The 112,500-nt window shown below is 47.0% G+C and overlaps 4 protein-coding genes and 1 long non-coding RNA gene across 7 annotated transcripts in view; 1 reads left to right on the top strand and 4 right to left on the bottom strand.

Annotated features, from left to right (window-relative positions):
• Positions 1–10,330, bottom strand: part of LOC135828377 (tubby protein homolog) — a 33,562-nt gene extending 23,232 nt beyond the window's left edge. Inside the window, exons 1-3 of the mRNA XM_065340829.1 lie at positions 10,298–10,330; positions 8,019–8,270; positions 4,452–4,832 (exon numbers count right to left, since the gene is read on the bottom strand). Of these exons, the coding sequence (XP_065196901.1) occupies positions 4,452–4,832; positions 8,019–8,255 (618 nt within the window). The 5' untranslated portion in view covers positions 8,256–8,270; positions 10,298–10,330. The remainder of the gene's footprint in view (positions 1–4,451; positions 4,833–8,018; positions 8,271–10,297) is intronic.
• A 3,398-nt stretch (positions 10,331–13,728) lies between these two features.
• On the bottom strand, positions 13,729–35,765 carry LOC135828127 (uncharacterized). The gene is made up of 5 exons (XM_065340560.1): positions 35,436–35,765; positions 24,965–25,028; positions 18,071–18,116; positions 14,619–14,747; positions 13,729–13,736 (listed from the first exon to the last, which is right to left on the bottom strand). Exons 1-5 carry the CDS (start codon positions 35,552–35,554, stop codon positions 13,729–13,731), a joined length of 366 nt encoding a protein of 121 aa, XP_065196632.1. The 5' UTR covers positions 35,555–35,765.
• A 1,628-nt stretch (positions 35,766–37,393) lies between these two features.
• Positions 37,394–61,408, bottom strand: LOC135828865 (tubby-related protein 3-like). 2 transcript variants are annotated; one of them, XM_065341295.1, is made up of 15 exons: positions 60,795–61,408; positions 58,559–58,622; positions 57,920–57,965; positions 56,925–57,056; positions 53,848–53,936; positions 51,177–51,404; positions 50,405–50,632; positions 49,994–50,040; positions 48,325–48,415; positions 44,545–44,639; positions 43,530–43,644; positions 42,839–42,937; positions 42,410–42,500; positions 41,410–41,493; positions 37,394–38,463 (listed from the first exon to the last, which is right to left on the bottom strand). In XM_065341295.1, exons 1-15 carry the CDS (start codon positions 60,842–60,844, stop codon positions 38,333–38,335), a joined length of 1,590 nt encoding a protein of 529 aa, XP_065197367.1. In that variant the 5' UTR covers positions 60,845–61,408; the 3' UTR covers positions 37,394–38,332. The 2 variants fall into 2 exon arrangements, with proteins under 2 accessions (XP_065197367.1, XP_065197366.1); XM_065341294.1 differs by having other exon boundaries at positions 44,527–44,639; positions 60,795–61,407.
• Positions 61,409–70,364: 8,956 nt separating this feature from the next.
• On the top strand, positions 70,365–78,973 carry LOC135828414 (uncharacterized). 2 transcript variants are annotated; one of them, XM_065340864.1, is made up of 2 exons: positions 70,365–70,857; positions 77,142–78,973. In XM_065340864.1, exon 2 carries the CDS (start codon positions 77,147–77,149, stop codon positions 78,224–78,226), a length of 1,080 nt encoding a protein of 359 aa, XP_065196936.1. In that variant the 5' UTR covers positions 70,365–70,857; positions 77,142–77,146; the 3' UTR covers positions 78,227–78,973. The 2 variants fall into 2 exon arrangements, with proteins under 2 accessions (XP_065196936.1, XP_065196937.1); XM_065340865.1 differs by lacking the exon at positions 70,365–70,857 and adding an exon at positions 76,318–76,805.
• Positions 78,974–103,081: 24,108 nt separating this feature from the next.
• On the bottom strand, positions 103,082–112,299 carry LOC135828446 (uncharacterized). The gene is made up of 4 exons (XR_010555668.1): positions 111,778–112,299; positions 109,991–110,089; positions 109,035–109,122; positions 103,082–103,655 (listed from the first exon to the last, which is right to left on the bottom strand). It is a non-coding gene; the product is annotated as an uncharacterized LOC135828446 (long non-coding RNA).
• Positions 112,300–112,500: the final 201 nt, after the last annotated feature.

Raw genomic sequence — 112,500 nt, 5'->3', positions numbered from 1 at the left:
AGCGCAAAGTGCATTGTACATGAGCGTCACGGGTCATGTTGGACACGTAAGATTACTAAGAACGCGAAATAAGAACGTAGCCTGGGGCGCTGAAAAATAAGAACTTTGCTAGGCTGGCCCTCTGAAACCGTGTTCTTGGGCGTACGAGTCTACTGTACATAATAGTAATATGCAGACATGGCTACAGTGTAGGCTTCCAAGGTTGTTATTACTGTTAGGCGAAAAGCACGTCATAGTACATTTGAGACCAGCGGGAAGAAGATGACGACGTCCTCTGCGCACATCAATGTGCTATGTGTGTGTAACTCTGTGTGTCAGCTATGACATCAAACCTGGTGGTCCCATGCCTAGCATGTAGGTCAGAACCATCCTGCAAAGTTTGAATGATGTAGGTTGAACGATCGCACCGCGAATCATACTTTTAGAAATTCTCTTCAGAGCATATCTTCCACCATTGAAATTTCGAATTTCTTGCTGAAAGGGGTGGCTTGCAAACCTAGATATGACTTGTTCCAGGCATGCTTTGGAGCCAAACCCTGTTGAAGGAGTGGCAGGATCTGCCCTGCAATAGCTACAACAAATTGATTCGATATGAGGAAGCGTGAGACCGCGAATCTCGGTTGAATATTGGGTATTTCAAGCATTTTTAGACGAAGATGGAGTTCTTTTTGGAGATGGACGTCGCGGCAAAGGACATGGTTTCCGACTTCTGGCGTCTGGTGAAGCAAGGGATCATTTGTCCAGTCAGGTCGGCAGCCCAACCGTCGGTAAGCTTGTGTTTGGATCCCGTTCTGTTCGATGTCGTACTGTATAAGTAGAAATTTTCGTTTGGAATTGACTTTCGCTATATTCGTTAGGGGCACGAAATTACTGAAGTTTGTACCAAACTAAAAAAATTCTGAACGTTCGGGGTGACAGACCTCGACCAAAACAAAATTTAGTACGTAACAAGGCTGCTGGTGGAGTGATCTAACGAAAGTTTTCGTGAACAAAAATTTGTACTTATACAGTAGATGACGAACAATTTAGAAATGGCACAAATAGAAGTCTGCATCGTGCGTACGGAATATTGTATTCAGAAAATCGCAAAATGTCTCTGTGTGGCCGTCCTATGCCACGAGAAACTCCAATCAGGCTCTTATGTCCTCTGCATTCTTGATTGAATGTCCACTTCGTTTGAACAACGAACACAACAATCGAGGACGGCTTTGCAATGAAAAATACAGCTATACTGGAGCTGGAAAAAAAGAAGAAAAAAAGTGCTCAGGATGAGACTCGAGTACACGTGTACTTTCCCAGCAGGTTCTGTGGATGTCGCTCATAGGTGCGTAATTTCGCGTGACGACTACAGCACGCGGCTGGCGTTTCGCATACCGTACTCTTATACCGAGGGCTGAGTACTCCAGGGACATGTACTAAAGAATAATGTTGCAGCCAGACTGGTAAACAGTTGCAAAGACCGCGTTTTGCCAGGGGATATCAGATTTCACTGATATCAAGCTTCTCTAGCACCATTGATTAAACAAGAGTTGTTAATCTAGCCAGAAGTAGTCTATGGTTAAGAGGTATGTATACTTCAAATAGAAACTACAGGTAGACTCCCTCTACTTCAAATAGAAAGTACAGGTAGACTCCCTCTACTTCAAATAGAAAGTACAGGTAGACTCCCTCTACTTCAAATAGAAACTACAGGTAGACTCCCTCTACTTCAAATAGAAACTACAGGTAGACTCCCTCTACTTCAAATAGAAAGTACAGGTAGACTCCCTCTACTTCAAATAGAAACTACAGGTAGACTCCCTCTACTTCAAATAGAAAGTACAGGTGGACTCCCTCTACTTCAAATAGAAAGTACAGGTAGACTACCTCTACTTCAAATAGAAAGTACAGGTAGACTCCCTCTACTTCAAATAGAAAGTACAGGTAGACTCCCTCTACTTCAAATAGAAACTACAGGTAGACTCCCTCTACTTCAAATAGAAAGTACAGGTAGACTCCCTCTACTTCAAATAGAAAGTACAGGTAGACTCCCTCTACTTCAAATAGAAAGTACAGGTAGACTCCCTCTACTTCAAATAGAAACTACAGGTAGACTCCCTCTACTTCAAATAGAAAGTACAGGTAGACTCCCTCTACTTCGAACCTCAAATTGCCAGGCCCTAAATTCAAATTATCCAGAACTTCATATTATCCAAATGCAGTCCCATTATACTGATATGTATGATTATTTTTGCACATTTTATTTGCATCAACGAAACATAGGTGGTCATGAACAACGAAATCAGTTCATTTCACCAAAACACTGGATCGACATGAAGTCATTGGACATTATTTTCATCTTCTCATCAGGCGAAATAGCACGTCATCGTACATTTGAGACCAGCGGGAAGAAGATGACGACGTCCACTAATTTAGTATCTGTGCACACGAATGTGCTGTGTGTGTGTGACTTTTTGTGTCAGCTATGACATCAAACCCTGTGGTTCCAAGCCTACCGTTTAGGTTAGAACCATCCTGCAAAGTTTGAATGACGTAGGTAGAACGATCGCGCCGCGAACCATACCTTTTGAAATTCTGTTCGTAGCATACTTTCCACCATTGAAATTTCGAATTTCTTGCCGAGAGGGGTAGCTTGCAACTTTGATTTGGCTTGTTCCAGGCATGCTGTGAAGCGAAACCCTGTTGAAGTAGTGGCGGGATCTGCCCTGCAATTGCTACAACAAAAAATGATTCGATCTGAGAAAGCGTGAGACCGCGAATCTCGGTTGAATATTGAGTATTTCAAGCCTTTTCACGACGAAGATGGAGTTCTTTTTGGAGATGGACGTCGCGGCAAAGGACATGGTTTCCGACTTCTGGCGTCTGGTAAAGCCAGGGATCATTTTGTCCAGTCAGGTCGGCAGCCTAACCGTCGGTAAGCTTGTGTTTGGATCGCGTTCTGCTCAATGTGGTGGATCACAAACAATTTTGATATCGCACAAATTGAACTCTGAATCGTGCGTACAGTATTTTATATTCAGGAAATCACAAAGTGTCTCTGTCTCTCTGTGTGGCCGTCCTATGCCACGAGAAACTCCAATCAGGCTCCTATGTCCTCTGCATTCTTGATTGAATGTCCACTTCGTTTGAACAACGAACACAACAATCGAGGACGGCTTTGCAATGAAAAATACAGCTATACTGGAGCTGAAAAAGAATAGAAAAAACGTGCTCAGGATGAGACTCGAGTACACGCGTACTCTCCCAGCAGGTTTTGTGGATGTCGCTCATAGATGCGTAATTTCGCATGACGAAGAAGTTCTAGTGAAGCAGTTTTCAATCGCTGCAGTTGTCCTGAAACGATTTCAACGCAAAAGAACAGCGCTGCCTTCTCTGCGTCATGAAAGCCCGTCGGGGAGCGGCATGTCATTCTGAAGAACGGAAGTGGAGCATAGGCAAAGACAATTTTTACGACTTCCAGTTGTTGTTCAGTCCCAAACTTCTTTGCGCATGAGCTGGCGCGGCATGACAAGCCATTGAGATCCGCGAAGGGAGCCAACCCACTGGAAGAAGTCGTCTTCAATCAAATGTTTGCACTTTGCCTTGCAGAGGTTTGGATCAAATTTCGAGAGAAGGTGGGTTTCTTCAACGGTATTGTCGATCCTGGAGGGGAGCAGGGATCAATTTTTGAGTTACTCTTGGCTAGAGAAGGAGAACAAATGAACTTCGAATTACGAGTAGAGCAACTCCATCTCACTTCGAAATAAGCGTTCAAAGGACATAGTCACTGTACTGTAAACTGCTCTTCTGTACGAAGGCAGAGTTCGAATTATCCAACGGGCGCACTTTTCGTACTTCGAATTATGCATTCGAATTTGACTTGAAGTGACTTGCAGAAGATCGGTACGACGAAAAAGTTCGAATTACACGGAATGTTCGAATTATACCGTATTCGAATTAGAGGGAGTCTACCTGTATATGAACCCTGAAACCGACAAAAGGTGGCAGGTACAAAAATACACCTTTATGCAGCCGAGCCAGTTGACAACCGACTCAACAATATCTTAAGTGTACCCACCAACCGAACTAGCTGGCACGCACGCACACACACACACACACACACACACACACACACACACACACACACACACACACTCCTTCCCGTTACTGAAGCGATGATTGCGAACAAGCTATGTTAGATATAGCAATTTGTGCTGGGATTGCACCATTCAACAGCTTGCAAGGCTGATGAATTGACCGCCAAATTTTAGCCTGGTCTACACCACACGATTGATTGAAGTACGTAGCTTTTTCTGGCCAGTGAATCCCCATTTTCCTTTTTCCTTTTCTATTTCATTCCTTCTAACACACACACACACACACACACACACCTCAGACCTCAGACCTCAGACCTGCCCATTGCAGACACGATGGTAGCGAACGGATATGTTAAACATAAAAAATAGACTTACGTGTACTAGATTCCTTGCTAGCATATTTGGTCCGTTGTCAACGACTTGAACCAATGGTTCACCGTCATCGTCTTTCTCTTCGTCAAAGTCATAATCTCCAACAGCAACAGCACCAGCAATAGCGCGAGCAATAGCACCACCATCAAGATATTGGGAACATCCTCTTCCTCCAGACACAACTGCGCTAGTCAAAGCACCACGATGAAGATATTGGGAAATTCCTCTTCTTCCAGCCACAAATGAACTACCAAAAGCTCCATGACTTGCTGCAGATGATGCTTCTGCTGCTGATCCAGTTGCGCCATCACCAGCACCTGTGCCTTTCGTAATGGAAGCAGCCAGACGCTCTGTCGCATCAGCAACCACTCCCGATCTTGCAACCTGCAAGAGATTCACAAAAGAAAACCATCGATGGACAGAGTTAGCACCAGTAGACCTCCCTCCCTCTCTCCTTCTCTCTCTCTCTTTCTCCCTTCTCTCCCTCTCTCCCCCCCCCCCTCTCTCTCTCTCTCTTTCCCCCCTCTCTCTCTCTCTCTCTCTCTCTCTCTCTCTCTCCTCTCTCTCTCTCTCTCTCTTCTCTCTCTCTCTCTCCTCTCTCTCCTCTCTCTCTCTCTCTCTCTCTCTCTCTCTCTCTCTCTCTCTCTCTCTCTCTCTCTCTCTCTCTCTCTCTCTCTCTCTCTCTCTCTCTCTCTCTCTCTCTCTCTCTCTCTCTCTCTCTCTCTCTCTCTCTCTCTCTCTCTCTCTCTCTCTCTCTCTCTCTCTCTCTCTCTCTCTCTCTCTCTCTCTCTCTCTCTCTCTCTCTCTCTCTCTCTCTCTCTCTCTCTCTCTCTCTCTCTCTCTCTCTCTCTCTCTCTCTCTCTCTCTCTCTCTCTCTCTCTCTCTCTCTCTCTCTCTCTCGTGTCCATATGTCCTTTTCCTTTCTAGAGTTACCGTAATCTCGCGCATTTAGGGACATGTTCTTATTTTCGAATATAAGAGCACTCTCGCTTATAAGAGCATGCACTAACAAGTGAATGAAATCACAAAACCACACGAGGTTCATCATGTTTGCATTGTTCTGGCATTAACCAATAATATGCGTACTTGCACCTGTACATGTCGATGCGATGTTTGTCTCTCGCATATACGACCATGGTCCTATAATCGAACGAAAATGCACTTGTGAAAGAACTGAAAACAGCGACTTTTCGATTATAAGACCATGGTCTTATATGCATGAGATTGCGGTTTACACCACTACCCAAAAACGGTCTCTCGGAAACAAACTATTCCAAAAATAAAATTCAAATTTCCGGGCCAGGCCTATCTTCAGGAATAAAAGTCCAGAACACGGAGTCGGCACAGCCTTAGGAAGGTGTACACAGCCTTAGGAAGGTGTACACAAAGGGGTGTACACAAAGAGGTGTACACAGCGGTCACGAATTAAATTGTAATTCAGATGAGTCCATTTGTAGCACTGCTTCCAAAATCCGTACAGCTTGGTAACGTGATTAAGCACACTGGTTACACACGTGTGTGTTAGCAGTGAAGTGATGATCAAACATGCTATGGTAAAGAACTTTGGCCTGGTTTCTCATATTGATACTATGTACTGGCTGGAGGAGCAGTGGCACAAAACCTACAATCACAACATGGAGACCCAGATGAACCTATTTGGGAACCCCCTTATTATCAAATGCCTCGGTTATGGAGCCTGGAATGGGGCCAATGAAATGGTAGTAGAGAAGCGCCATTTGCACTATCAACTGCCCCCAAACAATGAATGATTTTCACAGCACACATGCAGAGCACCTCCTCCAGACACTTGAGCGTAGATAGAGAGGGGATTGCTTCCACTCAAATGATCATGACAAGAAATTTCCCGCATTTCGAGTACACATCGTTTGACTATCATAATTATACCAATTTACCTGTTGCTTGAATCATGGAATCATGGAATCATTGAATCATGGAATCATGGAATCATGGAATCATGGAATCATGGAATCATGGAATCATGGAATCATGGAATCATGGGCAAGCGCTCGGGAGAGGACTACTGTGAGCCCAAAGTTTATTTTAAAAGTTTGACATCGCTCACTTCATTCAGGACACACTTGGAGCACTTCTGCCCCTATGCAACAAAAGGCTGAGAGATAAGCCATGGATTACTCCGCCATTAGCGGTTATAATGTTCTTCTCTCAAACTTCCTCAAAGGTTTTGAGAAGAAGCAGAAATCCCCGGCACATAGCATGATGTCATACTATCGTGGGTTTGACACAGGGGAAACACCTACTACCCTGTGTTTGACACAGGGGAAACCCCTACTATCGTGGGTTTGACACAGGGAAACCCCTACTATCGTGGGTTTGACACAGGCGAAACCCCTACTATCGTGGGTTTGACACAGGGGAAACCCCTACTATCGTACGTTTGAAACAGGAAAAACCCCTGTTTTCCGGCAAAAGAGAAATGGTAATCACTAATTAATACCTGCCAAGTATGCCGGCTTTACGGGAGTGATTGTCCCGCATATTTTCCCATTTTAGATGAACTCCCAAGATCCCTGAATTCTTGTCAATAATAATAGTCAGTCCCACACATTGTTACATCCACATGCACACGCAAACACATACATGCACATACACAAATGCACACACACAAATGCACACACACATTCACACATTCACACACATGCACACACACAAATGCACATACACACACACACACAAATGCACATACACACACACACACACACACACATGCTCACACACACACACACACTCACACACATGAACACACACATACACACGCACACACGCACACACGCACACTTGCACACACACACACACACACACACACACACACACACACGCACATGCACACATTACGCGTGCCCAAGTAGACTAACTCTCTTCATTGGGATGATCACCCATGTGTCTATTATCACCCATGTGCCTACTGATCACCCATGTGCCTACTGATCACCCATGTGTCTACTGATCACCCATATGTCTACTATCTCACATGCAAACTAACAAAATAAGACGTACAGTCAAACCTCGTTAGGGGGAAGAACTTCAAGGGACCGATCAATTTTTTTTGTCTTATTCGGAGTTCTTCTTATCCAGATATGACAAAAAATTGATATGCATATCATATGGATTGTATTTATGTGAGGGTGAATGCTGTGGCAAATGTAAAACATTTTTTTCATAACATAACAGGTAAGTACAATGTGCAATGAATTCCTGCCAGCACGTCCTCCGCCTTGTAACATGTTTTGCCAGTACAAGAGGCCTAGACTATCGGGAAAACTACAGCCAGCGTACCCACCGGGACCGAAAGTTCGTACTACACGATGATTTTGTTCAAATTACGCTTGAAATTAGTCCGTCTTCACGAAAGTTCGCCGTACAGCAGTTCGTCGTAAAGCAATAATTTTGACTTGATATGATGCCTGGTCAACCATAGGATTGGCCCTAGTTCGTGCTAAAGGAAAGTTCGCCTTATCAGTGTTCGTCCTAACGAGATTTGACTGTGCATGTAAATCGGTATAATTGCAAACAAACAAGCGCTTCACGCACCGTATCAGGGTGTTGAGCAGAAGCCACCAGGTCATCCAGACCAAGATCAGCCCGGTGAATATGCGTCGTTTCACACTCCAACACCTCCAATTCCTCGCAAGAGTATTCTTGTGGCATACCAATTTTGCGGGGATGCTTGACTCTGGAACTAGGACCACCACTCTGTCTAGACCTGTGGCTGGTGGCTGCAGTGGCTGTGGTGGCCGAAGTGGCTGTGGAGGATGCTGAAGCCATCATGCCTTCAGCTAATGTCTATGGATAGAAGTAACAACAATGCATTGGGAAACATGTTAATTTTGAGAATGTCCGATCCATCATTGCCACTCGTGGCATGCCATGTGGGAACAAGGCGCCCCTCAATACCTCGTTTGTGTGTATTTGTGGGTGTGTTTCTGTGTGTGTTTCTGTGTGCCTGTGAGTGTGTGTTGATCCGTGTCATCATCTGCTGCTTTTTGTTTGGTGTATAGATCTCCTCTGTAACGGATCGGAAAACCCAGCTTGCTGACCGTAATCTGGTAATGCATTCCAATCACCAACCGGACCATTACAATGATAAAGCAACAGTGGACGCTAATGATCGGGAGGAAGTGCCGCTAGAGGAAGCTGTCAATGCTGCACCTCAACATGAGCCTGAGGATCATTCAATGTGGACGGGTCCTACATCCGTACTGTAAAATATCTCTACATTTCCCACAGCATAGCTGGACTGAATCAAATGTTTTGGGAGAACATCAATTGGTGCGTGTATGGCAATTGCAACGCATTCCAATGGATTTTACAGACCATATTTGGTAACCACAGAAAGCGATTGATTGCTCAACTGTCAAGCTTGGCCATGATGCCACCTAAAACGAGCGTAAACCACCAAATTTCGATGTGAGATGCAGGTCACTTGCGTTTTTTCCAAAGCGCGCGAGCCAAATAACGCGAGCTCAACTTTCGTGTCACGTCAAAATAACATACAGCTTAACCTCTTTACTGTCATATTAGCAAGTCACCATTAGTTACAGTACTATCGAACGCCCAAGAACGGACCGCCGAAGAACGGCCAGGCTAGAATTTCACCAATCTTTAAAGGGGAAGTTAAGGCAAAAATTAAAATTTCACCAGTTGTAGTCTTCGGGGTGCTGAGTCGAATGGTCTTGGTCCGAGGAAGCTGAGACGCTCCCTTCCTACTTGAATCCCAATCGAACTCGCGCACTTCCACCAAAACTGGGTGACTGCGCCCTACGAGATGGGGATTTGTATGCAAAATGTCACTAAAAGCGCCATTTCGTTCTTATAAAAGCACGGATGACCGCGATTGGCCCATATGTTGTAGTCTTTTGGACGCTGAGTCGACTGGTTTTGGTCCGAAAAGGCTGCGATGTAGCGTTCCTCCTTTATTCCCAATCGAACATGGTTGAACAAGCGGTCACGTGCCCCTGCGTACACCAGTCACCTGGTCACCGTGCCTGCAGGGTACAACTTACTAGCCTGTTTGACCTTTTTTGGGTGCACTCCTGTCACTCGAGTTGAACTTGAGTTGAACCTTGGTGTGAAATTTGTCGCCTGCCGGCGCGGTGGCCAGGTGATTTGGGCACCCAGGAGCACGTGACCGCTTGTTCAACCATGTTCGATTGGGAATAAAGGAGGAACGCTACATCGCAGCCTTTTCGGAACAAAACCAGTCGACTCAGCGTCCAAAAGACTACAACATATGGGCCAATCGCGGTCATCCGTGCTTTTATAAGAACGAAATGGCGCTTTTAGTGACATTTTGCATACAAATTCCCATCTAGTAGGGCGCAGTCACCCAGTTTCGGTGGAAGTGCGCGAGTTCGATTGGGATTCAAGTAGGAAGGGAGCGTCTCAGCTTCCTCGGACCAAGACCATTCGACTCAGCACCCCGAAGACTACAACTGGTGAAATTTTAATTTTTGCCTTAACTTCCCCTTTAAGAACGGTCTAGGCTGGACCTTTTGCAGATAAGAACGGAAACCATAATGTACACTATAATGTACACTCAGACGTATAACTCTGCATAAATGTACATGTAAGACTGTATCATCGAATAAGAACGAAACTGCTGTGTTCGCTAAAAATAAGAACGGGCTAGGCTAGAACCCTGAGTCTTGTCTGTGGAAGACGCGCGCGCACCTGTGTCTTTGTGTGTCTTTGTGTGCGTGTGTGTGTGTGTGTGTGTGTGTGTATGTGTGTGTGTATGTGTGTGTGTGCGTGTGTGTGTTTGTGTGTGCGTGTGTTCTTGCCAAAAAGAGTGGATAATGTTCATTACGCACCGTTCTGACCCCAGGATCTCGTCCTTCTTCAACTGCCAAAGAAATGCCATGTATAGAAACATGTACATGCATGCACATACACACACACACACATGTACACATGTACAAACACACACACACACGCACACACACACACGCACACACACACACACACACACACACACACACACACACACACACACACACACACACACACATACACACACACACACATGCCCACACACATGAATGCATATACATGCACACCCACGCATGCATACACACATAAACACACACAAGTCATATGTACAAACACACACACCTCAGACCTCAGACCTCAGACATGCCCATCGCGGAAGCGATGATAGCGAACAGCTATGTTAGACATGGCACACACACACACACACACACACACACACACACACACACACACACATACATGTACACCCACGCATGCATGCAAGTACGCATGTACGCATGCACACAAAAACACACACATACACACACACACACACACACACACTTGTACTTGTACTTGTTGCACACTGCCAAAACTGGTCACGTGGGTCTCCCTGGGAGAGGGGAGAGAGACTCAAAAGGAATATTGGAAAGATGACTCAATTGGCTATTGAACCGCCCAACGGCCGACACCCCCTGAAATCCCCAAAACTCTGGGTGGACTTGAAAATGATCCCACTTATGGGCTCACCACACCTCAGTAAGTGGGTGAGGACAAGGTGCAGAAAAAGGATTGACGGCATCAGGGTATCCGTCCTGGGATCCAACTGGAGTTACCCCTGCCCCCAGTGAAGGTAATACGTGCTACTAGTGTGAGTGGCTAACTCAGAGAGAGAGAGACACACACACATACACACACAAACTCACACACACAAACACACAAACACACAAACGTACACACACACACATACACACACACACAAACACACACACATACAAACACACAAAAACATGATTCCAACTAGACTACATACAATAGGAAAGAAGGAAGCTCCCGCACTCGCGCTGCTGGATGCGCCTGAGGATCGAGACATCGATCTCCACCATTTTTCAACCGATTTTGATACACTAAAGGCCCCCTTGAAGCTGAGAGAGGTAGCTTTCCTGCGGTGTGGTACCTGTGTACGTGGCTATGGTGACTACGCTGATACGGTACGGTTTATTTTGCGAATATAGTTTGACTGAGCAAAACCACCACATGATATTCAAACGCAGTTTTTCTGAATTGCAGAGCTGACTACGATAAGCCCCTTTTCGCACCTGACAGCTCGAAAGAGTCGTCGTAAAGTTGCTATGGGATACATAAAGACTCCAGAAGGATCAGTCTTGCACAACCTGTACCCATCTCAAGCAATAGGTATAAATTGCTATGAATGAAACAAATACGCTTGCCATGCTATTTTGAATCCCTTCAAATTTATAGAAAGGAAAATGAACCAAGGAACTACAAGTTACGCTATAATGTCCACTAACACCACCAGTTACGGAACAATCAGCTCATGCGATAACATTGCACGACACTGACCGACGGTACTGATTTCCTACATATGTACAACTAACTGGCTAACAGCTCTAGCACATCTTGGATACGCACTCCAACAGCCTTCCAACTTGGAAGGTTCTACTACCTCCGACAAGCGAAACTTGGCGCGTTTTTTTGATTTTTTTGTGTTGGCAACAAAACTACTTCACAAGGCTGTGAGGTACGACCTACTTCTAGCTCCATGCAACCGGGTGCAGGAAGCCAAGCGACGAGCTGGTGAGTGGCACATGGCTCAGACTCAGTCAGAGGCAAGCGTGTCTCTCATGTACCAACAAAACTGTGCGCGCGTCCATTCTGCGAAGGAGAATTGTCGTGCTTTCGCGTTGCAATGCAAAACCAAGGAGTTCTCTCTCTCTCTCTCAACTCTTGGTCACTCCGCCAGCACAGAGTCTATGCGTCAATGCCAAACAATACTAGCGTCTTTCAACAGCCACCAGAGCGATGCGTCTCTGGTGGCTAAGGAAAATCGCCAGGAATTGCTGCAGGCAATTTTTGGACAGTTGGCGAGAATACCCTGCAAAACAGTTGGAGTCCAGGCGCTTGTGGAGGTGTTGCACAGTTCTTACCACGTCAATCTGGATAGTGGCGGCGGAAACGACTACCCTCGACACCGTGGCTCGAGCACAGCACACAGGAGCGACATCGAGATTTTCAGAGCGATTACAACAGAGGTACTTGCTGCGACTGAATCCGCTCTAGTCGCACCTTCGTCTCAAAACAGGGACAATTCCTCGCCAGAAGAAACTGCGATCTCTGAATCAGAGGAGAGTTGTTCAGCCTAACAGATGCCGCTAATGTCCTTGTTGAGCAATACAAAGTTGAATTTTGGTGAGTCAATCATTAGTTTTGATTGTAAAGTGTGAGTTATTTCGAGTAATTTGAAGTTAAAAAAACGCGCCAAGTTCCGCATGTCGGAGGTAGTAAGTTATAGAAATAATACAAGGAGGGGAAGGTGAGTGCACCCAAGACAAACACGAGCTGAAAGCCTTCTTCTTTTCTCCAATTTTTTTTAAAAGGGACTCAAAATAGCATGGAAAAGGTCCTGTTGTTGCCATCAAGTCTCTCAGAAGAACGTTGAAAATTCACTTTTCATGGAATATAAATTACAGCATTGGAAATATACACACATAACCACATGTCACAGTTATACACACAGTTATACACACATGTCACAGTTATACACACATAACCACATGTCACAGTTATACACACATGTCACAGTTATACACACAGCTATACACACATGTCACAGTTATACACACATAACCACATGTCACAGTTATACACACATAACCACATGTCACGGTTATACACACATAACCACATGTCACGGTTATACACACAGCAAAAGGAGGAGGGTGCTTTGCATCTCAGTGTTAACCGTGCCTCTTTTGGGGCGCGTTCGAATTGTCACTCTTTGACTTTTCGAGGAGCTTCGTTTTTCTGAAGAGGTGGCCTTATTGGCGACTTCAGAAAAACGAAGCTCCTCGAAACCCCTCGAAACTCCACAACCTCATCCGATGGGAGAGGTGGATTAGTTTCGAAAGAGTTTGGAATAGCTACGTCATGTTGTACGTGGAGATGGTCGATCTGATCGGACGTCATTATTGCCATGACCATTCCACTGAAAAACTCTACAATGATAGAAACCGTTCTAATGGGACACTTCGACTAATCTCTTTATACAATTTGTATGAACAGTTGATGAAGACAATTCAAACGCGCCTTTGGAGTGTGTGCTCTGTGTGCGCTGGGCCCGAGCGGGCGGTGTGCGTACCGCGCGCGGACTGAGCAGGTTGCGACCCAGCCCTCATGTGTGCATTGTATGGATTCTTGTTGTTCTGTTCCTTGCCTTCTTCTTGAGACTCTCGTTGGAGTAAGACTAAAGTAATCAGTCCTCTGAGTGTGGTGTACATGGGATGTACATGTGATTGTGATAGTAATCGGAAGGGCCTACCATCCGGGGACTACAAGTAAGATAGTAAGAACCCCCGACGAATCAGTGTTTCAGGTTTCTCACAATGATCAGGCAATGGTGATGGTCACGACATGTATGGACCTCACTGTCACAATATGTGTATACGTGTGTGTGCGTACATGCGTGCATACGTGTGTGCGTGGGTGCGTGCATACATGAACGCACCCACGCACACGCGTGCATGTGTGTGTGCATGTATGGTGAATGAATGAATGAAAAAAATGTTCTCGTTTGTGTCTTTCCCTCAAACCAGTGAATATTTTATAATTTGGGGCTCCGCGCGGGCTAGTGTGTACGTTAAGTGTGTGATTTACTGTGAGGGCTGCGTCCCACCCGCCTGTGTGGATTCACAGGACGTGTGAGTTACGAAGTCTGAAGTAAATGTTGAACGGTCTCTGCTGGGATGACAACTACACCATAGCTCAGTGGTCAGAGCATCGCTGGCAACAAGCGAGGGTCCCCGGTCAATTTTTTTCTTCAGACTTTTCCCGTTTGCGTCTTTTCCTCCAACCAGTGAAAATGAAAAATTGGGATTCATTGGCCAGAAAAGCCACTTCAACCAGCTGTGTGGTGTAGACCAGGTGAACATTATTGGCGATCAATTCATCAGCCTTGCAAGCTGTTGAATGGCGTAATCCCAGCACCAATTGCCATGTCTTACATAGCTTGTTCGCTATCATCGATTCAGCGATGGGCAGGAGTATGAGTATGATTGTGCGTGCGTGCGTGCGTATGTGTGTGGATGTGTGGATATGTGTGTGTGTGTATGTGTGTTTCTGTGTGATGATGCGGCAAACACTCACCGTTCAACTTTAGTCGGGGTCCTACCCGGATTTTTTCTCTGCCACCTGTATCAATGTTGTCGTTAGGGGGAAGAAGAGTAAAGTTTGGGATGCCGAATGTTTCTGGATACAGACCCAGCCGCGGTTTCCCTGCAACAGCAATCAGCAATCAGTATACATATACTGATTCAATGTGTTGTTCTTTTAACCCTTTCAAGACTTTGAAGAAACCAACATACTGATACAATTAGAAACGAATTGTACACAAAAATTTGAAGAAGGAGTAATGCGGATCAATCGCATGCCAAAATCACAGAGCTTTTTGCCTGTCTTCCAATGCATCTCTATTTCCTCACCCTGAATTTAGCTACATGTGCCCTCACCACAGATCTAACCTAACTGTAATGCTACATCAGGACCCACATTGTTTAAGAATGAAAAGAGTTCAGCAGCGAAACAGTTGTTTTGTTTGTGTATAGAGATCTGGCTATACTCTTGTCCTGTGGAACATCTGCCAAACGTTTCCATCACAACATCTTTCTATGGAGGAATAAATACTGTAATTTCACAAATTTTCCGTGTACTTGTATTTTCGGTACTTTCGGTGCGTCTGTTTCATACCTAAAATTTCAATACACCGAACAAACACTAAGACACATACTGTAAAGTCGCGGATAAAAGCCAGGCTTATAAGCATATAAGCCGCTTTCTGCATCAGGCTTTAATGCAAACCAGGCTTGTATGCAAACCATGCTTATATGCACCACTGATATTTTTGCCAGGCTTGTATGCACGTAGAAGCCAGGCTTCTGCGCGCGACACGCGTAGATCTACCACTGACTACCGGTACGGCGGCAGTTTTACCATGCACCGTACATAGCGCATGCACTCTTGATCTACCCGATCCGCGCTAGCATAGAAGCCAGGCTTCTACGCGCGACATGCTTATATGCATTTGACCCGTTTGATTTTCAGGCTTCTATCCGCGATGTGCTTGTATTCAAACCCGGCTTTTATCCGCGACTTTACGGTAATCCAATAGGGAACTGCTTCTCTGTACATAAAATTTCTGTTCACCTAACCTGGCTTTTGCCCTCATACCGAAAATATTTAGCACCTAAAATTTCTGAAATCAGAAAAGGCTCCAAACTCGCCACTATGTTGTTGTCAGGGAAAGAGCAGAATGTGTAGTTGTATCCCGAGCTTGACGGCAAAACGGAGTTTCAAAGCTGGCAGCGTTCTGTTGCGGTTGGACTAATCAAGCATAATTATAGTACAGCAACCCAACCTCTATGCTCCACATTTTCGGAACGAAAGAAAAGTCTCAGCCACAGCTGCTGACCTAGCATGCTTATTAGGAATCTTGTTACTTCCTGGATATCATCCTCTGCCGCAAGATATCGCTTATTGGTCAACTAGGCAGATCTTGGTGTGCCTATTGTTGCAGAGGCTACAAGTAGGAATTCATTCCAGAGCATCTAGTCTGAGATCCACTTTGCTGACAACCAGGCATTGGCAGCGGGAGACAACATGGCCAGGGTTCAGCCACTGTATGCATCATTGGGTAAGTGCCTTGGCCGATATGGCTTGTCCATTCACTGCTATCCTTATTATAGAATCAATCGTTCCTTACTATGTCCGCCATTCTGCTCTGATGTACATCCGTGGCAAGCCTATTAGGTTTGGATATAAGCTGGGGTGGCTCTGTGGGTTTGGTGGCTACCCCTGGCACTTGAAAATCTACCAAGGAAAGGAAGCCAACCAGCCTGTCTCTCCATTTGGTGCAATATATTCTTGTTAATTCTATGGTCGATGTTGTGGAACACCATTCTGAAACTGAGAGGCATGAGTTGCCAGACCGTGCAACAGGCACAATACGTGAAAACCTGGCAGGGGGTGCAGGGAAACTGATCACCACCACCACCACCACCACAGCAATGAAAAAGACTACGTGTCATAGCTTTAACTACGGGTGTAAAGGTGATGTATATGTGTACAAGTGGCAAACAATCCAATTGCTCACTTTGCAAGTACATGACTTGTAAGTACCAAATGCACATGCCATTGCAATATGCTAACCGTCGCATCAAGGATGCCCAGACAGCAAGCGTTTAGCCGCCCACCTTATACACGAGTAGAATGCCGGCATGTGTGGGGTGGATCTGATGGATTGCTCGCTTGTGTCATATCGTCCAGGTATCAGGGGCAAGAATTTTTACTGCACACTTTCCGCCCATTATGTCGACCTGTCCATAGTGGGTCATGGTGGGTGCATGGCGGCAAGCATAGTGCAGAGTCAGTGAGGAGGAAACGTGGCAAGGAGTAAGTGAGAGGAGATTTTGAACATCAACATTTGGCGACAGGCAGTACTGTGTGTGCTAAAGCAGACGACCAAGGTACCAAGGTACCAAGGTACCAAGGTACCAAGGTACGTGCCTGAACCGCTTCAGCAAATCTGCCCTTGCGTCCTGCTGATGTCTTTTTGATGTAGTAGACCATGAGAAGGAATACGTAAAGCAAGGCAGGTGTGCAGTGCGCAAGAAGAATGCTCGCTACTGTTATCTCAAGTACAAAGTAACCGACTTAGCGGTATCCAGGCGGATGCCCGACCCGCACAGTAGCAGCACGTACCACCTACTACAAGTCCAGCCATTATAGTTTCCTGTGGTACAAATGTCAAAGCACTTGCTCAAACAGAACTATGAAGGGAGGACCTGACAATCTTGCTCGAAAGTGAATACAATTGACCAGTAACAACCACACACTTAGGCTGTGTTTACATGAAGCGTTTCAACCCGGGTTGAGTTCGACCCGCGTCAGATTTCAACCCGCCATGTACACAAAATGAATGACGCGTTTTCATGACGCATTGCGCTTGACCCGGGTTGAAATTTTGCCCCGGGTTGATTTCAACCCTCCCCCCAAGGGGAAGGTTGAAATCAACCCGGGTCAAGAAAATCGTACAAACGTACTTCTGTGCGTATCTCGCGCCAGGTTTGAACAGCACTGCAGATGCAAATTTCGCGCAAACGGATTCACGTGACCTTACAGGACTGTAGAAGTGGACTTTTGGCGGCATATCAGTATTTGACCCGGGTCAACTGTCTTCATGTAAACGCTCACCTCTTTTGTCTATCGTACAGACTTTCAACCCGGGCTGAACTCGACCCGGGTTGAAATTTCTCATGTAAACACAGCCTTAGCTGATGATCTCCGAAGTAGCTTGAAGGAATGGAATGCTGGCAGCAGTGTCCGAGAGTACACATGTTTTGACAAGGCACGCTGTGCAATTGTGTACCATATAGCTCCACTCACACAGGGATCAGTTTGATCAACTCCAACATCCAGTCTCTAGTTCGCAGTTGCCTATTGCTAGTGAATATGTAGATAACTTCCAGCCTGGGACTCGGCGACTTGCGGCAACTCAGCTTGTTGGACTCTCATCTTTTGATTAATCATTCGTATTGTCTTACCTCCAACTGGTGGATTCTTTCTCTTCTGCTTCTTCTTGAACGCAACCTGAAGCCAAACGGTTGATGCATAAAAACAACACAATGCACACATACACACACACACAACACACATACACACACACACACACACACACATATACACAGTGATACACACATATACACAGTGATACACACATACACACATACAGTCAACTTCGCAAATAACGACTGCGGATATAACGACAATTCGCGAATAACGACAGACTTTTCATGCCCAGAGCAAAGTCCATTCTACCTGTATACATATAATGAGACTTCGGATATAACGACAATTCGCGAATAAGGACACTTTTCTGATGCCCGGCCGAGTGTCGTTATACGCAAAGTTGACTGTACACACATACACACATATACACACACCATGTACCATGTATACGCCCGTCACAAGAGAAGCACGCAAATCTGCAAATGCACTGGATGTGCACCCACAGATTTTCTCTTTATAGCAACGATAGCGGATCTGATTCTGATTGAAACAGATCAAGACAACACACACACACACACACACACACACACACACACACACACATACACACACACACATACACACATACACACATGCACACATACACACATACACACATACACACATACACACACATACACACACACACACACACACACACACACACACACACACACACACACACACACACACACACACACACACACATACACAGTCATACACACACACACACATACACACACACACATACACACATACACACATACACACATACACACATACACACATACACACATACATACATACACATATACACACACCACGTGCACGCATGCACGTACACACATGCGAGAGGGGTTTTGATAAGCAAAATGTTGCAAAACTCCTTCTTTTTAAATGCTTCCCGAGGTATTTGAGAGGGAAGACCATTTCTCAATACTTTAAACTTACATAATGCATGATGAGAAACGCCTCAACTTCAAAACCTATGTATTTGTTTACCGCTGCCTGAATGGACTTGCTAGTCCTCTTCTGCGAGACCGCTTTACCTTGCGCGCCCATGGTGCTCGCACTGCAGCCACCACCCGTGGCCAAGTCTCTGCTGCTCTTGTTCTGCCCCCCGCTAACACCCGATATGGCTTTAGTGCAATTTCTTATTTGGGCGCTGCCAGGTGGAATACACTTCCACCGGCTTGCCGCGTGTCTAGTTCACCAGCTGAATTTCGCTCATCCATCAAATTATACCTAGGGTTCCCTGTAAAAAGGCGCTGACGCCTGTTGGGAATTCCCTAGTAAAAGAAGAATAAATATTTATAATAAAAATAATAATCTTTCCCTTTCTCTCTCCCTCTCTCTCCCCCTCTCTCTCCCTCTCCCTCTCCCTCTCTCTCTCCCTCTCCCTCTCCCTCTCCCTCTCCCTCCCTCTCTTTCCCCCCTCTCTCCCTCCCTCTCCCTCTCTCTCCTTCCCTCTCTATCCCCCATCTCACCCTGTCTTCCTCTCTCTTCCTCTCTCTTCCTCCCTCCCCCCCGTCCCTCCCCCTCTCTCTCTCTCTCTCTCTCTCTCTCTCTCTCTCTCTCTCTCTCTCTCTCTCTCTCTCTCTCTCTCTCTCTCTCTCTCTCTCTCTCTCTCTCTCTCTCTCTCTCTCTCTCTCTCTCTCTCTCTCTCTCTCTCCCTCTCTCTCTCCCCCTTTTTGGAATCGGGACTCATTTCCAGTAGCAGTGAAAGTATAATCTTGGGCTTGCAATGATCTACCTATACCTGTACCTGTATGGTAAAGTTGAACCTATTCAACCTACAGAACCTATTCAACCTGCATAACCAGTACAACCTGCATAACCAGTACAACCTGCATAACCAGTACAACCTGCATAACCTATTCAACCTACATAACCAGTACAACCTACATAATCAGTACAACCTACAGAACCAGTCGACGAGGAGACAATAGTCGTAAAATGGCAATAAATAAGATAAATTGTGCACTCATAACAACAGCAAAAATGAAGAAAGTCAAGTTCCATAACGTTTTCTTGTGACTGTCATCAGTGGAACGCCGTCACATAAAAATGTAATAACTAAAACACACACTTATATACATGTAGCTAATATGGTTTCAGGTAGAAATACAGCAGCTAACAGGTACAAAAAGCGAAGTTTGCACCTTTGCAATGTGTGAATATAGTGTATGTGAGAAAGGCAGTGGCAGATGAATGTGATACTGTGTGAATGAATGTAATGGTGCGTGTGTATTACTTGAAGAGTGTGAGTGATACAACGTTTTCTTTCTGTTTACATAGCACAGGGTCACGAGTACGAATATACACAGCTTCCAACACCTGCAATTGCTTGAAGAAACGTGCGCAACGAATAACACTAAACCAGGAATCGTCAAACACCTTACGACATTCTGGACTGGACACCAAATGCTTGTACACTGCAGACTTCCTCTTGTCAACATCAAACTCCTCCTCATCACTACTCTCATCCTCCACCTCCATTCCAATGCCGCCGTCCATCCCATCGCACTCGTATTCGTCGTCATCAGTCTCCATCTCCTCTCCTCTTCATCTCCTCTTCGTTGGATATTGCGAGTCGAGAATGGATAAAGTAAAGTGGCCTCAGCTGTACGTTCGATTTGTGGACGACTCATTTACCTATTTCGAATCAAGACGTGACAGTGAAGCCTTTCTAACTGAATTGAATGATGTCCATCCTGCGCTGCGCTTCACATGTGAACACGAAGAATCCAGAAAATTGTCGTTTTTGGATGTCTTAGTTGAAAGGACGTGTGATGGTGTTGTCACATCGGTTTATCGTAAGCCTACGTTTACAGGACAATATATAATGCATGACTCATATTGCTCGGCCCAGTACAAGATCAATTTAGTCCGGAACTTGGTGGATAGGGCAAGATACATTTGCTCTGACAGTAAATTACAACCTGAACTCGATTTCCTGCGCTCAGTTTTCCTGAAAAATGGATATCCATCATCACTCTTAGCAAAACTGCTCACGAGCAAAGAGCCGCGGAAGGAACACAAAATCGGGCCAACACCGTGTCGGGTGTTCTTATGCCTGCCTTGGAAAGGCTCTGAATCAACAAAAGTCAGTCGTGCAGTGAAATCGATCGTGCAAAAGACATACTATGCAGTGAATGTAGTTACTGTCTTTACAACGGTGCGTTCGTTCACAGTGTTGAAGGACGTCCTGCCAACCCACCATTTGGGCCATCTCATTTATCAATTTGAATGCCGACAATGTGGTAGTCGGTATGTTGGCAGGACGCTTCAACACTCGTCCGAACGCATCAAGCAGCACGTCCCATTATCATTGTTGTCCCAGGCTGCCAGGTTAAGCAGGCCGAAGCGTGGGAGACCACGAAAACATCCGCTGCCTATTTCTACACCTAGCACGGCTCACAATTCGGAAACAGAAACACCGACTACTTCCATTGAGAACGAGCAGACTAATCTGGTTCCCCCCTCGGAAACCGGACCACGGCAAGGGAGGCCGCCGGACGGTCGCTCCTCGACAAACAATGTTGCTACAACGGTAAGAGCGGAAGGGGAACAACTTGAAAACAGAGCAGAACCGAGGAGAAGCAAGAGACTAGCAGAGGCACGACTGAGACAAGTGGAGAACACAAGGCAAGGAGACGCAGGAGGAAGCACAGGCACGGCACAGAACGAATCAAGGAGAGGGAAGCGGTGTCGCGAGGAGATGGAGACTGATGACGACGAATACGAGTGCGATGGGATGGACGGCGGCATTGGAATGGAGGTGGAGGATGAGAGTAGTGATGAGCAGGAGTTTGATGTTGACAAGAGGAAGTCTGCAGTGTACAAGCATTTGGTGTCCAGTCCAGAATGTCGTAAGGTGTTTGACAATTCCTGGTTTAGTGTTATTTGTTGCGCACGTTTCTTCAAGCAATTACAGGTGTTGGAAGCTGTGTATATTCGTACTCGTGACCCTGTGCTATGTAAACAGAAAGAAAATGTATCACTCACACTCTTCAAGTAATACACACGCACCATTACATTCATTCACACAGTATCACATTCATCTGCCACTACCTTTCTCACATACACTATATTCACACATTGCAAAGGTGCAAACTTCGCTTTTTGTACCTGTTAGCTGCTGTATTTCTACCTGAAACCATATTAGCTACATGTATATAAGTGTGTGTTTTAGTTATTACATTTTTATGTGACGGCGTTCCACTGATGACAGTCACAAGAAAACGTTATGGAACTTGACTTTCTTCATTTTTGCTGTTGTTATGAGTGCACAATTTATCTTATTTATTGCCATATATATTTGAGGATTTCCCAAAGACGTAGTCTAAATTGAAGGGAGTTCCATTATAATGGGAGGCTGTAGGGCTGAGATAGCAGACAGTGGAGGGCTAATAATTCGTAATGAACAGCCTAGCAAGAGAAATACAATTATGCTGAATGTTCCAGAATGGTCCTTTAATCAATGATACCTTACTGCCCTGCAGGACACATTTGCCTGGGCCGACCGAGTAGGCGGAACCTTCAACCCATCGAAAACCGTTGTTATCTCATTCGCTGAGGAAGGAGCTGCAGAGACCATCCGCGGTATCCAGCCGTCAACCAGTCACCGTCACCTGGGAGTGTTGTTGAGTGAAACACTTAGCTTCCAGGAGCATATTGAACAGACAATAAGCAAGTTTAGACAGCGCTGCGTTCTTCTGTGCCATATGGCTGACCGTTTAACAGGAGACATCGTCAGGAAGCTGTACCTTACGTATGTCCGCCCCACAGCAGAATACGCCGCCCCAGTATGGGAGTCCTCCCTCTCTGCTGCACAGCGGCTCACCCTTGAACGGCTGCAAGCCAGAGTAGCTCGCACAGTCATGCGGCTTGAGAGATGCCCTTGCCCATCAGACGAGCCCAAGTCATCATTGTTTAAACAGCTGGGGTGGCCAAGTCTATCCTGGCGCAGGAAGATCGCCTGCCTTATGGAATTCTTCCATTTGGTCACCACCCAACCAGAACTTTTTGAAGCAGCGGGATACTGCCCCACGCGTAGTCGCCGCCGCCAACTCGCATTCACTCTGCCACGGGTTGGGAAACACGCTGGGAGGTCATTTCTCTTCCGCACCGCTACTGTCTGGAATGCCTTGCAGACCTGAGAGCCACAGCCTCGCAGTCCCTGTTTCACAGTCACATTTGCACGCACTTCTCTGACACCAAACACAATGCCACTCCGCACTGACATGCCTCTGTCCTCCTTCTTTGTGCGTTGCGCTTATTCTTATTAATTTTTGTGTTTCTGTTTCAGTACATTTCGTATTTCAAGGCATACCCCGAGGCAGTACAACCTACAGAACCTATTCAACCTGCATAACCAGTACAACCTGCATAACCAGTACAACCTGCATAACCAGTACAACCTGCATAACCAGTACAACCTGCATAACCAGTACAACCTGCATAACCAGTACAACCTGCATAACCAGTACAACCTGCATAACCAGTACAACCTGCATAACCAGTGCAACCTGCATAACCAGTACAACCTGCATAACCAGTACAACCTGCATAACCAGTACAACCTGCATAACCAGTACAACCTGCATAACCAGTACAACCTGCATATCCAGTACAACCTGCATAACCAGTACAACCTGCATAACCAGTACAACCTGCATAACCAGTACAACCTGCATAACCAGTACAACCTGCATAACCAGTACAACCTGCATAACCAGTACAACCTGCATAACCAGTACAACCTGCATAACCAGTACAACCTGCATAACCAGTACAACCTGCATAACCAGTACAACCTGCATAACCAGTACAACCTGCATAACCAGTACAACCTGCATAACCAGTACAACCTGCATAACCAGTACAACCTGCATAACCAGTACAACCTGCATAACCAGTACAACCTGCATAACCAGTACAACCTGCATAACCAGTACAACCTGCATAACCAGTACAACCTGCTTACAGTCCATTCAGAAAAAAGATGATATCCTAGCTTCTGGCCATAAACGGGTCAAAGTTTGAGTTTTCGTCACAATATTTTTGGCAATCCCGCATGGAATGCTTTTCCAATTGTGTTTTTGAAGTCTATTTCTCCAAAAAGCAAGCCATAACAAGAATAGGATTTTGGCCAGGTTTTGCCCCCAAAGCACTGGACTGGGTAAAAACCATGAAAATCCAGGCCGTTCACTCCACTTGCTTAATTAACAGTACATTTGTGGTTCGAACCCCAGTTGAGGTGCCTTTTTTGGACCCTTTTTCAAGTTTCGAATCGCGCGGCACTGCACAGTGTGCCACAAAATCGCCAAACACCGGGAGCTCTCCAGAGCCAGCGCTCATCTTTTTTCTGAATGGACTGTAATCTGTTTTTTCCACTACAACTTGCACAAGTAAGTTCTACACTACAACTTGCACAAGTAAGTTCTACACTACAACTTGCACAAGTAAGTTCAACACTACAACTTGCACAAGTAAGTTCTACACTACAACTTGCACAAGTAAGTTCTACACTACAACTTGCACAAGTAAGTTCTACACTACAACTTGCACAAGTAAGTTCTACACTGCAACTTGCACAAGTAAGTTCTACACTACAACTTGCACAAGTAAGTTCTACACTACAACTTGCACAAGTAAGTTCTACACTACATGCACACGTACTTAATCTGCCGACAGGTGTGTTTCATCCCTTCCGGACTTTTTCAGTATATCAAGGAGAAAATGAAGCCGGACCCGATAGCTCAGGCAGCTCAAACTGACAAGTCAGTGAGCTCTGTATAACGCAATTAGCAAAGGTACTACCCCACATGAAAGAACGCAACAACTGCAAGAGCAAGGACAAGTACATTTAACCACTTATGTCTTACATATTGCTGTATGCGTATGTCCCTAGTCTTCATACGTTCCTCCAGTGACATATCATCCAGTAGCCTGCAACAGTATGCAGTACAAACAGAAACTGATCATAGAGGGTCAGAACTGCAGCGTAAAACTTTCTCATGGTATGGCAAAACATGCCAAGTGAAGTAGTCAAAAACAACTTTCTATCGATATGAAATCCATGTCAAATCCATGTCAAATCCATGTCAAATCCATGTCAAGTGCATGTCAAATGCTTGTAAAATCCATGTCAAATGTTCAACGCAACACTTCCACTGCTGATCCGTGTGCAACGTCATTTCAATTGGCACGTGTTCACCCCCCCCCCCCCCCGACCGTCCGGGTTCGAATAACGAAAGTTCAGGGCTCACAGTAGGCATGCAGGATCGACAAAAGCGTCGTGCGAGGGCGGGTTTGGCGCACGTGAGTCGCGTGACCCCGGGAGAGTACCGATCGTGTACACCCCACGCATCCAAACAGAACAGAACAGAACAGACCAGAACAGAACAGAGAAAGAACCTGAGTTGTACTTGTAGCCTTTTGTAGTAGGTTTAGAGCCGATGTTTGGTAGGACCTGTCCTTTCCTCGCTTCTCTCCGCATGCAGTGTCAAACCATTCTCGGTTCCGTTCGTGTCGACCTTGTGTTTTTACGATCGTGCATTCTCCAGTGGAAATAGTTTGCTTTATTCCCGTAGCTATGCAGAAGACGTTACTTCAGTAACGTCTGGCGCTAGCCAGGGTCCACACAGCTTTAATTTGGTGTTTGTTTGTGTGTTTGTTTGTGTCACGCCTGGCGCTATCTGTATCTGACGGCAAAAAAGCATAGGATGTTATAAATTTTTCAATTCTCCTTTTGAGTAGACGGTGAACCTCTTTCAGTAGTCTAAGTATGGTGTTATGGCAAATCACTGCCGCTAGCCTTTGGGTGTCATTACGTTCATGGTAATTCCAATGCATGCCCGCATCAACGTGCCCTTCTTTGGTGTCAGTTATGCTGTGTGCACGCGTAGAGGTGATACATTTATTGTTCCTGTGTGGACCAGTCTAATCATAATTATTCCTGGCTGTTCTTTTGTGCTATTCATGCTATTCATGATGCATGTAGTAGTAGTAGTGCATCGTGTTGTGTTATGCATGTCTCATGTGCCGTTTCCCGCGCGCGCGTGAAACCGACTTCGCGGCTTGTAGTTTCTGTGCATAATTAGTTGAGTCGGCGTCTTGTTGTTTGGACTGGAGACTACACCGAGTTGTGTTCTTTTCGTTGTTTCAGTCAGTTACAGCTTGCAGTTATTCCTCTCGTGTAGTTCAGTTGCTTTACTAGTGTCTCATCCTGAAGTAAAGATTATTCGTTATTATCTCTGTGAGTCAGATCCCTCTTTCGTCTAATGGTAGCAGAGGATGGTTATCTTCACCTAGTCGGAAGTCCATCGGAGCGAGATGTCTGAACACAGCGACGATATCAGTCACGAGCGGAACAGGGTCACGGTAGGCGATGATGTTGGGCCTGGCCATGATGTTGAGCCTGGCGATTATGTTGAGCCTAGCGATTATGTTGAGCCTGGTAATACGGATGGCCAGGAAGAGCAAGTCAACGATGCTGTGACCTCGGCATCTGCAGACATGAGAGTGGCAAAAATTCAAATGAAACGGCGCTTGACGTCGCGGCGACGAGGCTTGATTTTGCAGATCCGTGACGAGAAGTTGAGTTTGGATGCCGTGAGAGACGAATTCGAGGCAGTGCAATGGTTCGCCAACGAGGTGAATCAGGTGTTGGAGTCACTGGTGACGTGTTTTCAAGCCGAGAAAAAAGGCAAAGCAGTCGACGCAGCAATAACGGAGCTGGAGGAAGTGGCAGAAGCAATGGCGCACCTGGAGCAGCAGGTGGAGATGTACGAGGAGCAACAACATATTCGTGCGCGTCATTCCGCAGGGTTCAGTCAGTACCACCCTGTTATGCCATCAAGCTTCAACGCTGCTCACGACCCATTAGGTGGGGTGTCAGGAACTGCTCAGTCTGCGAGTTCTGCACAGTCCGCTAGACCGTCTTCCGCGCCTGGTGGCGTCAGTGCGGACTTCACTCCTGTCACAAGCAACACGGACACATCTGCAGCAAGCAACATATTCAGCACCAACAGGCCTGTCAGTGCCAGTGTCTCAAGTAAAAGCGCAATCACCTCACTTTCTTCGTCTGTAGGTGCACCCACAAGCTCCAGCTCTACTCCACCAGTCAGTGTGAGTGCAGGGAGCAGTCACCACTCCAGTTCTAGTACCAGTAGTAGCCATAGCATCAGTTCCCGCACAAGTAGCAGTGCGCCAGCAGCAGCAGCAGCAGCAGGTCCCACAGTGCCACTGAGTCAGGCCAGCAACACCAGCGCACCTGTAGCTGTACAAGCAACCAATAGCAATGTACTGCCCAGGCAATCAGCCCCTGTTCACTCCAGCAGGGTACACACAGCAGTCATGAGTGGAAGTAGCCAGAGACCAGCCCATACATTACACCAGTCTGTGGCCGCCGTCCCATTTGTACCTAGAGCCAGTTTCAGGCCTACACAGAGTGTGGCACATGGCCATGGCGGCAGCTACAATGGTCTACCAGTACCAACTCCATCGAGACCATCTAGTTTTGCTGCACCACCAGCTGGAGCCGCAGACGTCTTCAGCAAAATGAGAAGCATTTCAATACCCGTGTTTGATGGTGATAAGCGTGCCTATGAGTTATGGAAGGCCACGTTCCTGGCGTGCGTGGACAGTGCGCCAATCAGCCCAACCCTGAAGCTGTTGCAGCTACGACAGTATGTAGCGGGAGAAGCGCTAAGATGCATCGAGCGGCTAGGGTACGCCCCGGACTCATACCACAAGGCAATGGAACGCCTGGAACGGAAATTCGGAGGTACGCGGCGCCAAGTGATGGTGTACTTAGATGAACTGGAACGGTTCAAGCCATTGCACGGAGATCGAGTCAACGCACAAGATCTGGAACAGTTCTCAGATTTGTTGGAAGTAGCCGTGACCAACTTGAAAGCAGCGGGTCGCCAATCGGAGCTAGAGGTGGGCACTCTGTACGCGCGAATCCAGCAGAAGCTGCCAGAAGACCTGCTGACAAGATACCATAGGTGGCTCTATGAGCATCAGCGCCCAGAAGGGGTGGAGGCGTTGCTCGAGTGGGTCAATCTCGAGGCCGACTTTCACATTACCGCCAATGAAGCCATCGCAGGCCTAGCACCTGGTCGCCATAGACATGGCCGAGAGCGCCCAGCAGCCCGAGGCCACTCATTCCATGCAGCAGAGTCACCCAATCCGACACCGGCAGCGTGTCCAGTATGCTCCCAGGACCATCAAGTGTGGACATGCAAAGAGTTCAAGGAAATGGATGTGGACAAGCGTTGGAAAGTGGCGAAAACACATCGGCTCTGCTATCGCTGTCTGGGCAAGGGCCACCGAGGTGCTAACTGCCAGCGGAAGAGAAAGTGTGGCGTAGACAAGTGCAGCGATACCCACAACTATCTGCTTCACAGGGCAGTAGCCATTGACACGTCTAAAGCCAGAAATGGCACGGAAAGGGGTCGTACCAGTGAGACAGCCAGAACCACAACCACTGCTAACATCGGAGCAGGCGCCAGACCGTTGTCACTGAGAACCTTGCCGGTCGTTTTACGAAACGGTGACCGCAACCTCAGGGTGAATGCGCTGTTGGATGATGGGAGCACCCAAAGTTATGTGAACACAGAGGTAGCGGACCAGCTCAACTTGCAGGGACCCATGAAACAGGTTTCGATCAGCACCCTCAACGGAGCGGTGGAGTCTTTCGAGTCAATGCCAGTGGATCTGCTGGTAGAGAGTGTAGATGGCAAGTACATCAGTCCGTTCTCAGCCATCACAACTAGTCACGTCACAGGCACACTGAAACCGTACGATTGGACCGTCGAGTCAAGTCAGTACCATCATCTGCTGGACATACCCTTCGAACAGCCAGCAACTCGCCAGATTGATATGCTGATTGGCCTGGATCATGCCGAGCTTCACTACTCTCTGGAGGAGGTGAGGGGTGATCAGGGAGAACCGGTGGCGAGGAGAACCGCGCTAGGTTGGACCTGTGTTGGACCTGTGAGTGGAAGCTCAGATCATCACCGCACTCACTTCAGCAGAGTCGATGACGGTAATCTGGAGATGCTGGTCCGGCGTATGTGGGAGGTGGAAGAGCCTCGCCGACAGAGCCCGCTTGCAGCAAATGACCGACAAACTCTTGCAGATGCAGAGGCAGCAACAAAGTACTGCAACGGCAGGTACACCGTCAAGCTGCCTTGGAAGAGAAGCCCGCCAGAGGAGAACGGTAGCTACGAGATGGCACTGAAGAGACTGCGCTCGACAGAGAAACGCCTCCACAAGGAACCAGAAGTAGCAAAGGAGTACTGCCGTGTACTGCAGCATCATGTGAACGCTGGATACGTGACTGCAGTAAAGCTCGAGTCAACAGGTGGTTGGTACCTCCCGCACTTTCCAGTCACCAGACCAGATGCAACAACAACTAAAGTGAGGGTGGTCTTTGACGCATCAGCCAAATGCAAAGGAGCAAGCCTGAACGACTACCTCCACCCAGGACCGAAGCTGCAGAGAGAGCTACCGCACATATTGCTGCGATTCAGGGCAAAGCCAGTTGCTATCGTGGCCGATGTAGCAGAGATGTACCTCCAGATCGAGCTGTCTGAAGATGATCAGAAATTTCATCGTTTTCTGTGGCGGGACTTGGATGCGTCAAAGGAGCCAGTCGCCTACCAGTACCAACGGGTGGTGTTTGGCGTGAATTCGTCCCCATTCCTAGCACAAATGGTGTCTCAGAAACATGCTGAGCAGCTAAAAGAAGAATTCCCACGTGCTGCAGAAGCGGTGTTGAAGTCGACTTATATGGACGACACTATGGATTCCACCGACGATGACAAGGATGCCATCAAACTGTACCAGGACCTGAGTGAGCTGTGGCACCGTGCCGGAATGCATCCTCGCAAGTGGATTTCGAACAGCACCGAGCTACTCCAACTGATCCCACCGGAAGATCGTGCCAAGCAGGTGAATCTTCAGGATAGTATTCTGCCGTCAACCAAAGCGCTTGGTGTGCAGTGGGATGCAGAGACGGATGTCTTTACGTTCAGGTGTCGAGCACCAAGTTACTCAGTCCTGAGCAAGCGGACCTTTCTGAAGATTCTGGCGACTCTGTTCGACCCGCTGGGGTTCGTCTTGCCCTTCGTGATGAGCGGCCGCATCCTGTTCCAGGAAATGTGGGTCGATGGTATTCAGTGGGATGAGCCACTGCAAGATGATCTACTTGCCCGAGCAGTGCAATGGTGTGATGAATTCGAGAAGCTAGAAGCCGTGGCTGTGCCCCGTTGTCTGAGACTGTCAAACACAGAAGTGATCACTGCCACGGAACTGCACATCTTCAGCGACGCATCGCAAGACGCATATGGAGCAGTCGCCTACCTCCGTCACAGCTACGAATCCGGGGCTGTGACCTGTCGCCCGGTGGCAAGTAAAGGCAAGGTAGCTCCGATAAAAAGCACCAGCATCCCGCGTTTGGAGCTGACTGCGGCGGTAGTTGCAGTAGATTTGGCTGTGTCAGTGGGTGAAGTGCTGGCTATACCCGAGAGCAGTTGGCATTGGTGGACGGATAGCATGAACGTCTTGTGGTGGGTGCGCAATCGAAGTCGCCAGTTCAAGCCATTCATTGCCAACAGAGTGGCAGAGATTCAAGCCTCAAGTCAGCCAGGTCAGTGGCACTACGTCCCGACAGAGTGCAATCCTGCAGATGTGGTTTCCCGTGGGTCCAGTGCCGCCAAGCTTGTACAGGAGGCCCAATGGTGGAATGGACCGCAGTATCTTCTCCTTGACAAGTCCCAGTGGCCGCCACCACCCAGCAAACTCACTTGTCCTGTCGTGCCCGAGGTGAGGTCCGCATGCAAGGAAGCCACAATGAGCACAGTTGAAGGAGTGTCACTCTTCACGTTTGTGAGCAAAGATTGGAAGCTGGAACCCAGGAACTTCTCATCGTGGAGAGTCGCCGTACGTCGTCTAGCCTTGGTGCTTCGCTTTGTCAGCAACTGCCGCACCCCGGTTGATGAGAGGCAAGTCGGCAGCTTGAGCCCTGAGGAAGTGACAGACGCGGAGCTTTCCTTCATCAGAACAGCTCAACAAGAGAGCTTCCCAGAGTATGCTCTCCTGAGAAAGGGGAAGGCAATCCCAACGACCAGCAAACTGGCTAGTCTTTGTCCTCGGCTAGATGAAGATGGAGTCATGCGAGTGGAAGGACGGACCCAGAATGCAGAATTCCTACCCGAAGCAACTAAGCATCCAATCGTTCTACCACGTCACAACTGGGTTACATACCTGATTGTCAAGGACCAACATGAGGCTGCGAACCATGCTGCTGGAGTCAACCACACGTGGTCCCTGCTGATGCAACGCTTCTGGATCATTGCGGGACGAGAAGCAGTTCGTGAGTGCGAGCAGAGGTGTACTGAATGCAGAAAGAGGAAAGCCAAACCTGTCACTCCAATCATGGCCCCTCTGCCGAAGATACGGTTAGAGTCACCGCGTCGTGCCTTCGGCCGGGTTGCTGTGGACTACGCCGGGCCATTTACGACAGTTCAGGGTCGAGGACAGAGGCGGGCAAAGAGATACCTCTGCCTCTTCACTTGTCTCACGTGCCGTGCTGTGCATTTGGAGTTGTCCTATTCCCTGGACACCAGTAGTTTCTTGAATGCCTTCGAGAGAATGAGCAACCGCCGAGGCGTGCCAGAAGAGGTCCTGTCGGACAATGGGACGAACTTTGTAGGAGGACAACGCGAGCTGAAAGAGCTAGAACAAGAACAGGCGGCGCTCCAGTTGAAGTTCCCACGTGTACGGTGGCACTTCATTCCTCCAGGTGCCCCGCATTTCGGCGGCGTTCACGAGACCATGGTCAAAGCCGCCAAGAAGGCCATTCATGCAGTTCTGAGTGATGCCAGCATCACCGATGAGGAGCTTCAGACCGCTTTCTGTAGTACCGAGTCTCTCCTCAACTCAAGACCGCTAACAATCCCTTCTGTGGATGCCAGAGACGACTTGCCCTTGACTCCGAACCACTTCTTGGTTGGACGTGTGGAGCAGTTCTCCATCGGCACAAGCAGTGACGATTACCGCCTACAACAAAGATGGAGGAGAGTGCAAGAACTTGTCACACACTTCTGGCACCGTTGGATGAAAGAGTGGGTCCCCGGACTGAATCGCCGTGCTAAGTGGTCCGCCGAGGAAAGGAACATAGCAGTTGGAGATATCGTCCTGGTGATCACGGCAGATACGCCACGGGGTAAATGGCCCCTTGGAAGAGTGACGGAAGTGATGCCAGGTCAAGACGGCACCGTGCGTGTGGCAAGAGTGCTAGTTGGCGGGAAGACAGTGACCAGGCCTGTGGTGCGACTGTGCCCAGTTGTCACGGTGGGCGTCGCTGGACCTGATGATAGTGAGGACTGATTCTGAATCGCCCTAGCATGCTTACCGGCTGGATGTGTCTCTCTTGTGCATCAGTCGTCCGTTTTTGCAGCCATTTATGTTTCTGTACAGCTAGCTCATAGCTCGTTACGTTTCGTTTTCTTTTCTGATAGTTCATTTTAGTTGTATCAACGTTGATACTTACCGGTAGTTGTATCAAGGAGGGTGGAATGAGTAGACGGTGAACCTCTTTCAGTAGTCTAAGTATGGTGTTATGGCAAATCACTGCCGCTAGCCTTTGGGTGTCATTACGTTCATGGTAATTCCAATGCATGCCCGCATCAACGTGCCCTTCTTTGGTGTCAGTTATGCTGTGTGCACGCGTAGAGGTGATACATTTATTGTTCCTGTGTGGACCAGTCTAATCATAATTATTCCTGGCTGTTCTTTTGTGCTATTCATGCTATTCATGATGCATGTAGTAGTAGTAGTGCATCGTGTTGTGTTATGCATGTCTCATGTGCCGTTTCCCGCGCGCGCGTGAAACCGACTTCGCGGCTTGTAGTTTCTGTGCATAATTAGTTGAGTCGGCGTCTTGTTGTTTGGACTGGAGACTACACCGAGTTGTGTTCTTTTCGTTGTTTCAGTCAGTTACAGCTTGCAGTTATTCCTCTCGTGTAGTTCAGTTGCTTTACTAGTGTCTCATCCTGAAGTAAAGATTATTCGTTATTATCTCTGTGAGTCAGATCCCTCTTTCGTCTACCTTTTTTTCAGGCATATCCTGGGATTCGAACCCGCACTATCGCCCTACATGCATTCCCCCATACACTTCGCATTCATACCCATTCTTCCAAGTTGCTTTACGTTATTATCTTGCGTTTGAAAGCCCTATTTGAATATTGCGTGCAGCTGTATGTGGCCAGCTGTGTTTGATGGTATGGTATGGTACGGGAGACGGTGTCGTATTACCCTCGATCGTACCTGTCTCGTACCTATCCCCTACCGTACCGTGCCATCAAAGACGGCTGGCCACAATGCATATTCAAATAGGGCTTTCAAATGCAAGATCACAATGTGAAACAACTTGGAAGAATAAGTATGTATGCGAAGTGTATCGGGGGATGCATGCAGGGCGCGATAGTGCGGGTTCGAATCCCAGGTTATGTCTTTTAAAAAAAGGAATTTTTTAAAGAATTTATAACATCCCTATGCTTTTTTTGTCTAGGTCATCAAGGCAAAAAAGCATAGCGTAGGGCCCTGAGCTTCCAAGCTCTCTCGTTATTTGCACTGGGAATTGCACCGCAACATTGAACAGTTACAGTAGTTGTGCTTGTCCTCGGGAAAGAATTACCTTTCACTGTGCCTTGAAGGAGAAGGCGAAACGCAACCTGTGCTAGTCTCAGTAAATGCAACATGCCATGTCCGACCAAAAGCTGATTCTACAATGAGCGATCGCGATGTTCCACAGGTAAGAAGACAAACAAACGAGTCAGAGCTTGCCAGGCAAGTAGCGCCGAGAACATGATGATACCACACGGAGCTGCTGATGGAGGTGAACGGGACCAGCAAATCCACCGTGCGTTAGTCGAGGGCCACTGAAGACCAGGTTTCCCAGGGTACCAGTTCCTCCATGTTGGCGAAATCCGCTGCCACAAGAACTCCAGCGAGAATGAAAGCACAGCAACCAACGTCGCGGGCGAACTGAGGAGAGAACACTGAACAGTCTGTGCACAATGATTTTCTCTTCGACGGCACGCGTTGCTGTTCTGCTGCATGCATGCGTTTTTCTTGTTGTTTGATCTTCGCACATTTTCGCGCAAGCGGTTGCGCGCCGCTGGGACTCGGGGTTACTAAAATCAGTACAGAGCATCTTCCCCTTGGCCGATTTGGACAATCTATGGCTTAAATTTTGCAGGAGACCCTGGCAAAGAAATTTACTGAGACATTTTTGGATACTCCTTTCCAATACTGTACTATATCTCACGAAGTTTACGCATATGCTCTGGCATACCCGTGTGAGTAATGAAAATTTGTTTCGGTAAATCTTTTGGAACACCTGTCTTCTGTGCCTGGGCCACGTCCCAGACTCGTAGAACCTAGCTGAAGTGCTGCTAACTCCTTCAAACACCCCCTACTTCGAGCAAAAATGCGACGAAATGCTGACTGCTGATTGGTCAAGCTGGCATTTTGGAGCACGTGCGCCGCCCCCATCTAATCGACGTTTTTCTACGCAACTGTGAACCCTGAAGTTGCTACGAAGATCCGTCCAAACGCGATCGAAACAGAGCAGATCTACGGAAATATTGTCGTAACGTACGTGGAGTACTAAAATACTGATATTTTACAACTCCTTGACTTGACTCTTCGTACCCGCGCGCGCGCCGCGTCGACGTACAGTTGAACATCGATTATCCGCACATCGACTATCCGACCATTCGATTATCCGTAACAGTTTTTTTGGGCGCACGTGCCGTAGAGTACGCACTGTGCATGTAGTGAGCCATTCAAAAAATACGAAAATTTTGAAAAGTAAAAAGTAAAAAGCTCGTGCGGCTAGTAATAACCACTGAAAGTGTGTGAGTGACAGTTTTTTTCTTATCCGGAACATTTGCCTTATCTGAACACCGCCTGACAGTTGTCTGCCCAGAGGTGGTCGGATAATCGATGTTCAACTGTACTACGAAAGCGTTCACGCGTTGTGCGCAACCTCCCGGTTGATGAATATTGGTTAGCTTTTTCCGCTAAAAGGTTTCGTTACAGTGCTACGAATTTTCGTTGTGCGCAACCTCTCCATTGAGCGGAAATATACAATGTCAAAATACTATGACATTGAGGATACTCAATCTGCGGACAGAACTGTTTGACATTGAGGATATAATCATGCATTCTGACAGTTGCGAACCATTGACAACCATTGACAACCATTGACAGCCATTGATTGTTCTACTACACTACTACAGTACTGGAGTCCTAGAGAAGTCCCTGACATGTACTTACGGTGCCAGGTTCAATTCGTCCGTCTCATCCGCTTTCGGCTTTTCTGCAACCTTTTTCGGCCGCTCGCCAAGTTTTCTGGGCTTTTGAAGAGGTAGTGGAGGCCATTTTCCTTCGGCCATATCGTGTGCGAGCGAGTGACGAGGAAAGCACAAACGTCTTCTCGCACTAGCCTGTGCTAGGCTCGGTAGCGACTCTACTCTTCCCCACCCGTGGTCCTTGAACAAACACTAGGAACTAATGATAACGGTGTTATGAAAGTCACCCTATGGCCGTAGCCAAATCACAAAACAAGAGCGCATTTTTTCAGACTATTCCTCAAACACGTACTGGTGCACCACTCCACCAGTGGTTTCTACACAGCTACGTAGTCCCTGCAAACACACTGCGGTTCAGCGCCGCACACAGCACAGAAACACTTTTAGCGGTATCGGTGCTCGCCTCGAGCGGAAAAATACTGACAGTTTTAGGTCTAGTAGTACTGTCTCAGTGCCTGGCTGTAGTCCTACAACTATTACTTACAAGGCTACATTGTACTTTGTAGTCTGCACTGTACAGATGTGACATGTGCAGGTTGATGATCGTAAACTGACTGTGCGTGTGGACGACGTAACGGTGCCGTATCGCTGTTCATGTAACTAGCACAGTGTCGACTGCACCCTCACCTAATAATGTGAACCTGCAACACAGGAATACGGGTGATATTTCGACAGTCATGACTAGAGCCTAGGCTACCATAGAATCGTGAAACAGTTCACGGTTTTAGTCGACTCCCTAGTAGATCTGCCTCGGAGCGACTAGCGACGATCATTATTGCACTGTTTTCTTTGTTTGTGGTTTGCTTCGAGTAGTATGGCTACTACTAGTGTATTACTGACTGCATCCACTGAGTGGCGAGGACCACACCTATGTCCTTGATCGAATACCTTCCTTTCGTAATCACCGGCGACGAACGTGACAGTGTCAGAGTGTGAACGTGGTGAACGTAACCAAAAAAGTCGTTGGGTTATTTTCACATCCTCAGCCTTCACACTCCCACGTCCAGTGTTCCACGTCAGATCTACCAGTGCAGTAGACATTTCACCCTTGCGGAAATCCGTGCATTTGCTCATTTCACTCTTTCTCTGTCTACATCGCTACAGGTTGTGCTCGTAGATCTACACTGCACAACATACACCGGCAATCACCATCGCCCTGTTCACGATCAACTCCGGCCATATCGCTGCACTGCACTGTGCAATCTAAACGACATACAAAACTCGGAAAATCGCTTCTCCCGAAACGTCCAAAGGGACAATCGAATCGATTTGGAGTACTCAAAGACGAACTACTCGCTCTCTCTCTCTCCATTTACGAAATACATGACATTGCAATACTGATGCATATACGGATCCAAGAGGTTTTCGCGGAGTACTCTACTAGTACAAAAATCAACCTGCTATGAGTCGACCGGTCCGTCCTGCAGGCCTGTTGGCCGTTGCTCAGAAAGGCCTAGCCTAGCTGCTAGTAGAGCACACGATTTCATGTTGGGAAAAGAAAGGGAAATTCCCCTTTGAAATGATGATATCACTCTCCTGCTCCAAGCCAAGGTTATGTGAGTACAATCAGTCATGTACATCATCCGCTGACATGCTATATACACAGTGGCAAAGATGCAGCAAATCTATGTGATTGTGCTCTTTTGTCACTTCTTTCCTGTTTCTGCAACGATGTATTCAATACTTCACGCCAATGAGAAAATTCGTCTATACAGCGCTCAATGCCCATACGAGAATATGCCGATTCGCACGATAAAGTCGTTCACATAACCTCTCCCTGGCGTGGCGACTGTGCACAACCCATACATGCATGGAAAACAATGAGATTATTCATTTCCAGACTAACTGAACACCATCAGCTCATTAAACACACACACGAACACACACACACACACGCACACATCACATCACATCTCAATGAAGTCGAGGAGAAAGCACGCAAGCTTTTAGAATTAAAAGAAAGATCATTATAAATCAATAAGAAAACATTCACACACACACAGAACCTAAAGACTTTCCAGCAGCCACTCTGGTGGTATTCATGATAGAATATACAATGTAGCACCTAAACTCAAGAACAAGAAAAGATAATAATGTAGAAAAGCGGATTATTCGGTGAGTCAATGGAATAGGAGAGAAATAGAGAGTCCGGGGGGGGGGGAAGAAAGAGTCCGGGGGGGGGGGAGAAAGAGTGAGTCCAGGGGTGGGGGGAGAAAGAGTGAGTCCTGGGGGGGGGGGGGGGGGGGAGAAAGAGTGAAGAGAGAGAGAGAGACAGAGAGAGAGGGGGGGGGGGCACCAGATATAGTGCATAATATCGAACCATCTGCACATTTCTAAGGCAGAATTACAGTCATCTCTGCAGCTAGCTTCTACCAATAATGATATGAACCCCAAATCTGCGGCACAAGCAACAGCTGTGCTATCCGAAGAAGTGCTGTACGTTATGATTCAACACCCTCAGAATTAAAACAGTAGCTGATCTCGTGCTAGAAAAGGAAATCCAACTTTGTTCAAAAACCAGAAGAGGAGTGTATGCCTTTCCAACAGGCTGTTACTAATGTTAGCAAGTGGTGGGTCATAGCATCACTCATCAATGCCATACTCTGCACTGCATTCTGTTCATCCAAACGTATTGAACAGAGCACTACAAGTGCAAGCATACACACACACACACACACACACACACACACACACACACACACACACACACACACACACACACACACACACATAGATGCACGCATGCACGCACACATGCGCACACACACACGCACACACACACACGCATTCCCACACCAAGAAAGGCATACATGCAACATACGACGCAGACCAGTACGCCGGCCTTCCTTCCTCCCTGCCCCCTCACTGTGAGAAGTTTTTGAAACTTCCACTGAGAGCAATGGCAAAGGCTTGCAATGGACATAGTGGATAGGAGAAATCCAACGTAAACTGGTGCTCAGCAATACGGCCAAACTGCAACACGATGTAATCAGCTGCAGACACATACACATTCATACACACAAACACACACACACACACACACACACACACACACACACACACACACACACACAGAAACAAACAATGACATTGTCATAAAGACGCACACACAAACACATGCATGCATGCACGAAAAACACGAACGTTCACACGCACGCTCTCCCCCACCCCCCCCCCCCTCACACATACAATTACAGGACTTTCCAGGGTATAAGCCGCACTTTGAAATGCCTAAAAAAACTCAAAATCACCCCTGCACCTTGGACTCCGAATGCTGGCTATGAATCAGCCAGCGATACGGTGTGCTAAGTGTTGAGTTCGAAACAGGACGACTGACAACGGGAACAAGTTAGTGGGAACGACATTTATTATAGACGACGAGACAAGAGACCAAGACGAACGAAACGACTACATGGTGATTATTGACGAGTGAGAAAAGAGAGAGGGAGAGATCAAGTCTGAACGGCAAGATAAAGGGCCTGGGTAGCTATGGCAAATATGGGCGCGCAAGTAGCTACCCAGGCCAACGGAACAAAAGGAGACAAAAGGTGAGTACGTAAGTGCATGCAGGCCAGCTAGAAAAGGTACGGGAGGCGGTACCTAACATACAACCCCTCCATGAAAAAAAATCCCGCGTCCTCGCGGAGAGAAAAAAAAGAGAGAAAAAGATTAAAAAATGAACTGGAGGAGAAAACACACACACACATACTGCACGCGCGCATGGATCTCACGAAAGTGTGTACTAAAAATGCACTCGTACACATCATTCCTGTACTACTTATTGTGTGTAATAACTATTGGAGTTTGACGAGGAACGTGAATTACTAGTATTTTGCACGGCTAATACAGCCTAGTTACACTTTTGCTAAACATCCAAAAATTAGAGCGTGGCTCACCATGATCGGACCCCTAACTTGGTTATGTTTTACGAACACACGCGCGCGCGCGCACACACTACAAAAAAATTCACGAAAATAAATTTGACGAAGAAGCATACAAAAAAAAGAAAGAGAGAAAGGTAGCTGACCTGCATGGCTTGAACGAGAATAGACGAGGTAAGGTTGGCGTAGGAGAGACGAGGTTGATAGAGACGAGACGAGGTTGGCGTAGGAGAGACGGGACTGACATGGACGAGACGAGGTTGACATAGACGAGACGAATGGTGGTTGAGGACGGCTGGGCATGGGATGATCTCAGGGTCGTGGGTCGATCAATAATCGGGCGCCAATGTTGAGTTCGAAACAGGACGACTGACAACGGGAACAAGTTAGTGGGAACGACATTTATTATAGACGACGAGACAAGAGACCAAGACGAACGAAACGACTACATGGTGATTATTGACGAGTGAGAAAAGAGTGAGGGAGAGATCAAGTCTGAACGGCAAGATAAAGGGCCTGGGTAGCTATGGCAAATATGGGCGCGCAAGTAGCTACCCAGGCCAACGGAACAAAAGGAGACAAAAGGTGAGTACGTAAGTGCATGCAGGCCAGCTAGAAAAGGTACGGGAGGCGGTACCTAACATAAGCATAACAAGCATTAGTGTAATTCGACTACTTTTGTGTACTTTTCATGCACAGAAATCCATCATCGCAGTTGTACGGTGCTTCTGTGTTGTCAGCTCACAGTGAGGAACAAACCAAGAACGTTTTGGTGGAACTTCAGTCGTGCTTCTCAACCTTTTTCACCATTTGCATACGTCTTGTATGTACTTCTTACTAGTAGCCATCCAGTTTGGATGGCCAACAATTCAAATACGGATGTGTGGCGTATACTCCGAATGTCCAAAAGAATACGAATGTCAAGCCCGAAACGGTGAGGGGTGCGGCTTAGGCTGTGTTTACATGAGGCGTTTCAACCCGGGTCAGATTTCAACCCGCCATGTACACAAAATGAATGGCGCGTTTACATGACACATTGCGCTTGACCCGGGTTGATTTCAACCCTCCCTGGGGGGGGGGGGTTGAAATCAACCCGGGGTGAGAAAATCTTACAAACGTACTTCTGTGCGTATCTCGCGCCTGGCTTGAATAGCACCGCACATGCAAATTTCGCTCGAAAGTATTCACGTGACCAAACAGGACTCTAGAAGTGGACTTTTGGCGGCATATCAGTATTTAACCCGGGCCAACTGTCTTCATGTAAACGCTCACCTATTTTGTCTATCGTACAGACTTTCAACCCGGGATGAACTCGACCCGGGCTGAACTCGACCCGGGCTGAACTCGACCCGGGTTGAACTCGACTCGGGCTGAAGTCGACCCGGGTTGAAAATTCTCATGCCTTAGACCATTGTGCGGTGAACACATCGGAAAATACGGTACTACCCGCAGCATGAACAGACCGAGTCTATTTCATCCAAGGGGTTTTCGGACTTGATACACTGCTGGACTAACTCCGATTTATCGTGCTTTTTTTTAATATTAGAAATTTGGTCCATAGACTGAATTGTCAAACGGACAAATTCACTTTATTTTGATTTGGACAACATTTTTAAGACACTAATTTGTTTAGTTGTTGTGGCAGTGAGAGCAGGAGAATGTTATCATCACGTATTGTACTCAAGGGGTAAGCAGCATCTTTGGGCCTGTTCACCAATTAAGCAAGTCCACCTCCAGCACATTCACTACCTGACAGAGAGTGCATGTGTTGGAGGTGGAATTCCTTCATTTATCATCAAATGCACGAAAGAAAAGAAAAGTCACGGTTCTCGGGAGACTCGGCTGAAGGCCGGCTGAAGGCCGAGTCTGAAGGCCGAGTCTCACGCATCCATCGGAATGCCAACACCCTGTACGGAGCAAGGTGCAGATGTAGCTCAAGCACACAAATACACTAACCCCAGAACACCAGAACAAAATGTTAATGGTGTTATCCCCAAGGCATTGCACATTCCGTGTTCACATAACATTATGACATCGTGAATGGACACACACACTTACTGTCCTCCGGGTGCACTATTTGAAAGTTCTTCACCGAAGCTTTGGTTACCCGACCATTGAAGTTGAGAACAAAAGATTCACTCTCTGCATAGCATACAACAATACACATGGACCATTGAAGTTGAGAACAATACACATGGAGCATTGAAGTTGAGAACAATACACATGGAGCATTGAAGTTGAGAACAATACACATGGAGCATTGAAGTTGAGACCAATACACATGGAGCATTGAAGTTGAGAACAATACACATGGACCATTGAAGTTGAGACCAATACACATGGACCATTGAAGTTGAGAACAATACACATGGAGCATTGAAGTTGAGACCAATACACATGGAGCATTGAAGTTGAGAACAATACACATGGACCATTGAAGTTGAGACCAATACACATGGAGTATTGAAGTTGAGACCAAACGGTTCACTCTCTGCATACTGTAGTACACAACGCAACAAAATAGTGTGGGCGGGGCGGGGCGGGGGGGCGGGGGGGGGGGGGATGGGAAACAGTTACCCCGTATCCCATTTTCCACTTTCCATTATTGTCTTGACACGCTAAATGCAGCGTATGCGGCGAATCCCCGACTTCCCCCAGACAAAGATGCCTTCATGAACCATCTAATAGTGACTTTCGACTGCATTTTCGGTGAATTGCATGAAAAACACGAAAATCGGAAAATGAGTAGGGGTCGGCACTTTTTCACAGGGGGATTGGGGGCGGCACTTTTCCACAGGGGGTAGGGGGTGGCACTTTCTCACAGAGGTTCAGGGGCTGCACCCCCCCCCCCCCCCCTCTCTCCTACGCCCTTTGGCTAGAACCCTGGACAGCATTCATCAAGGAATTGATCACTCATTCAAAATATGAAGCGGGGCACAGCCCCACCACCGCACTTCCCAGACACATACACATACCTGCACATACGCACATGCACATCCACACAAATACCTGCACATCCACACACACCCATGCATAACACAACCACAGCTTCACTCACCGCTGCTCCAGGTAGGTAACTTATTCTGCAGGATAACGGTAGACTCAGGTAGAGTTTTAGCCTTGAATGCTTCCAATAGCGACTCACTCTCCTGACATCATCATCATCATTCCACGGTGGTAGAATGAGCCAGGAATAACAAAGACAAGCACATGTACACACACACACACGCACGCACGCACGCACGCGCGCACACACACACACACTCCATTTGGTAGGGTAACCGGTATTCACAGCTGAGCATGCTGCTTTGATAGCAGCAGACACTAGATACACTGGTCTCTTGAAGTGAAACTACTGGAGTTACTTTTCCAATCAGCCTTGGCAACTGAGTCAGCCATGAAAGCTATAAACTGGACTGTGGAGCTGAAACTAGTCCAACTTCCAAAAATACTTTGACAAGAAGGTATACAAGCGCAGTTCACTTACGGATTTTGGAAAGATTTTGATGCGCTCATGTGCCTGGTTAAGGTGCGGTAGTATGATAGAGAGACGACGTGGACCTGACAATCCCAACACAGATTTACCCTGAGCAGAAGAACAGGAAATGAATCACAAAGCTAACTTGTTACAATGAATCACACAGCTAACTTGTTACGGGTGTTGTAGACTAGAAAGCAATCATGATGATTGTCATGCATAAAATTTCTACGCAACAGAGGCAATTACAGAAGGAACAGAAGCCGTTGCCGTTGCATGAACAGGGGAAGTAACAGGTGATGCAAACGCAAACGTAGAGTCAGTGTCGGAGATATCCTGAGCAATTACTTGGGGTTGGCGCAGAGCTCAATCCAGAATGTCCGTCAAACGAACACCTGACCGTGTGGCTTGGGCAGCCAACTTGAGGAATTGGGTCAGGCTATCTTGACAGTGACTGTATGTACAGCAATATTGACGGTATGTGTGTGCGGGGTGGGGGGTTAAGGGGGGGGGGGGTGAAGGGCTGTGGTACTGGCAGTAGATTTTTTTGGGGGGTGGGGGAGTGCTACTAACAGGGGTGTGGTTGGGAGGACGGTGTGTGTGTGAGGGGGGGGGGGGTGGGGGAGTGCTACTAACAGGGGTGTGGTTGGGAGCACGGTGTGTGTGTGAGGGGGGGGGGGGGGGGAGGGAGTACACTTACCGCATGTACAGCAACCAACTCTTCTCGGACATTGGAATGATCAGGTAGCGCACGACTCTTGTTGGGGTTCACACCTGTGTCATACAGAGTGAACTCTGTTCCAGTCATGTTACACCTGCATGATCGCCATAGTGATACACGCACATACACATACACATATGTAAGCACACACACACACACACACACACACACACACACACACACACACACACAGGCACACGTAACCATACATACATACACATACACACACATGCACATACGCACACATACACACAAGCGCACACGCACACACACACACACACGTACAAACACACGTTCACATGTACACACATGCATATGCAAAAACACACACACACACACACATTATTACTTTATTAGTCCGCCCAAGGCGAATTTTTTATAGTATGCACGGAGGCTGCACGGAAACCGGAACGAGGAAACAATATGGGTGATTCGCTCCCGGACTATCGGTTTTAGTCAGCTTTGGGGCAAGGCACACTCACAGTGCAAACTCACTTATGGCTGAACTGGCCTGGAACGTGTTTGGCAGCAACAGCAGGTCACAGTCGCTATGGCAACTTACAAAGACCACGGATCACATAGAACTTGAAAATCCGGGGTCGAAACAAATATCGCTTCAGGTTACTATGATCTTGTGTTGTCTTCTTGTATGCTACAACTGCTTGATAGACACCGCCCAGTGTTACTGAATCAGACACATCAGGTCAGGGCACGGGGGGGGGGGGGGGTATGTGCACTCCCCCCCCCCCCCTCCCCCCTAAAAATATCGACCAAGGTTCAGCATGCACATAATTGCCATGAATGACATGCACCTGTCATCCTACACATATGCGACCGTGCACCTCCGTAAAAGAGGGACCAGCTACACCCCTGTCCGTCCATACACGAAGTCTTGGTCTCAATGGTTACTAATGCTAAGTCTTGGTGTCAATGATTACACACACCACTTAGATGTGTTGACTGTGAGTGAACTTACTTCAACTTGCCCACGTACGACGGTGAATCTTTGGAGATGTTTGTCGCGTCCAGAGTTATGACGAATTCCTTGGACGCTGCGTTAGATCTTTTCTTGGCAGCCATGACGAACTTCTGTGCAACAATAACACAAACCGAAACACCGCGACAACAAACACAGGGCATGTATACTCGGCATTACTAGCAGAATGCAACCGATTCCAATGCAGGATGCCAATCCAACTCCCCAATATCAATCCAAAATCAGAATATCAATCCATATTCAGGATGCCAACTTTAGAATATCAAACCGGGTTTAACCAAGATATATCCCACAGCCTTTATTATACTAATCCGTCTCAATAAGTGCCAGTGTCTTTACGAATCCGTCTCAGTGATGCGAATTCTTCGAAGTGATTACCATGGTCTTCTTGCGCCATGTCAGATGTGCTTGGGAACTCAGAAAAGCAGACTCTGTGTTTTCGAAGAAGTTGCCCTGAGATTGTTCACGGCATCCTAATACTGAGGCTAGAAATTAAAAAAATGTTTTCCTGGTAAGAGTGCACTCACTTTACTTTCATCCATATTAGGTTTCATGTCTCCACGCCGACTTTAAAAAATAGCTGTTGACTACTAGTATTTTCTTGAAATCGCATCCAACATGGAAACATCAATCCATTCTATCTCGACAGCTATCTACAAAGTGGTAGTAACAGCGAAAAGTCTGGCTTGCGGAGCATGCATGTATGTGGATATACGGGTGGGTGTTTGGCGGAATCTCGGGATAAATCCAGTTGAGCATAATGAAACCAGCACAATTGTACCGAGTTTGAAGAGCAATGGTATGAACGGTACGAAAGTTTTCTTCAAAACTTCCGGTGGCTCCTGTGATGTGCTGCATTAGCTACCGTGGTAATAAAAGTGTTAGATACGAACCCAACTCTGCTACATAACTCGCCTGCTTGAGTTATTGGACTGAGTCGATGCGCACGAAGATTTGGCCGTCGCATCCGTGGTCCAGACTTTAGCCGAGTCGACCTCTGCACTTTCCCTATGGCACACTATCTGGGAGGAAGTTTTCGCTGTCCTGGGACCTCAGACAATAGCTTGAGGCATGCTGCCAATCCCAAAGGCGGCATCAGGCTCAGCCCCAAGCACTGGTAACCTCCCCACGCACAGCATGGAACTCAGCATTCACCACATTTGGAAAACTGTTGAATTTGGTTCAATGTTGCCAAGCCAGCCCCAAGCAGATACCGGTCGCAGCATAATCACCACAGCAGTTCCAAAGGCGCAGTGGTTCTGGTGCCAGCAAGCAGGCCATCCAGGAACGTGGATGACATTGAGACCTGGCTGTCAACGCCTGGACGAAGTACTGCAAGATCAATCAACTGCACCCCCCCCCCCCCCAGGACCCCAGAGATATTTTCGTACCAGCACATTATCTTGAAGGTTGTTTGGAAATTTAGGTTTTAGGCTGTGTACGAGTACAACTGGTCGCTTTGCTTACTGCTGGTGGTGGACCGAACCACGAGGAGGGACGCTATTCTCCAGGACATTTACACAACAATCTTTGATGCACGGGTATTTCGTTCCTTCCGTTCCGGCCCACCAGCGACAACCACTCGGTCGACAAAGAAATATGCCACTTCTTCAATCGAGGGAAATGCTCCTGCTCCAACTGCCACTTCGCCCACAGATGCCTCTCTTGCAGCCGCTCTGGCCATGGCCAGGATACATGCTCTGCTGGCTAACCCTGCAGTTCCACTTAGCTCACACAGGCATTGGACCCCGACAGAATTTCCCTCCTGGTGTGTAGAACCAGTACCAGCAACCCAATAAGGATTTCCTCCAGAGTTTTCTTTGCCTTGACATGCGCCTTTGTGCTCGTATCCACGATAATAAACCAGCCTTATCACCCCATATATCCCTACTACATAGCACAACCTTTGGGTTTCTGCTGTCTCTTCTCACCTTCACTATGAATGTTCACGAGGCCACCTTATTCCCATCACCTTGCACCCCCCCCCCCCCCCCCCCCGCGTTTAATATTATCCAAAAATCTGGTGACGAGCGCCTAGTCATGCATTAATCTGGCCCTAGCGGCTTTAGCACTAATGATTATTTTAACTTTGTGGAGTTCTCTATGCATTATGTCACCATCATTTATGCACTAAACTCTGCAGTTTTTCATCACGGCCATGGTGCTCTCCAGTCTAAAGTACACATGAATCATGTCCGGCTTTTCTCCTAGCTATGCCCTGCTCCATAGCTATGCCCTGTTCTATAGCTATGCCCTGTTCCATAGCTATGCCCTGTTCCATAGCTATGCCCTGCTCCATAGTTATGCCCTGTTCCATAGCCATGCCCTGTTCCATAGCTATGCCCTGTTCCATAGCTATGCCCTGCTCCATAGTTATGCCCTGTTCCATAGCCATGCCCTGTTCCATAGCTATGCCCTGTTCCATAGCTATACCCTGTTCTATACCTATGCCCTGTTCCACAGCTATGCCCTGTTCCATAGCTATGCCCTGTTCCATAGCTATGCCCTGTTCTATACCTATGCCCTGTTCCACAGCTATGCCCTGTTCCACAGCTATGCCCTGTTCCACAGCTATGCCCTGTTCCATAGCTATGCCCTGTTCCATAGCTATTCCCTGTTCCATAGCTATGCCCTGTTCTATACCTATGCCCTGTTCCACAGCTATGCCCTGTTCCATAGCTATGCCCTGTTCCATAGCTATGCCCTGTTCCATAGCTATGCCCTGTTCCATAGCTATGCCCTGTTCTATACCTATGCCCTGTTCCACAGCTATGCTCTGTTCCATAGCTATGCCCTGTTCCACAGTTATTCCCTGTTCCATAGCTATGCCCTGTTCCACAGCTATGCCCTGTTCCACAGCTATGCCCTGTTCTATACCTATGCCCTGTTCCATAGCTATGCCCTGTTCCATAGCTATGCCCTGTTCCACAGCTATGCCCTGTTCCACAGCTATGCCCTGTTCCACAGCTATGCCTGGCTCCATAGCTATGCCCTGTTCCATAGCTTTGCTTTGTTCTATACCTATGCCCTGTTCCATAGCTAAGCTGAATGTTGCATTGGCAACACTACGGCACATTGGATATTACAATACTAGCTTTGGCATTAGCCACAATGGTACCTATTGTATACACTAGTTGCTACCTATGCCTTGATAATACAATGTGCCATAGTTCCCAATCAGGTCAGCTTGTTGGCAGTACCCTACCCATGTTTAGACATGGATTGTTACGTTAGGTCCCTGTCTCCCATACTGATCTTATCACTGTAAATCCGTTCCTCTGTACCCTGTATACACAGCTTCCTGCGTTACCGTGTGGCACCTTAGGTTCCATTGGCCTGAGTAGCTACAAATATTATGTATGATAAGCGCATAAGGAGCTACCAGGGATAACGTAACATAAGGTGCTATACGGGATTGCGGAAAAGATGTGTGGGAATACAATGTACGGGAGATGGGAACCTGACAGTTATCAATGTTTGACCATCTAGTATACTGGATAAGCCAGTTCAATAGGGCTTGGTATATGTCTGATTGTCGTCTTTGTTGTCGTCGCGCTCATTGCTATTATCTTCGTTGCAATATCCCTATTTTACAATTCAGCACACAAACATTAGAAACTGGTTTCCCTGCTGGGGCCTATGCTCGACATCTTTGATGATCAGAGTCACGAGGAAACCATGGTTACCATAGCTCTGATGAACAAAGCCATGGAGACACCATTGATAGCAGTTACACAGCAATGGGTAATGGATAATGGGTACTATCGGTAATCATACCTTGACATTATTGGGCATCTCCAAGTGCATGAAATACGTTCCGTCTTTGCGAGTTAATCGACAACGTGCGGTTATGTCCGATGCCATAGACCTAACAGTGATGTTAAACACAGAGGAAAAGGAAAACATCATACAAACTATGATGATCACTACAAATTGCTTATTTAAACTCGGATGGTCAGCCAATATTATATGTAAAGAGAAAAGGACCGACAAGTTACTAGTTATGATTAACAGTCCACCACTGTAACAAGATGTCATACAGTCAGATAGTGTGACAACAAGGCACTACTTGACTGTATGACATCCAGTCAGATAGTGCGACAACAAGGCACTACCTGACTGTATGACATCTTGTTACAGGGGTGAACTGTTAGTCATAACTAGTAACTTATTGGTCCTTTTCTCTTTTCACTACAAATTCCTGTAACGTATACCCAGGCAACAAGCAGTGTCAATCATCGTGTTTGCTTTGCTATAGATAGTGTGCCATTGCAATGTGTGGTGAACAAAGAACAAAACCTAAATAGAACCAATGTGTGTTTCGGATGCCCGTGTGACACATGGAGTAAGTACAACATTTGTACCTGCTGTGCGATAATTCCCTTGCCCTAACTGCCCTCACTTAAAACATACAGAGTGGCAAGAAGGTCTATTATGAGAAGTAAATAAGGCAGACGCGCAGCCCATATGGGGCATGGGGATATTTGTACCTTCAAAATGTCGACCCAGGTTCAGCATGCACATAATGACCATGATGACATGCACCAACCATCATACACGTATGCGGCAGTGCCCCCCCCCCCCCCGTTAGAAGGGGGACCAGCTATGCCCCTCTGAGGGACAATCCATAATTTTTTAAGATCGGATTCCTTTGTTTGTTTCTTATGTAAATCGAAACAAGTTGCCACTTAAAACAACCACTGATGAAGAGTTCTGATATCGAAATCTTTTGAGCAGTCCCCTGAAGTGAAACAGGAAAAAAGGTTTTTCTGCGGGTGAGTATGCAATCGCGTACAGTGCAAATGCAGAGTTTACGCACTTCTTGCTTCTGATCTATATGCTGGTGCAAAGATCTGCTTTTTTGGTGCCTGGCGTGTGCTGTGCTATGCTGTGCATGTGTGTGTGTGTGCGTGTGCTGTGCTATGCAGTGCTTTGTTGCAGAGCCTCCACACTAAAGAGAACGTTTAGTGCAGGCTCGGATAGAATGTAAACCTGGCGACTACATAGTCCAGATTTCCTGGCACTCTTGCCTGACCCACTACCATCACACGATGGAGTGATGGAGTGGTGAAGTTGATGTACGGGATGAGGTTGTATGGCACCTAGCATGCATGTACCTTGACTGGCACACACCTTGGTCCAGCATGGGATGATACGGACGACATCAAACCAACAGTGCTGCGCAATGATATCCGTATACTTATACGTGAGTCACTTAGCACACCACACCATTTCACAGCCCACTGTTCATCTGTCTAGCCTCTAGGGCGGTAAAGCACCCACCGCATACTTGACTCACATTATCCAATGTCATAGAGCAGCAGTGTACTTTCGTGGGTGTAAACTTGGGTCAGATACAGCAACTACTATGTAGCACTGCAGTGCTCTAATATCATTCATTGAACACTGTACAATTGGCGGTATCCAGAGTCACAATGAAACTCACCGTTGCACAAAGTCCTCCAAACGACCAATCTCTATGGGAGGCAGGTACTGCAGGGGAAACAAGACGAGCAAAGACAGACAGATGATAATGAGGAATGACAGTACATTACTGAAATTGATACCTGACCTCTAGTTGCTACTGATTTATGGGATGATTTCAGTCAAAGGAACACTTGCAGTGGAACAGAACTGCAATGGAACAGAACCAGCAGCAATAGAAGTGGGAGCAGCTCTAGCTGATGTACAAATTCATGCAACAATTTTGTTTCATAGAACGCATACGTACATCCCCCCCCCCCCCCCCCCCGGCCCTTGCCAAAACGTGCACACACGTGCACACACACATACATGTACACACACACACACACACACACATACACAAACCCACATGGTTATTGGTGTATTTCCTTACCGACGGTGCATTGGGTGAGAGGTTCCCATTGCTGCCACTGCCAGTAGAAGCAGCAGCGGCAGCAGCGGCAGCATCAGCAGTGGAATCAGAATCACTGACAAGATGCTGTGCACTGGACATAGAGTCTACGCCTGCTGATTGCGGAGAGCCAAGGTCACCCACCCCGACAACAGCAGCTCTGCCAGCACCGCCAGTAGCATGTCCACCACGGTATGCAGCATCATCATCCTACAGCACCAACACCACAAACAACAACAACAACAACAACAACAACAACAACAACAACAACAACAACAACAACAACAACAACAACAACAAGAGTATTTTTTACATACAGAGAGTCAACAAACAATATCCGTCCAACCTTTCCCCAATTCTGCATATCGAGTACACAAGTATTTGTTTCAGGAATCCGGCCACAGCGCCTGCACTAATACAGTACACAAGTACACAAGTAATACTTTCAAACTGTGGTTACAGGAGGTGTTGGAAATTTCCTGTACCGATGAGGTGGGCACAGTGAAGGCTATGCTCACTTCTTCCACGTCATTGCATTGGTCTCTACAACCAAGCTCAAGGGTCTTCTGTGGCAAGAGACTTTCTGAGCGGAAACTTTCAATAGAACACTCAATGCCTGCGCCTGGGGGCAAGCGCTGATGCTTGTCTACAGTAGCAAATCCTGACGACTAGCAGAATATGTTTACACCAGCACCACCATAATAAACATCCTCCTTGATTTCTCACCATCTCCTGTGTCTACATTATCACATACCTCTTCATCACCGCTATCGTCAGCTGGACTTCTGTGTCTGCCGGAGTACATGTGACGCTGATTACCTGCCCCATACTCATCAGTAGCCATAGCAACACTTTGGCCAGTGACTTGTAGATCCAGACCAGATCTGTCAAGTCTCGGTGCGTCAGTTGATACTGAGAAATCAACATCACCTCGAACTGAACCTGCCTCCATTTTCTTCTGGAACGATGATGCTGAAGAGACCTGTATGGCACAGAAGTGCATACACACACATGCGCAAACGCACACGCACATGCATGCATACACACACGCACGCACACACACACACGCACGCACACACACACACAGGTGGAGGACATAGGATTCTAGATCTACAAGATACGCAATCTAAAATGGAAACTTTTCCGCCAGTATGGGCCCACTCCATTCAATCCCTCAGTTTATTGCAACTCTTGTTTTCATATAAATGTAGTTCTACAGACAGCGTTCAGGACAATTTTGTTATTGATTGTGCTGCGGATGATCTACAAGCACAAAAACAACTTTGTTGCGAACATGCAAAGTGGTTTCCTCATCAGAAGAAGTACCACAGACGTCATCTGATCTTATGGCTGGCAGCTCGACGTCAGCACGTTTACTGTTTGCTGGATATTCTTCGTCGTGACATATCAAAAGCTATCAACTCTATCAGCAGGCCATGGCTCATCTCAGTATTGAAAACGTTCTTGTAACCAGATGAGATTCAGATGATCAGCTACCCCTTCCACCACACTGTGCTGCGGGCTGTGCTCCCACTGAACTGCTTAGGGTGTGTCCACACTCACAGGAAGGGATGGCGGAATGGGATGGTTGTCACAGGAAGGGCTGGCGGAACGGGATGGGCTGGCGGAATGGGATGGTTGCCACGATAGCACCGTCACGTGAACCCCGAAACTAGGTCATGTGATCCACTCACCAGCTTCCCACGTGCGCAATGGCGTGATAATCTTCCCAGCTCAAATTTCTGGCAGGGAATCGTCACGTCAAGAGTAGGACTGCGGAACTGGAACTGACTGAAGGCGCAGGCAACATCAGTGTACGTGTTCAACGGGTATGGCAGCGTAGTGGGGCTGTGTGCGACAGGCTGGCAGGACAGTGATTGCCTCAGGGGCCTCTGGGTCTGCCACGTGGCCAGTTCACTTCATCGTTCGTTCCCCGTCACGTCACTATGGGACAAGTACAGTCAGCCGCAGTATCTTTGTTTTTGTGGCACATGCAATAACTAACTTTTCTGGTGTTAGACTGACTGCTGTTTTTTGCACCCCCCTTTTCACACGTGCTACATATTCCTGTCCCAGCCATGAGCGTGTGTCGTTATCACCTGACCTTGTTATCACTTTTTTCACTTTTTTCACTTAGGGCATGCCACTTTTCTATGCAGAATGAGCGCAATTGCGCCAATTTAGCCCTATAAAGATCAGTCTATTCTTATTCTTCTTTCAATCAACATCATTATGCCTCCACTGATGAGCTCAGGAGGAGCAAAACAGCTGTCTGGAGGGTCATTGTCAATATCAATCTATATACCGGAATTGTCCTCGCTGTGGTGATGGTGATGGGAGTGCAGAGTTTGGATTGGCCAAGAGCGCAATGTGGTGGTTTGGTGTATTGGATGCCAAATATTTCAACGCCGAATACTTGAGCGCCAGTAGATAAGCGCCGAATATCTTAGCGCTTCATATGTCAGCGCCAAATATCTCAGCGCTAAATACGTCAGCGCGACCTTTCTCAGCGCCACAGATCTCTGCACCCCATATCTCAGCACATGTATCATAGCGCTATTTTATCGATAATACAAACTAGTGTTATACATGTCATGTACATCACCTAGCGCCTAGCGCCTTACTTCGCGCTGTACTTTTTCGCACTGTGCATGTCCGCGCTGCACTTGATCGTACTGTACTATATCACGCTGTGCTTCTCCGCGCTGTAAAATACCTCGCCTTGCTTTTTCGAGCTGAGTTGCTGGCGTTGTACTTTACCGCGCTGATAATCATGGCGCTGAAGATGGCGCTGTGAAATCATGCGCTGAAGTGCTGGCGCTGAAATGAAACGTATCGCGCTGAAACAGTGGTGCTGAAGTGGCAAGTCACCCTGAAAAGCCGGACACATCTCCAGTAGATAAAGTACACTCATACCTCGTTTATCCGGGCGGTCCGGAACCGGGCACTGGCCGTAACTTCTAAATGTCCGTAACTCCGAATCACATACATGTTCATTGGGAAAGGTCATACATATGGCATATGACATCACTATTTCCATGAAAAGTGACCAAAGAGTAGTAATATTTCCCCTTAAACTCGCCCAAAGGGTGCCCGGAAGACCGAAGTGCCCGTAAATTTGGGGTCCAGATAACCGAGATAGGAGTGTGCTTAGCTGCATGGTCCTACAGTGCAGCAGTCACATCAAATCATCCCCAGTAGGGATATGTACGCCAACAAGCGTACATGTACATCGACCACTCAACACCGATGTTCTAACACATTATAGGATCACCCGAGTCCGAATGTAAGTCGGTTAGTTACGACTTGTTGAATGCCACAGACAGGCATCCACACCCCAACCCACACCTCGCACACACATACAGTCAACTTTGCTATCTTGCCGAAAAAGATGCACAGGGTATGTAGAAGAGAACTTAGCTCACCGATTCAGAGGTGGGCATTGCTCCGTAGCTGCCCTGATTCACATCAGCTGGCCATGACGATGTGCTGGAAACATCTCGAGACCCTCTTCCTGAATTAGTATAACATGGCATGATGAAACACACACAGACACACACACCATGTACCATACACACACACACACACATACACACACATACCCGTACACACATGTACTTCAGTACACACACATACACGAGTAGACACAAATTCGAATTTCATTCGAATAATACTGCATCTCCTGCGTGCTTGGGCTATCGTATGTCAAAATCTCAGAGTGAACCACAAATTCACGGAGGCAGGCTGCCACAGGCAAGGCCTGGTCTAGACCACATTGCCGGTAGACAGACAGAAACCAGCAGCTAATGGTCAGCTGACCTGCCAACATACAGGTACTAGCAGCTAATGATCAGCTGACCTGTTGTCAGACAGGCACCAGCAACCCATGATCAGCTGACCTGTTGTCAGACAGGCACCAGCAACCCATGATCAGCTGACCTGTTGGCAGACAGGCACCAGCAACCCATGGTCAGCTGACCTGTTGGCAGACAGGCACCAGCAACCCATGATCAGCTGACCTGTTGGCAGACAGGCACCAGCAACCCATGATCAGCTGACCTGTTGGCAGACAGGCACCAGCAACCCATGATCAGCTGACCTGTTGGCAGACAGGCACCAGCAACCCATGATCAGCTGACCTGTTGTCAGACAGGCACCAGCAACCCATGATCAGCTGACCTGTTGTCAGACAGGCACCAGCAACCCATGGTCAGCTGACCTATTGGCAGACAGGCACCAGCAACCCATGGTCAGCTGACCTGTTGGCAGACAGGCACCAGCAACCCATGATCAGCTGACCTGTTGGCAGACAGGCACCAGCAACCCATGATCAGCTGACCTGTTGGCAGACAGGCACCAGCAACCCATGATCAGCTGACCTGTTGGCAGACAGGCACCAGCAACCCATGATCAGCTGACCTGTTGGCAGACAGGCACCAGCAACCCATGGTCAGCTGACCTGTTGGCAGACAGGCACCAGCAACCCATGGTCAGCTGACCTGTTGACAGACAGGCACCAGCAACCCATGGTCAGAGCTGACCTGCTGAAAGACAGGGGTACCAGCAGCTAGTGGCCACCTAACATCGTAGATTAGCCTTTAGAACGGCTATTGCAGGTGATCGTGCCCAGAATGCTACTAAAGAATTAAATATTGGTCAAGATGACGCATGAAGAGTTGCTTCATGACGTGATGAAGACATGAGTAAATGCAACACACAATAGAAATAAGACAACGTAGGACTACCAAGTACAAACCATAATGAAAGTACTGAAAGTGATGACAACCATTATACATTGCATGCTCTGGCAGAGCAGTCCCCTCGACATACCGGGAAGCAAATCCCGGCAGTCTCAAGCGGATCAAGAGCTATTCACAATTCGAGTTCCAGAATGAGCTTGTGCAACAGCAGACTGGAATTGCACCCGATGAAAGCCCGCCATTGTACTAACGAGTGTCGTCAGCTCCAACAGCAGCTGCCAGCAAGACACTGTACAACCCACATGCATTGTCGTGGACATGGATATCCCGTCAATTGACGTGGGGCCGGCACCCTCAGTGCCTACAGAACGTAACCATTCGTTGCATGCAGTGCACATGTTGATTGTATGCGTGCTCACGACTGCATGGCCAGCGCCCTGGGCCGCTTGACCTCAGCTCACGACTGCATGGCCAGCGCCCTGGGCCGCTTGACCTCAGCTCACGACTGCATGGCCAGCGCCCTGGGCCGCTTGACCTCAGACGGGATTTTCATGTCCACGACAGTAGCAGTTTATGCAGGACAGCGACAGAATGGTGTGGTGTGCCAGAGCCGCAAAGGGAAGAACAACAAGTCGGTATACAAAACGTTGTTTGCTAGAATTGCCAAGGCAATCCAGTTACATTCTTGCATCTTGCCACATCGACAGTGCTTCAGGATCTACCACTCCCATGCCTTTGACCAATTCCACTAAATGCAGGAGCAGGAGCAGCAGCAGCAGACATGGTATGAGTGTACATTCGGTAGAGTCATGACTTTTGCACTATTTTCGCATATTTTGGACTTCAGCTGAGCGTATATTATCCTTAGGCCTTGGGGACATACCAAATGTTGGTATGTTCGCATCGCATTTGCCAATATCTATCAGAAAATGTTTACTTGTACATACACCGGAGGATTTACCCAGTGTGCTGACAGTGCTCAACACCGCCGCGGAGGCAGAGCATAATACACAGAACAACGAGGACAATCAAGGCTTGTTTGTCGCTACATTAAAAAGTAGCATGCTCACTCAATCATCAGGCAACTGTTGCCTGATGATTGCGAGAGCATGCAACTTGAAGTAGCAGCAACCAAGCCTTGATTGTCCTTGTTGTTCTGTACTTGTACATACGAAATATTCATGACTTGTGCATAGCCATCCAACGTTCACAGTGCTATTGCTTTACATAAAAATACCGCCGGCAACAAAGGGCTTAAATCAAAGTGACACAGTACAACGCATGGTTGACTTACCAACGCCCTTGTATTCCCTATCCAGTTTTCACTGCATGCATGTACGCACTGGATAGTACAGAGCTGCTCAATGAAATCCAATCGAGTACGTGTTGGACACTGTGCAATCAAGTACGTGTTGGACACTGTGCACCCTGCACCTACTCACACATACCAGTGTTCGCAGGTCTAGGTCTGCACAGCGTCCAACACGTACTTGACTCATGCATTCGTACATCATTGAGCACCACTGTACTACTATGTGTGAAAACATGCCATGTCCATCAACAGTATAATTACTGTACAGTACTAGTAGTATCTGGTGCCTAAGAACTGATTGGGGGGGGGGGGGGGGGCAGCCTCCTAGCCTAGGCCGTTCTTATTTCATACACTACAGTTGATGCACAGTTGAGTCACCATGCATACATTGGTATGCTGTGCTTGGTGAAATCCTAGCCTGGTCGTTCTTCTGCACTACCCGACAGTACTAAACCACGAATACTGTGTTGTGCAGTGTACATGTACATACCTCCTCCACTTGCGGATGCTGTTGACTTTGGCGCCTCTGTGTTGGCTCTAGGCGGGGGAAGAAGCACAAACTGCTGTTGCTGCTGCTGTGATCTTGAACCGTGCGCTACCAGACCTCCTGGCATTGCCCGGCCTGTGGACAATACACACAATGATCAGGAATCATAGAACTTGAGGTGAGGGTATACATAACTACAACAAAACCAAATTAACAACACCATGCATGCATTGGTTGAAGCACAATAGAGAAAATTGTATGCATATTTTTAAAAAAATTGGATGTAGAGTAAAAGCTGTCAAGGTGACCACTCGGATAAGGTGACCACTCGGATAAGGCGACCACTCGGATAAGGCGACCACCTGTCACAAAAGACCACTGCCACCGAGATCAAGCAATGTCATTTCCAGTTAAAAGACCCTGTCATTTGGAGACCACCCGTGAAAGAGACCACGATTTGAAGGTCTCTTGAGCGGTCGTCTTAAACAGGTTACGGTGTATTGCCTCAGACACAAAATTCTGTCAACAATGGAATCCTTTCCTGGTTCGCAAACATTGGCGTTAGGTGAGTTCTGCTGTATACCAATGAACAAGATGATATGTTGCTGATAGAATGCTTTGATGGCATCAGCCACACTAACAGAACGTTAGGCACAACTGTCTCATCTCAGCATAGATAGCTATTTCCACCTTGTCAGGTTTCAACAGCATAGCTGCCCAGGGAAACAATCTAGAAATAGACACCCTTCGGCCATGGCCCCAGCTGTACGAGGCCAAATTCCGGTGTGTACTGCAAAAAGCAATCCAGCTGAGGGGATTTCACAGATTTGCTTCTTGGCTCCTACCGCCTAATTCACCTCCAAAATGTGTCACCTGATCTAAATGATGCAAGGCCGGGTCATGACTGCTTTGCATAGACTAAGAGTGCAGCTGAAACCCAGTTTTGTCTTCTTCAAGGAACCATTCCTTTATCACTATAAGTATACCCATAGACATACCTGCATGACGTGAAGTCTGCTTCTTCTTCTCCTTCATATGCGCATGCTGCACAGTAGAGGGGGGGGGGGGCAGAATAGTCCAGGGAGCAGAGAAACACACATCACACACACACACACACACACACACACGCACACACACAGAGTAACTCGGGTAGTGACGAAAAAGAAAACGTCACAGCTATCTATATATATATACATAATCCAGGTCAACTATCGTTACTTTTGATTTCGTTCATAGTCAATAGAACAGTAGTACAGTAAAACCTGTTAAGGCAACCACTCGGATACGGCAACCACCTGTCCCACAAGACCACTGGAACAAGGACAAAGGGATGCTATTTCCGGTCAAATGGCCCTGGATAAGGAGACCACCTGGTAACAGAGACCACGTTTTGAAGGTCTACTTAAGCGGTCGTCTTAGACAGGTTTCATTGTACATGTCGAATGTGTACATACTGGCATGCTATGTGAAAACTCTACTGATCAAATTTAGTAGACTGGTGATAAACTGGTAGTGACCAAAGGAAGCACACAGCTGTGCACAGGATTCTCATTTTCACAGCTGAATACTCTCTTAATTAATTAAGAGTATTCAGTTAAAACTGATGCATTCTCACGTTGGACATAATGACATCTTACGTATTGGTGAATCCGCCGTTCTGTCACTGCTGCTCTTTCACTAGCACTCATGTTGGCTGGTAATCTAGTAATACACCATGTATCATAAGCATGCATCGGGAGCAGACATACGCATACACACACACACACGCACACATACGCACACATACACACGTGTAAGCGTAACACACATGCGCGCACACTCACAAATCTCGGTACAATAGTAGCACTCCACTGTTCCCCAAGGTTTCACCCTTGCCTCACCCTTGCCTCACCCGTGCCTCACCGCTGGCTGAGGAACAGACTACAAATTATACTGCATCATCATCAGTAGCCTGCGCCGCCTAACCCCTGCAATACACAGCACTATTCGGGAGAATTAGGTTGAAAGTGACTTAAATTGCACAATTTGCGAGGGTCCATCTTAAAAGTATGATCACAGCGTTCGGACAACATGAGCAAGAAAGACTTTCCCTAGACGCATGGCGCACACAGCACCCCCTATCTCGTACCTGCCCTGCCCTACGGTCACGCGTGACGGAGCGCTTAGGTAGTAGTTTACAACGTTACATTCATCATGTCATGATCTACATCTGGTGTAAGGCAGGGCTCTAGCCTATCAGCAGTAAGTCTGCAGGTCTTGACATGGTCTTGTTTTTGAAAATCCCATCTGCCACTATGCATAACACCAAGAGTAAATATGCTCCCAAGAGTTGGAAACTTTGGATATGGTTTATCTGACGCGGCCTAATACCGTACTGGCAATATATTATGTTGCCGCAGTGAGGCCATGAAGCGTTACATTGGCACATGTTTGCCGCACGCAGGGCGTTACATGCAAAGTCGCACAGGAGCCGTTACACAGGTTTCTATATTGCCGCAGTCCTTTTTTTGCTATTGCCGCATCACTTTTTTGCTATTGCCGCATCATTTTTTTGCTTTTGCCGCATCATTTTTTCTTTTCATCCACATGATGCTTGGGCGTGATTTTCTTCACGCCGAAGGCGAATAGAGACTTCTGCATTGTCACAAGGAAACTGGTAAACACATCGCTCTTCTTCGCAAAACGACCTCAGGAAAGAAGAAACCATTGAGATCGCCAACCACTGAATGATGCGCCTTCGAGTGTCAGGACTTCCTGCTGCGTCCAGTTTTGAACTTTTCACCACGCGGTACACGTGCTTTCACAGTTTTCAGCCTTTTTTTTGCAGTGCAAACTGCAATGAAAAGATCGCCGCACCCCACCGGACGCGCGTTACGAACTCAACGAAAATTTGTCGCACTAGCCTGGTCGCGCGTTACGCCGCACCCCCCTGCGTTACGCGTTACGCGGCAACATATATTGCCAGTACGGTAGTCACATCACATTTTCCAAGTACCTTACGTCCTACAGTAGAACTTCGATTATCCGAACATTCGATTATTCAACCATTCGATTATCCATATTGGGTTTTCTAACCGTGCATGGCTACGCATTTTCGTACACGAGCTTGGACGAAACGTTAGTTGCTGCAGCGCGCACTCCCTACCTGTACCACTGTGTACAGGCTGTACAGTCAAAAACTTACACAACTTACAAAAAATAACATGAAAACGACTGTTGTTGCGGGTACTGTGATATACCAAACACAGGTAACGGCCTGTGGTGAGATTTTCCTTATCCGGAATATTTCATTATCCGAACACCTTCCCAGGACCCGCTGCCCAGAGGTGGTCGGATAATAGATGTTCTACTGTACGTACAATACGGGGTACCTTCAAATCCATCCAGATATCTTCCATGATCATGCTGACTGGGACAAGCTGGGTTTATGCCAGGGAGTGTTATCTTTTTACTATTCCACAGCTCACTAAGCCATACTTGCTTGCTCAGTCGCTAAGCCATACTTGCTTGCTCAGTTGTGAGCTTGTGTCTGTTGCGAGTTTTCGCCGTGGGCGGACGCGATACAGTACAAGAATATTCAGAGTTGCACGCGTGTTGGAGCTATAATCCTTGGTAATGCTCTGCCGTTACGAAGGGTAAGCAGTGATTTGAGACTGAATACGTAAATGCTTTCTACTGCCTTGGACAAAAATGCATTGCCGCTTCAATGAGTGATGATTATTGTTGCTATTGTTTTTGTTTTTTTTCCTGGGGGAAATGGTACATGTACAAATCAAGCCAGAAAATGCTATGTCATCTGCGTACGCTTCTAAACAATGCACTCAATTACATATGCTCAATTCTCTGTGCTCAGTTATAAAATAATTTCCTTACGGCTCCAGTTCCAGTGGACTGTTGAACTGATCATAACCATTGTGATCCATTGTGCAGACAAACAGCAAATACTGTTACTGCAGATGCTGTAGCTGCTATTGCTGTTGCTGGTGCTGATGCTCGCTATCAGTACTATCTGAACTTGAAGAGCGTTTCAATGACTACAACTATATCGCTAAATTTCCTCGCTAGGTTGCCTCTCTGCAGCAGAACTGATCAGGCAGCGCTCGCTGACTTGTGCCTGCCTGACCCAACTACATGTACGTTACTAGCGTTGTAGAATTCCAGTTGTTCTCTCGATAGCAACTATACGTACAAACTACACTTCACCTACCAAACTGGCAATAATTCAAAAACCTCCCGTTGTGTATCTGTAGTACAACTGGAGTCACTCAGCTCTCCTAACTTCGGATTTTCTGTTCAATAATCAGTCGGCGCACGCTACAAATGTAACGCTCTAATTTGTAGTACTGGTCGTCACTCAAAGCTGCATACCACTTGGACCGACCACGGATAGGGTGATAATAGCAGTGCAAACCCTGTCCCATACATCCGCAAGCGAAACTAGGAATAACAACAAAATACAAACTGACAAGTCCATTTCGGCCATACCACCATTCTACTGAACTGCAAGATTTTCATCGCAAATTTTGCGCGCTGTCAACACGCGCGCTGTCACCAAGCGCTCGCGCGCTAGAGCTAGCGCGCTAGCTAGCGATTACGACTGTAAAATTAATACTTTAAAAAATTTAATGATGATTGATGATGTACATGTACATGTAGCTCGAAGTCCGAGGCTAGGCTTCATCTGTCGTGGACATGGAAATCCGGTCGCGGCCTGCAGGGCGCATGCAGCGCGCTGGTCGCATCGGATCAACATGACTTTGTGCACTGCACGCAGCGTTCCAGTGAGGGCGCCGGCCCGGTCAATCGACTGGATTTCCATGTCCGCTACAGAAGTTCATGCATAGACTAATCACGTGTAGAGTCTGTGGACCGCGTGTACGTGTATATGTGTACGCATAGCCTACACTACAGCATCCCTGTCCGAAAAATGTTCTGAATGTTTTTTTGCATTTTTCTGAATTTTGCCCATTTTCGGTCGAGTTCCAAGGTTTCAGCCAAGGTTTCAGCCAAGGTTTCAGCCAAGGTTTCAGCTCGGCGAAGTCAAGTCAAGTAATAATAATTATTTAATTAGTTACACTAAGACTAACAGTTCGACTTGCAAAAACAGTTCGACTTCCTATTTCAGTATTTGAAGTATTTCACTTTTCAGTGTCCGCGACTCCGCGAGTCCGCGCGTGGTAGAGTACAATACAAAGACATGATGTCATCGGATTGTTTTTCTTTCTTCACTCATGTGATCACATGATCACAGTCTAGTCTAGTCATGACCAGATGACTAGTCTGTCATGTTCAAGTTAGTTACCATGGTCACTCTACGTTTCGTTCCGATCATCGGCGCGGCCGCACTGGCACCAACTCCAGCGATCTGTATAGTGTCGTAGTGAGTCGACAACATTACGATAACAATAATGTTACTGCCCAATACTGCGCAATAGTAATACTGGAAGATCAACTAACAGCGGCGCCGGGCCAGTCAGCTTGCGCTTGCACATTATGCGGGGGAAGTCGTACGCGTCTGTGATGGCATGGGTTCGTATCTGCACCCCGGCAAATCGCAATCTTTCCTGCTGTCGACCTTCGGCTGCGTGGATCTCGCCGACGACTCATTGGTTGCCCCACAATGGGGCGGGCATCGGCGTCGTGCACTGACCGTAAATATTTTAGTTTTGACATTGTTCATGTGCACACTGTGTGAAACATTGTTTGCCAGTACAAGATCAAGAGCCTTGAAGAGGCAACTGCACACCGCGAAAAACCAACTAAATGACGACTGCATGTGATGCGAAGGCCCAAGGGTCATCCGTCAATAATTATTATTTTGACGTGGTCTTCTGGGTTAGAGGAAATATCCTACACTCTGCGGCTTGGTTGACAGCGGTCAAATGGCACCAGTCCACGACGGACTAGTCCTTTCATTGTTGACAATTTTGAATGTTGATACAACACTCTAACCTGGAGGGTACTCGCACAGCAAGTACATGTAACGGCTACAAAAACTGCTTTACTCAGTTCAAACCGTGCCCCCCCCCCCCCCCCCCCCACTCAGTCATGGTCTCTTCCATGCAAACTACAAGTACATGTAGATTGTAGATTCACCGGGCATGTTCGGGCATGGCCTCTATCCTCGGCCCGGTGAAATAGTAAACCTAAAGACAAACTGGGTGCTAGCAGGCAAGACGAGCAAGATACTGTACATTGTGGATATGCGGTGAGGTGAGGTATAAACGTGACGAGAAGAAGTGTGAGAATTGAGAGACAAGCTGGATACAATGTGCATTCTGTAGTGGTGCGAATGTGTGGAGAGTCACTACAATGACATTGTGTGGTAGTGAGGGGTTCTCATCATCGTAGCATCAGGTCTAAGCATTGACGGGTAATGCTGTAGTACTAACACTTTTAAAAAAACATTGACAGATTCTGCACGAAAAAGCTTTGAAATTTGCAGCACCAAACAAAGTTTATTGGGGGGAGTTCCGGTACTCTTTTTTCCTGTACATTCACCACACATACAGCTCTACACCACTATTCACCACGCATGCATCGGTATCACCATACTTCATCTTTCTTGATTCAGTTCAGCTGTACTGGAACATGATGCATTAGTACTCTCATAACTAATACTAAAAGGTGTTTTATTGAACGCACAAAGCGCTGATGATCTCAATGCAAGGAAAGCAAGGAGAGCAAACAAAATTTAAACAAACGTTGAACAGCAAAATTGAAGGATTGAGTCAGTCAAGTGAAAATTCAAGTCGGCAGGAATAACGGGAGCAAACATGACGTAGGGAGCAACACACAATTCGCCAAGTATCGCCGAAGTCGCACCAACTTCTTCTTCACATTGTTGTCCCCTGTGCGGGCGCGGGATTTAGATGGTTTGGAGGAAACAACGTTGTGAATGGCCAACGGTCCTCAGCGCTTGTTCAGCACCTCCAAGAGGGACACTGACTCAAGTTGTCATCTGATGTTCACGAGGTGTTTGTCGCGCTGCAAACGGAGCGTCTCTGTAAGTTTGTATCCCTGGAGATGTTTGTGCCTGAAGAGCACTATATTATACATTGTAAGCGGTGCTCTTCAGGCACAATCTTCCTCAGCCTACTCAAGCTCAATTGATGAGGGGTGAATTCCCCGAAACACTGGGTACTAGTATTGAGCAGGGAGTGCTGCTTTCTTGTAGGTTTGCAGAGTTCGACGGACTTCTCGTGTGCTCTGGATGGCAGTCGTGAGTCAGTCAAATGAAAATTCAAGTCGGCAGGAATAGCGCGAGCTCCCATGTAGGGAGCAACACACAATTCCCCACGTATCGCCGAAGTCGTACCAACCTCTTCTTCGCAGTGCAATTATAGTCTTGTCAATTACCATCACGCGAAGTCCGCAGTCACGGATACGAACCTCCTTCATAGTGGGTGGTGCTAGGCTGCGGGCACATGACGTGCAGCCCCTGCTGCGATGATCGTGTACTAGTATCATGTAGCGTATCATGACGCTGCAACGGTATGGTTACAATGTGGCAAGTTAGTTAGTTGGCAGATGAAAAGCAGCACTAAAACCCGATAGTGGCAGCTTTCATGTTTTCCGGCAAGATGGCCCGGCCAGTCTCTCAGAGGGGTCTCTCAGACGCCATATCCATAGGCATAGCTCAACTGAAAACTGGCCCTATTTTTCCAAAAACTCACTCAATCACTCGCTCACTCAACGCCATTCAAGAGGATATGGTCACAACAACGTTTGACAGCTCTTCTCACACTCCGAGACCAGGCAAGCAGGGTGCGATGACTACATTGGGCATGACTTGAATCATTTGTACTTGTAGCATTACAGGCGAAGAAGTCTTGTCCCCAATAGGTGGAGTAGCCTTCCACCCGCTGTTCGCTCCACTTCATAATTGTCCATATTCCGTCATGATATCCGCTAGATTGGTTAGGGTAGATCTACCCGTGAGAAGGCGAACCGCATGTGGGGTTGGCACTAGTTAATAGTAATACTAAGCATCTATCATGCACTGTCCAGGACTAGTCAGCATGATGCCCTATCAGCTGCACACGTCTCAATCCACAACGTTACCGCTACTCAACCCTTCGCATCTTCACTCTGCTCTAAACATGGACATGCACCAATACTAGTACGCATTGCAAAAGGGCAAACAACCATCGAGGATCGCTTAAACCGAGTGGTGTGACCAGACGGGTCACTCAGCAAAGGTACGGAAGCGTCTATAATTGTACAAGACTGTCCTAACCATCACAACACCTCACACTCCCCGAGGTAAATCCGTTCACTATGACAGATATGCACGGCAACCGCTGGAGCTCCTCCGATGTTTCCTTGTTTGGTATTCCCACCTGTTGGATCGTGGCAATGTGGAACATGGAAGGGGATTGCATCCTTTCAGCCACGACGAATAGGGTCGTAAGCATCCCGGGTGACTGTCCCAGAGGCGAGATGGAGGGTAAGGATTTTTACCTTCGAAAAGCCATGAAATATACATGTACATAATATTCTCTTCCAAGAGATTGCTGACTACTAGATGTGTGTTCTCAAATGTTTCAACCAACCGTTGCGACTTCCGACAGGTGGAATGCGCTGCCTCAATCTTGTCGCCTGGTCGGGTTGCCTACTTTGTTTCGCGTTCACACAAAGTCACATTTAGGGTTCCCAGTAAAAAGGCAACATTGCCTGTTGGGAAACCTCTTACAAAATAGGAAAAATAATAATGACTTCATTATGGTGTTATATGTATAGTAAAACCTGTGACTAACGACCACCCCTTGGGGGCCAGAGAAAGTGGTCTTTAGTGGCAGGTGGTCCTTAGTTAGAGGTTTTACTGTACACACTGGCGGAGTACTGCACTGCGTTAATCACATCAAGACTTGCCTGGACCCTGTGGTCTGTTTACTGGCCCATGCTACTAGTACGAAGTAAGATGGTCCTTATCCTGAGAGATTCCTAAGATCGCTGTGTTATTCACTCCACTTATCCACGTCATTCATACCATTTTAAAATATTTTCTCCCCTTCCATCGTCATGATAACAGTGGGCATGATTGCCCGTTGTCATGATAACAGTGGGCATGATTGCCCGTTGTGATGATAACAGTGGGCATGATTGCCCGTTTGACTTGCGATGTAAAATAGAACAGATACAAAAACAAACAAAAAAACACATGGGACTGGGATGCTTGGTTCTGGGAGATGGTAATGTCATGCTTCGCTGACGCTGACTACCTGCATGAAACTACTGCTACCCAAACAGTGTTATCTTCGTAACGTGAGAGCCACTGCGATTGCATGGTAGCAGAAGGTGATGGACATTCATCTCCGTAGACTGGTTTCTAAGTATGTTTATCTCCCCTCTAAACCTTCTGCCGATATTGTCCATAGTCTGTTTGACTAGTAGTAGGCGTCCGGGGAAAGAAAATGCTGAGACATAACTCATAAGAGCAGATGTCTGCAATTGCTACATCTCACAAGAAGGTGCGAAGATCGGCCACAACACAAAAATAAAGGCCTGGGCGCAGTAGCAGCGTGCTTGGGCTACGTGAAAACTGCAGAACTCGACCCTCGATCTGGCTCTCATGCATTACACTAACAACTACTCAAGTAACCTAGGACAAATCTCGCTCTCACTGTCTGGTTCTCGTTCTCTTTCTGGTCCTAGAGTTAGAGGATCGTCTTCTGACAAGCGTCATGACAGGCCGTCCACCACACACTGTTCTGGCACGATCAGAATTTCAACTTTTCAACACGATTCCGACTCGCGCTCATTCACGCAATGGTTTAGCTGCAGTTTATTATTGTGAGTGGAAGACGACTACAATGAACTCAACACAATGACCCACTCGCTGACTAACGGTTAATGCATACCAAAATGCTACTCGGTAGCATATCCTCAAAGCAAAGTCGTGACTGCTCCGAGCAGTTCGAAGCCACACGAGACCAGCCGGATAGCAATACCATCTGCCTATATGCCCGCAACCATACCCGTCACATCACGGCCATCCAAAACTGTCCGATATGAAATAGACGGTAGAGACGGTCAGTGCCTGGGGAGTTTGTGCTGGTACCAAACATGCTTTTACTGTCTAAGATTTTTGTTTTGACGGCACCCGCGTGACATTGATTGAAGATCACTTGATACCTCCCCAAAGCCAAGGTCGGTGCAGACACCTATAATACCGAGAATACATTTTGTAAATATTGACATTGTATGGAGAGCGTGCAGAGTCCCCCCCCCCCCCCCCCCAGCTCTGGGAGCCTGATATTCTGTATAGGCACGGCAACATCAAGACTTATCGATGATATGCTTATTAAAGTTTGGGGAAAAAACACAGCTGACCAGGGTACATGATATGCTTATTAAAGTTTGGGATAAAAACACAGCTGACCAGGCTACATGATATGGCGAGGAGAGAATCCTGAAGGCAGGCGTTGGGTGCTGTGGACACCAACTGAGATATACGTCAATGTACTGTCTAACACAGTACAGCAGAAACAGAGGGAACAGAGAGCTTGGTCATGGACTCCAGACCTCACTCACCCATGGAATTCTTTAACCGTGAAACTTGCAGATAAACTGATAAGAAGACGTTCAATTCGTTTTCGTCTCCCATGGTGCGCTTGTGGTGGACACATTGTGTCAGCTCAGTTCAATCACTGTCATACGAATCCCTACCGAGACACTAGCAGCTAGGGAGTAGCGACGAGTGCCTATAGCGACTATTGCAAATCCCTACCATGCTGGACACTAAGACACTAGCCACTAGCGGGTAGCGACGAGTGACTTTAGCGACTGTTCTACATGTGGATCCTTAGTACCATGGGGGACACTAGCGACTAGCAATGAGTGACTATGAGTCGCTATTCTGTATAATTTATCGAAAGTGATTCTTCTAGATGATCGCTAACATGGTGGATACCACTAGCCAGTAGCGAATATGATGATTGGCTAAGGTTATAGCGATTGTCCGTGTGGTTCTAGCAGCCATGCCCACAATGACGACCCGCTGTGATGTCCCGCCTGCTGTGTTCGGTGTAGTACATGTAGACGTGAAATCCAGCACCCCAAATAGAACTGCTTGATTTACACACATTTTCTCATTGCGTTATCAGTGAGTTTTTAAGTGGGTGTCACTACGGACAATTACTAGAATCTCAGCTTTGTCAGAACGCACTCGAGTATCTACGTCAGGTCATTACGTCACATCGGACTAAACTGTGAACGAAGCTAGCATGGTTACAGTAATGGTACAGAATTACAGATGGTTGTAACATATTGTTTCACACCTCCAGTGTGCACATGTGTCGGCACGCAAACACACACACACACACAGACACACACACGCGCGCCGACTCAGCATCGCCAAGTTTTCATACAAGTAGTATATGAGTGCCTTAAATTATGATATGAATACCAAGTTTCCAATGTCTGTAATTCACGTATTGCAGATTATTCTCACCAATCAGAACATGCGAAAGTGAAGTATACTAGTAATCAACAGTAGGTGTAGAAATGAAACGTTGGTTACTGACAGCAGTCCATCTGAATGGTCAATGCAGATGAGGTGATGAGTGCGTGCATCTCTACAGTCGCAGGTGTCCCTGTGAAGAGAGGTGACACCGCGTCGCTTGGTAGGTGGTCTTCAGGCCCCGAATCCTGATTATGTCTGTTGGGTGACCTACAGCGACGTGGATCATGCTCAGGGGTACTGGCTCGCCTCGCCGAGGCTATGATTGTGTAGTACACAAAGACAATAACAACAACATCACATGCGCTCACGATCGACTCTTTTCTTCTACTGTTCTGGTCGTGATGTGAATACTGTATTGATCTCAGGTCACTGAATCCCATGTTCTCGGTCTACCACTCGTAGGTCTCAGAGGATTTTGCTGGAATGGTGTGTAATTGATCGTGCCGGCCATGTCACCCTGACCATGCTGATCAGAAGGTCTTGCAAGTTAGAGAATGTACATGTATCTACTATCGGATCGACAGGCTACTTGGCACAACTGCGAACAATTCTTCTTATCGAAAACCACCACCCAGTTGCTGCTGTTGCAGAAGAGTGCGAGTATCTCTAGCAGACAAGCCCATACATGTACCTGTACAGGTGCTGCCGTAGCTCATATTCTACTACTTCAGTATCTATAACATCGATATTGCCTTTGTTCAAATAATTGAGTTGGTAATGCCCATGCATCCCATCACTGCTATTGCCAAAACGTATGTCAGTATATGTATGCATAGGCTTCCAGCCACCTGTGGTCAGCGCAATCCTCCCTAGGCTATGGTCGCACATGAAGTGCTCTGCAGCCGAGATACAGTGTGCCTCATTGTCCTCTCCGACACACCAGCATATTTGGCCATCCTATCATCCTGCATACATGTATATGTGCTAGCATGTACATATACGTCTACTCCGCCATGCGCATAATCTTCAGTTGAGTTTGCCACATTCTTGTGACGTGATCTTCAGCTGAGTTTGTCTTACACATCGTAGCTATGCAGATAGTATTTTCATTCATCACAAGAATTCTTGTTTATTTTGCCCGTGGAAGAGGCTTTTGAGTTACTCCGCCATGCCCGTACACTTTAAGTACACCTTCTCTTCTTCATTGCATCACCAATAACAAGCGTTGTGCATGTCGACCATCCGTGACATAACCACAAACATTGTTTCTAGTATCATTACATACCATGGCTGCCTTCACATTGTTTTGAATTCCGTAACTGGTGCCAAAAAGTGCAGCGCCTTTGTTTATGTTTCTCCTTCGAATGTCGTCTTCTTGAAGTGTGTGTTTATATCGATCCATGTGATGCATGAACACCATAGCGTAAGGTCGTGAGGTTTAGGCAAGAGCTTCATGATCACGCGTTCTGCTTGTTACGATACATAATGCAAAGACAGTAGGGAGTGTAGTTTCATCGCCCGCAAATCGTGTGTACTGTCACGAATTCGAAATACACGTGTGATGAGTAAAAGCTGTTGCTGTCGCATGAAAACACTGCGCCTGGAACGTGGAAAGAGTGACAATTCTAGTGAATGACCATGCTAGCATCGGCTTCACCGTGGCGTGCACCCCAGGTCTCAGGATTATGACAGTCGTTTTTCCCAATTCTAACCGATCTCTGCTGCTGGTCATGCCATAGCAAACCTATCACAATGATCACACTCAGCATTGTCCCCTGTGATCAGCGTCCAAACAAACTGGCATTTCCACTACAATTCCAGTGCCTGCCAGAACCGTTAACTCCACGGGAGATCGTGTCAGTTTTTGGCCCGATTGTCCAAATGCGGTTGTGTATTGGACCTCCCCAATGCTGGGGCTCCGGTCGTAGCTCGTGGCTCCTGTTGGATCGCTGTCACTTCACAACTCGCTGTTTTGTCCTGTGTTAGGATATTGCGCACTAGGTGTCTGCACGCTCGTTCCTCGCTCCTCTCTGCAGGGGACATTTCTACTGCCACACAGCCCGATACTGCCACAGTGCTCGCTACTGACACTTTTCATCCCAAGCAGAATAGCGCACATACCGTTTCAATCAGGTGCGTGTGTGCGATCGTGAATGTCAGAATGACTGGGCAGCACTCCTGTTTGCTAACCTGGCTCATTCCGTCTCGCCACAACGTTACGTGCAGTTTATGAGTGGAAGGTAGGTAGACAAGGCCCGCTTCATGAGCAGCAGAGGTACGTAGGTAGACCGTTGCAAAGGTGATACTGCTGGCGACATGCAATTATGTAAGCTGGGTGTAGCTAGGCAAGGCGATCAGCGGGGAGTAAGGAGGACGGGCAAGTCCTTGATATACGGGCAATCCATGTGTCCGAGCTCCAGAATGTTGCCACTCGCACAGGGAGCTAACATCGAACAGGACGCTGAAGAAGACTTGGACGAAGCAGGGTGCATTCAGCCAGGGTCAACTATCGTTTGCTATAGCCTATAGGTGAGTGAAGTATTACTCTTGTCATCTCTTACGGTATTCTCCGTAATCTCTGCAAACCTACTTCTGTTCCCACGTTGGTATTGTGCACCCGCCTCCCCCCCCCCTCCAAAACCCCAAAATTATATGGCATCCGGTTGTCAAGAATGGACTCGGATGAAGAGCCAAGGATAACTCTATAGAAAAGAAAAAAGGATGGCATGAGCTGATTTGTTTAGTAACTGGTGGTTTTAGTGGATATTATAGCGTAACCAGTAGGGAAACCAGTACAACTCTATCAGCAACAATGCTGCAAGAAACAGAGATGACGATTGTACATGTGCATGTAGTGGTGAGTAGGTGGGGCGATTACGACAATACTGTACTCTTCACGATTTGCTTGATGTCAGGTTATGTGCAGATCACCTTATCATAGGACACAGAAATGTTTCTTTAGTGTACCAGGCCTAAGGGATGCTAGGTTGGCATGGGACAATTGCCTGATGACTTAGAAGCCATACCATAGCAGACGACACGAACTGAACGGATCAACTTCCGATCAACAGGCTTGAAGGGATCAACAGGTTCCTTAGTGGTGCACCGGTGGTCAATACCATTCCAAAGTGTTTAAAAGCAACACAAAGCTGTACAGTCAGTGGACACAGCATCCTTTATTCCTAGTCGCTCACATCATACTCACAAGCAACGAGAAACAGAGAATACTGGTCAGATAGAACATCAGACAATCATACCAACCTATGCTGTCTATATATGGGTGAGGAAGACATTTATGAAAGTACAAGTGCTGTGCACGTCGCCGTGGGCAATACTTTACACATGGAGAATACTTTACACATTGACTTCAGCCTGTATTACCACTGTGGTGGCTTGATGACGTCAGTACTAATCGTTTACTGACAACAGTTGTGTGAGGAAGATGAACAAAGCGAATACGTGGCATGGTGAACTCTAAATCTGGCTTGTGGATTGGAAAAGTACCTATGCCCTGCGGTTGTAACGACAGTAAGAAACAGCTGTTCCGAGCAGTTAAACAGCTGTTCCGAACAGCTTGATACATTTAGTGATCAGCAAATGGTACCAGATATAGAAAACGAGAATAACTTTCTTGGCCATGGCAAACGTATGCAATTTTCGGGTACAGTTCTTCACCCACCTCCCATTCGGGCTTCTCTATCTCCTCTCCTTCTCTCTATTCTCCCCCCCCCCTCTCTCTCTCTCTCTCTCTCTCTCTCTTTCTCTATCAACCTATTTTTGCTGCAGTTCTAGCTTTCCTCCCCCATGTCCCTTTGCTCCTGTACTTTCCCGTCAAACACAGGACACGTCCAGTAGTACTAGTCTCAGCAAAACTGATACAGGTACTTTATCACGTGATAGGATAATAGGATGTTGCTAGTCTGAACGCAATACGCATGGGGGGGGGGTGGAATATCGGGGAAAGAGGGAGGAAAGAGAGAGGATTACAACGAGACAAACTTATTGGACTGACATCGCGACACTATAGATTGCTTCAGCCAGGGAAGAAGTGTGTGTGTTTCCCCTACGGTCGTGAATAGTGGACTCCTAGAAGTCCAAACGCTGCGCGCCTAGACAGTCAAAGTTAATGTATCATTAGAAACGGCAGAACTTATTGATTGACGGCCACCCTGTGAATCCTGGACAGATTCGCACTGACCGCATAATTGCAAGTTGTTGGAATTCATTGTTACACACGTCACTGCGGTGGAATTCATAGTACTGTTACAATGTACAATGTATCTGTTACCAAGACTACATGTACATCATGTACTCTTGGTGTTACTGATACTAGTGGGTTGTCACGTACACTCTAATTTGTGTATAGTACAAGTCACGTGACATATTTTCAAGAGGAATGATCTCAAGATAACGTAGAGATTGGTTGCCACCATGTGGCGGCCCCGCGTGAGAGCGATATCCACTCTGGCCACCAGCTCATCCGGCCTGTTGAAACCTCTGCTAGACTGCTGAGTAAGGTCACGTGATTGCACACGCTGTGTACACCAATGCAGTGAAAGAATCGTTTAAGCGTATTGGGGGCAAGACTGAACGCCAAGCGCCGCTCACTCTGCAGACAGCCGCGACAGGGAAAAATGCTGTTTTGAATCTGGAGGTCCGCCCCGCTACACTAACTCTTGCACCTCGAACTCCGGATAATCAATTCTGAATTGACATGCCACATAGTATTGTGTTTGTAGTACGGGTAGATACGCGGAGCCGACATACACAGAAGTGATTATAAGTTATCAGAAGTGATCAATTGGATGCTGTATATAGAGTTGTGTTTCTATATCCGTACCTCGTCCTCAGCCGTCCTCCAGACTAAAAATACCAATGTGAACGATGTGTCGATGTCCGATGGAAATGTCTGAGTTTGTTACTCCACAGACCGTCACTGGCACAACTGATTTGAACTCGAAGTTCATTGCCTAGTAATGGTCGTACATGTAGTTATGACAATACTTAATCAACAGACAGTGGCGGAATGCGCGGATACAGATTGCCACGTTGTCGATCAAAGGGGAGCCACACACGCCATAGGTCGTTTGTCGGAATTCTCATGTCCACATTCACCAATTCTGTTTACTCATCGTTTTCGTAATACTTGTACATGTGTGCACTGTACATTGTAATCGAGAACATGTCTCTTTGTTTTGTTCTGCCTGAGGTTTGGTTGGTTTGTGGGACTTAGAGAATAGTAAAGTCAGTATATACTCGTACCCAGCTACGATTGGAAGTACATGTACATATACATCATCACGTCATGTACGTTCAGTCCACATGTAAATAGAAGAGGTTATCACCAGCATCATCAGTAGCACTGGGCAGCTGCTACCTAATGATACGCACTATGTCATAATGTAACTAATCTAAAGCGTATCGGATGATCGGACCTGATGATCAGACCTGATAACGATGAAGATTGTCAGTAGCTATCTGAATCGTGATAACTATTGTGGCTTGATAATTCTCGAACACGTCCTCGCGACCGCTTTCGACTCTGCCCAGAATCAGCATAGCCTAAAAGCGCTTAGGTAATCTCAATCGCAAGTCTATGGGTACTTAATGATTATTACCTGGCAAGCTAAAGTTATTGTGTGCTGATAGCGGCCAACGGAGGAGGCATTTCCGTGTGTTGACATGCATGGTATGGGTTCACGCTTCCCAGGAAGACATTCGCCATGGGTTGCTGGTATGGAAATCTAACCAACATAACCCGATGCCGCACTGCAGTGCCCAGCTCGTACCATAGCTGTTATACACCATAGTCACTATTGCCATGTGTAGAATGTCTTGAATAGTCTCCGGACAACGACATACAATCATTTACTTCGACCATGTTAATTATTGAAGATGGCAACAAAGAATCATGTTAATTATTATGTCTCACAGTGGGGCTGGGAGTGACTGGCCGAACCGACCGCAAGGACGTACGTCAAGCGAACAGCAAAGAATTTTTTGAAGTCGGCTCAAAGCAACCGAGTCAGAGTGTTCTATAACTGGAAGAAATACAGCAAGCGCTCAGCTACAGCATTCTCATGCTGATTACATTGATTAGTGCTCTGCTATCTAGAATACTAGTAGCCTTGCTGTCTGACACTGTACTACAGACAGACATTGTACATGGTACTGTACACGGCTAGCACTGTACTACAGACAGACATGTACACTGTACTGTACACGGCTAGCACTACAGACAGACATGTAAATTGTACTGTACACGGCTAGCACTGTTCAGTTGCGTCTGCGACTTTCACTTACACATGATCTACAATGCACCTTATGTACCTGGTGTGTAGATGGAGATAAGTCGAGATGAGTCATTGTGCTAGATGCATTGCTTGGCCAGTTCAGATGGCCAATACTCCCATGACGCTCCCAAGTATGTAGATTGCGAAATCAAAATGCTGGCTCAGGCTAGCGACACGGACTCTTTCCGAGGAAAGAAGACACACAGACTGACAGAAGGTTCCGAGCTGAAGTTGTGAATAATTAATTGCACCCACGACACAAGTGGACTATCGTCTCATCGTGTATTTCACAAGTAGCGCTCTGTATGGGGCGCAAGGAGGGATTGTCATGGATTGATTAGGCTCTGCCACAAAGGACTGCCATTACATTTCCTTGATTAGAAGCAATAGCCGCTATTGTTAGCGCAACCCTTCCATCGCCGCAGTTCAAGCGTTCGCTGCAAACTATTTACATCTACATCTACGTGGTAATAGAAACGTAGCTACGTACCGCCTCCTTTTTGAATTTGCCGCCATTGTTATCCGCATATATCCAAGACTCTATGAGTGCGCAATTCAACGAATAATTAGCCGGACTGGGGCGGACCGTGAATATTTGTAATTTCTGTCTCGTGCAAGTTGCAGTCGAACTCAGAATGAGTGAAAGACGGTCAACCAGTACCGTGTTTCCGGTGTGTAAGCCGCACAAAAAAGGGGTTGCAACGGCGTATACATGTACAGTCATGTACTCTGATAATCAAATAAACGGTGATAAATAGGGTACCGGTAGGTGTCTGCATTTTGTGGCAAAAAAATGCGGGCTCGGCTTATACTCCAGCAAATACAATAATTGCAACTGTTCATAATTATGACCATGTCGCACAACTACATGTATGCGACCTCAGCTGAGATAGGCGTTACATTACATCCATGTATATGTATGCAGATCGCAGGTACAGTGTACTTGTAGAACAAGAGCGTGATGAACTCTCTCCTTAGTCTTTAGCTCTCATTCACACGGCCTGTCCCACTGCCTTATACTCATGCCAAGTATTCAGCAGAAGTTGTAAATAGACCCTTCTCTAGCAGACGTTGTAATACTACTACTTCTGGAAGTGAAAATACAGACTCTGAGTGTATGGTTTAAGATCTGAGTGTGTGGACATACGTGTAATATCTTGTGGTTTTCATGCTCGGCATAGCACTCACTGTGCCAGGGGCCCAGACTGGCCCAGAGGCAGTGGCTCATTCAGTCTGCCTCAAGGCCTAATACTAAACAATGGATAAGCGAGACAGCAAAGAGGGCGAGAGAGACACAGCCAGGAAAGCGGGTGAAGGACACTGAAAATCCTGACACCTATTTTAGTAGTGCTACATGTATTATTTAGGTGTAGAGCCTAGAGCCCAAATCAACAAAATAACTACTAGTATTACAATGTATATGTATGCCGTGAGTAGCATTAGCCTGGCATTAGAGTTGGCTTTCTGAACGATATCTTGCATGTACCACCACTGTCTGTCTGATTCGCAGGTAGAACTACGTGTAGTAGTAGTAGTAGTAGTAGTAGTAGAGCCACGAGGCATTCACACCTAATTCTAAGGTGCAATGTGCGCTCTTTGCAGCTTGGGGAACTAACTTTTGGATGCGGGCTCTTCTCAGCATGGTAAACTTCGGGATGCGGGCTCTTCACACTCAGTCACGTGACTCACAGCTTGGTAAACGTAGCCCATACTTAGACATTTGGCCCGCCGCCGGCTAGAGACTATGCTAGGAAAATAGACCACAATCGTGATTGTTGGGGAGCAGAGGATAGTATCGGACTTGTGAACAGCACTGGAGGGAGCTAAGCGGCGGGATTCTGCACCCCAAGCAGCCCTCAGCTGGCACAATATAATTATATACATATTCCGCACCTTCCTGGATTTTGAAATGGTCGAACTTTGTGGATAGTCCTGGGACAAACTGATGCCAGCCACTATAAAAGGGTATGGATGTCTCAGTTCATAAGGTCTTGCCGTCAGTGTTTTTGGCTAGTTTTAAGGCGAGATTATCAGACCTGTCAATCAAGCATTAGTCAACGTTGTTGTCACTGTGACACAGTCGATAAAGAGCTAGATATACGAGTCAATGTTGGTACACTCAACAAGGAGCAGAGATTACACAAAGGAATACCTGAAGGGATAGTGTCGAAATAGCGCTGAACAGTGAGTTGCGATAGGACCTTTCTCGAGTAACTGTTTAAGCCGTAATCAGCACACCATATTTAACTAGCAAAAGAACATATGAAATTCATCTCCCTGATACTGTACTTGCCAAGGGGAAGTTCAGCAGTCAGTCCGACTTCTGGACACTGGTTCACAATGGTTTAGCTTTCAAAATACTAACTGCACCATCTATGATAATGTCATATATTTGGTCAGTTGTTGTATCAATGTCTTTACTCTTACCATATGAACAGTTACTTGGAGTGCTTGAATATTTTTAAATAATAAACTTACCAATTTTGTTTCTTTCATTCCACTGTGTGCGCGTTACTGTAGGAAAGATGTTGCTGATTCAACACGCCTGGTCACTGCTACTCCCGTTAGCCATCGTGTTGCCATGGTGCTGTGTAGCCCTGCCAACCCGTTTCCAAGGCACCGCATCACATGACGACCAGAATGCAGCGGACACGGGATTGGATGAGTCATCAGTTGAACACAGACGAGCGGAGCGTAGCAGCGGCCCTACTGGCAATACCATACAAAGACCTGACGGCCCGGGAATACCTGGCCAACGCAGCAGCAGCGGTGCCGATGGTGGCATAGTTATGGTACGTTCAAATCCCAATGCTGATCGTCGTCAGAAAAACATGTTGGCAGTCTTGCAGCCGACTGTGACTATCATCCGTAGTAATGTTATCGGTCTGCCTATCCCCAAGATATCCACACTGCATGATGCCTTGGTGCCGTCAAGCAGTGAAGACATATCCGCAATACAGGACGTGGACACTGTTGAGAGAACCATCAAGCCATCGCGAGGTAGCGGCATTGTAGTTGACAGCGCTGGAGCAGCAGAAGCAACAACAGCGACTACCACCCCGATCATAACGACTACTACCCCATCCAGTATAGTAACTGACGTCATCAAACCAACAAGCGGCGAAGCAGACGGGGAAGAAGAGAGGACACGATCCCGACTATCGGGAAGAGGCGATTCCACACCAGATGAGCAATTACAGCAGGGTACAGGAGAGAGCTATCGATCCGTACCCCGTCCACAGCACCTGAAACCACCACGTTACTATCCTGTGGACCACGAGTCGTGTCGCAGAGAGATGACCGATATCGTGGTGAGACGAGGCGGCTGTCGTAAGCGTGTCTCGATCGGTGTCTGCACCGGTACATGCATGTCCAAACCAGTCACCATGAAAAAACATCCCTACGTGAACTACCACTATTCCGCCTGCAAGCCGCGCGGTTCCGCAAAGGTTAGGGTGGACATGAACGACCACGAATGTCAGGAGCAACGGCTGGAGAAGGGACGGCAGGATAGAAATAAAACTTTTAACGACGTCTACCTTCTTAGTGCTATTAGCTGTTCATGTTACCAATTACCCACCATACCGTTAAACAACAGGCCATGAACTACAGGCCATGAACTACAGGCCATGAACTACAGGCCATGAACTACTGGCCATGAGCAGCAGATTGTCACCTGTTGCCATCATCATAATAGAAAGATCATCTGAGCAGGTGGCTGGTTGAACGTTTTGACCACAAAAAAACACTATATAAATTCCACGCTTTATCCTACAAGATCTCATTATTTATTATTTCAGAAGCAGTGAGTCCATGACAATGATGTCATTCTCCATGGTACTCTATACTATCATACGTCATCATGTTGAACCTCTTGAGTAGTAAAATTATGACTGTACATTTCTATTAAAATTAACGTTGCCTTTACACTAAAGCCCGCACCATTACACGTGCAAAGGCTTGTCCATATTAAAATAGTCACTATGTAAGAAAACACTGTGTAATTTGTAAGGATACCATTGTTATGCCTAGCTAGTCAACACCACAGCACCGCCCTACATCAGCATCGCTTCACAATGTATTTGTCTTTTTTGCCAAAGTAAAATAAAATATTCCATACCATACCCCTAGTACAGGTTTATGTTGCTGTGAACTAAGCGATAAACGTACATTCAGTTTCTCTTCATTCGTCATTGTTACCTTGGTTACGGCAGACCACTACCCTACATTGGATGGTCTTAATCATCTAGTTCACACCAGGTTATATAAACATACTCACATTGACTTTGCATGTCAAGTCAGTACAGTAGCTACAGCGCTTTACAGCCAGAGCTGAGGCTTTTCTTCATCAATACAGCAAGGAGAGTGTGTGTGGGGGGGGGGTGCTTTGCGGGAACTCTGAACTCTCATTAATGCGGCAACTCTGAACTCTCGTTTCGGCATACATGTACTTGCACAGAAAAACGGAAAGGATCATGGGTCCTGAGCCGTGCAAACGGGTTTGTACGACTCCCTGGATAGCACCCGGCCTAGCATAAGGGAATTGAGAACGGGTTTGCACGACTCCCTGGATAGCACCCAGGCTAGCATAAGTGAATAGTAAACGGGCTTGTATGACTCCCTGGATAGCACCCGGGCTAGCATAAGGGAATAGCAAATGAGCTCTCTTAGTGACTCCCTGGATAGCACCAGGGCTTGCACTAGGGTAGAGATCATACTGATCAGATTCCATGTATATGCGCATACAGTCTGCTAGTAACGACTGCGGATATAACGACAATTTGTGAAAAAGGCAGTATTCCTATGCCCAGAACAAAGTCACATCTACCTGTATACATATCATGAGACTTCGGGTATAAGGATACTTTGCGAATAAGGACACTATTCTGATGCCTCACCGAGTGTCGTTATACGCAAAGTTGACTCTATTCTCAGGCACTACTGTAAATATACAAAATTTCGGCGCTGCAAAATTTCGGCACTTCACGATTTTTGACATTTCGGCGGCGATATATTTTCGGCGTGGGGTAGACATGGTAGAGGGCATGGTATAGTCCGACAGATGCTGTGAAAATTTTCATCGGCGTTTTAATTTAGGCGTTTTGGGTCGGTGCCGAATATAGCCGAAATTAAATAGCTGCCGAAAATTTGTACATTTACAGTATACAAAGCAATTCAGGGTTTTTTAAAGCTCAGTTACACTGAGTTTCAGCATCCACAGGAACGCCACACCCTGAAAAGACCTAAGGTGCAGATGCAGCTCCTAAAGCGGTGGGAGATGAGTGGATCAGCTCACCAGCAAAGTGGTCAAAGATCGAAAAACAAATTTGCTGCTTTTAAACTGTACGAACCTTTCAGCGAAACATCCTTTCCCGTACTCCGTCAAACTAAAGAACATCATGGTTTGATCTTATCATTTACAATTGTCAGGTGTACATAATAATAATGATCTATGTTCGATTCTTTGGGCTTGAATGCAGCCTGTTTTGATAGGTTGCTGTGTGATACATCGGATTTTCTTATAAAGTTGGAGCCATGACAAAAAGTAGAAAGGAAAAGGACAGATGGAAACGAGTTAAGAGTAACTCTCCACCACTGTAACTAGATACTATATTATACCGTCAGAAAGTGTAACAACTAGGCACAAAACTGACAGAGTACTGAAACATTCGACGTCCTGACACCTAGCTTCAACACATCTCCGTAGCGCTAACCGACAGCCTTCCAACTTGGAAGGTTCGAGGTTATGGAAAGACAAAAGAGGAGAAGGCGCGCTACGGAGATGTGTTGAAGCTAGGTGTCAGGACGTCGAATGTCTCAGTACTCTGTCAGTTTTGTGCTTAGTTATTGCACTTTCTGACTGTATAATAGTATCCAGTTACAGTGATGGAGAGTTACTCTTAACTCGTATACATATGTCCCTTTCTTTTCTACATTTATTTATGGCTCAATACCCATTACAAAAGGTCATCTATGTGTCTTTCAGACAGTTGTCTAAAGTCCTCAGGCTGCTTACAGTGCTCAATGTCCTGTGGACAGAGCAAGTAATATAAATATTACACAGCAATGAATCAAACAAGTCTCTTTCCGCTGTTACTCCGAGTTTCGTGTCAAAACACTTCATCAGACAGCATATTGTGTAATATGTGTATGTGTCTTTTAAAACAGAGAGGTTCCAGGCTGTCCAAGAGAGTGCTCAATACCAAGTGGTAGAGCTGGTTCAAACAATAGGAGGACAGAGGAAGTGTTTTTACTCAGAGTTTCACGCACTAAGCGATCATCAGAAAACAGTTTTCTGATGATCGCTTAGTGCGTGAAACTCTGAGTAAAAACACTTCCTCTGTCCTCCTATTGTTTGTATGTGTCTTTTAGATAGTCTAGATAGTCTAGATGAAGTGAAGACCAGTGCGAGGTTGTACTTTTCAAATCGGAAAAAAATGATATCGACATTGGCATAGACAACCTCTGCTGATCAACGCTACCCATGCAACCCTAATCCGCCTGTCTCTTTCTGCAGTGCGCAGTTCTGGCAGTGAACCCAAGACGACGGGAACTGCCACCTTGTGTGGTCCCTACCATTAGTTGCTTCTGCTCTCTTTTCCTCTCTCTTTCTCTCTCTCTCTTTTCTCTTTCTCTCTCTTTTCTCTCTCTCTCTCTCTTTCTCTGCCTCTTTCTCTCTCTCTTTTTCTCTCTCTCTCTCTCTCTCTCTCTCTCTCTCTCTCTCTTTCTCTCTCTCTTTCTCTCTGACCTGCTCCATTTCCTATAGAATTGATTGGTAGGGTTGCGTTGAAGTTAAAGTGAACCTGCGACCGCCTATGCTACTGCATATCTTGAACAACACCGCGTTACATCACACACACACACACACACACACACACACACACACACACACACACACACACACACACACACACACACACCATGTACCATGTATACGCCCGCAAGAGAAGCACGCAAATCTGCAAATGCACTGGATGTGCACCCACAGATTTTCTCTTATAGCAACGATAGCGAACAAGATCTGAATGAGACAGATCAAGACTTGCGCCAGATAACTGTCTTATCCACACAACTGGCGAAGCCATGTGAATCGACCACCAATGCACACCTGGTCTACACGACACGGAGTACATCGACATAAAACGGTCAAGACAGGTACCTATGCACACCCTACACTTGCTGGGGTAACCAGTATAGACAGCACGCTGCTTTGATAGAAGCAGTCACTAGATGCACTGGTACCTTGAAGTGAAATTGGAGTTACGTTACCAACCAGCCTCGGCTACTGGGTACTGGGAACCCAGAGCCAACAGACATACCAACAACCTCAGCCATGAAAGCTATTATAGTAACGACACACTGGATTGTGGAGCCGAAACTAGTCCGACTTCCAAATGCTTTGGCAAGAAGGTAGCCTTCCGACACCTTGGCACCCACCCACCCACACACCCACCCACACACACACACACACACACACACACACACACACACACACACACACACACACACACACACACACACCACAGGTGCACGCCCGCCCGTCTTGCACAGACAACAATTTTAAAACCATCATAGTTTGTACTGGTACTTACCGAAATATACCACCTGCACCGATCTGGTAAAGTGCTGTGCCCTGTCGCGTGCCAAACAGAATGTCGACTTTACAGAGCTTGTGACGACATGTCCACTCTCGGTCGCATAGCCAGCAGAACGGCGACTTTGCGGAACTGCCGACGAATTGTCCATTCCCTTGCAGAATGTTGACTTGACGGAACGTGTGACGAAGCGTCCACCAACGGTGTTATCGACAGTTGCGTTCCGGTTAGGCCACCGACCCTCAAAAACAGTACTACGCTGCACACAAAGTGTCTCTCCTGCTCCACCTGTTCTACTCTCAAATGACACTTGACAGTAATGTTTGAAACTGTTCTAGGTAACTGGTTAGGAAAGTTCGCACATTCGCGTTACCATCGCCACTACTAAATAACACCGGTATTGAGATAATCACGGTTTTGTTAGGTAACTGCTGGAATCCACGACTAATGTAACACCACTTGTAGCGGACATTGCAGACCATGTCACATAGAAGGTCACCTCCACACAACAAGAGAGACGGACTCAAACACAAAAACCATGTGAACTATAAATTGCTCTAATTATTTTGAAAGTTTACTCCTATCTGCAGGTCCAGGGTACGATCTGAAATGTGACTAAAGTGTGAACTACATGATTGTACACTTTGTAGTCTACAGAGCTGTACTGAGCTACAGTAGTCGAGTGAGCGAGTGTGAACGGCACAGCCGCAGAGTTGAGTTTGAGTGAGCGAGTGTGAACGGCACAGCCACAGAGTTGAGTTTGAGTGAGCAAGTGTGAACGGCACAGCCACAGAGTTGAGTTGGAGTGAGCGAGTGTGAACGACGCTCGACAGAGCTGAGTTCGAGTGAGCGAGTGTGAACGACGCTCGACAGAGCTGAGTTTGAGTTGAGGTGTACCATAGTTTACTGTTTAGATAAATGATTGTACTGTGTTTGTGTCCAACGGCAACGTGTCGCTGTGAGAACCTACAATTGTAGTACCTACTGTCTATCGTGGGCATGGAAATCCGGTCGCACGTCTAGCGGCCCCAGGGCGCTGGCCATGCAGCCGTAGCATTGTATTGCGCTGCTGCTGCTGCTGCTGCTGGTCGCATCGGATCAATATGTGCCACTACATGCAACGAATTATGTTCTGTACGCGCTGAGGGCGCCTGCCCCGGTCAGTCGACTGGATGTCCATGTCCGCTACAGTACATAACTAGACCGGTAATGCGGTACAGTCAACTTGGCTAATAACGACTGCGGATATAACGACAATTCGCGAATAACGACAGAATTTCCATGCCCAGATCAAAGTTCCTTCCAACTGTAATACACAGTGACATAATGATACTTCGGGTATAACGACACTTCGCGAATGAGGACACTTTTTTGATGCCCCGCCGAATGTCGTTATAAGCGAAGTTGACTGTACATGAACTTGTACATGACATTGCATAATCTGTTGATCCCCGAGCTGCAGAGAGTGCTCAATGTCAGAGACATTGTGTAATAATAATATATTGACAGTACTAAGTCGACGACTTGACACTTGACTGACTCACGACTGCCATCCACAGAACACGAGAAGTCCATCGAACCTTCGACTCGGCAAACCTGCAAGAAAGCACCACTCCCTGCTCAATACACAGTGTTTCGGGGAATTCACCCCTCATCAGTTGAGCTTGAGTAGGCTGAGGATGATTGTGCCTGAAGAGCACCACTTATATAGTGCTGTCCACCAGGGATACAAACTTACAGAGACACTCCGTGAGTGTTTGTCGCGCTGGAAACGGAGTGTCTCTGTAAGTTTGTATCCCTGGTGATGTTTGTGCCTGGACAGCACTATTATAAGTGGTGCTCTTCAGGCACAATCTTCCTCAGCCTACTCAAGCTCGACTGATGAGGGGTGAATTCCCCGAAACACTGTATGTTGCAGTGTCTGCTCCAGCACCGGGTGAGCCGGGTAATCCACCCGGTTGGGCGGCGCTTGGACCTGGTTGAAAATATAGTACCGGGTCACCTGTGACCCGGTTGGTACTTTACAATTTCGAACTTTGAAAGGACTGACTACATGGCTTGTATCAAGAGTACATGAGAACGGTTTTCATGTACTCTTGCTTGCATGTGTCAGATACTTCTTCTTCCTTCGTAATTTTCTAATTCCTGTCCTCTCTTTTCTAAATGCGGCTTACCCATTCGCCTTTATATCATTGGGCCTAGTTCCCGTTTATTGTCCGAATTAAAATAAACCAACCAACCAGTTAAAGCACGTGACTCGGCTGGTGAGACAGCGCCAGGTACATGTGTGCCCGGTTCCGACCTGGTTGAAATGGTTGCGCCAGGTACACGTGTACCCGGCTGTCCTACAATCCTAGAGCTGACACTGTATTGAGCCGTGAGTGGTGCTTTCTTGCAGGTTTGCCGAGTCGAAGGTTCGATGGACTTCTCGTGTTCTCTGGATGGCAGTCGTGAGTCAGTCAAGTGTCAAGTCGTCGGCGGAATAGCGCGAGCTCCAGTGTGGGCGCAAACCCATTCCTAAACAAAAATCATCGCCGAAGTCGCAACCTCTACTAATTTTTAGTACTAAGTCAGTACTAGTCAGTAGGTACACAGGGGACCAGCTTAGCATGTGCGATATTTTGTATTTGTACTACTAGTGCTAGTGCTAGTGCTAGTGCTGTCCTGGGCCATGGGGTTTGTTGTTTCTTCTTGTCAATACATTCTTTTTTAAATGCTCTTGCACTGGACCTGTAGACCCCCCCCCCCCACAAACACACAGACACAGTCCCTCCCCCCCCCCCCCCCCCCCCCACACACACACAATCCGGTACCATGCACAATGTCAAAGACTGGTTCAGCACATTTGATGTTCAGAAGAGTGGGCCAGCAGGGGCTAGGACCACAGGTATGCATTTGATGTTGAGAAGAGTGGGCCAGCAGGGGCTAGGACCAAAGGTATGCATTTGATGTTGAGAAGAGTGGGCCAGCAGGGGCTAGGACCACAGGTATGCATTTGATGTTCAGAAGAGTGGGCCAGCAGGGGCTAGGAGGACCACAGGTATGCATTTGATGTTCAGAAGAGTGGGCCAGCAGGGGCTAGGACTAGGCCTTGACGGATTATGCTAGCATAATTTTTCGCATAATTCCTACCAAAATCGAATAATCGCATAATTCGAGGCTAATTGCATACGAATCGCATAAATTGGAATAATCCGCCTTTTCGCATCAAATTCTATACAGTTGTACATGTTCTACAAGTACAAGGACAAGTAGATGCACCAGGAAGTAGGAGGTTTACGACTTCCTTGATAATATGTCCAGTCCATTACAATCAGTGACGTTCGTAGCTAGGTCGGACGGTGCGTTGACCCCGTTGAACTTTTGCTACTAGTACAACGCCCTCTACAAAAAAACTCCCCTGTTATTTTGCACAGAACCATCATTTACATTAGCAGCATATGTGAGCATAATGCGGCATAATATGATAACTTTTAGCATAAAAATAGCATAATTCGGGAATTTTTTCAGCAATGCGAAAAGCATAATTTCACGAAAATATTAGCATAATCCGTCAAGGCCTAGCTAGGACCACAGGTATGCATTTGATGTTGAGAAGAGTGGGCCAGCAGGGGCTAGGACCACAGGTATGCATTTGATGTTCAGAAGAGTGGGCCAGCAGGGGCTAGGACCACAGGTATGCATGTTAACTGTAAAACCTTGAACACCAGCAAAACAACAATATACAATATTAACAGAAGAAAAACTCAAGCAAAATCGCACGCGCGCACACACACGTACGCACACACACACACACACACACACACACACACACACACACACACACACGCATGTACGCTCGGGTAAGGGGATGCAATAAACAGAGCTACTAAAAAAGCAGAGGGCATTGTCTACTGTGGTTGTGCTAGAGTGAAGTACAGACATAGAAATTGCTGCAATCGATAGAAAAATGAAAATTCAAGTTTGACGACAGTAGTGCCTTCTCTATGTACACTAGGTACATGTAGGTAGAAAAATAGGACTGGTCTAGGCTTTGCCACTGAAGCTGCTGCTGGTCTGTGCTCAAGAGACGAATCAGGAAACTAATCATCTACACACTTCACAAAAATGTACACAGTCATCGCCATTGCCAAAGTGTAGACAGGGTACAGGTAGGGTCACGGACAAGCTGCTCAAGCCGGGACACCAAAATGGCATTCTCACGATACGGCGTAATCCTCAGGGTGTACAGCACACCATGCGACTGTACAGCTCTCACTAACCTTTCCAAACAATCATCATCATACTGGAAACCACAGCCATGTGCATCCAAGCAAAGGCAATACATCCGCAATGCTGGCTTCCTAGCCTCATAATTCGCCGCACCATCGCTGCCCTCTGCCTCCTGTATAAAGCCCTTTGCGATAATTCTCCCGCTCTTCTCTCGAGAATGGCTCCACCCCCGACACACCAACCCAGGACCACACGCCTCACCCGCCAGGCTGTACGACTGTCCACCGCGCATCCCCATCAGTTACAGAATGTTCTTCCTGCCAATTCCCGGAACAATGTGAGCCGAGCCTTTCCCCACTCCGTCATCCCAATTTGGAACCAGCTGCCTACCTCTATCATTCCCCACCCATTTCACCCAAAGAACATCCAAAAGTTCAAGACAGCAGCTTATCACCATCTCCTCAGAACGAACTAGCACTGGGCCACTCATAGCATACGCGAGTAAGAGGGTACAGTGTCCTACCCTGCTTGAACATACATGTAATCTCTCCTCACAGACAGTCTCCTCTTGAATTTAAAAGTCTAACAGCGTCCACATCAATACTCAACTTATTATTTTGCTCACTGAGCAATACAATCTTTCCATTTTCTTTCTTCTGTTTTCTTTTTCAATTTAATCCTCCCTACCCAATATCCCTTTGGTGCGTCCATGGAGCTATGAAGCCGAGACCTCTGGTCGGCGGAGCTTAGTGGGCCCCACCACCACACTCCATCATTCACCCCAGTGTCTGGAGATATGTGGATTTTGTAGAAAAAAAATCCAGTTTACACAGGTGAGGACATGACTCAACAACTAACTTCACTAACACATGACAGAAGAACAGCAGCATCACCATAGTGAGTGAGGTAGGACACATCGGCTACACTCAGCTTAGAACAAGATGACAATGCTTTACACACTGATACAACACCATCACGACCTACATGCTTATCAACCACATCGACTCGCTCAAGACTACCTGACAACGACTGAATGATGGACGACAATACACTGCCATCACAACATGCATTCCACGTTAATATAGCCTGCGTACACCCTTGCAGTGCAACAGACCAGCAGCAATGCTACGCAGACTAGCAGCAATGCTCTGCAGACCAGCATTGCCGCACAGAGAATCATAGATCTCGATGGCACTGCTGTCAAAGCAAAAATGCGTACTGAGAAACTGGCCAATACAAACACAATCAAAAATAGATAGCTGTATGATGAACCAGATAGCGCCGTTCCTCGGTCGGTTGCGCTGGACGAACTGCAGGCATAGCAGTAGCAGTAGCGTCCTCGGTGGATGATGGGACCGGTATCTTGGTGCTCGGACGCATCATACGCTCGCATTGCACTGCCGCGACGGGATTGACGTTGCGCACAGCAGCGAGGAATACTTCCGTGTTGGGATCCACTGCCTCCTTCTTCCACACATCGATGAGAGTGGACAGAAATAGTTCATCCGTCAATTCTCTTCCCCGTGGCAAGGCACTCTCGACACGTTGGCAGCCGTTGCCCTCACCGCACGTCTCCTCCAGCAGCTTCTCGGCCAGTTCTTTCATTTTCTCATACGTTAGCTGTGCTAAAAGCATGGACTGCATCCTTTCAAGACCCGGACGTGCAGACGTGCGATGGGAGTAGCTGACAATGTCAGCCACAACTCACAAGACGAGAGTCGGCTGTGTCCGATATCGATGATATACGCTCCTCACAGATAGCCGCCAGAGATGCTCCATGATTATTGATGACGAACGAGGGCTTGGTAACACTAACAGTGTAATGACGAAGCGCCAGAACATTGTGACCTCTGTAATGACCGACTCTCTTCACCAGCCATGCCGCGTCGTGCTTGTCCTTCAGCACTTCACGTGACAGATACCATGCCGACATGAACTCCTGTAGGGACAGGTGAGCGAAACGGTACTGTCGGTTTTCAGTCGAGCTGCCGTCTTTGTAAGCGATCAGGAGTCCAAGCTGAAGAGCGGCATCACTTTCAGACCAGCGCTTTTCACTTCCGACTCGCTGAGCGCGGCCTTTTGCTCCGACAAGATTGCAAGTGCAAAGCTGGGGACCTCTTCCAGTAACGCTATCTCCTGTCCATCCGCTTCGGCAAAAGACTTGTACAACCTTCCAGCGTTCCGCTCCAAGACACGTAGAAGTAGCGACTCATACAATGCAGTGCTCGATTTCGCCAAGCCATGTCCACTGTGGTACAATCAACACAAACGACATAAAAAACCCGTGGCCGTCCGGGATGGCCATTGCAGTGGATAGATACGATTCGGCATGACTCGTGACCTGAAGGCAGCGGATATCTCCGTGGAGAGCACTCTCCAAGCTGCAGGAGATAGACGAACTTGGCATGACACTGTTGACAGATGCATCGACTCTGCTCCTGTCTAACAGGTTCAGGGAAGATGCGAGCTGTGTTTATTATTGTTATTATGGGCTCACCACACCTCAGTAAGTGGGTGAGGACAAGGAGAAGAAAGGTATTGACGACATCAGGGTATCCATCCAGGGATCCAACCGCAGTTACCCTGGCTGCCCCCAGTGAAGGTAATACTTGCTACTAGTGTGGGTGGCTAATAGCACCATGATGACACAAGAGTTAATCTAGTCAGACGTAATCCATGGTTAACAGATTACTGGTATGTATATTTCAAATAGAGATTACAGTGAACCATGAAAGCAACAAAGGTGGCAGGTACAACATTAGACCTTCAAGCAGCCGAGCCTGTTGCCAACAGACCCAACACAATCAGGCAGAAGTGTACCCGCCAACCGAGCTAGCTGCCACATATACACACACACACACACACACACAGTGACACACACACACACACGCGCACGCACACACGCTCACACACCTCACCTCAGACCTGCCCATCGCGGAAACGATGATAGCGAACAGCTGTGTAGGACATAGCAAGCTGTGCTAGGACTACACCATTCAACAGCTTGCAAGGCTGATGAATTGACCGCCACGAATTTTAGCCTGGTCTACACCACACAGCTGATTGAAGCGGCTTTCCTGGCCACTCACAAATGCGCGCTCGCGCATACACACACACAGTCCGGTATCACAAAATGTGACAGACGGGCTCAGCACATTAAAATTTTGATCTTCAGGAGATTCGACCTAGGGATGGTATTACATGTGTACATTATAATATTACGCAAGAGGTACACAAAAGAAAGTATATAGGGCTGTTTTTTGTTGTAACTCAGAGTTTCATGGCAAAAACCAATCATCAGACAACATAAGGAGATTAGAAAAACGCAGGTATATGAAGGCAAGCAGAGGAGATAGAATAATTCAGTGCAGAAAATATGATAATCATTCAACACCTCCCAGAGGCAGTACGCTCTGACGTGCCAGAATCAACATCTCAGGTGCTGGGTGAAACATGAACACGCACACTCATCCACATACACACACACACACACTAATCCACACACAGCCTCTCGTTCTCACACACTCTACACTCCCGCATTATCACACCTAAACACACGCACACGCCCACACACACACACCAAACACACACACGCACCAAACACACATATGCACCACACACACACACATACACACAGCCTCTCGTTCTCACACACTCCACACTCCCGCATTATCGCCCCTAAACACACACACACGTACACACACACACACACACACACACACACCAAACACACACACGCACCAAACACACATATGCACCACACACACACACATACACACAGCCTCTCGTTCTCACACACTCCACACTCCCGCATTATCGCACCTAAACACACACACACGCACACTTGTACTTGTACTTGTACTTGTTGCTCACTGCCAAAACTGGTCACGTGGGTCTCCCCGGGAGAGGGGAGAGAGACTCAAAAGGAATCTTGGAAAGATGACTCAATTGGCTATTGACTGAAATCCCCAAAACTCTGGGTGGACTTGAAAATGATCCCACTTATGGGCTCACCACACCTCAGTAAGTGGGTGAGGACAAGGTGCAGAAAAAGGATTGACGGCATCAGGGTATCCGTCCTGGGATCCAACTGCAGTTACCCCTGCCCCCAGTGAAGGTAATACTTGCTACTAGTGTGGGTGGCTAAATCAGAGTGGATCTGATCTAAGCGTCACTAGCATCATTTATTACACAAGAGTTAATCTAGCCAGAAGCAGTCCATGGTTAATAGGTATGTATACTTCAAATAGAAAGTAACCTGAAACCAATAAAGGTGGCAGATACAACAATACACACGCACACACACACACACACACACACACACACACGCACCACACACGCACCACACACGCATGCACCACATACACATACCTACACACAGCCTCTCGTTCTCACACTCTCCACACTCCTGCATTATCGCACCTAAACACACACGCGCGCAAACACACACGCACCACACACACATACCTTGACCTTGACCTTTGACGCCCATCGCAGGAGGCGATGATAGCAATGCTACGGCAGAAGCCATAGCAACTTGTGCTGGGATTACACCATTCAACAGCTTGCAAGGCTGAAGAATTGACCGTCACTATTCAGCCTGGTCTACACCATACAGCTATTTGGAGTGACATTTTCTGGCCAGTGAATCCCTTTTTTGGTCTTTTTCATTTTTTTCTTTTTTTTACTTTTTTTCCCACACACACATCACACCACATACTCCGGCATGCACTGGCTGTTGGTAACCACCCAGGAGAATGAAAGAAAAGTCAGGAAGAGTCTGAGAAAGAGAAGAAAGACGTGTGTGACCATAATCGTCGGGAATCGAACCCGCAATCTATCAATTGGAAATCGCTGCACATACCACTGCACCATATGGGACACACACATACACAGACACACACACACACACACACAGACACACACACACATACACACACACGCCAAACCCATAGCACGTCATACACGTTATGTCACTTCATAACCCAGCAAAAACTTGCGCTGGTGGCGGCACTTTGATACCAACTCGCTCCTTTTGTTAAGTGAGATGGCATTTGGAGTGGTGAGGATGTGAAACTTCTCCGTGAGGCACAGGCTGCATCGTTTGCTGATGTTGCTGTAGGATGGGGCGCGATCTTTTATTTTCCAGCTGATGTCAAAGTTGCGCTGGGCGTTCTGAAGGTCCCAAATATGCTTTGAGAGCTCCGTCGATGTAGAGTATTTCTCATGCCGGAATATTGTGGAGTGGTTGTTGTAGCGCGATTTAAAGGTGTTGGCCGTCAGTCCGGTGTATGTCTTGGTCTGGGGGGATGACACATTTGCCTGGTATATGACGTCAGTCGACTGGCATTCCCCCTTGAGCGGGCAGGATGGCTTGACCCGGCAGTTACAAGGCTCGGTACCTTTCAGCCGTACAGAAAACCAAATAGCACTCCAGTATATATTATATTATATTATATTATATTAGTATATTATGTTGATGTCAGCTCCTGCCACCCGCCACAAGTATTGAAGCAGATCCCGATTGGCGTTAACAAGCGTCTTCAGCGGATATCTTGTAATGAAGACGTCTTCAATGATGCCAAGCCCGTATATGAGGACGCCCTGGCAGCAAGCGGACATCCAAGAACCATGGCATACAGTGACGAACCGGAACAAAGGAAAAGAAGGAAGCGGCGTAGCAGAGATGTGATTTGGTTTAACCCGCCCTATAGCACAACGGTCAGAACCAACGTTGGTGCAAGGTTCCTGGGCCTCATCAAAAAGCATTTTCCAAAGGGTTCGGCACTGAATAAGATCTTCAACAAAAACAAGATAAAAATCAGCTACAGCTGCATGAGAAACGTAGCCTCCATCATCAAAGGTCATAACGCTGCGAAGCTTCAGCCAAGGCCGCCCGTTGAGCCTTGTAACTGCCGGGTCAAGCCATCCTGCCCGCTCAAGGGGGAATGCCAGTCGACTGACGTCATATACCAGGCACATGTGTCATCCCCCCAGACCAAGACATACACCGGACTGACGGCCAACACCTTTAAATCGCGCTACAACAACCACTCCACAACATTCCGGCATGAGAAATACTCTACATCGACGGAGCTCTCAAAGCATATTTGGGACCTTCAGAACGCCCAGCGCAACTTTGACATCAGCTGGAAAATAAAAGATCGCGCCCCATCCTACAGCAACATCAGCAAACGATGCAGCCTGTGCCTCACGGAGAAGTTTCACATCCTCACCACTCCAAATGCCATCTCACTTAACAAAAGGAGCGAGTTGGTATCAAAGTGCCGCCACCAGCGCAAGTTTTTGCTGGGTTATGAAGTGACATAACGTGTATGACGTGCTATGGGTTTGGCGTGTGTGTGTATGTGTGTGTGTATCTGTGTATGTGTGTGTGGTGTGTGTGTTTGGCGCGCGCGCGCGCGCGTGTGTGTTTAGGTGCGATAATGCGGGAGTGTGGAGAGTGTGAGAACGAGAGGCTGTGTGTAGGTATGTGTATGTGGTGCATGCGTGTGTGGTGCGTGTGTGTGTGTGTGTTTAGGTGCGATAATGCGGGAGTGTGGAGTGTGTGAGAACGAGAGGCTGTGTGTATGTGTGAGTGTGTGGTGCATATGTGTGTTTGGTGCGTGTGTGTGTGTGCGTGTGTTTAGGTGTGATAATGCGGGAGTGTGGAGTGTGTGAGAACGAGAGGCTGTGTGTGGATTAGTGTATGTGTGTGTGTGGATGAGTGTGCGTGTTCATGTTTCACCCAGCACCTGAGATGTTGATTCTGGCACGTCAGAGCGTACTGCCTCTGGGAGGTGTTGAATGATTATCATATTGTCTGCACTGAATTATTCTATCTCCTCTGCTTGCCTTCATATACCTGCGTTTCTCTAATCTCCTTATGTTGTCTGATGATTGGTTTTTGCCATGAAACTCTGAGTTACAACAAAAAACAGCCCTATATACTTCCTTTTGTGTACCTCTTGCGTACTACGCTCTGCCCATTCCGGGCATTTGAGCACTATTGCAGGTTAAGGCGCACACCCTCTGTGTACATTATAATATTACAACTTGACCGTGATTAGTCAGCCAGATACGAGTTCATGAACAGAAAGAATACTCAAGAAAAAAAAAAACACTCGGGGGAAAAAGAGATTGTTATAAGCAGAGCTAGTAAGAAAAAATACAATTTATTCTCTACGGTGGTTGTACTACGAGAGTGGGGTATAGACATAGAAATTATTTCAATCAATAGAAAAATGAAAATTCAAGTTTGACGACAGTAGTGTCTTCTCTATGTACATTACATAGGTAGAAAAAAAAAACTGGTCTAGGCTTTGCTGCTGCTGCTGCTGGTCTGTGCTCAAGAGACGAATCAGGAAACTAATCATCTACACACTCACATAATGTACACATACTACAAACACAGTCATCACCATCCCTTAAGTACAGACAGGGTACAGGTAGGGTCACGAACAAGCTGCTCAAGCCGGGACAACAAAATGGCATTCTGACCACAGCGTGAAACCCGTAGTGTATGCAACACAGCATGAGACAGAATAGCTCTGACTAACCTTTCCAAACAATCTTCATCATACTGGAAAACCCACTCAAGTGCACGCAGTTCACACAGGTTAGGGCATGACTCGACAACTTCACTAACACATGACAGAGTGACAACATTACCATCACCAAAGAGAGGGAATGTGTAGGTCACATCGGCTACACTCAGCTTAGAACAAGTAGACAATGCGTTACACACTGATACAACACTATCACCATCTACAACATTTCCCCACCCACTGACATCCTCTAGACTGCCTGACAAAGACTGAATGATGGACGACAGTATACTGCCATCGTCACATGCATTCCAGCTAAGATCTAGCGTGCGTACACCCTTGCATTGCGACAGACCAGCAGCAACGCTTCGCAGACCAGCATTACCACAGTGAGAAAAACCGAGATCAATGGCACTGCCATTGAAGCAATTATGTGTGCTGAGAAAGTGCCCAATAGATACACAATCAAAAAGAAATAGGCGTACTTCGGAAAAGCTAATGCCTTTGTGAAACACTTGTGAAAAGAATGAACAATGACCATCACAGGACGCACCTTGATACTGGCAGTGTTCATGATGACCCACCAGAAGATGAACCAGATAGCGCCGTTCCTCGGTCGACTCCGCTGGACGAACTGCAGGCATAGCAGTAGCAGTAGCGTCCTCGGTGGATGATGAGACCGGTATCTTGGTGCTCGGACGCATCACACGCTCGCATTGTAATGCAGTGCCGGGATTGACGTTGCGCACTGCAGTGAGGAATACTTCCGTGTTGGGATCCACTGCATCCTTTTTCCACACATCGATGAGAGTTGACAGAAATAGTTCATCTGTCAACTCTCTCCCTCGTGGCAAGGCGCTCTCGACACGTTGGCAGCCGTTGCCCTCACCGCACGTCTCCTCCAGCAGCCTCTCGGCCAGTTCTTTCATTTTCTCATATGTTAGCGTGGCACAAAGCGTGGCCTGCATCCTTTGTAGACCAGGACGTGCAGATTTACGATGGGAGTAGCTGGCTATGTCAGCCACAAGACGAGAGTCGGCAGTGTCCGATGTTGACGATGTACGCTTCTCACAGATTAGCCGCCAGAGATGCTCCATGACGATAAGCGAGGGCTTGCGCGGTAACAGTGTAATGACGAAGCGCCAGAACATTGTCATGTGACCACTGTAATGACCGACTCTCTTCACCAGCCATGCCGCGTCGTGCTCGTCCTTCAGCACTTCGCGTGACAGATACCATGCCGACATGAACTCCTGTAGGGACAGGTGAGCGAAGCGGTACTGTCGGTTCTCAGTCGAGCTGCCGTCTTTGTAAGCGATCAGGAGTCCAAGCTGAAGAGTGGCATCACTTAGACCGGCGCTTTTCACTTCCGATTCGCTGAACACGGCCTTTTGCACTGACAACATTGCAAGTGCAAAGCGGGAGACCTCGTACAGCAACTCCAACTCCCGTGTATCCGCCTCGGCGAACGACTTTAGCAACTTTCCCGCCTTCCGCTCCAACACACGTAGAAGTAGCGACTCATACAATGCAGTGCTCGATTTCGCCAAGCCCCGTCCGTTGTGGTACAGTTCACATGCCAGAGCAGCAAATAATGGAGTTCCCATCAATGCTAGCATGTCCGGCTGTGCATGCAGCTTCTCCAGCATCTCCTCCGCTTGTTTTCCACCCACCACTTTTCTCACGTACGTCTTCACGTTCTCTTGTGAGAATCCGATAACCTCCAGTTGTTGATGGTACTTTCCACATTGGCTTAACTTGTACGCATCCGCGCATGGTCGAGATGTGACCACTACATGCATATCGACATTGCTCCTTCTCAACAGCATGTCTTGCATGAACACACTGCAGTCCTCAAGGCTACATTCGTCTATTCCGTCTAGTACAACACAGAGACGTGACGGATGACAGCAAAAGTAACTTTCGATTTCCAACAGCTCATCTTTCTTCATGTTCAAACTAGAGAACCTTCGTTCCAGCAACTCACACAGGCTAGTTGCAGATCGCACCTCAGCACGTCGTAACTCAACAGCCAAGACAAGATCAATCTTCTCCTTCAACAGCGAATCTATAGCCCACAGGTATTCCAGCATGAGAAGGAAGATTGTGGATTTGCCACTGCCCGCACTGCCAAACGCTAGCACGTTATTCTTTTTCGCTCCAATGGACACGTTGCTAGCTGCACGAGACAGAAGTCCACATTCGGAATCAACTACTCCGCTGGCACTTGCTTGGTCCTTTGCACTATCGCTACATGTGTCCGAGAAGATCTCGCTAAGCTCAATGCCACGCGTCTTTGCGGACTTTCCATCCTGAGCTGCTCTTATAGCATTTAGCTGGCGTGCTCTCTCAGATTCGGAGGAAAAGAACGACTCGCTCTTGAAGAGTGTTTCTAATTCATCCTTCGTCAACAGAGTAAGATTGACAAAGAGCTCGCTCAAAGGTATTTCCCTATCTGTTCCTAAACCTCCGCTGATCTGCACACCACGATCCTTGACTGCATCACGCAATCGTTTCTGCGCCTTCAGGAGAGACGCTGGGAATTTGAGATCCTCCGCCATCGTCAGACCTCACACTCACAGGAGAATCGAGCGTGTCTTCATTATCTACATTATCTTTCCAGAAATCACAGTCATTATAAAATAAATCTTATTATGACAAACCTAGTCAGGCTTGAAAGTGCTACGTCACAGCATAGCAACAATTTCAAAAATTCAAAACTGGATCCACTTGGATCCAGTTTTTGTATGGATCCAAGCACATTTCAAGCGGTCTTACCCACAGCATGGTGATCATGGTGATGTAGCCAGTGAAACTGACTGATTTGGCTACTGGGGGCGGGGGGGTTTAGGCCCCCGTGAGTACATGTAATATGCCGGCATTTTTTTGAGCGTTTTCGGTATAATCCGCAAACCCAGCACTTTGGGCTCGTTATGTACATGTAGCATTTTGGGGGAAACGGAGCACTTGGCCGTTGTGTATCAAAATTGAGAGAAGAAAAACTTCCCAAACAAGAACGTCACTTCCGCATTCCGTGGGTTAGCTTCTTGTTGAGTAGTTTATGTTTACCATGGCAGACTCGAGCAAGTCTCTTATTGAGTATTTTCAGACTCCCTGGTTTTGACAGCGTGTGCTTAGGCTCCGGTCACACCGAAACAAGCCACTTTGGGCTTGTTATCGCTGGCGCTCAGCTGGCTTGCGTGGTCCGTGTGACGCGGTCACACCAGACCTTGAGTGCAAAGCTTGAATGGCTTGTTTTTCTTACCCGCCAAATTTTGAATATCTCGAAACACACCAATGTTTGCAAGAAACCGCAAAGCAGAACGTTCGCGATCTAAAACTGAACTTGTTCAAGTGTTAATGTTCAGTTTTGATGAAGAAGCAAAGGAAGCCAGGATTCTGAATTGCGAAGTCGTGCTCTTTTTATTCGTTCGGTGTGTATGGACGCGATGGTTCGGGTGGTGTTTCCTGATGTCGAGCTTTCTGCCCCGCCGGTTGCCGTTCTTCAACTCAGTTGCAATCCACTCTCTTCTTCGTACCCGGCTTTCGTCATGAATTCGGTCGTGAGTGTGGTGCCTTGTCTTGGTCTCAAACCACAGCTCCAACAATCTACGCAGCAGTCTAGAGGCACAGCGGCAGAAATCCATGGTCGTCGGACACAATCCAAATCAAACTGAATACAGTGTAGCTGGATAGACAGACTCACGGTCAAAACCAAATGCACAGGGATAGCACGGTTCCACGGACACAAGAAAGAACATCAATATCAGTTCATCATGTCAGCTAGCTACATGGACATGGTGCACCGGTGTGCTCCAAGCGCACTCAAATTATTTTTCGAATTTCGGCTTTCAGCTGCTTGTACAAGCTGTGGCTGAAACAAGCCGGAAAAAAACGGCTGAGAGTCAGCCGCGGCTGAAAGTCGCTTGTACTTGTAGGACATTTTTCAGCCATTTCCATGGTAATAGTGACGTAAACAAGCGCTTTTTCGGCTGAACGGCTGAATCGAGCTCGGTGTGACCTTAAGGATTACAAAAAAGTGAGCATTTTCCGAGCATTTTCGGCAAGGCTTGGGAGCATTTTCGGCAAGGTTTACGAGGATTTCCCAAAAGCATTTTCGGCAAAGTTTCGGGCATATTACACCGGGGTCTAGCGGGGTTACAACTGGTGGCGAAATAAAAGTCACACCTGCATGCGACATGAGTGGGTTGCTATGCATCCGCATACTTAGGCAAAGTCACACCAATAGTGGATCCAAAAATAGAAATCTGATGTCAACTTACTACTCCCTGGCCGTTTTGACGTCATCACTTTCAAGCCCTACTGCCTAAGTCCTTTAGTACTGCCTAGTACTGGTACTGGTAGTCGCGGATCGATCGAGCGTAGGCCTTGACGGATTATGCTAGCATAATTTTTCGCATAATTTCGACCAAAATCGAATAATCGCATAATTCGAGGCAAATTGCATATGAATCGCATAAATTGGAATAATCCGCCTGTTCACATCAAATTCCATACAGTTGTCATGTTCTACAAGTACAAGCACAAGTAGATGCATCAGGAAGTCGTAGGTTTACGACTCCCTTGATAACATGTCCAGTCCACTACAATCAGTGACGGTCGTAGCTAGGTCGGACGGTGCGGTGACCCCGTTGAACTTTTGCTACTACAGTGCAACGCCCTCTACAAAACAATTCCCCTGGTATTTTGCACAGAACCATCATATACATCAGCAGCATATGTGAGCATAATGCGGCATAATATGATAACTTTTAGCATAAAAATAGCATAATTCTGCAATTTTTTCAGCAATGCGAAAAGCATAATTTCACGAAAATATTAGCATAATCCGTCAAGGCCTAATCGAGCGTCGAAGAACAACCATGACAACACGAGTGACGTGCCCGGTCGACCTGCAGCTCACGTCGAAATAATTGGAGTTTTACGCCAAATAATTTATTGTTTGACGTGCCATGTCGGAAATAACACGTACTGACATCCTGTAACTCGTTACATGCATCTTTACCCAAGGCCATACACTACAACATACCGTAATCATTATCACTCCCTTTGTATTGACTACCATAACTTGTTGCTATACCTAACCTGCATATTTCACTCCTTAGGGCTATATTGACCGCTGAAATTTGACTGCTTTTTAGGGATTGAACACATGCTTTGGTTAGTCGTGATAAATCGAATACAATGAACATTGACTTCGTACTTGGTCAGTATAGGAAATAAAGGACCTCGTAAGAGACCTCGGCTTCGCATCGGTCTTTTAGTCGGCTTTTATTTCATATTGACTTCGTACTCAGTCAATATTACATACATACAATGTTGAGCACTAACATTCTCAACTCGGATGTTGAGCTAATTATTATTATGTTGAAAAAGGAGAAGGACAAAATGTTACGAGTTATGACTAACTGTCCACCAACGAACCAGATCTTATACAGTCAGCGAGTGCGACAGAATGGCACAAAACTGACAAGGAGTACTGAGACATTCGGCGACCTGACACCTAGCTCCAACACTTCTCCAAGGCGCAAATCAACCACCTTCCAACTTGGAAGGCTCAGGTTCGGAAAGGTCCAAGAGGGGAAGGAAAGCGCAACAAAGAAGAGCACGAGCTACGCATCACGTCAACAAAGAATGCCAAACGTTACTGGGTGATGACGTAACTAGTCAGACTTCATACATGCCTTATTACAACTCGACGACGCAAAGCAACATACCACTCAACTAATTACTTACTTGGGAGGCTCAAGTTTATGTAATAAACATAGAAGGGGGAAGCTAAGCGAAGATGAATTGTGACAAACCGAAACGTCAACATCCTACTGAACTCCACTATCATGTATGATGGACTAGTTATGTACAATAACAAGTAGTTCCAGACGACGTACGTTTCGCCGTATAGGTCATGACGGCTCATCAGGTGTGCAAAGTTTAACTCGGATGTTGAGCCAATTATTATAATGTTGAAAAAGGAGAAGGACATTATGCTACGATTTATGACTTTACTCTCCACAGATCTTATACAGTCAACTGTCCACAGATCTTATACAGTCAACTCTCCACAGATCTTATACAGTCAGCGAGTGCAACAACAAGGCGCAAAACTGACAAGGAGTGCGACCTGACACCTAGCTCCAACACTTCTCCACTTTACAGTACAATCATGTAGGTGTCAGGTCGCCGAATGTCTCAGTACTCCTTGTCAGTTTTGTTCCATTTTGTCGCAACCGCTTCTGCCAGCCTCACTCACTCACTCACTCAACTTTCGTTGAATGTCATGATCTCATCAGTCAGTTTTGTGCTAATTGTTGCACATTTTTGACTCAACAGTATTCTGCTTATAACCGGTAGTGTTGGACAAAACGGGTAACTTGTAAACTTTTGGTCCTCTTTTTGAATACTAACATATTCCTGCACAGAGGCAATGTGCTTTGGTTCTCCAAGAGTGCTCAATGCCTGATTCAGGCAGAGCGGCGTACACAAAGGCACACAATGAAAACCTTGGCAAATTAATTCCGCTGTGACTCAGAGTTTCATGGCTGAACCAATCATCAGACAATGATAAAGGAATAGGAGGCAGCGCTTATCTAAGTGGAGAGAGGTGTGATAATACGATAGCGAGAGGAGTAATCGCGTGAATGTATACAGGGACAGGCACAATGCTGCAAAACTTCACTCGCGACCGCCAGTTGTGCCATGCAATTGTCGGGGGGGGGGGGGTCAAGGCGTCGTGCCCCCTCAACGGTGACTGCCAGTCTTCCGACGTCGTGTACGAGGCGCATGAAGCATCCAACGAAGTTAAGACCTACGTCGGCATGACAGCTACCACATTCAAGCAGCGCTACAACAAACACACTTCGGACTTCCGCCATGAAAAGTACGCCGCATCGACTAAGTTGTCCAAGCACATCTGGGATCTGAAAAACGAGAACCGCGGATTCGACATCAGATGGGAGATCAAGGATAGAGCACCTTCATACAGTAACATCAGCAAGAAGTGTGGCCTATGCCTCACCGAAAAGTTCCACATCCTGAAAGCTTCAAAAGCCACCTTCCTAAACAAGAGAAGTGAGCTGGTATCTAAATGCCCTCACCAGCGCAAGTTTCTGCTGGCCACCCCTATTACATAGACAGCTATGACCGCTGCGGGTTTTTTGACGCGTGATTGCAGGAGTTTGTGTGCGGTTAGATTTGTCATACGACCGCAGATGCCTGTGTATGCGTGTGGACATGTGTCTATAGGTGTGTGTATATGCGTGTGTCCGTGTGTTTGTGCGTGTGCGAGTTAGGGTGTTGTGGGTGGGTGGGTGTCTGTGTGTGCGTGCGCCCGCGTGCAAGTTAGGGTGTTGTGGGTGGGTGTATGTGTGTGTGTGTGTGTGTGTGTGTTAGTGTGTGCGTGTATGTGTGTATGTGTGTGGGTGTTACTATGTGTGTGCGTGTTAGTATGTGTGTGTGGTGTGTGAGCGAGATTAAGCGCGTACTTGTTAGTGCTAGACCTGCGCCTACTGCATCTGCCTCTGAAATAGCCTGTCCCTGTATACATTCACGCAATTACTCCTCTCGCTATCGTATTATCACACCTCTCTCCACTTAGATAATTATACCAGCGCTGCCTCCTATTCCATTATCGTTGTCTGATGATTGGTTCAGCCATGAAACTCTGAGTCACAACGGAATTAATTTGCCAAGGTTTTCATTGTGTGCCTTTGTGTAAAATATTCCTGCATATTTCACTGCCGGGCTATTGACTGCTTACATTTGACTCCTTTTTAGAGATTAAACACATGCTTTGGCTAGCCGTGATAAATCTTATATTGACTTCGTACTAGGTGAACATAGCCTAGGAAATAAAAACCAACAAAAAGACCCCGACTTTACCTCGGTCTTTTTGTTGTTGTTTTTTTTCCTATATTGACCTCGTACTCAGTCAATATTTGTTACATATTCCCCAGCATCTGCAGTGAGGCAGCTGAGTCTGTGCACGTGTGGAGCGCCGCGGACCTCTTCGTTGTCCTGGACTGTACTCCGAAGTGCCTGTACGTTTATGAGAATCATGGTAGGTGTGTGTACATGTCATCTTAACCACGAGCTGACTGCCTGCTGTGACGTACATGTAGCTTTTTTAAGGAACAATTTAAAAAAAATTGTTCCACTGTCCCAGATCTGCAGACCGGAGTTAGCATGCAGACGAGGCCAGTCCTACATTGACAATACACCACTACTTACATGTACATGTAGTCGTTGCATGATCAGATTGCCTGATCATCTCCAAATACTGGGAACAGTGTCAGCATGGTCATCGCTGTAGATCTTCTATTGATACATGCAGTGTCTGCTCTAGGATTTCAAACCAACCGGGTACTACACGTGTACCTGGCACAACTCTTGCAACCGGGTACGTGTGTACCTGGCACAACTCTTGCAACCGGGTCATAGCCGGGTATGTTCAAGTGCGGCTACTGCACATGTACAATGCCCAATATACATCAGGGAGTTGTAAATATTTTAGGACTCCTTGAGACTTTGTATTCCCAACCTACCCTGTAGTCTTTTTTCAAACGGGTCCCAGTACCCCCCCCCCCCCCCGCAAACGGGTCGCTCTGGCCCGGCTCTGGAGCAGACACTGATATGATAGGGAACTGGCAACTACATGTACATGTATGATCAAGCGGGGTTTCTTGAACACACAGAAGAAGATACGTACATTTTGCCAAAGAAATCCGGCCCATGAGCTGAATGTAGCACCAAGGTGCATGTCAGGCGCATAGCACCTCCGTTGGAGGTGGTCCGGCCGGAGGAGGGGGGGGGGGGGGGGGGTATGGGCTCTCCCGCGGGAAAATTTTGAAATCCTGCATTCTGGGCACTTTTGGCACCCTCCTGGCGAAAAAGTGGTGTGGCCAAAGGCGGACCGGCCGCTATGCCCCTGCATGCGGACACTGCGGGTCCCCCCCCCCCCCCCCGGCATGGGTGTTGGCCGGGACCGTGGATTATGTACTTGAGATGGAAATGCAGTGCTGCTATGGATTAGCGGGTGGGATTTCATTAGCACCGACTTCATTAGCCCCGACCGCAGTACCCATACAACTGACAGGGAAACGAACTGTTTTTGTAAACAATGTACACTATTATACAAATGCATATGTGGCCGGGTGTGAGGGCAGACAGCTGCAGAACGATATCACTGGTGCCAGGTGTAACTTTGCGGCCTTACGAGTTTAGAATATTGCAGTACAAATGTTAGGGAATTCATACACAAACGAGTTTAACAATTCGCCAGTGTGTTTGCAGTACCTGTATACCCCACGCTCTGAACACGGACAACTTCGAATAGCTACACTTCTCAATATAACCATTTTACTACAAATCAGTGTGACGATGGATTGGAACAATGAATGATGTACCATCATCACAGAAGTGGAGAGTCCGCCAAGATACCCGAAACCGTGAAAGTCAATGAGAGATAGACTCTCAGACCACTCTCAGATCACTCTCAGATCACTCTCAGATCACTCTCTTATTCTTGTCTTTAGCTTGTCGGCAGTGTCCCGGTGTTCTGATGCACCCTTCTCATCTCCGAGTTCTGTCAGCAACTCAGCCAGGAACGAATGGGCGCCATGATCCTTGGCATTGAACTTCACCAAACTCTTCAGTGATGTTGCCTATTGTGTACAGCCAGGCAGAAAGAGAGAGAGAGAGAGAGAGAGAGAGAGAGAGAGAGAGAGAGAGAGAGAGAGAGAGAGAGAGAGAGAGAGAGAGAGAGAGAGAGAGAGAGAGAGAGAGAGAGAGAGAGAGAGAGAGAGAGAGAGAGAGAGAGAGAGAGAGAGAGAGAGAGAGAGAGAGAGAGAGAGAGAGAGAGAGAGAGAGAGAGAGAGAGAGAGAGAGAGAGAGAGAGAGAGAGAGAGAGAGAGAGAGAGAGAGAGAGAGAGAGAGAGAGAGAGAGAAGTAGTTACATTTATAAAGACAGGTAAGTCTAACAAATGAGGACTGAGACCTCTACAACAGGGTTTTTACGCCTGAAAGCAGGTGCATGATTTAACAAGCAGGTTGTCAGTCTAGATTTTATGCGCAGATGGAGAAAAAATGCGCAGAATTTTTGTAATGAGATGAAAAGCAGAAATAATAAGAAATAATAAGAAAAGATGAAATGAAAGCCTGCTCACAACCCCGCCCAGCCTTGCGAACTGGGTATGGTGGATTAAGAACCCGGTTCAACGCTCGAGCAAGCGCTCTCCACTCAAGGTGTTCACAGCAACTGATAGGAACTCATATGGGGAAATTATAGAAAAGAAATAATAAGATAAGGCCAAACTAAAGAAGGTGTGTGGTTCGACTAACATGGACTTTTTTTTTACGGGCGGGCGGGCGGATTTTTTTTTTTTAATATATTTTTTAGTACATGTAAATACACTGTACTGCCTTTAGACACCCAGTACATCGGCAGTGTTATGCCATACATGTTGTATAAAGGGATCACTGGCTAATACTTTGAAACATTGTGTAGCTCTGGAACGAGAAGAGAATAACTTCAAGCGGTGACTCTGACTGTCCAAATCATCAAGCAAATGAAGAACGATGCGAGTTGAAAGTAAGTTCGGGAACTACTTCGAAGTACAAATTGTACAATGTACCGGTACATGTATTGCTAGTTTGGTGTCGGCGTGCACGAATACATGGGCTTTTTCCATCGACGCTTCCTGTGCTTGCACACATGGAGCAGCAACTTACCGGTACAGGTGAAAATAATATCGTTCCCAATACACGAGGAAAGTGCAATCTCGTCTGTCCTTCATCCCAAAACAGAAGGCCGTCCTTAATCTGGAACGAGGCAATCACTCTCAACCGGACGGTCACTTCAAAATAAGTCTCGCCAGTCTGCCGGTGGTCGTATCGAGTAGACTCTACTACCAGCACAAGGCAGCAGTCGTAGATCTACCACTCACTGCACTGCACTGCAGTACAACTACAACTTACAAGTCAAGTCCAAAACTGGCAAAAGGAGCCGCCTGCGTCCGCAGACTCACGCTGCACAGCACGTAGACGTGGACGTGTTCAGTCCACGTAGATCTACGTCAGTCACACGACAGCCCGCCGAAAAAAAGTTACGGTCGGGCTGAAAAATGTACGGTCGGTCGGGTGAGTCGAACCACAGACCTTCTTCAGTGTGGCCTAAAGAGAATAAATTTCAACGCACCTCAATAAACGGAGCCCCACATACAGTACCTCAGAAAAGTGGATCTTCCGACCAGTGTTTTTGTTGACGTCGCAACCAGATGATGTAGCTGCTTCGCAGAGACGTCTTACTGCACAAATACATTTTATTCTTCGATTAGAAAACCCAAGCGCTTTCAGAGCCCTCCGAAGAGAGTCCGGGATGAAACCACGCACACCTACCTCAACCGAAAAAGAAATGACCTGCCACCCGTTTGTTCGGCATTGATCGGCCAGATCCGAATACCGCCTGTCCTTCCGCGAGTTACTGACACTGAATCTGTCCTCAGCACAAACTGTCAACTCCATCCAGAATACAATCCTACGACTCGTAGAGTACAGAACTATAATCTGGTCTTAGGGTGGTAAGTGCAACACAGCTGGGGAAAGAAATCTTTGCACTAACTGAGTCGACAAGAAGTTTCCAATCTGAGGCCGCTGACAGGAGATCAGTCGTAACCAACTTCCGTCTGGGCTGAACGCGAACTGGCTTCTCTCCCGCCTTGCAAAACGAGATGAAGTCAAGTTCATTTGAATTTTCGGTTTGTACGGTGTTTGCAGCAGTGCGGATTCGAATCTCCTCACGCATGTTCCTGACGATGACCCCGAGTAGATCTACGTTGTCGTGCCTCCAGGTGTAACGTCCCTGGTCCAGCGCTACGCGTATACGCGACAAGCGCCAAGCACGTGGCGCGTAGTACAGGCCCAGGCACGGCACAAACTACAGTACGGATCCACTACGGTGTTTCCCCAACGGCGTAGGTTCGTCGGAGAAGGTAGCACGTCGAGGGTTGATGCGAGAAGAAATTTCAAATCCTTACCAGTACCACCGTACAAAAGGGATTTCCACGAGAGGTCCTGCCACATCACCGATGTCCACTCCAACCACTTGCCTTGCACCTGAAGAGTCTTCAGCCTCAAAATCTGCTCCTGCGCGTTGATCTCCTCAAATGTTTGAAGGAGATCCTTCCTCGGGGGTTTGGAATGCTGCTTCGGAGCACGAGCACCCAACCCTGCACAATGACTTGAAGATGACGGTGGACGAAGAGTCCCTGAACCTACTGATGCCTCTGCACACTCCAGCTCTATTGTCGCTGCATATCGCTTTGTCAGCTTCGCATCCTTACTCCGACGCAGAGTGTACAGCGCCCTCATGCGCGCGTCCCCACTCGATCGAAGAATGTGCCATTTGATGGACTGGCACTTTTTCCACACCGTAGGAAGGTAGTGGAGGCGTAAGCCAAAGCGTTTGCGACTGCCAATAAAAAGAATGGCAGAGTTTGCGCATCGAGGTAGGCCTGACCATTTCTTCAGAAATGGTAAACACATAAAGTGCAGTTCACGTACAAAACCTTGTGTGAGTTCAAGAACCTGGAAAGACCAAGAAAGCTTGGGCACTACAAGATGGTGGTAAAACCATAGCTTGTGGTGGTCTTGAAGCCAAGAGCCATCTACTTTTTGCATGAGAGATACAGTGAGTTGACGGATGTCTTCCCGCTGGGTCTGCTCAGAGCAATCAGCATGCAGCCTTCGCCCCAGGAACTTGAACTCTGCAGTGTCAATGAAAGTGATCTTCCTCCCTGACATCGTCAGGCAGGGATCGTAAGGTTTGTACCGGCCATCTACAAGCTTTGCTGCACTGCTTTTGCATTTGTGCGCCGCCGCCTGCATACATTGGGTCCACGAGAGAAAGTCCTCCGTGACCGCAATGAGTTTTTGACAACCTGCACTAGATTTGCTATAGAGGCCTAAGTCATCAGCAAAAGCTGTTTGGGACACTTGCAAAGGGGCAGATTTAAAATCATAGGAGAGGCAACTTAATTCAGGGGCTGCAAGTGAGTCCAGCAGAAGCTGGAAACAAATATTGAAAAGGACCGGGGACAAGGGGCACCCCTGGAAAACACCAATGTTGTAATTAAAGGTGGGAGTGTGTGGTTGTACGACGAAAGCGCAAAGACTGTCGTAGTAGGAAAAAATTAATTTCCTGAATTGCAAAGGAAGGCTGTAGTGAGTTAGAGCATACTGTATCAGATTGTGGCGCACTGAACCAAATGCATTCTTCAAATCTATCCACGCAATGCAAATTTGGCGTTTTGCCGTCTTTGCATCACGCATCGCCTCATAACAAAGTGATGTATGCTCTAAGCACCCAGCCTTTGCAGGCATAAATCCTTTCTGGTTGTCACCATCGAAGAACTTATTGCCTAGCATATGTTTCAAGAGGCGCTTTGCAACTAAGGTGAAAAAGATCTTCCCGGACGTGTTTGCTAGAGCAATCGGTCGGAATTTTGAAGGATCATCAGACACCTCCCCCTTAGCCAGGAGTGTGATACACGCTACCTGCCACTGCCTTGGAATGATCTTGCTCTCCCAAACCCACCCAAAGATGGTGAAAAGAATGGATTGAAGGGAGGGACAAAGCTTCCAAACTATGTAAGGTATCTTGTCAGGACTCGGTGCAGAGGTGTTGCGACACTTCTTCAAAACATTCTGAAATTCAGTCCATGTAGGGGTCCCCTCATCGACTGGGTGGGTGCAATCCCGGGGCTTCCCTGCACTGGGGCAGGATTCGTACGAAGTGGCACGATCCTGGTCTGCATATGTGTGTTGGAAGTACTCAAAGCAGGTAGTGTCAGAAAAGTGGGTTTGACATGGTTGGTTGGTGAGAAAGAGAGAGGGAGAGAGAGAGAGAGAGAGAGAGAGAGAGAGAGAGAGAGAGAGAGAGAGAGAGTGAGAGAGAGAAAGAGAGAGAGAGAGAGAGAGAGAGAGAGAGAGAGAGAGAGAGAGAGAGAGAGAGAGAGAGAGAGAGAGAGAGAGAGAGAGAGAGAGAGAGAGAGAGAGAGAGAGAGAGAGAGAGAGAGAGAGAGAGAGAGAGAGAGAGAGAGAGAGAGAGAGAGAGAGAGAGAGAGAGAGAGAGAGAGAGAGAGAGAGAGACAGAGAGAGAGAGACAGAGAGAGAGAGAGAAACAGAGAGAGAGACAGACAGAGAGAAAAGACGGCATGAGGCCAATGTGAAGGATGGGTGCACTCTCCTAGCCGAACTTTCACAACATGCAGGTCTGTGGAGATCACAGCATGCAGGTCTGAGGAGATCACAACAAGCCGTGTCCTCGCTATATCTCAGTCACCAAGAAATCCACACATCATCCATCCATGCACTGCATTTTTCAATACTTTCTGCAGCACAGGAAACGGAGTACTTTCACACGGCTAATTTTAGCGCCGGTGATATTTTAGTGGTTTTAGCGAAAGGAGTGTTTTTGCAAACAATATACTACGCCAATCGAAATTTGCATATCCAGCACAGTACTGGTGAAGTTTTCGAATTTTGAAACTCGGATCGCTAATATACTTCATTTCCAATTGGTCCAAAGAAAGAAAAGGAAAAGGAAAAAAAGAAAAGGGGTTGGTCAACTGACAACCGCTCTATTCACACTCCGCGCATGCGCAGGTTAACAAATTCTTTATTATTTTGTGACGTCGAAAAAATTGTGACGTTTCAGAGCAGTCACCCATCATCAGAGCGGTTGTCAGTTGACACCCCCCCCCCCCTTTTCTTTATAATGCAGTTGCATGATGTCCACCACTTTCTTAGTCAAATTCTAACCGCTGAAATTAATCGTACTACAGTACCGAGGATACAGGAGAGAGAGAGTGTGGGGGGGGGAGCTGCGTTGCAACTCCGAGTTTCACACAGTCACGATCATCAGGCAACTGTTGGCTCCAAAGCGGGCAGCCTGAAGATAACGGTACTGAGGATATGAAGTTTTCCTAGTCCTGGGAAATGAACATTATGGTTGTATCCCAATGCGGACAAGTCATGTTACTCACTGCCTTCTTCTTGTGTCCTTCCTCAGCATAGAGTGTAGCGAGGTTGTACAGGGCATCACCATCACGAGGGGACACGGCAACAACACGTCTGTAACACATACACACACACACACACACACACACATACATATATACGTGTACACACATACACACACACACACATGTGTACACACACACATACACATACACACACACACACACACACACACACACATACATATATACATGTGTACACACATACACACACACACACACACACACATGCACACACACCGTACACATGAGGACAGCTGGAGAAAGAGACAGTAGAAAAGGGTAATGGTAGCCCACAGCGAATCCTATCCGTAGGGACAGGATGTGTTAGAGAAGCCTTGCTTCACTGGAAGACCTCCACATAGTATGGGTGCTCGATTATGCCCACGAATCGATGTTGAATCCATTTATGAATCACCCTTGGTTATTCCCATCACCCCATGTGAACAATTTGAATGGATTCCAAACCGATTCCAGGGCTCATGACATGAGAATCGAACAACTTGAATGAACCATATTCCATTCACGAATCGATTAACAGGCGTAATTGAACGTACTCAGTGAGGGCAGTGCTGATCTTTTCTCCCACGTGTCACCTTAGAAGTCAAACCCACAATCGCGTGACGGTGATAATCGTGTGAACGTTCAATGCTCTAACCACTTTGTCAACTACGCACCCAAGATATAATAGCCAGCCACCCACCCAAGATGCATTAGACAAGCCTTGTCTAGTGCATCTTGGGTGGGTGGCTGGCTAACCCACCCAAGATGCATTAGACAAGCATCCACCCAAGATACATTAGACAAGCACCCACCCAAGATACATTAGACAGACGGAGAGAAAAGGAAAAAATCCAAGCCACGTCAATGTTGTAAAATAGCTAGAACTACCAAACCATGACCTAGTGACATTCAATACCTACTGGAGTAACTCGATTGCTTTTCCACGGCGACCCATGTCTTGCCAAATTCCAGCAGCCACAAAGTTTCCGTCAATGCTCTTCGGATGGATGTTTAAATGCCTGCGTAGAAGAAATGAGTCAGACAGGATACATGCATGTGTTCATGCATGTGTCAAATTTGTGAACAGTTTCCTCTTCGACAAGAATGCCATAATACTCAGAAAAAGGCTACACTTCAATGTGTCAAATATGTCCACACTTAACCAATCCATTTAGGACTTATTGACGTTGACACACGCCGATGCGGAAAGGCGCAAATCCATCCAGCACATTCACATGTCATAATTCATTCGCGGAGAGGCAAGGTACCCATCCCGGGGGATTTCCCTTCTTCTTGAAACACCACAGCACGACAGAATGGCAGTTTTCCTAATGACAGTGCTGCGGTATATCAACATGCCGTGTGATGTGCGTGCAGGTGCGTGCATCCCGCTTTGTACGCTCTCCAAAAAATCATTTTCCATGCTACCCAAGTGTGCTGGGAACTTGTTCCGTCATTCCGCATAGGTTATTATGTCGTTTGTTTTGTTTTTCACGGCTGAGCTTAGCCAAAGAATGTAAAAAGTTCTTCACTCACAAGCATTTTCGAGCAGTAGCTCTTGTTCTGCGCAACTTCATAGGGGCCTGCCATCATGGTTTTTGTTTCCTCGTGGTAGTTGAACACACATTTATGTTGAAGTAGCATGGGAAGGTGGACGGGCAACTTCAACTACCATGTGTGTATCCTGCGCTAAATGATGCTGATGTACAAATTGAATTGCTCTTGGCTGTTTCGGTCCATGCCCCGATTCTTGTCTCCAATGCTGTTATGCTCGATCTGGTTGAGATCCACAAGAATAGCTGAAAGAGTGCCGAACTGGGCGACTCGCGATATTCTTGTTGCTATTTGCTGTACATGTATCTCTGCTGATGTGCGTGCTACGATTACCCCAGCCAATACAATATCATTTGCATGTACATGGTGAGCTTAGTCAGTGCCTCTTCCGTGATCATTCTATTTCTTGACACCAACAGTTCGAAGCTATCTCAGGACTCTATTACATGACATATCAATGTCTCCTGTTAATAACCACTACATTGTAAACCGCGCTATTCAGCTCCCTCCCTCCCACTCCCTCTCCCCCTCTCCCCTCCCCCCCCCTCTCTCTCTCTCTCTCTCTCTATCTCTCTCTCTCTCTCTCTCTCTCTCTCTCTATCTATCTATCTATCTATCTCTCTGCAAATAACTTCGAATAGAAGCAGTTACTTGGCATGGCATGCTAGACAAGTGCCAGTCATTGTACAGGTGATGAGTGAGTGATGCCACTATCTCCCACAGGTTGGGTACAAACTGCTGTAGACATGTCACGAGACCATCTGTCTGTCTCTATTGCTTTCTGCCGGGTGCACTCCTAGGAATACAGTTGAGACACAGTCTGTCACGTGACCAGTATCTGTCTCCCTTGCATAGCAATGTTGTATGGTCTCCACCATTAGGAAATTTATGTGGGGTTTGGGTTCTCTCAGACCCGCTTATTTCCATATAGAAATAGTGGAGTTTTGTTGGAGTTCAAAGATACATACGACTGTTTCCGCAACTGCATAACATCTTTACAACACAATACCACTATGCATCAGACAGTACTTTTGCCAGACACACACACACACACACACACACATACACACACACATACACACACGCGCGCGCACACACACACACACACACACACGTTTCACACTTCACCATCACAGCGAGTACGGGTACTTACCGAAAGTTGTATCACCAGATCACCGAGCTGATAAACTGCTGACCAATCCCAGTCGTTTGCCAAACAGAATGTGTGGACTGTACGGGTTGTTTGGGGAAATATTACCCACTCCCAGTCGCCGCTTGATCGCCATCAGAATGTCGACTACATTGTAGACGAAACTTGTGAAAAAGCGTCCACCAATGTATGTCGACAGTTGCGTTCCGGTTAGGCCACAAACCTCAGCCTGCCTCGGTGGTACAAACATTATTTCACCATCTCCAGCTGGTGTTCTATTCTCGACTGTTTGAAACACTAGGAGATAATTGAGTATAGCCAGTCACCGTGTTGTTAGGTGACTGCTGGAATTCACAACTAACGTAACACCACTTGTAGCTGCATGTAGCGGACATAGCAGACCATGTCACATAGAAGGTCACCTCCACACAACAAGAGAGACGGACTCAAACACACAAACCATGTAAACTGGAAAAATGACTTCAACAATTTTGACTTTGCCTTCAGACTCAGAGCACATCATCTGACTGAGTCGTGTCATGTATCAGGTAATGACATTATGTGAGCGAAGAGTGAAAGATTGACGTGTGTTGGAGTGAGCGAAGTGTGAATCACAGAGCTGAGTTGGAGTGAGCGAAGTGTGAACCACAGAGCTGAGTTGGAGTGAGCGAAGTGTGAACCACAGAGCTGAGTTGGAGTGAGCGAAGTGTGAACCACAGAGCTGTG

Source organism: Sycon ciliatum, chromosome 12 (genome assembly GCF_964019385.1).
Source record: "Sycon ciliatum chromosome 12, ocSycCili1.1, whole genome shotgun sequence".
Lineage (NCBI taxonomy): Eukaryota > Metazoa > Porifera > Calcarea > Leucosolenida > Sycettidae > Sycon > Sycon ciliatum.
The sequence above is the reverse complement of the archived record's forward strand: the minus strand, read 5'-3'. Positions and strand labels throughout refer to the sequence as shown.

What these genes read in the sequence shown, in the direction of transcription:
- LOC135828127 (XM_065340560.1), bottom strand. Translation starts at nt 35,554, where the DNA reads ATGGCCGAAGGAAAATGGCCTCCACTACCTCTTCAAAAGCCCAGAAAA. An exon ending in GACGAATTGAACCTGGCACC is followed by an intron (nt 25,029 to 35,435) that starts GTAAGTACATGT and finishes ATACTGTTGCAG; the next exon opens with GCTACTGGATGATATGTCAC. An exon ending in ACATACGCATACAGCAATAT is followed by an intron (nt 18,117 to 24,964) that starts GTAAGACATAAG and finishes GTTTGGCTTCAG; the next exon opens with GTTGCGTTCAAGAAGAAGCA.
- LOC135828865 (XM_065341294.1), bottom strand. Translation starts at nt 60,844, where the DNA reads ATGGATCACAATGGTTATGATCAGTTCAACAGTCCACTGGAACTGGAG. An exon ending in AGTCCACTGGAACTGGAGCC is followed by an intron (nt 58,623 to 60,794) that starts GTAAGGAAATTA and finishes GTGTATTACTAG; the next exon opens with ATTACCAGCCAACATGAGTG. An exon ending in TCTCACCCAATGCACCGTCG is followed by an intron (nt 50,041 to 50,404) that starts GTAAGGAAATAC and finishes TTTCCCCTGCAG; the next exon opens with TACCTGCCTCCCATAGAGAT.
- LOC135828414 (XM_065340864.1), top strand. Translation starts at nt 77,147, where the DNA reads ATGTTGCTGATTCAACACGCCTGGTCACTGCTACTCCCGTTAGCCATC.